The 110,136-nt window shown below is 42.3% G+C and overlaps 1 protein-coding gene across 1 annotated transcript; it reads right to left on the bottom strand.

Moving 5' to 3' along the window:
- Positions 1-4,043: 4,043 nt before the first annotated feature.
- Positions 4,044-92,932, bottom strand: LOC309835247 (uncharacterized protein; the record flags this gene model as incomplete). Its single annotated transcript, XM_082674662.1, has 6 exons — positions 4,044-4,261; positions 12,085-12,228; positions 32,476-32,587; positions 85,781-85,870; positions 92,409-92,574; positions 92,639-92,932. 6 exons carry the CDS (start codon positions 92,930-92,932, stop codon positions 4,210-4,212), a joined length of 858 nt encoding a protein of 285 aa, XP_082530788.1. The 3' UTR covers positions 4,044-4,209.
- Between the last annotated feature and the right edge of the window lie 17,204 nt (positions 92,933-110,136).

The raw sequence follows: 110,136 nt of genomic DNA, 5'->3' as shown, positions 1-110,136 counted from the left end.
TGTATAAGTTCTTCTTAGAAATTGAGCAGTCAACATTCACATCTAAAAATCTGTGCTCTGTGAAATGTAGATATCCTGTGTACAGACACAGTGCTATAGTTATCTATTGCTACATAATAAAGAAGTCCAAGCTTAGTGGTGAAATAAACAAAAATTTTAATATGTGCTCAGATTTTGTGGGTCAGCAATTCAAACAGTACACAGAGGAGATGGCTTGTCTCTACTCCATGACTGATATCTGAAACCTCAGCTCATGAGGATTCGGATGGCTGGAGCTGGAATCATCTAGATAATTTTAATTCACATGTCTGGCCCTTGAAGACTGGGCCCAACAAGGACTCTTGACTGGAGTGCCTATAGATGGCTGCCCAGGTGGCTTGGACTTCTCATAACGTGGTAGTTAGGATTCAAGATAGAGTATTCCAAGAGAATGAGTATCCAGGGTTGAAGCATTCCACGAGAATCATGCAAAAGCTGCATGACCTTTTATGACCTAGTCTTAGATGTTACATAGCATCACTTTCATTATATACTATTGCAGGCGTTGGAGACCTTTTTCCATAAAGTGTCAGACAGTCAATATTTTAGGCTTTACAAGCCATACAGTCTCTTTTGCAACTACTTAGCTCTGCTGCTGTGATGTGAAAACAGACACAAACAATACATATACTAAGGAACATGGGTGTGTTCCAATAAAGCTTCATTTATAAAAGCTGGTAGAGGCCTAGACTTGGCCCACCAGCCATAATTTACTGACCCCTGCTCTATTGTTTGAAGCCATGGAAAGCCTGCCTAAATTCAAGGGAAAATGCCCACATCTGGATGCGAAGAATGGCAATGAATCTGAGACCCTGTATTAAAACCACGACATATGGGATATTTATAAGAGGATCTGTCTGCATACCTTGTTTGTCCCATGTATGCTGGATATGAGGTATTGGGACATCTTACATCTCTGTAAGCCTGGGTCAGGGTCAAAGTTGGAACTCAATGACCTTGATTTCTGGAATAATCGGTAACTCTAATTATGATTTGCTTACACTCCTTACCCCAATAAATATACCACAAAAGATAGATTTCAAGTAAACAATTGCTTTATGGCAGAGTTTTATTAAGTCTCCATTGACTGAATTATTCCATTTTGGTTGGAAAGCATGAGCTTTTTTCTTTCCTAAAGAGATCTGCAACTTTTCAGATGTGGCATTTCATTCTACTGAGAGGATGATGTAGGTTTTTATAAACGGAAAAAGCAGGGCAGGCTGAGCTCACTCAGATCGTACTAGTGCTTAAAGGACTAACCGAAACTGGAACACAGGCTTCCAGGTTTTCCTGTCCTGTGCTCTTTCCGGTAGGTGCCATTGTCTGCTGGGTCTGGCAGTAATAATTTCTGACCTTTACCTCTCTACGCTCTTGTGAAGGGGTTTGGGGCTTTGTTAGCTTTCTTATGAGTTTGTACTAAATTGTGTCCATAAAGTGGGCTGAATTCCTCAGGGAAGGATGAGAGCTCTTACTGTGTTATTACTGCAAATGTTGTGTTGGTTACCTGTTTTTCTTTTCTTTTGTCCAGTTGTATCCTGAACTTAAAAGTTATATTATCCGAAATGAAAGATGTGCATCTGGTAGAAAAGACTAATTTAAGGGATGAAAATTCCTGATGATTGCTTCAGTCAACCCTTAATACACACCGAGCTTCATTAGTAAATAGACAACTCTCAGGCCATTCCCTTGGAAGAGGTCGCATAATCAGCCTTTGTGTTGATTTCGCATTCTGTTCCGTAGAGACAGAACAAATTAGAATAATTAGCTGGTACAGGACAGCACAAAGAACTTTCTTCTGTGTTTGTGATGCATCCTGTAATAAGGGTTGAAAATGAGACTGGAGGTAAGAACGTGAAACTCAGAAGAGCAAAGGAGAGAGGACAGTGTTTCTTTGAAAATATTCTTTCAGTGTTGGCCCAGAAGAAATATGAAGCTGAGGAAATTTTTTTTTTAATGATGATTTTTGTGTTGATGATGTGAGTGTGGAATTAGTAAGAATCAGGAAGCAAGCATCCTTTTCCACCAAGGACTTGGGAGCAAATGAAACCATAAATACTCCCCGCTCTTGGAAACCCTTTTGGAGCAGTAATCAGAGAAGGGTAAAGGCAAAGCCTCAGGGCAGAGGTGTTCAGAGCAAAGGGATAGGAGGAGAACAAAAGGAGAGTGGATATGTTTAGAGCTGTCATTTTGAAATTTACCTGCTTCAGATTCAGTGCTGCTTTGCTGCTCTGTTGGTCCAGTGGAAATCCTCAAAGCAGGAGCAGCCGTATTTTAAAATAATAAGGGTAGAGCAAGTGACTTTAATCCAGGTCTCTTTAGCTCAAAAGCACAGAGGAGAGTGTGAGGAAAGAGTGAGGCCACAAGGAATTGTTCACTGGGTACCTTTTCCCCAAACCTCACTAACTGTGAGAAACTGACCACTGGATTATGTGCCTTGAAGGAAAGCAAATATGTTCAAAGCAAAGAATGTGGAGCTTGTTTAGAAAGCAAGCTCTATCCTTTGGTCACCTGCTGATGATAATAGCATTGGCTGAGACCTGACCATTTACAATGAAGGCACTTCTGTAGGTAACAAGTTCCAGGAGGGCCCGAACTGAGTATGTCTGTTTCAGCATTTAGCATGGTCTAGCATCTGAGAGGCCGGTAGATTATTGGCATATAGTAGACTTAAAAATGAATATTTGTGGATTGTCTGAATGAGTGGATGTGTGTGATTCACATCCTATTTGCAGGTCCTATGCCCTACAGTGGATTTTCAGTGTCAGGTTGTGAAAGTATTTATGACGGGGATTGGCATTGTTCCCTATCTAATGGATAAAGATTACACATGAAAGGACTTTACACTGACATCCCAACAGCCTCATAGGAATTACTTAATAAAAAAATAAAATTGGATTCTGTATAATTTCTGATTTGTAAGCTGGCCAGAACACTGGTATTTCAGCCAGTCCTCTGGTAGTTCCGATGACGTCCCCATGATCACCCAGGCATAATCAGAATGGCTTTAGGATTTGGGAGCCAAAATGTTCCTCAGTATTTACGGCATTGCTAGTCCATTTAAGAAAATGGACTATTGAAAAAATAGCTTCAGACACAATATGGCATTATATGATTTAGCATGAAATCTGAGAAATATACATGTTATCTGAAGCCTGCAATGGTAACGTTCCCTCTGCTATTGAAATTATTGTCTTTAAATGAAGATTCTACATCAGTAATGCTATATATATATATTTTTTTATGATATTCAGGTTAATTTCCTATTCTATCTAAGGAAGTAATTGGTTGGTTGGTATGAGAGATGGTGTGGCTTCCAAAGGTGAAAAGTATTATTTTGTTGTAATTTCCGGCTACCTAAGGATGGGAGAGGCCGAGGACACTGCAGTCAGTATATTATGTGGAGCAGGTTATATTGTGGTTTATTTATGAACTTTTACATGTTTATTTTCTATGCAAGTTTGTGTGCTCTTTTTTGAGTTTTGGTAGATAAGTGTTTTGTAACTTTGGAATACTTGGAGTTTATATATATATATATATATATATATATATATATATATTTTTTTTTAATGTAGTAGTTAAAGCCGTGGAGAGTGTACTAGTCTACCTAGGTTCAAATTCTGGCTTTACCCTATGACTTCCCTGTGGCTTCCTCTGCTCACCTATTAAAAAGGATAATAAGACTGCTGTGGTGAGTTATATACTAAGTGCTATTTAAGCATTTGCTATAATGATCATGTATACTCGAAGGCAAGGAACTTGCCCCTTGATCGTCTCTGTATTCCTAGTGCTTAAGAATTCCTAGTGCTTTCCTAGTGCATTGTCTTAGGATAGAGATAGCTCAGTATAGTTCTTCTCACTATAAAGTACTGTTACGTTGAAAGTCTTTGCTTGTGTACTAATAATCTATGACATATCTGCTGAGGACAAGGAAAGGAATAGTTTTAAAACTGCAGTGGATAACAAAAGATTGTATGATGTAATGCCTTTATTATGTAATTATAAAACTAACAAATGATCATGGTAGAAAATTTGAAAAACTCCTAGACAAAAGAGAGATCAACAACATTTGGAGTAACTTTCAGAGTGTAGAGCTGTCCATGAATATTAGTGCTTTCATATTTTCCAGGACTTTCAGTAGACTCTGCTTCTTAAGAGTCTATTCATGATATTTTACTTTAATGATGTTTTCATCATGGGGACACACACACACACACAAAGAAATCTGTTAAAAAAAACAGAAAGACATGTAAATCACTGATGTTTCAGATAGCCACATGAAATAAAGTGAGAAAGGTCAACAAGCTGAAAGAATGTGGAGTAGCATCTCCTTAATTGCTTACATAACTCTGATAATTACCTCTTTGTGGATAAAGTAATTAATGGGGAATCTAATTCAAGAAAAAGATATGAACTGCAAGCCTTCTCGAAGCCAAGTCTTTCTTTCCAGAAAAGGTTACTTTCCTCGGCCGTGCTTCCTTATTACCTGACAGGGAAAGTGTATTGTATGGCAAAGGATCTTCCTGAAGGAGGGTGCTTCCCACACTGATTGTCATAAGTGACTTCGGGATTACTGTTGCTGTATTACCAAAATCTTAAACTAGGATATTTTTGACAAATTTGGTCCTTAGTTAATTTTTAGAGCTACAAACTGTCAGATGGCTCTGAAATAACAATTGTCTGGCTATTCTTCAGGGTGATCACAATATGGAAATGACCTTGAGGTATCACTAAAAAGCAGGAAGGTGTGAGTCTTCCTTTGGTGCCAGAGTGAAATGTGAGTTGGAGTTGGAGTTGGAAAAGAGGCCCACAACCAAGTGATAGAGAAGGAAATGTGAGGTCATCAGTGAAAAACCAGGTTGAAGTTAAGGTGAAGAGGCATGAGGAAATGGGCAACTGTTCCAGTATTACAAAGATCATCAAGAAGCATATCCATGAATGTGGTTTGTATTGCAATCTGCTGAAAAAGGGACAAATATCCTGGCCTGGCCTTCATGGAGATTATATTTTATTGATTCTGATAATAGATTATTGTTGAAAAGGGCCTCCTATAAATTATAACCATGCAAAGGCAGCAAGATAATTTTTTCTTTATGTATGTGTTTCTAATTCCTACTCACTTCTATCTTAGGGGAAGAGAAAATCACAAAAAGCAAAAATGTCAATTCTCAGCTATTCACTTTCAAAATAATTTTTTTTCCAAATTCCAATGGAGGCAATAGGTTAACTGTTAAGATTTGTAAGCCTCAAAAAGCTAGATTTTTACAAAGTGTCACCAAATTTTATTCTATAAATAATAGCTTTGCAAAGAATATATGGTGATGCAAAGTTGGAAAAAGCTGGTTTTTCTTCCGTGAATGGCTTCACTGTGTTGGGAGAAGAGGCACAGAAGAAATCCAAGTAATTAAACATGGGGTGAGTTTTCCTGATAGGGGACTCTAGTGCTTTAAAATAGACTAGATAATCCTAGGGATAATCTGAGGGTAGAACAGACCAATGTCTCATTTCCAATCTGGTACCCTGGAAGAAAACAGTGTATTTTCTTTAAGGTCTTGAGAGGTTTTTCTTCTGCTTTGTTTTGGTTTTGGTTCATTTTGTAATCAACCTTATTAAGGTATCATTTACATACAATAAAATGCAGACATTTTTAGTCAACAGTTCAGTGACTTTTAATTAATGTATACATTTGTATAACTACCACCCCCATAAAGATAGATAACAATTCTAAAACCCTAGAAAGTTTCCTCCCAGGCTTTTGCAAAAGTATCCCCATCTCCCACCCCAAGGCAACCACGGATCTGTTTTTTATCTTTAGAGATGACTTTTGCCCAGTTTACAATTTCATGTAAGTTGAATAATACAGTAGGTGCCCTTCTGATCTGGCTTCACTTGCTCAGCATATGGTCTTTGACATTCATTCATGTTGGGATGTTTTAAACCAGGACTTTAGCCTGGGTGGCTGATGTTGTCTGAAGGCACCTATAGGTACATCTGAGTCTCTGGCATTGTCACTGTCTGTTCTTGGCTCAGTATTTTCAACTTTATAAGAAGCACAAGGTTGAAGTAATGAAGATCACTGTCAGTATAATGGAGGTGAAGTGGGTTCTGTTATATAATATTCTCAGCATAAACTGATCTGCTTGGAATCATTGTGTTGATAATGGACAAGGATACTCTTCCTCCAAAAACCTTGATACTATAAAACTTCTAAAGGACGCTGTCCTAGGACTCTTAATTTTCATGTTTTGGGAAACATTTCTGGAGAATTCAAATGCTCGCAACCTGAAAGAAGCAATTATTCACCTGAAAGCTGACTCTGCTAAAGTTGAGTTGTCCGACCTTTACATGCTGATAGAACCCAAATAGCCTTGCAAAACAATGCTCTCTTGTTGGATATAAGCATATAGATTGGTTAAGATGGACGTGTATATGCAGTAAAGTGAAAAAACAGAGAATCTTTGAGTTTCCCTTGCTGGGTTTTTTTATTTTTTCATTTAAGTTTCTATAGCATATGCTAATAATTCAGGGAAACCTCAGGTTTTAGGTCCACTCTACATAAATGTTGAAGTACTCCATATCCACCTTTCTTCTACCTTCCTTCTTTTCTTCCATCTTTCCTTTCTAACTTCTTATAATCCATTATACTTAATCCTGCATTTGCTGAGGTGGCAATTAGTGTAGGAAAATACTGTGAAATTTTGCTGTTCAGAATGCATGTTGACGAAATTCTATATTGAGAAAAGGTCTGAATTTACCCAGAGTAACCCTTTCTCAGCGTCTTTGAATAAAGGGCATAGAAACTGGGCTATATATAATATCCTGACAGGTATGTAGAATTCATAGCAATTGCCCTCAAAGAGCTTACCTAGCGTAGATGCATATGAATGCATTTAATGATTGCTTTATTGGCAGCAGTGCCAACCTACACAGTCTGTTTGGTTTTATATCATTCTCATTACCTGCTGTTTACCACTGTATACATTGCTAATGGTGTGGTTTCTATGCCTTGTGAATTTCTCGGCCAAATAATATGTAATTTATTGCACACTTTAGTGTAGAAGATGGAGACTCCATAACTTTTCGTGTGCTCTTTGCCCCTTTAGAATGTATTACACTGAGATCAGGCAAAGTAATAAATTTATTTCAAATGTGCGGGATAGCTAAACATCAATTAGGACTGATGGGCAATATTTCTTCTTCCAGCAACATAACAGTTTTTAAAGACTAAGCCATTGAACGTGGAGTTACTGAACGTGGGACTTAGTTCACTGGGATCCTTCTTAGAAAACTAAAGGAAAACTTGGATTGGATTTGTGTGGCTTATTCAAGTAGTAACTAATCAGCTACATCTTGGTGAACTTAATTTGTCACAATGGTTTGGTATTTTATTAACTCCATTCCCCTTCTTCCCCGACTCTCACGAGAACGGATCATGAGTATCTTAAAACATACTAAGTCGTCTTCCATCCCTGTTAATCTAACTACAAAAGCACACTTTCCTTATCCAATGTAACTTACTGTCTTTTAGAGTGGCTGGGGTTTTAATTCTCTACAAAATTAAAACCAGCAAAGAGAAACATTTTCAAGGAGCCAGCACATTGTAGCGCTTTAGAAAGAAGACTTTAGAATTAAGGGCAACTATATCATTTTATAGCTAAAGCACCTGAGGCCTAAAGTAGGAAGGTAACCATCAAGGTCAGGGAGGGTGTGGAAGATCAGGTTTCAAGCTGAGGAAGAGTCTACAGGGACTCAATCTGAGCAGGTCGGAAACTGAAAGGAGGCCACGAATGTTCTGGGAAGGCTGGCATCTGGCCTCAAGTGTGGGATTCAGACAGGGAGCGGACCCGGGGGGAACTGAGCTTCTGCAGTAGGCAGAGAAGTCCACCTCCTCTCCGGAAAGTGCCACTGACATCAGGGAGTTGAGGGGAAAGAGCAATGAATTCCAGTCCACCTGAGAAAGCAGGCCAGTCTGATTAACTCTGAATTTAGGCTTATTTCAGATACTTCTTGAGAAAGAACTTGGACAAGAGCAAGTCCCACGCAGCCTCTTTTAAATCCATGCCCAGTATTTTCTGGTGGAGCTGCTTAAACCCTCCAAGTGACTCCAGCATTTTAATTTCACTCTATATTTAATTCCGACAGTTCTATGATTGATTATTTAATGGGCAAATAAGTAGGGTCACAAAAGAGTGTGAATGTATTTTACAGGATGAGGATGGGCGGAGTGGAGCAGTCTGGAATAGGACACCAATAAAAAGGGATCTTGGTAAAGAAGAACGTCTATTAGAAATGGAAAGGAATTCGCAAGAAAATTAGTGCCTGACACCACGCCCTTCTCTCTGCATGTTTAGAAGCTAGTTTCTAATTTTATTTTCGTAGGAGCTGTCCCTGTGATGAATTCTCTTTCACCTCCACACCATTTATCACATGGACATATTGTGAAGTTTGTGTGAGAGAAAGCAAGTATTAGAATGTGTCTTGCAAGGAGCTATAAACACTTCCTGGAACAATCTAGGGTAGAAGGAAAAGGAGGGGAAGGTGGAAACAAAGGAGGAAGACAGCTAATGTTGCTGGAGTCTCTCGCTGGGATTTGTGGTATCTCTTTTTGAAACTAAGTACAGAAAGTCAGAACTTGACTGATTGTTTCCTGATCACGGTTTGTTTTCAGTTTTGCTTTTTTCTTGCTCTCTCATCAGTTATTCCAGCCATTGCTATGTCATTTTCAGTTTCAGTAAGCCTGCCTGTCTTGTTTCCATTTGCATTATTCACGCAAACGTTGATTGAACTGATGACCCCGAGTTATCAAGGAAACATTAGATACACCAGTAGATACATTTCTTAATTTTAGAAAAAAATTACCGAGTGAAGGTTAAAATAACTCCTCTTCAATTTGTCATTTTAAAAAAACTTCTCCTAACATACCTCATTGCCTAACAATGCCAGATAAATGAAGAATTCCTATGTATTCATGAATGCAGGGTAGTCTGTATATTTTTTGGCAGGTATGACCGTTACCGAGGGTAACGGCCTGGTTTGCCGGCCATGTCCTGTCTCCTAGATAGTTGTAGTTTCTGTTGTCTTTCAGTTGGTCCATTGGATATCAGAGGTGAATTTATAAAACTATACTTCCCTTTACACTCAGTTTTTTGTTTTGTTTTACTTGAAGTATAGTTGATTGACAATGTTGTGTTTCAGGTGTACAGCCAAGTGATTCCGATATATGTATTTGTTCTTCAGATCCTTTTCCATTATAGGTTATTACAAGGTATTGAATATAGTTGCCTGTGCTATACAGTAGGACCTCGTAGTCTATCTACTTTATATATAGTATACACTTACTTTGTGTGATCCACGCTGGTCAGACCACATGATTATTTTCACTTCTGATATAATTTTTTCAGGTCCAACCTCATATCTTTGATAAGAAGATATTTTTTAGCATGTGTGTGCTCTAAATCCAACAGTAGTTAGCAGAGATATGGTTTTGCACTAGGTATTCTTCGCTTTTTTGTTCTCGGCCAACCAACTGAAAATTAGCATTTATTTTCTGGTTGGTTTGCTAGATGTTTATGACTATAATAAAAGTCTTACATTTTGTCTCATATCTTAAAACACAATCTGAATTAGCAATGGGTATTGTGCTATACATAGGGGCTGTGATATAAATATTGTATCTAATTTCAAAAACATACAGCCTAGAAGGAAACACAGACACATAAGCAACAATTATGGCAACTGCATTTGTTTACTAAGTGAAATAGTACTGAGATGGATAAAGTGCTAGCAAGCCTTGAACAGCCAAATCAGCTTCAAAAATAGATGCGCAGTTCTTTAAAAATCTTTTTAACATTTTTCCATCTACATGTAGAATATAACTTAGCATAAAAACGGTACGGGTTTTATTTTAAGTAATGTAGCATTCTGACATCCTCATAATGAAATTAAATCCAGAAGGAGGTTTCTCTCCATGATCTCTTGAAATGGTCCTTGATCATCCACAATATTTCCCATCAACACAAAGGTGGTACCAAGGGCAGGAAACTCCAGCATTATTAAAGTTTCATAAAGCAAAGTGAATTTTAAGAATATAATGTCCCCAAACTGATAAAGGTCTTGACAGATAATTTCAAGGGAAGCATAAATTATTTTCTGTTTGTCAGAGGGCAAAAATATTTAGGTTGAGTTAATGAATGGTAGAGTTTTTGAGTGGAGAGTGTCCTTAAAATATTATGTAGATCTGTACAGTCAACAGATGCTAGCCACATGGCATTATTTATATTTAAACAAATTTAAAAATAAGATTAAAAAATCAGTTCCTCAGTTGCATTTGCCGTATTTCAAAGATGTTTATTAGCTCCATGTAGCTATTGAATACTGCATTGCATGGTACAGATATAGAATATTTTCATTATCACCAAAAATTCTACTGAGCAATACTAAAATTATACCCAGATATTCACAGAGAAGGCAACCAAGTCTCAAAGAAATAATATAACTTCCCCAAGATCACACAGCTTTGTTTTTAAAGAAAAAGAAAACGACACAAAGGAAATAGTAACAGAGGCATTAACGAAACCCAGTAAGTTTCTGGAGCAGTCAAAGTAGAGTTTAAAAGTGCATACTTAGCTGTTAGCAGGGTTGAAGCTCTTGATGGTTGGTAAGATCTACCTGCCTGAATTTGGACATTAGCATTTTCTGCAATGAATTAAAAGCAAAAGATCCTTTCAGCGAATGGCTGCCAGCTCCATATTTTTAGCCACTGCCGTGCTTCCAGGTTATGTTTATCACTTTCATGTACAGGGCACCACTGTGAAATGTGACGGTTTATCTGACCCCAGAGAAATCAAGAAATCTTGTGGGGGTTATGGCTATATTTGAAAAGGTTGATTTTTAAATGCATCATGCAGACTGGCCCTGTTTTAAAAGGGATTCTTGCCATCAAATAATCAAAATGTAAACTCTCTTCTTACCTTGCAAGAGTCAAAGATAGTCCCTGCATCTTTATTATTTCGTTGAAATCCAAATATTATTTTTCCATTCTCTAACTTTTTTCCTCACAGTGTGATCAACTATTGCCAAGGACGGAAAGGTTACATTTATCAGTCAAAGTTTGCTAAAGGCCCCCTAGGTAACTGAACCCTCAGGAGAAACAATCGTCATGTATTCTTTTTCTGTTGTTTCAGTATCTTCGTAAAGAGTCATTTCAATATGTTTATTTCTGTAGCAGAGGTTCTGTGAAGTGCTTATCTTCCTCAGAGGTCCAGAAAGCCTGCGAGTCTGTGGGTAAAGATGGGTAAGGAGAGAGAGGGAAGGAGGCTAGATAGAGGCTCAGTGCTGAGACAAGGACAGTGTTCTAAAGCCTCCTGGGGGTGAGGCTGGGGTGCACAAACACCCACGACTAATCTAGACAGAAACTGAATCATCAAGGGGACGACCACTGTGAAGTCATGTGGTCACCTCTCCCTCTAGAAATAAATATTGCCCTCAGTACGTCTCCCCCCTGCCCCAGAAGAGCATTAGGAAGGTCTGGAGAGGGGGATTATTGGCAGAAATGGGAAAAGCAGGTTGAAGGGATTAGCCTGGAGCAGAGAGCCCAAGAAACCCAAGCCAGTAGATGGAAGGCAGACTTTTCATGGAAGTCTCCAAGCCCACGTCAAGTTCTGGGACCACCAAGTACAAGTCAAAGAGTGCTCATTTAACCCCTTTGGGCCCCCACGGGAGTGGAGGAAGGCTGGACAGAGAGGGAGAAGGGGCCATTGAAGGTACAGTATTTACTATGGGATTTAACTCCTCAAAGGCCTCCCAGTAGCTTCAGATCTGCTCAAGAATCCTTCATGTCCTGCTGGTTTGCAGTGAGTGGCTCACAGCTTCAAGGCCTCCTCTGCCAGATGGAGAACTATTTCAAACATCCTGCCTCTATTTTGTACTCTAGCAATGCAGACCGGAAACGTGACCCCATTTTCAGGTTCTAAAGAGAAATTCTAAGTACCTGAAAGACTGAGGAACATGGTGGCTTTTATTTAAGATGTGGAGATACAGAGCACATACCTGGACTTGGGCCTGCAGCAGCACCGAATTGCACCAAGAGTTCCCTTTATTTTCTCTCGCATCTCTGTTCCTCCTTTTCTCTCTGCTGGATTAGCCATGGGGACTCCAAGTTCTTTCTTGTGTGGTCCTGGTACCAAGATTCTCCTGGGAATTATAAAGCTATTCACCTTCTACATCGAGCACTTCTTATTTTTTCCCCAGCAACGTAAGTCATCCTTAAGAAGGCTCAGGGTGCTAGCTCTTAAATATATATTAGTCATCCCTTTGTACATTAAATTCTCTTTCTTGGAGACTGCTCCTGAGATGGTGTTCACCGTGCTCTCAGCTGGCCTCCTGAAGTTCTGCCCTGCCTTCCCCAACAGGTACAGTTCAGGAGCTGCCTACCTCAGGGTGATAAGTTCTCTTCTAGTTGCTTTATTCCTTTCCCTTTTACATTTAGAGAGTATACTTGGAATACATAAACTTCTCTGTGACCACAGCTTTATTTGCAACCCACAGGTTTTGTTATGGCATGTTTTCATTATCATTCAATTAATAAAATTCTAATTCCCATTGCGACTTTATCTTTGACCTACATAATGATCAGAAGTATGTCTTTAATATCCAACTATTTGGTAAAATATTGGTTATATAGTTTTAAATTTCTTGCTTATTCGGAGTCTTGTTTTATAACCAGAATATAGTCAATTTTATAAATGTGCCACGTGCACCTAAAAATTTCTGCGTGATATATATATTCCATCATTGTTGGTACAGTGTTTTATATAAATTTAGGCCAAAGTTTTTAATGATGGTACTCAGATCTTCTATAATCTGCTGATTTATTGTTGTGGTTCTATGTTACTGATCTAGGTAATTCAGATTTTTCTATTTCTACTTAGATTTTTGGAATTTCCCTTCATATATTGCATTGAAGTTTAGATTTATAATATATTCCTTGTAAAGTAACAGTGGGTTTTATTATCCTGCATTATCGCCAGTGATACTTTTTGCTTTCAAATTTATGTTAACATTAAAAAATCTTCTTCAATTTTGCTTATTGTTGTTATGACATAATTGTTGAATCCTTTCATTTTCAATCTGACTCTTGTCTCTTGTAGGTGGCATAGAATTAGGTTTTTTGTTTCAATAATCCTTGTCCTTTGAGTATTTACTGTTAATGTATTTTCTTACAGATCATTTACTCCTTGTTTACTATTTGTCCCACCTTGTTATGTTCCTTTTGCTCTTCTTTCTTCCTTTGAGATTTCTTCAAATTCCATTTTCCCTTGTATTAGCTTGTTATTTTTACATAAGTAGCAGTTACACACGTACCATGACTTATTAGCTCTTTTACTGCTTCTCAGGCAATGCTGAGATCTTAAATTTCTTTTACTATATTTTCCTCTTCCATTTGTTTTAATGCATTCTAAGTTTTGATATATTTTATTATTACCCTTTTGTGTTGTTAGATTTTATTTAGGTTTATCCACTTATTTACCCTTTCTGTTATACATAATTCTTTATAAAGTCCTTATTTTCATCTGTGATAATCTTCCTTCTGCCTGCAGGTCTCCCTTTATAATTTAATTCAGTCAGTTCTGATGAGAAAATATTTTCTAAATTTTGTTTGTCTGCAAATTTCCTTATTGCATCTTTCCTTCCAAACAACAATTTCTCTGCCTCTAGAATTCCCAATGGGCAGCTCTTTTCTTTAGCACTTAAAAATGTTATTCCATTATTTTCTAGTATCCATTCAGTTTCGCTGAGAAGTAAACTGTAATCTTAATCCTATTGTTCCTTTGAAAGTAATCTCTCTCGTTTTCCTCGGGCTGCTTTTAAGATGTCATGCTTTTCTTTGCTATTCATGAATTGTACTGTGGTGATCTTAGGTGTGGTTTTCTTTGTATTTGTTCTTGTTGCATTTTTTTAGTGCTTATTGATTTATGGCTCCATATATTCCTTTTAGTTTTAGAGAACTCTCAGCTGTTAATATTTCTGAAATATTGTTTTCATCCCAATCTCTCTCTCCTTTTTTCCTTTGGACTCCAGTTTACACATATGATAAAAATGTTTACTGTGGCCCATATGTCTCAAATGTGCTTATGTGTACTTTTTATTCTTTTCGTTTCCCGTGCTTTAGTCTTAATATTGTTACTACTCTATCTTCCAGTTCACTTACCTCTCTTTACCTGTGTCCAATCCACTACCGAGTTTTAAATTTCGTATAATTTTTAATTCTATCAGTTCAACTTCAATCAGTTTCTAGTTTCTAGTTGTCGTTAAATTCTTCACCTTGTCATCTATTTTCTTGAACTTCATAATATTTACCGAAATATGTATGAACTTTAATGTTTAGGTCATCTATGATTCTGATTCTGTTTTGTTTTGTTTTTTATTCTAATTCTCCTTTTCTTGGTAGTCTTGGTGGTTCTTCAGTGAATACCAGACTTGGGATATGACAAGTTGTAGAGAATCTGAATGACATTACAGTTGCCCTTTGGACAACCTGGGTTTGAACTGCACAGATCCACTTATACATGGATTTTTTTTCAATAAGTAATACAGTACTACATGAGCTGTGGTTGGTTGAATCCTCAGATTCAGAAGCACAGATAAGAAGGGCCGACCATAAAGTTGTATGTGGATTTTTGACTGCACAGGGAGTCAGCGGCTCTAAATCCTACATTGTTCCAGGGTCAACTGTATTTTCTTGAGGAGAGAATTTCCTATTCTTAGGTAGGGGAAGATCACCTCAGTCACCTGGACCAACTTCATACTCATTTTCCTTCTTTATAAGGTTCAATGTAGATGTTGCATCAACCTTCCTGACACACAGACACACACACACACAGACATATGTAGAGACTTCCAGTGTCCTAATTCGTATCATTAGTTTTCCATTGGGCCACAAATCTTTCATAGGTTCTGAACCCCAATTTTGTCTCTTCAGCATTATGAGCCAACTAAGTCTTTGCTTTGACTTCAGTTAGCTTTTGTTTGACTTCTTAGCATCTTGTCTTGTCTACCTTTTATACATGGAAAATACTGCAAGGGAACACTGTTGCTGAATCCAGCTCTGTTCTCTGAATCTTTACTCTCTCTGTGATTTTGGTCCTTAAAATTCTAGCTGCCTTGTTATTTCTCAATTCCAACTCTGGTTTCCTTAGTCCTATGACATTGTCCTAAGATCTACTGGCTTTTCTGCCTCTTAGGAGCCACATTTGGTTTCTCAGACTTTTGCTCTTCATCAGTAGTTCCTAAATGACTGGGCTAGAATCGCATGTGCAGAATATTGTTCTCACTTCAGTGAGTTTCTTTCTCTATTTTACTTTTCTAGGTCATGGCTACCTCAGTAGCTTTCTAACGCTCACAGTCAAATGTTGCTTATGATTTATCTGGCCTTTCTAGTATGTTTTCCTAAGGTAAACTGATATAGTTGGAAACAGAAGTTTGTACCCACCATTTAAAAAATTCTGTTTTGTCTTTCTATGAATTCTTTTTGTCCCATCTTCTGTCACTTTTTCCTATCCAAAATTCCCATTCTCACAGATTATTTTAAGATTAAAAATTATTATTAAGCTAATACGTTAATTTTGAAAGGAATTAATTTTGCTTTGAACAAGAACACAGATTGGTGAATGGAACATGGAAGAATCCTTAAGACCTTTTTCATCTCTAAGAGTAGTATACAACCATCGGTACCATCATAAGTTTGTCAACTATGGAAGAAAGCAGTCTTTATAAAATCAGCATTTTTTTTCTTATTTTTTTGGGTGTCACCAGGACTTGCCTTAGACCACAACTCCTGGCAACACCAAATATAAATGAACCCTGTTACCCATGGCGTTTACTTGGCTCTGCCACCCTAAGATTGGCCTCCTGGCTCCTTAACCCCAGGGGACTCTAAGCCCTGGGCCACATTCTTGAACCCAAGCTCTGCTCCTCTGTCAGTGGGCAGAATAGTCCTGATACCCCCTGGACCAGGGACTGGGCACATGGCCCACATCTGCCACCACACGGGTCAGGGCGAGAGGGAAGAGGGACCTTGACATTCTCTTCTGGTTTCCCTCTGGGGCTTGGAGTCAGATCCAGGCAAAGACCCCTCCCTTCCGTGTGGAGCTCCTGGCCCCTCATTTGCAGCGCCCAAAACCTGCCTCTGGGGAACCCCTCATTTTGCTCCTTTCTTTGGCTGAGGGTGCTCAGGAAGGAAGCACTGCTGAGACCCAGAATCCCAGGCCAGAAGATGCCCAACAAAGTAGGCTAGGCCAGCCCCAGGACATGATACCGGAAGTCCCTCCTAAACAAGACTGAACTCATCACACAGATGGGGAAGGTCATCACACAGTGGGAGGTCGAAGAGGGCAACGGCTTACTGGCAGAGCCTGGAGCAGTCTCTAATGGACACATTCCATGTTACCACCAAAACATGGGATTTCTAGAGTGCAGCTCAGCCCGTGCTGACCCCCCCTCTTAGCCTGGCCACCAAGGTCTCACCTCCATAATCCCATCCCACGACACCCCCTTCCTGTGTCCCACACAACAGCCGGATTAGACCCCTTGCCCTCAGGCTGTCGTTCACAGGGCTCCTTCTCCCCGAAGCTCCTTCTCCCACCTCTGCCTGCCCAAGTTCAACCAGCCTCTTTAGGGTCCGGCTCAATGCCAGCTCCTTCGTGAGCCACCCAGAGCCCTTATGCTCCTCTAACCTTCCGAGGTGCTTTGCCTCCACCCTCACACCCCGCGCTCTGTTGTCCACGTGAGCTGTCGTTACGGTGTGTGAGCTTCCTGAAGCCGCAGACCACCTCCCCTCTGGGCCCCAGCACCTGGCGCAGTACCCAGCACTCAGTAGGTGCTCAGTAAAATCTCCTCCTCATCTGATGCCCTGCCATGTCCTACCGATAATTGACAATAATGCCTATTGTTTACCGAGCATATACCATAAGCCCGGCTCTGGTACTGTCTCCCATCCTCATGTGATGGACCCAGGTCACAGAGGTTGTGGTGACTTTCCTGAGGTCACAGCTCTGGAACTGGAACCCCACTGGTTCTTGTGCCTAAATGAGTCTCCTTTCCTTGCCACTCACCTCTTCTAGGTCAGACCACCATCATTTCCTCACCCTGTCCTGTCACTAAAGACTTCCCATGACTCCTTGTGGCCCACTAGACAAAATCTAAACCCCTGAGCATGGCATCTAAACTCTGTGACATCTGGCTTCTTCCCTCTTTGCAGCTTCTCCTCTAGTCTCTGAGCATCACCTCAGTTTCCAGCCTACTGTACCTTGATTTACTTGTAGGCTCTGCACATGCTTTGCCCTCTGCCTAGAACACCCTTCCCCCACTTTTCCTCCTGTGAACTCCTACACATCTCTCAACATCCAAGATCAAGGGTTACCTTCCATTCTAGTCAGATGAGACAAGCAGCAAACGAATTGGACACAAAATTGAGAGCTCTACGAGGGAAGGACCTGTGTCATCATAGAATCCCCAATGCTTAACCCATAATCCGTGCTCAGTCAACATTTGTTGAATGAATAAATGAATACTCTATATATTCTTGTTGACTAATCGGAGAAATGGCAAAAGAATACAAGGCCACAGTATGCAGGGCTGGAGGTGGAAGGGAAGATACTGAGGCCAGGAAGGCCAAGGACGTGGTGGAGTACAGTGACAAGTACTTCAGGGGCTGCTCTGCAGCAGAGCCACGCTCTTGGCAGAGGGAGTGTTTGTGAGAGACAGAGGAAGGAAAGTGATGGTGTGAGGGAGGCTCTGAAAGTGTGTGTGTGCACGCACACACGCATGTGAGAAGGCGGTGGGGATGTATGCGGGGGAGTGTGCGTGTGTGAGTGTGCTGCATTTGTGAATCAGTCTGTGAGAGCGGTGCTGAGGAAGTATGTGAAGGAGTGCGTGTACGTGGCTTGTGGGTCTGTGGCGGAGAGCCCGTGCGTTCTATTTGTGCATGGGGGTCTGCGTGAGAAGGCGAGGGTGTGGGCCACGAAGGCTGTGCCGGAGGTTGTGCATGTCTGCGGAGCGAGGGGGTGGGGACAGTGATTGAGAAAGACAACAAGGAGGGGACACCTGAGGGGGGTGTGAGGGAGAAACCGTAAGTGTGCGGGCGTGGAGGGTGTTGTGAGCACGTGCAGGAGGAGACGGTGTGACCGTGAGTGTGCACGACGCGGAGGGTAAGGTAGGATGTCAGGGCGCTGCTGAGGGTGTGGCTGCATGGCCTCGGCCACGGGCCGGGAGCCAGAGGTGGGGGCTGGCCCTGGGCCCAGGATGGGGGGCTCTGACCGAGCAGAAGTTTCCTCAGAGTTCTCCCTGGAGCCACGGGCGCCAGATCACCACGTCCCCAGGTAGAGAGGTCGAGCAGGAGGCCCAGATGTGTGTGTGCGCCTCACATTTTGTCCACAGCAAAACCTCTGGGCATTTACTTGTCTTTGTCTGTGTCTGGGTGTGCACGCCTGTGCTTGTGTGCGTGCTGCCGGCTGTGTGTCTGTGCCTGTCTTTGTCTCTGTATGTATCTGGGCCTTTGTCTCAGTGTGTGTGGCGGTTGGTCTAGGCTTGCCCACAAGACTGTGTCTGGGGTTGTGTGTGTCTATGTGTATCTGTGCCTGTGGGGCACCGGGCGTCCTTGATCTGTGCATGTCTAGGTAGGGCTGCAAGCATCCCCCTGGACCGCCTGTTTGTATCTCTGTCTGTGTGGCCTTAGTGTGAGTGGGAGAACGTTGTGCTTTGGAGACTGTGGATCTAGATCTCGGTGTATCTTTAAGTGTGAGTGTGTGCTTGTGTATCTGCATGTGAGAGTCTGCCATGCGTTGTAGCATGGAAATGCTTATGTGTGTCTGTGGAAGGTGCGTTTGTGAGACCAAGGATCTCCGTGTGTCTCTGTGCCTGTGTGTATGTGTGTGTTGGGTGTGAGGGGTTTGTCACAGACTGGTGAACAGGTTAATCTCAGACTCCGTGACACGTGGAATAAAATCACGCTCCCATAATGGAAGAGAACCAACTCTTCACCCTCTGCCCTGGGGGAGCCAGTGGGGGCCAGGGCCAGGCTTAGGCCCCTATGCAGGGCCCCCTGTGGCCTCAGCACCCTACCCCCACCTCTCCTCTGCCACACCAGGCTCATTCTGCCTCCAGAGTGCCCCGGTGCCCATTGCTGGCTGGGCTAGGCTCCAGGACAAGTGACGGAGTCTTAGAGGCCTGTCCTGGGCCCCCCCAGCCCCACCCACTGCTGAGGAGGGCCCTGCCCCAGATGGGAGGGCAGGTGCAGGAAGGAATCTTTGGGCCCCTCCTCCTTCCGGAGGGGAGGGATGAGCTGCAGGCCTGACCTGGATCTTCCATCTCTCAGCAACAAGATTCCTGGTGAGCAGGCTGCGAGGCTTGGCAGGGCGCCTGCCGGAGACCCGCCCTCACCCGCCAGGACGCCTGGGTCCCCAGGGCCGGGCAGCAGCGGGTTCCCTGGGGAGCTAGGAGGGCCCCAGAACTTCAGGCTACAGCTGCCCGGGACTATGGGAAAGCCAGACCCTTCCAGGCTCCCACCCCCAACCACAGATGGCTCCTCAGCCCCCCAGGCAAACCGCCACCCTTCTTCTGGCCTCTCCCCAGCCTCAGCCTTTGCTTCAGAAAGCAGACCAGCCACCCAGCACCACCCACTCCCTACCTGAGCCTCAGCGCACACCCAGCCTGAGTTCAAGACCTCACCTCTGGGTTTGAGGGCTCTCAAGGCCAGGACTGTGCTGCTTATCTCAGAATGGGGCTTCTGAGGACAGGGCCATGTGTCCCGCAGCTGTGAAATCCCTCTTGGTCTTAGCACTCCTTCCTGACTGAGCAGTCAGGCACCAGGAGAGGATTTCAAACCCAAGGCTGGGGAAACTGAGGAGGTGAAGCTCTCTGCCCTGCCTACCGTTATGAATCAGAGGCCAAATCCAGTAGTCTAGACACACAAGTTCTTAATTCTGTCCAGCGGCAGTGGCTGCAACTTGTTCTTCCCCATTGGGGTGCAATTTCGGGGGGGGGGAGGCATCAGTTGGAGGGAGAGGGGAATGGGCAGGTGGACCCCCCTCAACCCTCAGACTTGGATGAGCAGCCGGAGAGCAGGTTTGATAAGAGATTAAGGTCGAGGAGAAGAGAACCCAGACGCTCCAAGATTTATGACCCTAATTCTTCTCCCTTAAATTCCCCTCCAAGCCCCCCAGCCCTAGCCTGGTCCCTCCAGGGTCATGCTGTGGCCCCAGGCCAATGTCAAGGCCTTAACCCATCCATCAGTTGTTGCCAGGGAGTTTCCACCCCAATGGGTCCCAAAGGGAGGAGATCAACTGACACTACAGGCCCAGACTGACGGAGAAGGGGCATGGCCCTAAAGAGGTGGCCAACAGCCCCCTGCCCCCTCCCAGGATGTAGGGGCTCACAACCTCCAGGAAAGAAGCTAGGCTGGTGGGTGGGTCCAGGAGGAGGTGACCTCCCAGCTCTGGCACCACTCCCAGCCCCACCCTTCCAACAGGCCAGGAGACCTGGGATCCCATGGGGCCCTACAGCTTACAGGGTGTGTGGCCTTGGGCCCTTGCTGCTCCTCTCCAAGCCTCAGCCTCCCCACCACACAATGCAGGAAGTGGTCTGGATACCCCAGGCATCCCCCCTTCAGCTCTGCTCCCTCAGTGCTAAGCCCTGCCCTCTCTCCAGTCCAGGGGTGTCACCTAGAATCTGGGCCAGATGGGGTGAGGCTTTGGCAGTTAACTGGAGGAGCCCCTGAAGCCACCCAAGTCAGAGCTGAAGAACGTATGGTGCTCACTCCTCCACCGCACATCCATTTTCCAGAAGAGTGAAACTGAGGCCCTGAGAGAAGGTCGGGGTCTGCGCCAAGACCTGAGTGTTACTGGTGGGATGGGTAAGAGCACGGGCTCTGGGGACAGAAAGACTTAAGATTAAAATGTCAGCTGCAACAGAAACTTGTTACGTGAAGTCCCTTGCCTTCTCAGCCTCAGATTCCTCATCCATAAAATGGGCAATAGTGCCTCCCTCCTACGGCTGCTGAGTTGAAATAAGAAAACGCACGTAAAGGGCTCGGCCAGTGTAGCAAACGCTTGGACAGTGGTAACTATCATGACTGTGGGTAGTATTAACACAAAGCCAAGTGGCCGGGGGAAAGGGTAGGTGGGGTCCCGACCTGGCTCATCCTCCAGACCAGGAGGGCCAGCCAAATACCTCAGAGCCCCCCAGCTGTCTCCCCTCTTCGTTAAAGGCCTCTCATTAGTGAGCCTGGGCACCTGCCCCCCCACACGTAATAAGCCTCATTAGTATCTTAGCCCCAAGCTCTGAGCCCAGAGTCTGTGCATGTGCAGACACGTGAGGGTGGGGGGCTGCGACAGGCCACCAGCCAGGAGACAGCATCCCCGCCAACCACACCCCCTGCCTGTCATCAGCAGGGCCCGTCACCACCCAGCTTGTCACCTGCCTACCTCGCACCCGCACCACCTGTCACCCACCCAACTCGTCACCCACCCAGCCCATCACCTGCACCACCTGTCACCCACCCAGCCCATCACCTGCACCACCTGTCACCCACCCAGCCTGTCACCGGAGCTGCCTGACAGGCCTCTGGGTGGGGGACAGGAGATGGGGAGGAGAAGACCACAGGGGTGTGGAGCTGGGGGCCCCAGAGACCCTGTAAGACCCCCACTTCAGCTCGGCATCCTGCAGCATCGCCATGGCAACGTCGCAGCCGCAACCACTTTCCCAAACATCCCCCCCTGCCCCCCAGGCCCTGCTCTTAGCTGAGCTGAGGCTGAGAAGAGCCTTGACTGACAGCAGAATGGGACAGGAAGGAGCTGCTCATCAGCTGGCTGGCCTTGGCCATCCCTGCCCTCTCTGGACTTGGTTACTCCATCTGCAAAATGGAGGGGCTGGAACTGGGGAGGCCCCTGTACAGCGGGTCATCCCTTCCCAGCCTGGATTTGCTGAGCCAGTGGCCAGTTAACCTGTGAAGGCTGGTGGGGGCGGGGTACAAAAGGACAGGGGGTTCTGGGTTCTTCCACACTCCTTTGCCCTGGCCCAGCTCACACAGGCTGGGCCTCTGGCCCAAACTCACATAGCAAAAGAGGAGGAGCAGGCTGGAAGGCAGAGGGGCTCTGCCACAGGACTGCCAGCTGGAGATGATGCCACAGTGGGTGACCCAAGGCTGAGTTGGCCCCCACCTCCAAGCTGCATTATTTATAAAACCCAGAGCTCCTAGCCGAGCAACAGCTGCGGTGCCGCCCCTCCAGGGGGCACAGGAAGCGGTGGAAGGGTGGTGCCTCCCCGGGGGAGCCCCCTGGGGTCCCGGGCTCCCTTCACAGCTGGCTGGGGCAGGGGCTGAGGTAGGAAAGGGGCGGCTGCGCCATCCTTCCGCTCCCAGCCCCCTCTCCTCTCCTCCAGGCAGGCAGCGATAGGATTACTTCTGCATGACTGCCCGCTCCACAAGGTTCCAGAGACCCTCCTGCCTGCAGCAATCTTTAAAATTCCTGTAGCCCGGCCTCTCTCCCTTTCTCCCCACAGTGAATGCTCCAGCTTCTACCGCAGCATGCCCGCGGCTGCCACCACCACCAGCGAGCTGGCCGGGGCCCCAGGTCCCCGGAGCCACAGGCAAAGGTAGGCCCATCCTCGGGGTGTCCCTCGGAACCCTCTGAGGCCCAGGCCCTGGCCCATCCCCTCCGGCCCCTGGTGCCCGTCCAGCCCCACAGGGCAAGGCTCAAGCTGGGGTCGGGCCTGTCAGCTGTGCCAAGGAGGACCGGCACATACGTGCAAACACACCTGGTGGGTCCTGGCGTGCCTGGCCACATCCTCTGCTGCCAAAACCTGGATGTCCCCACCTCTGCTCTAACCGCCCCCTCCCTAACCTCACTAATCCTTGCTACCCCTGGGGTGGGCAGACAGCTGGGCCAGGCCAGCGCCTGTGGCTCCCCAGGGCACAAGAAGCAGGCAAGAGATCGATCCACTGAATTTTTTAAGGCTCTAATGAGCCTGCCTCCCCAGACTTGGGGCCTGGGACACAGGCGATCTCTCAGGGACCCCTCCCTCAGCACTGCAGTTGCTTCCTCTTTCAGGTCTAGGGGGTTGGGGCACCTTTCTAGGAGACTTTCCCCCAACAAGAGAAGAGGCACGAGGGGCCCCTGGGAAAGAGATGGGATGGGGGGCTGTGAGCAATACCCAGAGGCCCCCCCAGTCTCCCCAGCCCTAATGCAGGCAGAGCTCAGCCTCTAAATCACTCCCCTCACGCTGCCCTCTGAGGCGGATTCTGTGCATCTGTAATTAGGGGGTGGAACAGATGGTGGAGATTCCGTTTAAAATCATGCATCTAGTAAAGTAACCTTCACTGTTGGAACTGACTCCCAGGGAGACCAAGCCCCAAGCCCGGATCTGGGGGTGGGGTGGGGTGGGAGGGGAAGCATATCAAGCCAGCACCTTCTCCATCTTTTTTTCCTGAAGCTCCAGACCCAATGTACCCCTCAGGTGAGCCCAAGAAGAGGGGGATTTGGCAAGCACCTGAGAATGTGCAGGCTGGGGGTAAATTCCCCTGCCCAGACACCCCCACCCCCACGCATACACGACAGAGTCAGGGCATGGCTGGGTACTCAGAGTTCTTGGCTGACACACCAGGATGACCAGGTGCCAAGAGCCCCCAAAGAGGCCCCAAACCCCCAAAGCCCAGGCCAGGGTGCCCAGAGCACAGGGTCTTGGGTGGGGCAGCTTTGAACCAGATGTACAGCCTCACTGTCCAGGAATGAAAGGCCTGGGGCAATGAGGGGGGGTGGAGATGCCTCCCCAGGCAGAGGAGGCTCTGGGAAGTGGGGGAGGACCAGGCAGCCGAGAATGAGAGAGAGCACCGAAGAGTGGGCCAGTGTGTCTGCAAGGCTGAGGCTATCTGGGGGGAGTTTGGGGGAGGGAGGCTGGGGAGGACAAGGTGGGGTGGGGGAGCGGTGATGGAGAGCGCTGAGGAGGGAGGCTGTGCTGGAACGTGTGATGGTGGGAGTGCGGCTGCAGGGTGAGGTGTGGGCGCAGGGCGGAGCTGCTCTGAGGGGTGACTGGGCTGGGGCCCTGTGTGTTTGTGTATGAGTGCGGGACTGGTGTTTGGAGAGGGGTGGGGGCTGTCCCTGGGCCCTTGGATGGCTGAGGAAAGTACTGGAGCTGGAGCTTGCTGGGGAACACACAGAGGACTGCTTGTTTGCGGAGGTGCTGGGATCTGGGGGGTGTGTGTGCGTGTGCGGGCTGCTGAGGTACGAGAAGCTGAGGGGACATTACTGTTCCAAGATGCACCGTGTCTGTGTGTTTGAGGTAAATGGTGTGGCTACAGGGGTGTCCTCTGCGTGGGTGTTGAGGCGGTGTGTGTACGTGTATGTCGCGGGGAGAGTTTGGAAAGGTGTAGGGGGCTGTATCGGTGTGTCTGGGGACGTGATGAGCTGCAGCGGAGGGAAACGCTGGGGCCGTCGGGAGAGTCTGTGGGTGTCTGGTTAGGTGCTGGGACTCTGAGAACCTGAGTGTGTGGAAGGTATTAGGGCTACAGTAGGGTCCTGGGTGTATCTGGGGAGGTGCTGGGATTGGAGGAAGAGTTGATCTGTTTCAGGATGTGGTAGAAGCCTTGTGTGTGTGTTGGGGTGTCTGGGGGTATATTGGGGGTCATAAACATCTGGGTTTTGGTTAAGTACTAGGGCTGTAATATGTGTTTGGGTGGGTAGGCATGTGGTGGTTGTGTGTTTGGGGGCGTGCTGGGGCTGTGTTTAGGGGTGCTGGAGCTGTGAGTGGGGAAGTGGTTGTGTATTTAGGAGGTACAAGGGGCTGGAGTTGGGCCCCTGTGCCCAGACAGGTGATGGGGCTGCGGGGTGAGGGCGGGTGCCCCTCTGAGGAGGTGAAGGGCAGAGTCCTGGCCTTTGCTCAGGGGCCCACCTGGGGGCTGCCCGCTAGAGCCCCTCTGCCGGTGGTGCCCGCCCACCCCCAGACCCCACGTCCGGGTGTCGAGACAGGCAGTCCATCTGTCTCTTCCTGTGCCCAGGCTGAAGGAGCAGTGCCGCCTCCTCGCTCCCTGGGGGGGCGGCAGCAGATCCCAGCCCACCCATCTGCCTTCAGATGGTCGAGGCAGGAGCCTCCACAAAGCTGCCTGGAGGGCATCCCTGTGTTTGAAGAGGCACGGGCTGGGGGGTGGGGGGAACTGCACAGCAAACAGTCCTCGTGGAGGCTCCTTTGAAAACCACTGACGCCAGGAGAGACCAAGAGGGAGGACAGGGGCGGGTATGTCTGTCCTTGTACGTCGTGCGGGTCAGCGCCCAACTGTGTGCCTTGGAGCCCCTTCTCATGTGTTCATGCCGGTGGCCTCTGTTCAAGCAGCATCCTTGCCTTGGAAAACAGCCCTCCAACCCAGGCTACGAGCTCACAGCCTCACACAGCTACCTCCTCATCCATGCACCCTGCCTACGCTACACTCACACGCAAACATCCCCCACACCTTCACATCTGCAGAACACTGCACCCTGGTACACATGCCCTCAGCCCCAGAGTCCCAGTCCTTCACATGTGTACGCCCATGGCACACACCCGCACACTGCAAAGCCAGGTACAGCCACATGCACCTGTCACATATGCATGCCTCCACACAGACATACCCGACAAGTAGCTGTCACACCCACACCCACACACTCCACACACCTTGGGGAGTGGATCTCCCTGTCACCCATATCCCACCTCATATGCACTCAGTCTCTCTCATACACATTGTAACAGACACTCACCATCCCTTATACCTGTACATACGTGCACATGTTTGTACACGTGCATACCCACTCTCACCAGCCCTCAGCTCTTTCACACCAGCCAGTTTCTCTGTGTCCAGGCCAGGCCCTGCAGGAAGGCTGCCACCGGCTGAAAGTGTCTCCTGCCTCCCTGCCCTGCCAGCTAGGTCAGAGTGGGGGGCATACCCCCCCACCATGACACCATGGCTTCCTGGGAACCCTGATCTTCCCCTCCAGAGAGAAAGAGTCCTCTCTCGGCTCTGGGGTGACTGCCACTGTTGTGTGAGAGTGTGACTGTGTATGTGTGTGTATCAACATGTTTTGAGAAGCCACGATGAGGCCTGTGTGTCACTGCCTGTATGGGTAAGAAAGCATAGGGACAGGTTCACTGGTTATGTTTGTGAGATTCAAGATGAGTGTGAGAGCAGAGACATGTATGCCACAAAATGTGTATTTGTGAGTGTGTGTGAGGCCAGGCCCCTGTGGACAGGTGTGAGTATGGGGGTTGCACTTACACAGGGAGACACACGGTGAGTGTGAGTGGGGAGTGAGTGGGAAGTATTCTGGGATATTTTCTGAGACAAGAGGTATGTACATTTGTGAGTAGGGGTCAGGGCTAGGAGAGGCACCCTCCGCAACTCCCTCCCCCTACAAAGAGATCAGGGGAAAGGGGTCTCTAGGATCTGGGGGGAGTGTGTGTGTGTGTGTGTGTATATGTGTCTTCCTCTCTCTCTTTCTCCCTGACCTCTTTAGCAGCTGGAAACTGAGCCAGGGGTGGAAGGAATGGAGACTTGGCTGGCCTGGGGGTTTGGGGAGGGAAGCAGGAGAAAACACCTTCCAGATTCTCATCAAATCCTTGTTTGTGGTTTGTAGCCTTCAGTCTCTCCTCTCTCTTTCTCTCAGTCTGGGTATCCCCCTTTCTTTATCTCTTCCTGCCCCTCCCTCTCTCCCCCTTATCTCTCCTTCTCCCATCTCAGTCACCTTGTCTCCCCCCTTGGATCTCCCTGTCTCCAAGTCTCTGTCTCTGTCTGTCTGTTACTCTCTTCCCAGGCCCTTCCATTTTTCTGACTCCTGTCTCTGCCAGCACCTCTGTATGTCCGTCTCTCCCAGCCCTGGTCCATCTGTCTGTCTCTCTCCGTCTGCCTGTGCGTGGGTGTCTCTGTCCATCTGCTCCGCCACCCATCTGTCTGGTTGTCTGTGCTAGTCCTTCTAAGGGTGCCCACTCGCTCACCAAGACACCCTCCCCCAGGTCAGCAAAGGCCTCTCCTGGCTCAGGGGGTGGGGAGGGGGTGCAGAGCTGCAGCTTCTGGAAGCTTCAGTAGCAGCTGGCTGAGCTGGGAGTTCGGGGCCAGCCAGCTGCAGAAGTGGCCCCTCCCCTGGGCTCCCAAGCCAAGGACCCCAGAGCAGAGAGAGGAGAAAGCAGGGCCTCACTGCAGCTGAGTCTGTGTGTGCGCGCGTAGGGGGAGGCAGGGGGCCTCACTTTGCCTTCACTTCACCGTTCCCCCCAAAGCCAGGCCCTGTAGGAGAGGAAGCTTCAGTGCCCACCTCCCTCATCCCCTCACCAATGGAAGAGATGCTGGGGATCCAGGAGGGAAGGGCTGGGGGATGCCAGGCCTTGGACGAAGCCATAGCTTCCTGTCAGATGGGTGGGAGGGGGGCTCCTTCCCTCCTACCTCCCAGGCAGTCCCTGGGGATCCCTCCAGTGCTGGTCCCAGCTCCGGACACGAGGGGCCCCATAGGCAGTTCTCACCAGCTCCCACAGGGACCATTCCTACCTCCCAGCTGCCCCAGAACCTCTGACCCACAGGGATAAGGCGGAGGGGGGTGGATCACAAGGGTGTCTCCTCCCTCCCCAAATGGAGGTTGGCTCTGGACATCTGGAGTTCGTGGCCCTGTCTACGCCCTGGCCATCCTGAGAGGCCCCAGGCAGTCCACCTACCATTGCCAGCCCGGCACCACACACACACACACTGCACCCCAGCACTCGTGGCCCACCACCGCCACTCCCTGGCCCAGCAACTCTGAGGGCTCAAGAGAAGCCCTACCGCGAAGACCTGCACCCTACACTGACTGGTGGCAGCCTCCAGCAGGGCCCCCGGCACAAAGCCAGCAGCTGGAGGAAGTACCCCCAACACTTCCCAGGAAGCTCTGTTCCTCCCTCTCTAAGAAGAGCTCACAGTCCAAATCCCACAATAGATGGGGAAACTGAGGAAGGGATGGGATGACACAGTCAATCATTCTTCCTGAGACCCTGGGGTGGGATCATAAACGAGGAATAGGAAATGAAAAGGACGCCGGGAATGAAAAGGACGCCGCAGGGGCAAGAATCTGGCTCTTTCCTGACCTGCCACGGGCAAAGTCCATGCTGGCTGCACAGCCCTGCACAGCCCTACCGCTGGGCCAGGGCCAGGGGCTGGCTCCCTCCCTCTAGAGCTCTCCTTGCCCCTGGCTGGGCTCCCTCCCTCTCCTCACTTCTGAGCAGCCCTCCCTACCCTCTCCCTCCCAGCTCTGGCTCTCCCATCCTCAGCTCTTGGAAGCCTGACTCACTGTTTCCCCTCCTCTCTCCCCTCCCTCCCTCTCTCCCGGCAGCGGCGCCTCCCCCTCCCCTGGGGGGGCTCTGGCCACAAGGGTGCCCGCCTGCTCCTCTCCCCAGGCTCTGGCCCCCTCCGCACCCAGGAGGCCCCCTGCAGCTGTTCCAGCTCTCTAACTACAGAGAGGTGGACGGAAAGAGCCTAGGTCCCAGGCAAGCAAGGGGAGGGGGCCCCTCTAGACTGGATTTCCTCCTGTCAAACAAGGTGGGGGGGGAGCCAACCGGATGACACCCCTGGTGTCTCTAACAGTCCTAATGTTCCCCGCTTTTAAAAGCCCGGTGCCTCCTGACAGAGCGCCCACAACCTGTGGGGTGCTGTACCTGCCTCAGGCTCCGCCCCCAGGTCCAAAGAAGAGGTCGGCTCTGTTCCCAGACATTTGGGGAGTGGGGAGACGCTGCCCTGGGGCAGGAAAATTAGTCAAGTGACCCCTGGAATCCCCCTGTCTCCCCGTTCTCCCTCCTCCTGTGGGAGAGCTTCCTTCTCTCTCTCTCCCACCTGTCCTCCTCCCTTTTCCCAGAGACGTTTGCTTGTCTCTCCTTCAGATACTATCCTAGCAGCAATTGATCTTGGGTGAGAGGCTCTCAGTGCCCGCTCATTTTGGGCTGTGGGGTGGGGAGTGGCACATGCCTAGGCCTTCTTGGTCCCCTGGATGCCATCTCCAGGGGCTGTGATCCTGGCTCTTCTCCTTGACCGTTTTCTCTCTCACCCCCTCATCACTGGCTTCTGTCACCATCTTTTCCTCTTTCCACCTCACATCGGGCTCTCTGGGTCTCTTTCCTCCCCACCTCCCCCAGCTCTCTCCCTGGGGGGCCCATCTGCTGACATTAGCAACAATGTTACCGTTGCTCCCCCCCTTCAGTTCCCAGCTCCACCCTATCCTGGCTTCCCCCTCCCCGGCTCTGTCCCGAGAGACCCAGGGGACCCAGAGGCAGAGCTGGGCTCCATCCCATAATGGTGAGTCTGCTTGACCTCACTAATCACACCAGAAGTGCCTGGGCATCTGGTATGAAGGCATGGCACCCTGTGGTCTTGGGTGGCTGGCCTGAGGCACAGAGCTCTGTATTCCACAAACCAAAAAAAAAAAAAAGAAGTTGACTTGGGGTGGGGCAGAGCAGAGAAGAGGGGAAGTGAGGGGGATCAGGTTTGCCTGGAGGAAGCCCCTGTCCAATGGGGAACAGAGGCAAGAGGAGGTAGTGGCTCGAGCCAGCGCTCCAGGCTGATAGAGAACAAGCAATGTCCCTCTGGGGCTCTGCCGGTCCAGATCAGCCCCCCCTAAAAAAAAGGTCTTCTGCCAGGGACAGTTTGCCCTCCAAGCCTCCAGCACAGCCACACCAAGCAGGTAAAGATCCCGCGTCTCTGTCTCTTAATCTCCTTTAGAATCCAAATCCATCCTCCCTACAGTACACCTCTACTTAGCTCAGCAGGGGGTTCCATAAGCCTCCTTGCCCCAATCTAACCAGGTGGAATGGGAGGGGACAAAGCCCCCCAGCTCCCAAGCCCCCTCACCAAAGGCCCCATCAAGGGCTGGGGAGCAATGCAAAACAATCCTGGAACCCACGCACCTTCAAACTGAGAAGCAACCCTGTCCATCCACAGCACCTCGGGGTGCTGGGGCTCCCTGCCCCCACGACCCTGTTCCAGAACCCCCAGCCCAGCAACCATAATAAACAGCAAGCTCTTTTTCTTTATGACACCAAATTCCTCCAAGCCGAACAGCTCCTTCCATCACTACCTCAGCCATAGATCACATTAAAAACTCAACAGAGGGCAACTTAAACACATCACATTTGTTTCTCTCTATATTATTTCAATAGTAACGGCATTAAAAATGGATTTTACTACACAAAATAAATATCAACACGTGGGCCAGGAGCCCAGGCAGGGGGAGAGAGCCCACCAGGAGAAGGTCCCTGAGGGCTTGGGCACAGCTTAGGCACTGACCAAGGAGGTGGCTGAGAGGACAGACTACACCTGGGGTGGGGTGGGGTGTGGGGGGAATGCCTGGGGAGGGGGCAATGCCCGCCCACCTGGGCACCTGCCCCAATGCCAGACCAAGAGGGACAAGAGTCACTGGTTTGAACTGGTCCCCCAAAGCTCATGCCCTCACTGATCTTTGCAATCTCTGGAGGGTAGGAGCTCTGGGGCAAGAAGTTCACTAGTCTCTAGGGGTTATTCCAACTATTGACACAGCAGAAGAAAAAAATGAATTCAACTTACTATCCAGTTTGATTTTCCATTACTATAAAAATATACATCTGCTCAAAGGAGGGAGATGGCAAGCTGCAGGCACATGCCACCTGGGGGGTCCCCCTGCAGCTCACCACCACAACCCAGCCTGCCCCTCCAGGCGGCAGGGGTGGGGGCTGTGTGTGGGTGGGGGACGACCAACTGGTAATCTGTCACCTACAGCCCCAGCTCACACAGCTACACACACCGGGCCACACGGAACAGGAACAAGCCAACAATAGAAACACCCCAAGTGCTCCTGGCAGGACTCTGCCCAGGCCCGGGCGCATGCCCCCGCCCTGCTGGCGGCAGCAGCGGACAAAATGTGGCCACCCTGACCCGGAGGCAAACTTGTCCTCACATCCTGAGCTCTGCACAGGGAACTGGGGCCAAGTCCCGCCTGACACCAGCTGGTCCGGCGGGAAACGCCTGCCCAGCCAGACAGCCACAGGCCCCCCAAGGGTCCCTCCTTGTGCTCAGGGGTCAGGCTGGTGCAGCCTGGCCCTACCTCCCAGGGTGACGCCTGGGCCCAAATTCAGCTGGCCCTGCCAGTCAGGCACTGGTGCAGAACGGAGGGCACCAGGCTCAGCCCCGCCCAGCCCCAGGGCCCCCAAGCTAGGAGGGAGGGGGGACTCCCCACCCCTCCACATCCGGCCCTGGCCCCCAGGGTCTGCGGTAGAGAATTCCCACCCCCGCTTCTCTCTCCCTCCCTCCTCCCTCTCAGTGCCCGCTGCCCGTCTCAGGGACGGCCCCAGCTCCCGCCTCAGGCCAGCAAGGCCCACATCCTTCCTCCCTCAGCTGGCCCCTTCGCCTGGCAGGAGGCTGGGGCGTCAGGCTGCTGGGGAACCCCTCCAGCTCCCATCAGTCTTCACCCCAGCCCCCAAACTCTGGGTTGCTGTCCCTTTTCCTGTAGAACAGGAAACAAGGTTATTTCCTAGACTCAGAGCCAGCTCTCTGCCCCTCTGGCTCTGCCTGGGGACCAGGACCCAGCAGGGTAATGCACCCTTAGCCAGAAAGCAGAGGGATTCTGCAATTCACCCCCAGCTACCGGCCCAGGGGGCTGACAGCAGTCACTCAGCACCCCACCCCCTGGGGAAGAGGGGGCCCGATTCAATCAGAGCCTCAGAGGAAACGCATTGATAGGCGATTATTTATTTATTTATGCAAAAGTGAGCCGACTTTGCTCGCCAGGTAACCGGGCACGCGGCCCAACCCCTACGGCCCTGGCCGCCCCCAAATCCCTCCTCCGCCCCACACCCGCTCCTGGTCATTAGGTCCCCGCCTCTCAACTCCCAGAGCACCAGCAGAACCTTGGGATTTGGGGGTTGAAGGGGAGGGGCTCCTCCCTCCGCAGTCTCCCCTTTTCCCAGGGCCGTTCCTAAAATCCAGCCTTGTTCTCCGGTCCCACGGTCCCCCCATTCACCCACCCCCGCCACATTCTCAGCAAGCTGGAGAGCAAACTGCAGTTTTAAATCCAAAGACGGAGGGAGGGGGAAGGAGGAGGGGGCACGCGGCAGCGCTGGGCGCGCACCTCGCCCCCGAGCCGGGGGAGCCGCGGGGCGGCCAGGAAACCCGAGAACCCCCACCCCCCGCGCCCCCTTCTCGTCCACCTCCCCCTCCCCCTTCCCGGCGCTGCCTGCCAGGCTTCGAGCCGAGCCTAGCCGAGCCGCGGGCCCCGGTGGAAACAAAGACCGATTGCACCGCGGGCACCGCAGCCACGGGGTCCGGCGGACCGGACCCGGGCGCGCGGAGGGAGCGCAGAGCACCCCCGGTGCGCTGCACAAAACAGCCCGGGCGGCCCGTCCCCAGCGGGGTTCTAGGGCTGGGGAGGAGGCGCCACTCACCGGAGTGCTGGGCTGCCGGCTCCGTTGGTCCGAGCCAGGCGAGGGGCTTTGGGGGGCGTCTGTCTTCCGGCCGCGGCAGCGACGCGGGCGCTCGGCAGCTTCGTCGCTAACCCTAAAATCGAGATCATATTTCCCTTTGAGTCCTAACACTATGATAATATAATCTCAGTTATGGTATAAAGCAGGTAACTGATTTGAGAAGGATACTGAGTTTGAGGACATATTGACTGATTCATTCCACAAATACTTTACTAAGGGACTATGCTAAGGGCCTGGGATCCCATGAAACAAAATGCCAGCAGAAGTGAATCTCTTTAATGAAACAAAGTATGTGGAAGACAAATCATTAAATGCTTACTTACAGTAAAGCATGCAATGTATCCTGAAATAGTATATATAAATGACTATACGTCCAGGGCTTGCCCCAAGAGCAAGTCTTCTCTAAATGGATTATTTTCTTTTCTCTTTCTTTACCTTGTCTTCCCCACTTATACCTCTACTCTCTGCTTCAGTGAAAGATATTTCTCCTTTCCACTTCTGGCTGAAAAAAAAAAACAAGTCTCAGGTGTCAATTTACTATGTAACTGTGGGTCCCTCTCTGTATTACAAAACAAGACTCAGGGGCCAGTGAGTCCTGATATCATGACCTCCAAAAGGGTCACAAGGGATCTCCGAAAATTTCAATAGTTCTAGAGTCTTTTCTACATCTTTTCCAATGATTCAGGTACGGAGGTTTCTATATCTTGGGCCTAGAATTCCTTCTACTGAGTGGCGAGTCGATGTGGTCTTAGTGCTTATATCCTATAAGTTCTTTTAATTAGTGTCTTTTAGCCTCCCAAAGTGTTTACACACACACACATATATATATATATATATGACTGGCCACCATCTAAAATGAAAAAAATAATTTACATTGCTACTTATCCTCATTGACTTGCCCATTTAAGAAGCAGAACTACACTGTCAGAGCATCCACTTTTGTAATACCTTAGCCATAGTATTTTAACATATATAGTAGTTCTCAATATTTACAGTGTATTGGAAGCACCATATTAGTCAGGGTACTCCAGAGAAACAGAACCAATAGGAGATATATAATAAATATAATGTAATGTATGTAATTGCTTTAACATATGTAATAGGTATTAAACATATTAAATATTAAATATATTGTATATGAAATATAAGCTGGAAACTAGGAAATCCAGGGGTGTAGTTTGCAGAACTGACGTAAGCCACAGTCAGAGGGCAGGGGATCAGATCAAACACTCAGGCAGAGAGAGCAAATTCTCCTTTCCTCTGACTTTTTATTCTTTTGGGGCCCTCAAGAGATTGGATGAGGCCCACCTACACTGGGGAGGGAAATCTGCTTTACTCCATCTACCAATTCAAATGCTAATCTCATCTGGGAACACCCTCACAGACCCATCCAGAAATAATGTTTAGAAAAATATCTGTGTATCTCAGGATATAGTTGAGTTGACACTTAAAAATTAACCATTACATTCTGCAAACCTTAAAATATACCAATGCCTCAGTCCAACCCCCAGAAATTCATTTTTAATTGGTATAAATTACAGGCTGGGCTTTAAGATTATCAAAAGCTCCCCGGGAGATTTTAATGAATCACCAAAAGTTAAGAACCATTAACATCATAGAACATTCCTTTCTTGATGAGAAATCAAAATGCTTCTCACTTTTAGTGTTGATGCCCTGGGAGAGATATTATCTACCTCTGTAAGGTGCCTTCAGAGTATCCCACTGTACCCCATGTAGTCAGTATTTTCAAACAGGCCACTGCAAACATGTGCCTCCAAGTCTGGTAAAAGTCAGTCCAAATATTTTTCCCCAATATGGTAGTAGATGGGCGGAATTTCTTTTATGATCACCACGTTGTATGGTAGGCATAATTATTCCCATGTAGAGGGTGAACTGAGATTCAGAGAAAAATAGGGGTGCATATTGCCACAAAGCTAGCAAATGTAAAAAATTAGGAAAAGGTCAAGTTTTCTGATCCGAGTTAAATAAGTAGTAGGTATCATTATTTTATTTATTCCACAGATACTACTGTCAGGGGTGAGTAGAAAAAAAGCAAATGAATAAAAATGTAGTCAGCCTATGAACGGGAAGATTAGCTAGCATCCTTCACACAAAAGACCTGATACGTATTCGGCCACTAGAGAGGTTTAGTCAGCTGTATTTACAGTCCCATAAATGGAAAGAAGCATCATGACAAAAGGAAATTCTATGAATCCAGGAAAAAACACATCAAATTAAATAAATAATTCACAGGCAGAGCAAAGGTTACAGAGTTGGCTCTGATAACAAAGTATCTAAAATAAGTGGTGATGTGTTTCTCCAACCACACAGGCTGCCAGTCCAGGTGCAAAGGAAAATAAATAAAACTATTATAGATCTAGTAAAAGTTAAACAGACAATAAAAACCAACAATGGGGATGAATTTTAAGTTGGTGATTCTTTGAACAATACTCAAGAGATTTCATTTGCTCTGTTAACACAATGTCAAGTCCATTTTAAAAATAAAAGAACATTTTTCTGCTTGCTAGAGTTTAGACATAAATCCTCAAACTGTATTAAATCAAGGTGCTTCTAGAATCAGAGCTAAAGATCATCAAGGATTATTAAAGAACTATAGTCACTCCCTCATTTTACAGGTGAGAAAACCAAGGTGGTAAATGTGTGATGGGCTTAAAGTCCACATGATTCCCATCAGTGGCCAAGACAAGATTAGAGTGCAGGTCTCCCATTTCCTCTTCACTTAATTATTCATCATTCTTTAGTCATTTTGAGCACAACTAGTGCACTGCTGTTTGAAACCTGACCTTTCCAATGGCAGTCAAAATGCCATACTTTAATAGTGCTTCCACTGTCTTTGATCAGAATATTAAATAACTGGCAATCACGTTCTGAGCTTCTTTCCAGATGAATTATACGTTAAGCTCTATTTCAATATTGATTTGTAATATACTTTAAAGCATGTTGATCTTCCTCTGGTCTCTTCTTACAGTTCTGAGCTACATGAACGCTAGAGTTCCTAAAATTTGTGATTTTCTGAATGGCCATCTCTACTATGTCCACCAACCCAACAACAGTCACTGCTTGTTGCTAGACAGAAAAAAAAAGTTAATAAATTTACAAATGAAATCCTGTGTTCGTTTTTTTTAATGAAAAACAGAAACCTATTTCATTTAGAATCTAAACCCTAGAAGCATACACAGGGCTTAAAGAAATGTATGATTCTTCTATGGAATATTGGAGAATTCTTGTTTAATCAATGGAAGCACATCGTTAGTTTACTCAGGTCCCTAAAAAGGCGGAGGACCTCACTTAAAAGAAACAAGTGACTATCTTAGTTAATGTAAATAGAAATGCATTTCCAGCTTATTTATGGTTGTTCATTTCTATACCATACAGTGGTCTGTTTCTCAGGATATCAGTATAAAAGGCAAACTGATAGGTGAGAAGGGTAAGTGGTATAATAAAAAAGTTAAAAGCATGGGCTACATGACATGGACAAGTTACTCAGCCTTTCTAATCTTCCATATGCACATCTATAAAACAGGGAATAAAACATATTACAAAGAGATATGCTTCTCCTCCCACCATGCTTTGGCCTTCACATGTTTGGGAGGCATAGGAGATCCAGTGCCTTTCCCCTCCATCCTATTCTTGGAAGAGGAATTGTTAATGTTATTGGTCAGTAACCAGAACATCTATGGAGCAATGGGTAGAATTATTACATTTGAAAGGGACAAACGTGTCACATGGTTCTGTCCCAGTAGCTCAGCTTATGATTCACAGAATAAGGCATGTTAGCTTAAGCATGTCCCATGACCTAGTCATCTGTGATTTGGGGGCGAGAGAGAGAGAAGGAAAGCCTCAATTAGAATTCCAAAATGAAGTAACAGCGACTAGCTCACTAGTAATAAATAATACTTTGGTCTTTTCTGATGATCGTTTCCTGTGTATGGATCCCTTGGCAGGAAACTTAACCACCCACTTCAGAGGTCTGTTATGAAGTCGGATATGGTATAAAAAGTGCACAGTGCAGTGCCTCATATGCAATAAGCTGTCAAAGAATATTATCTAGATGACCTTGGATTTGCACTTAAATGTTTGTTATTAAATCAGTTTGCATGGGACTAGTATCCAGAGCCTCAGGATAAAGTAGATTCATGTGAGTTAATAAATGAAAAGCTCTCTGAAATTCTAGATGGCAGGTCTTGCTAACTCAGGTTTGTGGAAGCTGGTGGCTGGGCGTTCCCTCAGGACACGTGTTTTGATGGAATGAGGACTCAGGGTGTAGAAACCAGCTTGGCAGTGGATGGTAAACCACTGCCCAGCACATGCTGCCTCCTGTTAAACAGAAGGCTCTCATGCAAATTGCTTTCTGAATCGTTAGCTGTCGGCAAACCTCATCTCTCCTCCTGCAGCTGTTCTTTCTGATTTTGCCTGCAAACTTTTCATATTGGGCAGGCTCCCAAGCCAAACAAGTTGTCCCTCTGCAGGCTTTGTTCCTGGGGGCGAGAAGTGAACCTCACAGATAAGTCAAAGTAAGGATGCACCATGGACTAATACACACTGAAGGAACAGACTCCTTTAAGCTAAGGTGATGAATGCCTTTGAAAGTAATTTTCATGCAGCTTCCTGTGAGAATGTCAGCCAGGCTCCAGAAGTTATATGCTGCAATTTTAAAATTATCTGCCTCTGTAGACTTTTAAAGCTTCTATCAGCTAAGAAGTATCTTTTTTAAAAAAGAAAATATTTTTATACAATTTTAAAGACTACTTTCCATTTATTACAAAATATTGACTATATTCCCCCTGTTGTATAATACATCCTGGAGCCTACTTTACACCCAATAGTTTGTACTTCCCACTCCCCAATTCCAACTCTTAAATTGCCTTTCCCCCCTCCCCCACTGGCAATTACTAGTTTGTTCTCTATATCTGTGAGTCTGCTTCTTTTATGTTATATTCACTAGTTTGTTTTATTTCTTAGATTCCACATATAAGCGGTATCATACAGTATTTACCTTTCTCTGTCTGACTTGTTTCTCTTAGAATAATGCCCTCCAAGTCCATCCATGTTGCTGCAAATGGCAAAATTAATTTCATTCTTTTTTATGGCTGAGTAGTATTTATATATATATATGTATGCAAATATATAAATTTAAATTATATATATTACTATATATATATATATATAAAATCTTCTTTATCCATTGATCTGTTGATGGACACTCAGGTTGTTTCCACGTCTTGGCAATCGTAAATAACGCCGCTATGATGCTACGAACATTGGGGTGCATGTATCTTTTTGAATTATAGTTTTGTCTGGATATATGCCCAGGAGTGGGATTGCTGGATCATATGGTAATTCTATTTTTAGCTTTTGAGGGACCTCCATACTGTTTTCCACAGTGGCTGTACCAATTTATTACATTCCCACCAGAGGAATGTGTGGGAAATCCCTGTACCTTGTGCTCAATTTTACTGTGAACCTAAAACTTAATTAATTAATTAATTCCCAGCAGCATCAGCAAATAAGACCATGCATTTTTTTAAAAATCTTTTTTTAAGGCATCGTAAATATTTGCTGAATAAAATGAGAAACTCTATCTCGATTGGGTGGATTAAATCAGCAGAAACTAAGCTTCACCTGTGATTTTAGCACCTGAACTGGTTGAGAAATTCAAAGCAGGACAGGCACAAGTCCTCTCTGAACAAGGTAAGGTACAAGAAAAGGAAGGATGGATGTTGTAGGCAAATCATAACACTCTATCATGGCTAAATATAATATCAGGAATTAAATAACTTGAAATCATATAAAAGTTTCCTTTATTCGTATGCCCCCTCCCGCATAAAGTGGAAGGTGAGCACAAATGTAAATCAAGCAGGCAGAGGCTCCCACTATCTTATATATGAAATCAAAATTTTAAAGTGTTTTCTTCAGAATCCCTTTTGCCTGGGTGCAGAAGGAAAAGTAGCTGATCAGTGCACCCAAAGGTAAAATGAAAAATAGTAAAAGAAAGTTTTTCTACATTTTTGAATTTAAAATCTGAAATATATTTAACATTCTTATTTATACCCATGTACCTGAAAAACCAAAATTAAAATTAAATTGTATTAGAGCAGAGGAGCAAAAATTTCCAGCCAATCCAAAGGTTAAGTGGTGCCTGATACACTGTTTGAATAAAGTTACGAATCCATATCCAGACTCAGCTAGAAAATTAAAGCGTGCTGTGATCACTCGGTACGAAGAGGGGTCATGGCAATTGATTTTACTTATACACACTTTCATACATAATAATTTATCAAATTTGTCCTATGCCACTTTCCATGCTTATTTAATCCTCATTTAATCTCTACCAAATGAATACTGTGAAACATGTTTAATCATTACTCCCATTTCCAAGATGTGGAAACTGAGGCAGGAAGTAAGGTACATCAAAATTCAGAAAGTTTGTCACTCCAAATATATCCAGGTCTAGCTCTTTAACCTGTATAATAGTCTTTTTCTCTTTTCCTTGCCATGTGAACGTTTCATCTTCTCCCACTGTCAAATTCAAGTTTTAACTCTAACCTCTCTTGACCTCCGCTATCCACTGAAGGATGCCTTCTGGCTTCCTAGAAAAGCTTCACCATTCTTAGCAGAGTACTTGAGATCTAGCAGGTGCTTTGTTAAGTGAATGAGTTAATAAACATATAAGAGAGCATTCAAATTGCCATTTAAGGGATGGAGAAACAGGCTCTGAAAGATTAAGTAACTTCCTTCATGTAAGGGGTCAAGCTGGAATTCAGATTCTAAAGCCCAAGTGATCATCCTCAGAAAAATCTAAGTTATCTTCATTGGGATAGAATATGCTCAGTCTATATCCCTCACTAGACTCTAAGGAACAAGAAGGTAGTACTAGGTACCTAATGCACTTCATTTTGGGTAAATTTTTCATTTATGCAAAAATACGTGTGTAAAGATAGACTAAAGCCTTAAGCTTTCCCTGCTGGATTCCCTGCTCAACTGTGAGTACTCCTGTGATGAAAACTCGCCTAACACACTGAATGACCTCGACCAAGCAGCTTTCCTTTACAGCCTCCATTTTCTTTTCTGTAAAATACTGTTGACAGGACATGTTCCACCTGCCTCACAGAAATGCGTTTATAAAGCACTTTGGAAAGCATGAAGCTTTCTTCAAAAGCAAGCAAGTATTTTAAATGTCATTATTATAGGACTCCTTAAAAGGAGCCTTTTATGGTGGAAAGAAACCTTAGCTTATCAATTGTGCAACTCAACCACAGAAAATTTAAGGCGGAAAATGCATGACACAATAATAATTCCAAATAAATCCTTCTAATAGTTAAGTAAAGAGAAGTCAAAATTCTTCTCTGGACTATTTTGATTTCATACAAAGGGCATCCCTTTAGAAGTTATGGAAGTTCAGATACAGAGCCTCAAACTCTAGATTGCAATGCGACATTTGTTTCTGAACTTCTGCTGCCAGTCTTGCTAACAGTTCACTTGCAATGTAATATATTACTGCATTTCATTTCTAGGCAAGAACATTATTTACTCACAGGAGAAATACTTTCCTGAGGAAAGACTGTCTTTGGAAACTTTCAAGGACATCTGAGAAATGCTTCAGCCCAAGCCACAAAATTATGAGCATGCTTTTGTGCCTCTCTGTTCCCAGGGCACCATTTTTAGAAATCTTTCATTTAAGTTTATTGCAAGCATCCATCTTCCCTTTCCAGAAAAACTAGCAATTAACACAACTTCATTGATTTCCAGTTTTTCTAGGTGTCCTTTCATAATGCATATATTGTAAGCAGTTCACATCATCATTTTCATCGCTTTCAACATGTTCCATGTTGTCTCCCTACCTGAATTGTGACTTTTTGTATGGAAAGTTTATCACTTGCATCTTACTTTGAATAAATCTGAAATCAACATTCAGTACTATTTAATTATTTTTATTTTCTTCAGTATGTTTCTAACTTAGCAAACTATGGGTAAAAATGCCATGTAACAATATGTAATATTTACATAGAGCCCATGTAGTGAACATAGTCCTAAACTCTTACCAAATCCTCACCAGACCCTATAAAGTAGGTACTATTAACCCTGTCATTTGATAGATGAGAAAACTGATGCATAAACTGGTTAAGTAACCTGTCTGAGGTCAGAAAGCTAGTGATTACTTTCCCCATCACCGCCATTGTTTAGTTAATGAGTCCTTCCCATCTCAGTTCAAATGGCACTGACACAAAAAAGCCTTTCTTTGACCTCTTGAAAATACTGGGTCTCGTTGCTTTTACAGCATCATATGTTTATTATTCATTTCACATATTTGTGTGATTATCTAATTATATTTGAACGTATTTTTCCTAAGGGTAACTCTAGTCCAGCTGTGCTTTCCAAATTATGAAATCCGGGACTACGTGGGCTATGTCTGTTTTGCTTATTACTGTAGTTTCAGTATTTGGTGCATGGTAAGTATTCAGGAAATGTGATGGATGGATGAATACAGGACTTTGTAAGGACAAATAAATAAATGACTGGATCAGTAAATTTGGTTGATCATAACATAAACAACAGTGCCATGTTAAAATTTTTCTCTGGGTCTATACACAAACTCTTCTCAGACAGGGTTCCTGTTTGCTGTCTACACTGCCAGTTGGAAGAGAAAAAAGCCAATCAAGGTCTGACTGTCATTATGTGTACAGGCTGAAGCTGATGCATTAGGTTGAGAGACAGGGTGATTTAGGAATAATTTTACTTCTGGCTGAACTATATACAGAACCAAGTCTTACATAATAAAAAAAAATCTACTTTTAATATGTTTGTGTGAAGAATGAAATAGGAGCATCAAGCCCATTAATTGTGATATTCAATTATATTGTCCCATTTCCACATTCATTTCCATGAATTTGGATGCCTTTAGGTCAAGCTAACCCAAGCATTTACACCACCATGATAAATAGTGAAATATCAATGGATACACAGAAAGAAAATTTCCCAAATTTAGCAGAGAACACATTAGCATGAACTTGTAAATCTGACATTCAAGTTCATTGGTGCGCAGAGAACCAAGTGACTTTTGTTAAAGTAGGAAATTTTATGACTATGTGAGGAGGTGAACATTGAGAAAGTGCTCCCTATTTTAAAACCAGGACATTAGAAATATTTTAATGAATTTATTTTTTGCACATCTGCCATCTAGGTGACAGTAAAACTCAATATTTATACATCAGATTTTTAAAACATTGTGCATATATACTGTATACTGCTACAGAATATAAGTTGCCCCCAAATCTCCAAGATACAATATGGGATCAAACAAACAAACAGAATGACAAGAAAAACCAACTGTAATATTTTGACACCTCTTAATTATTAAATAATTATGTTTAGAGAAATAAAAGTTAAAAAATTGTGCTCTGAAGAGTATTTAAAATAGGAATGAACCTTCAAGATGGCAGAGGAGTAAGACGTAGAGATCACCTTCCTCCCCACAAATACATCAGAAATACATCTACATGCGGAACAACTACAGAACACCTACTGAACGCTGGCAGAAGACCTCAGACTTCCCAAAAGGCAAGAAACTCCCCACGTACTTGGGTAGGGCAAAAGAAAAAAGAAAAAACAGAGACAAAAGAATAGGGATGGGACCTGCACCTTTGGGAGGGAGCTGTGAAGGAGGAAAAGTTTCCACACACTATGAAGCCCCTTCACTGGTAGAGACAGGGAGCAGTGGGTGGGGGGAAGCTTTGGAGACACGGAGGAGAGCACGGCAACAGGGGTGCGAAGGGCAAAGCGGAGAGCATCCCGCACAGATCGGTGCCGACCAGCACTCACCAGCCTCAGAGGCTTCTCTGCTCACCTGCCAGGGCAGGTGGGGGCTGGGAGCTGAGGCTCAGGCTTCAGAGGTGAGATCCCAGGGAGAGGACTGGGGTTGGCTGCGTGAACACAGCCTGAAGGGGGCTAGTGTGCCACAGCTAGCTGGGAGGGAGTCCAGGAAAATGTCTGGATCTGCCTAAGAGGCAAGACACCACTGTTTCGGGGTGCGCAAGGAGAGGGGATTAATAAAGCACTGCCGAAACGAGCTCCAGAGACGGGCGCGAGCCGCGGCTATCAGCGCGGATCCCAGAGACAGGCATAAGATGCTAAGGCTGCTGCTGCAGCCACCAAGAATCCTGTGTGAAGGCACAAGCCACTGTCCACACTTCCCCTCCCGGGAGCCTTTGCAGCCCGCCATTGCCAGGGTCCCAAATTCCAGGGACTTCCGCGGGAGAACGCCTCAGGCTGGTGCAACATCACGCTGGCCTCTGCTGCGGCAGGCTCGCCCCGCACTCCGTACCCCACCCTCCCCCCGGCCTGAGTGAGCCAGAGCCACCGAAGCAGCTGCTCCTTTAACCCTGTACTGTCTGGGTGAAGAAAAGACGCCCTCAGGTGACCTACACGCAGAGGTGGGGCCAAATCCAAAGCTGAGCCCCAGAAGCTGTGAGAACAAAGAAGAAAAAGGGAAATCTATCCCAGCAGTGGAATACCTGAATAGACAATGAATCATCCCAAAATTGAGGCGGTGGACTTTCTGTGATTTTGTCTGTATAGCTTTGCTTATACCATTTGTCCTATGGTTCTGTCTGTACGTCTTTTGTTTTTCTGTTTTTTAGTATAGTTTATAGTGCTTGTTATCATTGGTGGATTTCTTTTTTGGTTTGGTTGCTCTCTTCTTTCTTTCTTTTTTAAAATTACTTAATTTTTAAAAATTTAAAAATTTTTTTTATTTTAATAACTTTATTTTATTTATTTTTTACTTTCTTTCTTTTTTTCTCCCTTTTGTTCTGAACCGTGTGGCTGACAGGGTCTGGGTGCTCTGAAGGGTGTCAGGCCTGTGCCTCTGAGGCAGGAGAGCCAAGTTCAGGACACTGGTCCACGAGAGACCCCCCCAGCACCACGTAATATCAAAAGGCGAAAGCTCTCCCAGAGATCTCCATCTAAACGCTAACACCCAGCTCCACTCAACGACCAGCAAGCTACAGTGCTGGAAACCCTATGCCAAACAACTAGCAAGAGAGGAACATAACCCCACCCATTAGCACACAGGCTGCCTAAAATCATAATAAGGTCACAGACACCCCAAAACACACCACAGGATGCGGTCCTGCCCACCTGAAAGACAAGATGCAGCCTCATCCACCAGAACACAGGCACCACTCCCATCCACCAGGAAGCCTACACGACCCACTGAACCTACCTTAGCCATTGGGGGCAGACACCAAAAGCAGCAGGAACCACGAACCTGCAACCTGCAAAAAGGAGACCCCAAACACAGTAAGTTAAGTAAAATGAGAATACAGAGAAATACACAGCAGATGAAGGAACAAGGAAAAAACCCACCAGACCAAACAAATGAGGAGGAAATAGGCAGTCCACCTGAAAAAGAACTCAGAGTAATCATAGTAAACATGAGCCAAGAGCTTGGAAATAGAATGGAGAAAATACAATAAACGTTTAACAAGGACCGAGAAGAACTAAAGAGCAAACAAACAATGATGAAGAACACAATAAATGAAATTTAAAATTCTCTGTAAGGAATCAATAGCAGAATAACTGAGGCAGAAGAACAGAAAAGTGACCTGGAAGATAAAACGGTAGAAATAACTACTGCAGAGCAGAATAAAGAAAAAAGAATAAAAAGAATTGAGGACAGTCTCAGAGACCTCTGGGACAACATTAAACACACCAACAGTAGAATTATAGGGGTCGCAGAAGACGAAGAGAAAAAGAAAGGGACTGAGAAAATATTTGAGGAGAATACAGTTGAAAACTTCCCTTATATGGGAAAGGAAATAGGCAATCAAGTCCAGGAAGTGCAGACAGTGCCATACAGGAAATATCCAAGGAGAAACATGCCAAGACACATATTAATCAAACTATCAAAAATTACATAACAAAGAAAAAAAAATTAAAAGCAGCAAGGGAAAACAACAAATGACATACAAGGGAATCCCCATAAGGTTAACAACTGACCTTTCAGCAGAAACTCTGCTGCAAGCCAGAAGAGAGTGGCAAGACATATTTAAAGTGATGAAAGGGAAAAACCTACAACCAAGATAATTCTACCCAGCAAGGATCTCATTCAGATTCGATGGAGAAATTAAAACCTTTACAGACAAGCCAAGGCTAACAGAATTCAGCACCACAAAACCAGCTTTACTACAAATGCTAATGGAAATTCTCTAGATAGGAAACATAAGAGAAGGAAAAAACCTCCAATAACAACCCCAAAAGAATTAAGAAAATGGGAATAGGAACATACATATCAATAACTACCTTAAATGTAAATGAATTAAATGCTCCAACCAAAGGACATAGACTGGCTGAATGGATACAAAAACAAGACCCCTATATATGCTGTCTATAAAGGAACCACTTCAGACACATACTAGGGACACATACAGACTGAAAGTGAGGGGATGGAAAAAGATACTCCATGCAAATGGATATCAAAAGAAAGCTGGAATAACAATTCTCAAATCAGACAAAATAGACTTTAAAATAAAGACTATTACAAGAGACAAAGAAGGACACTACATAATGATCAAGGGATCAATCCAAGAAGAAGATATAACAATTGTAAATATTTATGCACCTAAAATAGGAGCACCTCAATACATAAGGAAAATGCTAACAGCCATAGAAGGGGAAATCAACAGTAACACAATCATAGGAGGGGACTTTAACACCCCACTTTCACCAAAGGACAGATCATCCAAAATGAAAATAAATAGGGAAAGACAAGCTTTAAATGACACATTAAACAAGATGGACTTAATTGATATTTATAGAACATTTCATCCATAAAGAACAGAATACACTTTCTTCTCAAGTGCTCATGGAACATTCTCCAGGATAGATCATATACTGACTTGTCACAAGTCAAGCCCTGGTACATGTAAGAAAATTAAAATCGTATCAAGTATCTATTCTGACCATAATGCTACAAGACTAGATATCAATTACAGGAAAAAAACTGTAAAAAATACAAAAACATGGAGGCTAAACAATATGTTACTAAATTACAAAGGTACAGTAACCAAGACAGTATGGTACTGGCACAAAAACAGAAATATACATCAATGGAACAGGATAGAAAGCCCAGAGAGAAACCCACGCACATATGGTCACCTTATTTTTCATAAAGGAGGCAAGAATATACAACGGAGAAAAGACAGCCTCTTCAATAATGGTGCTGGGAAAACTGGACAGCTACATTTAAAAGAATGAAATTAGAACACTCCCTAACACCATACACAAAAATAAACTCAAAATGGATTAAAGACCTAAATGTAAGACCAGACGCTATAAAACTCTTAGAGGAAAACATAGGCAGAATACTCTATGACATACATCACAGCAAGATATTTTTTGACCCACCTCCTAGAGAAATGGAAATAAAAACAAAAATAAACAAATGGGACCTAATGAAACTTAACAGCTTTTGCACAGTAAAGGAAACCATAAACAAGATGAAAAGACAATCCTGAGAATGGGAGAAAATATTTGCAAATGAACAAACTGACAAAGGATTAATCTCAAAATATACAAGCAGCTCATGCAGCTCAATATCAAAAAAACAAACAAGCCAATCCCAAAATGGGCAGAAGCCCTAAACAGACATTTCTCCAAGGAAACTATACAGATTGACAACAAACCCATGAAAGGATGTTCAACATCACTAATCATTAGAGAAATGCAAATCAAAAGTGCAATGAGGTATCACCTCACACCCATCAGAATGGCCATCATCAAAAAAATCTACAAACAATAAATGCTGGAGAGGGTGTGGAGAAAAGGGAACACTCTTGTACTGTTGCTGGGAATGTAAATTGATACAGTCACTATGGAGAACAGTAGGTAGGGTCCTTAAAAAACTAAAAATAGAACTACCATACAACCCAGTGATCCCACTGCTGGGCGTATACCCTGAGAAAATCATCATTCAAAAAGAGACATGTACCACAATGTTCTTTGAAGCTCTATTTACAATAGCCAGGACATGGAAGCATCCTAAGTGTCCAGCGACAGATGAATGGATAATGAAGATGTGGCACATATATACAATGGAATATTACTCAGCTGTAATGAGAGACGAAATTGAGTTATTCATAGTGAGGTGGATGGACCTAGAGTCTGTCATACAAAGTGAAGTAAGTCAGAAAGAGAAAAACAAATCCCATATGCTAACACATATATATGGAATCTACAAAAAAAAAAGAAAGAAAGAAAAAATGGTTCTGAAGAACCTAGGGGCAGGACAGGAATAAATACGCAGACATAGAGAATGGACTTGAGGACACGTGGAGGGGGAAGGGTAAGCTGGGACAAGGAGTGGCATGGACATATATACACTACGAAATGTAAAATAGACAGCTAGTGGGAAGTAGCCACATAGCACAGGGAGATCAGCTCAGTGCTTTGTGACCACCTAGAGGGGTGGGATAGGGAGGGTGGGAGGGAGACGCAAGAGGGAGGAGATGTGGGGATATATGTATATGTATAGCTGATTCACTTTGTTATAAAGCAGAAACTAACACACCATTTTAAAGCAATTATACTCCAATAAAGATATTTTAAAATAATAAATAAATAAATAAAATGTGAATGACTGTTTTACATGTGGTTCATCACAAAATCATAAAAGTGCAATTCTCCATTGTATATATTTAAGAATATATTCATGATGCTGACTAAGGTCCTCATATGACTGTGGCTTTGGTCTTGAAACATGGAGAAATTTTTTCTTGAATTTCTATCAAACACAACTACCCAGCTGCCATTAACAAGTGATGTGCAAAGTCAGAGAGGGTCAATGCTTGTAGGATTTGGGAAAATTTTCTCCATTCTGTGAAGTGCTGAAGTCATTTATTGAACACCCACTAAGTGTAAAACAGGGCAGGATACTAAAATACTGAAAAAATGGACAACATATACTTTAAGTCTTCAAAGAGGTGATACTAACATTAAAACGTGAAAATAACCAACAAAATGAAGAGTGCTATACTATCATTTTAGATAACAAATATGTGAGTTAAAATACATTTCTATGTGATCAAATATAAGCGGTTATTATTAAGGATTGACAACTATATTTGTATTGAGGAGAACTGTATTGAAGCAGCCTATGAACTTATTAATGGTTTATTGATTGATTGACTTATAGATCTTGGAAAGCAAAAATTTTCTTAAGGTCAAGTTGTAAAGGTAGGAAAGTAAAGACCATGTAGTATTTAGGATTGTGAAGAATTTGAAAGACTTCCTAGGCAGATGAAATAGGGATATATTGGAATATAAGGAAAAGAACTTGTACTCCAGATAAGTGAATGCAGTTGGGTGAATGGATATTTGCTGTATGAAAGAAGTGGGGAGAACTACTGGAACTGGATTTTGGTGGATTAGAGTATGAGTATCTTGAATGCCAAGCTAGGGGATTGAGATTCCATCTGGCAGGCTGTTTTTGAAGGATGGCAAGCCCAGGAAGCCAGGGCTTAGTAGTTCATTGCTAGTCATAGTCAGGGACTCAATCATTCAGCCTGGTTGTCTAATTTTTCTACTGCAGGAAATTCATCTGAAGAAAGGTTGGGTGGAAGACTGTGATGGGCTGAAGACCACTTATCCTTACCATTACTACTAAAATCACTAAAATGCTAAACCTTTAATGGAACAGCCTTCTGGCTTGACTAGGAACACTACTTCACAAAGAAAGGATGAAACCAAAAGGTTTATCCAACTCAGACCTAGAAGTGGGGAGAATGGTGGGAAGACTGCAAATAGTCAATCATTTAATACTGAATGGAGAATTAAGGACTCTAGAACTAACCTTTGGAGAAAAGTAAGAACAGAAAAGATAAGATTTGGAACACTCATTATTATTCCTGTTTTCATATAACAGGGTTTCTTGTCATCCAACTATTCGTTATCTACATCCTAATTTTAAGGTGTCTATAGATTCCAGCCCTTCTAAGTCAGCAAACTGCTCATCCTGTTTCAGAAAATTACTCACTGATGGATTCATAACATAAACATAATACCGTATAATAGAAATAAAATTCAAATCAACTTTAAAGTGAAATTCTGAATTTTAAAGATATAATATCATGAAGCCATTGTAAATAATAGCAGAGATCTGCTGGGTTAAACATACAAAGCCACTGATAAATGAGGATGTGTAGTTAACAATTTTAAAAAAGAGATACAATAGAAGTAAAAGAAAAAACAATTGAGTATCAAATAATTAAGAGAAGGCCTTGGAAAACTGTTGAATTTTTACCAGAATTAGCCTGTTTGAGCTGCTAACATTGAACATGCAGGGAAGGAGAGTTTACTGTCCCATAAACCAGTTTTGCTGAAATAATCACTCAAAACAAAATGTAATTCTTTTTTTTTAATTGTAGCACTTGTGCTTAATTAAAATTTAACCTAAATTTTACTGGCTATAAGAGAAAATATATTGGATTCATTTATATAATAACATATTTTGACATAAATTTCAAATGAAAATTATTTTCAAATGTATTTTCAATTACTCTTCAGTCACTATTTACAGATGATTTGAAGTATATGGATTTTTTTTTTTTTTCATGTACAAATCATCCTTGAAAAATAAGGATTCTTTTACTTGAGTAGGACTTATCTTAATCCAGAGATCAGATCTAGGTCCAATAGACAAAATATTAAAACTTAAAATTTTCTAATAGTAAAAGGCACTTAAAAGGTCAAAACCTCCTAACAGACCAGCATTCCGACTATAGAATCAGCTGATTTATGGGTAGTGAGCATTTTGTTATCAAAATACTCATCCACAGCTGAGTGAGCCTATAGCATGGATACATGGTAGATTTCTGTACCAGAAATTGGATGAGCTTGTGTGTGGATCTCCTTCCAAATGCTAAGATTTCAAGGGCTTAACTGAGACCAGAACAGCATTTTCCAAAGTTGCTAGAAACAGAGTCCTTTAAAATGTTCCACTGACAAAAGGTTGTAGAGCCAAATAAAGTTTAAAAACACTTCAGACCAAACTCTACTTAACAGTGAAATTCACAGAGCACATTATAGCTCATTCCATATCTCAAAAGTCCTCCAGTCACGAAACATGTTTAAATTTACTGAACCCAGAATTTCTCAAGTTTATTTTACTACAAAATCCTTTTTCTTACTTTTTTTTCTTTTTTGTTGACTTCACGTTCACTAATGTCCCATGGGAGCATAGGTGCTATTCAAAAATATTTAACAAACGTCAAGTGAAGGCACTGAACAATCAGAAGGCTGTCTGACTAATTAGAATGACCATAAAACTAGTGTTCTTTGGATCACTATTTAGAGGAAAAATCTGGTTTAAAACTGAGATCTTAATTGATAATCTAATGCCATCAATCTGCAAAGTTGCCTTAATTAGTAGGGTTTTTTTTTTTCTTGTTTTTGGTTACAGTTGCTGGACTTAAAATGTAGCTGATATAATGTAAATCATTTCAAAAAGGTCAAATGTATGATGTCACATGTTCTCTAGCATCAAATCCATTTCACTAAGTCTAAAATAATCTCTTTCAAGAGATGCAATATTTTTTTAACCCTGGAAGGTTCGGTTCTAACCTTAAAATAACTTAAAGACACTTTTCAAAACTAAACTAAAAATTGAAAAAATAAATAATAAGTAGAAAAGGGCAAGAGCTAAAGTAAGAGACATTTTCACTGGCCATTCAAAAAATTCTCTTCTTAAATCTGATTTTTAAAAATTAATAGAAAAGACTGGCAATTAACTTATTTTCCCTGGTGACTACTGCCTGTTTGGGGTGATACAAACATTTACCTAGATAACTGTGCTTTAGGAGTAATAAGATTTATATTTTTGGTCTCTGTCCCAGTTTCTGCCACAGTTTCTAAAACCCTTGGGATTTCCTAAGTGATGAGATGATAATGGTGTCTTTTGTTATGTTAACAAGGTGATCTTTAGAAAGCACCTAAGGATGGGAGCAGGCAGCCTGTGGAGCCAACCTTGTGATTAGAGGTTGGAACTTTCGGTCCCACCCCCTTGCCCTCAGGGCAGGGAAGAGCCAATCAAGACTGAGCTCAATTGCCCATGGCCAATGAGTTATTCAGACACACCTGTGTACTGAAGCCTCCATAAACCCCCAAGGACAGGGTTCAGGGAGCTTCCCAGTTGGTGAGCACATGGAAATTTGGGGAGAGTGAGCTCCATGCTTTCTCTCCATACCTCGTCCTATACATGTTTTCTATCTGGCTGTTGCTGAGTTTTATCATTTTATAATACACCGGTTAATCTAGTTAATAGAATATTTCTGTGAGTTCTATGAGTCACGTGGGCAAATTAATTAAAGCTAAGAAGGGGGTCGTTGGAACTTCTGATCTGTGGTACAAGGGTCAGAAGCACAGGTGACAACATATACTTGGTGACTGGCACCTGAAGTGTGTGTGTGCATTCCTGCTGGACTGAGCCCTTCCTTCACATGTGAGATCTGATGCTATCTACAGGTAGATAGTGCCAGAATTGAGTTGAATTATAGGACACCCAGCCGTTTGAGCACTGCTACGCTCTCTCATTGGAAATGGGGTGCTCAGGACCACTTAATGCTTTCCAGGCTCTGGCTTCTGTGAATTCATGACAACAGTAACCTCTGAAACATACACATGTACCTCTGCCACAAAAAACTTCTGATAGACACATAAGAAATTAATAAAAGTTGCTAAGAAAGGGGGTAAGGGACCTAACGTTGGTTGGATGAGGGGCAAAAACATTCCAGAAGGAATTACTACTACTATTTACCTTTTGATAGTATGTGATTTTTAAATATGTGATCTCATTAGATTTTCCAAATACAAATAAACAAGATAATTATCATTTTTTTAAAAAAAGGCTGAAGAAAATGTAGTTTTATATACTTCAGAAAAAAGAAAATTGAAGGAGGATTTGATTATAGTGTTCAGTAGGCCAAGAAATGTGAATAAAGAAAGAATTACTATAAAGGAGCCAGAAAAATGATTTAGGAGACAAGACTTTAGGAGACACTTTCTGATAAGTAGAGCAGTAACTCTTGCCCATTTCCTTTGTTTTTGGCCACGAATGGTTAAAGGCTCCTGTGAGAGGGCTACAAGGGGACTAGTGTCTACATCAAGTGGATAGCTTAGATCCCGATACCAACTACTGGAAATTATCCAGGGCCCAGGAAAGAAGTACTGGTAAGCTGCAGTTGCCAGCACGGTGCTTGGTAGATGTAAATATTTGTGGGTCTGCTAAATTAACGGTAAGACTATAATTCATAATATCTTGCACACAAACTAGATTGGTAAGTTTTCAGTGGATGACTTTATTACCATTCAGAACTCAGTTAGATGGAACAGTACTCCTCAATGATTGAGAAATCAATCTTCCTCAATCTTCATGTATCACCATCTGCAAACATTGCTCTCTCTCACAGATTACCTGCCTTCAGCTATGGATGAGACAGTGAGATGCATTCCATTCTCCTCTTCCTGGACACACAGAACAATGACCTTTTCTAACCTCCCTTGGAGCCAGGCAGAGGTCAAGTTTTTGCATTCTTGTTGAAAGGGTATGGGTCTACCACTTTCAGGCCTGGCCAGGAGATATTATGCATGATTGCCCATGTTCCCTTCTGCTGTAGTTTAGGTAGTCATGCATTTAAGACAACACCTCAAGGTGGAGGGGGCATGGGTTCCTGATTCACTACTTGAAAGCAATCTGCTAAGAATGAACCACCTAATTCACACTGGTCTCTGACAAGAGAAATAAACATTTATTAAGTTAAGACACTTGGCTTTCAGGAGTGTTTGTTAGACTACCTAGCATCAATTACCTTGAGTAATTCATTGCTAAACTGGTACACTGGTAATAACCACGGACTAGTGATGAGTCTACTTAATTCCAATCCTCTCCATTTCTCATTGCTGATTTACTCTATACTCACCAGAAATTATTTTTCATAGGACTTCCTGATGACCATGTCAGTCTAGAATTATCCATAGTACCTCTATGTCTATCTCTTCCTCCAATTCAACTTCCCAGTAGGGGACCTGGCATTACCCCTCTGTGTAGATACAACCATGGAGGATCAGGTCCTAACGAGAGCGTATCTAGAAGGGCCCTGTTCTGCAAGGTTTATGGTTTATTTTGCTATACCTTGGATTCATATGTTGGTTTAAAATTAAAAGTGACATGATTTTTGAAGGTTGAAGCTGAGTGGCTGAACCAAATTTCTATAATCAAGGTAACATATATTTTCCCCCTGAGTCTGTACTAGGTCATTTCTTAAAAATTATTTTTTCTATCCTATGAATCTATATGTTCACATAAGCATTAGCTATTATTCCCAACGTCTATGTTATGGACGGAAAATAGGATTCTTCTCGTGTCCCAACTCAAATCAAACAGTAAAGCATTGTTTACATTATACAAGGTTTACATTGCACAGGACTGTTTATATTCTACAAGGATCCTGAGGTCACGTCTAGACCCAATGGGAAAAAATGTCATAATAGATTAGTAAGGACTGTAATGAAGATGGAAGGGGAAAGTGGTGGCATATGTGCTAGGCATTTATTTCCCCAACTGAGGTCATTTCCTTGTCATGTATCACAATGCTACTGTAGTTGCTCATGTGCTGCAATCCACTGCCCACCCATCCACCCATCTAACATTTTTGAGGACTTAATCTGTGCCAAGGACTCTACTCTCTGCCTGAAAGGCAAGTGAAAAATACAACCCAGGTCTTTCCTGAAGGAGCACATAAAGGAAGACTGATCTCTGAATAGTAAGTGACACAAGATAATGGCTGAATGGGTGGTTTCTTTTATCGTGCACTTGCAGGATAGAAAGCAGAGAGAAAAATAGCTCCAAAGAGTTGGACAGTTATATTATCATTGATTTTCGAGTGACCGCCAATTAAAGGGCATGCTTAGCAGCTAGAAATGAGGACCTCATTAGATGACTACAAGAGCCAGACACTTTCCCCTAAACTCTCAGTTCCATTTTCATTTCATGAAGAGACAGCTTGGGAAGTCAGAGGTCACGCTCTTTTATGTCCACAACAGGGATGATTTAAGGCACCGGTAAGCTCCTGCTGAGCTGCCACCTAAGGTCATACGACTGTGAATCATGGCGGGATATAATGACTTGGGCAACATTCTTTCCTGCAAATACGTACAAGATGGATGATGAATAGTATTGAAGTATAATATATGGTGCCGATCATGAATTTATATTCCCTCAGAAATGGAGGAGAAATAATTAGCAAAGGGCATTCTTGCTTTGTTGAGCAGCAATGCCTCTCTGACTCCTGAGACACTCATTTTCAGCAGTCAGGCCACAAGATGTGTCTTCAATTTCTGCAAAATCTAGTTCTAGCTAGATTTTGGGAACTAATGGGAACATGATCTTAATGGATGTCTCATGTTTCTCATGCAGTGTGGCTGTGGAATTTTATGGAATGGAGTCAACAAAAAAGACAGGTCCTTTTTTACAGCATTCTTTATATCTGTTCAATCTTGTCACTACCATCGTGTCCTACTAAAAGGACGTTTCAGGGATTCTGTGAGGCCTGGTACAGTGCGTTTTTGTAGTCAGAGTGGGTCAGCGGATGGAGAATCACATGAGAGAAAACAAGAGGATGAGGTGCTATTCCTGGCTCCAGCTTCACCTCAGAGAATGACCTTGGCAGAAGCACTTAACCTCACTTTGAATCTTTGAACCTCAGTTTTCTCATCTGTGAAATGAGGAAAGAACATCTGCCCCTTTGCTCCCTCTCAGGATTCTTGGAGGATTAAACAGATCAGGGCTATAACATGAAGTACGGTGACCCCATGAGGAAAAAAGTTAGACATCACTTAACTATATAATATTCTTTTTAATCATTACTAATTTCCAAAGGTGAAGAAAACCTTGTTAAAAAAAAATATGTAAGCTGATTGTTTTTCTGGAAACAAAATAAAGGCTCAACTAGCAACCCTGCATTAAAAAAGAGAACCTGAAATGCACATTCCAAATCTACTTCGAGACAGAAAGACCCCCAAATTCCTTCCAGTTTCCTAAGATTTTTCCACTATAATTTCTTTTCATTATTGTCTTCTTCATCAAACGTTAGTTATATTTTGGGGTTTTGCTATTGCATAGTTTAGCATATATAAGGAAATCGTCTTTCCAATTCACTAATAAAAAAGGGAGTACAGGAGAGAAGAAGGAAGAGAGGGAAGGAGGAAGGAATAAATAGAGAACAAACCCACGTGGCTAGAAGAAACTGACCTGAGAAGACAAAACAATTCATAATTTAAAATACTATATAATACAAATGAAGTTAAAGATGTGTTTGCCCAGAAGAGGACTGACTTGAAGTAAACTGATATGATTTGCTGGATAACACCCTGTATTTCCCTGCTTTAGTGAAACAGTCAGTCATAGAAGAGCTCTATCTACGGGGAAATTATGAAAGAAATAATCTTCATTTCTCCATGATTCTTTAAAACCAAATTGGACTTTATTCCTTCTTATTTCTCTCTCAAACTCCACTCTTCGACATAGAAAATAGCATTCTGGAATGACTTAGAATTAGAGATCAGTCAATATTTCATGATTTTAAGGTTCTTCATTAGGAACAATGTGAATTTGGGCCCAATAATCCTAATTCTAGCTTTTTCTTTAGTTCTATAGTTCTATTAGGCCATGTTGTTACAGCACTGTTTACACTTATTGCCAATAGTCTCTGGATTGGAGGTCAAACTGTCACTTACCTTCTTCAGCATACCCTTCAATGATTAAATGCCCCCAGGGACTTTTAAGAATCATTTTCATCTTGTAAATATTTTTAAATTGACATCTTAACTTTATAGTTGCTTCCCCTGTGAGGGAAAGAGACTAGGGTGATGGAGGGTTTTTGCTTCTTACTTTGTATTTTTTCAAGTACTTATTACTTTTTAAATTAAAATCAAGGAACCAGCACAAGAATGCTAGTAAGGTATGAGTGAGATGTAATGCTTGGTGTGCATAAGGCTTCAATAGTCCATTGTGAGAGTGCAGCCTTTTGAACAACCTCAGTGATAAGCGGGAACCACTTGTCCAAGACTATTTTATTTAAGATGCAATACTCATTTCTATTCCCTTCAATACATTTTAAGTACCCCAAGCTAGAATAATGGGGCTAGAGGTGCAAGAAGAATATTATACCAAACAGGGGCAATATAAAAAAAAATTACAATCATATGTTCCTTATTAAAAATATAAGTCAAAAACCTAAATACACTATTATTCCACAGAGTTTTAGGGTATATTAAAATCATTGTGATAGGATGTTTCAAAAATTCTGACACCCTCATTCCTGAGTCACCACTTCAGCAGGACTGGGCTTTGGCATACTCAACCCACATGATGAGACAATAGCAAAAAGAGCTTGATGGCTCAGTTGCCGAGGACTAGCCCACTAGGTTCTGAAGAGAAGTGGACCAGGTGCTCCCACTGTCCAAGCCAACCACCAAACCTGTGAGTGAGGCTGTCTCAGACCAGCTCTCACTCAGCTGATCCATCAGTTGACTAAAACTGCATGAAGGAGCCCAGATAAAACCAAAAGTAAAACACTACCCAGATGAATCCAGTCCCAAATGGCCAAGTAATTGCTATTTTAAGCCACTAAGTTTTTTGTTGTTGTTGTTTTGTTTTTTATATCTTTATTGGAGTATAATTTCTTTACAGTGGTGTGTTAGTTTCTGCTTTATAACAAAGTGAATCAGTTATACATATACATATGTTCCCATATCTCTTCCCTCTTGTGTCTCCCTCCCTCCCACCCTCCCTATCCCACTCCTCTAGGTGGTCACAAAGCACCAAGCTGATCTCCCTAAGCCACTCAGTTTTGAGGTGGTTTGTAATACAGCAAAAGCTAATCTATACTATAATACAATTTGGTCAAGTGGGTTTATCCTTGAGAATGCAAGGTTGGTTCAGTATCAGCCAATCAATTCATGTGATTCACTGTATTAGTTAAACAAAAGGAGAAAATCACATCATCATTCTTTTTAGATAGAGGAGATAAAAAGCATCCCATGAGGTTCAAAATCTATTGGGTAGGGTAAATTTTATAAAACTAGATCCAAATAATAACTATCTTTCCTTGATAAAGGCTATATACCAAAAATACATGGCACATGTATACATTAACAAAAATAATTATACTACTAATTTTTTTTTTAAATTAGCATTTCCTTTAAGGAGAGAATTGAGATAAAGATTTCTAACATTACTGGTCTATTGGAACTGACCTTTTTGGAGCTGTGTATTGAGAGAAATAGAAAGAGAGAAGGTTTAGAAGAATATAGATAAAAATGTCATATTTATAGATTGTTTTGATTATGTATGTCATTGGAAACACAGGAAAATCAATAAGCTATTAAATCTAAGAAAAGAGCTCAACACAGGGGCTGGAAAAAAATTAATACACCAAAATCAATTGTGTTCCTCCATAGCATCAATATCTAGATACAATACAAGATGAATTTACCATAGTAACAAAACCTATAGAGAGTATGGGGTTTCACCTATTAAATTATGCAGAAAATCTTCATAATGAAAACTTTTTTAAAGGACACATGAGTAAAAGAAATATATATCACAGGTATGGATGAGATGACTTACTATAATAATATAAATGTCCTTATATTAATCTATAAAATTAAATGCAACTGTAATAAAAGGCCAAGCTCGTTTGTGTTTTTTTTTTTTTTTTTTGAGGGACAGCATAAAAAAGTGATTCTAAAATGTATCTGGGGGACTTCCCTGGTGGTGCAGTGGTTGAGAATCCGCCTGCCAATGGAGGGAACATGGGTTCAATCCCTGGTCCAGGAAGATCCCACATGCCACGGAGCAACTAAGCTGGTACACCACAACTGCTGAGCCTGCACTCTAGAGCCCACGAGCCACAACTGCTGAAGCCCACGAGCCTGGAGCCTGTGCTCCTCAACAAGGGAAGACACTGCAATGACAAGCCTGTGCACCACAACAAAGAGTAGCCTCCTGCCCCACCCCTCGCTGCAACTAGACAAAGCTCACACGCAGCAATGAAGACCCAATGCAGCCAAAAAAAAAGAAAAAAAAAGAGCAGATTGCTCTATCTTCTATAAAAAAATTAAAATAAAATAAAATAAAATGTATCTGGAAGAATAAAGTTCTCCATACAGCTAAGGTAGTTTTGAAAAATAAGCTCAAAATGGAGAATGTGCCCTACACATTAAGATATATTGGGAAGTCATGATAGATAAGAACTGTGTGATGCCCTTGGAAGAAATGGCAAACAAGAAAACAAATCAAACAGGTGGCCTAGAAATACAGCTATATACAGATAGGAAGTTGGCACATGCAAGAGATGGAATTATAGTCCAATGGAGGAAGCTGAATTACAGCTTTTGGGGAAACAGTCTCATTTTCAAAAGAGATATGAGACTGGATCTTAACCTAGTGATATCACTTATGTTGTACCCAGTCCTATATAGCTCACCTAATCTTCATAAAAAAATCCACAAGGCATAAACTATTATCCTCATTTTACAGGTGGAAAAACTGAGGTATGAGAGATAAAATGACTAGCCTAAGAAGTACATGGTGGAGCTGGAACTTAAGCCCCACAGAAATCATTCTATTAACCATTATGTTATATAATTCCACCTAATGTACAAAACTAAAATACAATAGTTTTAATATCTAAATGTGAAATATAAAATCTAGAGAGAATAAAAGAAATTGCAAGGTAATATATTTGTGATTTCAGGGTAAGAGATGAAATAGATCTTTGAAAAATAAAGAAGCATACATTGTATGAAGCAAAAGTGATGAATTTAACTATATATTAAAATTATAAATTTAGTAATATAAAAAATCTGATTTAAAAAAATGGGCAGAAGACCTGAATAGACATTTTTCCAAAGAAAACATACAGATGGCCAACAGGCACATGAAAAGATGCTCAACTTCACTAGCCATCAGGGAAATGCAAATCAAAACCACAATGAGAGATCACCTCACACATGTCAGAATGGCTATCATAAAAAAGAACAAAACTAACAAGCCTTGGCGAGGATGTGGAGAAAAGGGAACCCTGGTACACTGTTGGTGGGAATGTTAACTGATGTAGCCACTAGAGGGGTGGGATAGGGAGGGTGGGAGGCAGACACAAGAGGAAGAAGATATGGGGACATATGTATATGTATAGCTGACTCATTTTGTTATAAAGCAGAAACTAACACACCATTGTAAAGCAACTATACTCCAATAAAGATGTTAATAAAAACAAAAACAAAACAGAACTACCATATAATCCAGTAATTCCACTCCTGGGTATATATCTGAAGAAAACAGAAACACTGATTTGAAAAGATGCATGCACCCACATCCAGTGTTTATAACAGCATTGTTTACAATAGCCAAGATATGGAAGCAACCTAAGTGTCCATCAACAGATAAATGAATAAAGAATACGTGCCATATATACACAATGGAACACTGCTCAGCCATAAAAAATGATTAAATTGTGTCATTTGCAACAACATAGATGGACCTGGAGGGTATTATGCTTAGTGAAATAAGTCAGACAAAGACAAATACTGTAATGATATCACTTATAAGTAGAATCTAAAAAATAAGACAAATGAATGAATACAACAAAACAGAAACAGATTCACAGATATAGAAAACAATCTAGTGGTTACCAGTAGGGAGAGGAAAGCGAAAGGGGCAAGATACAGGCTGGGAATTAGGAAGTGCAGACAACTATGTATAAAATAAATGAGATACAAGGATATATTGTAGGGCATGGGGAATATAGCCAATATTTTATAGTAACTTTCAATGGAGCATAATCTATAAAAATATTGAATCACCATGTTGTACACCTGAAATTAACATAATATTGTAAATCAATTATACTTTAATAAAAAATTAGAATTTTATGTACAATAAAGGATACCAAAGTCAGACTGAAAAAGTTGATGGGTAGAAGACATATACATTATCTAAAACCCAACAAAGGACTCAACATCTGAATACAAAAACTTCTACATCTCTAAAGACACACAATACTCAATAGAAAAATGAGCGAAGGTCATGATAGGCAATTCATAGAATGGAAAACATGAATAGCAAGAAAGTATATGAAGACCTAACTTTTCTAGAATCAGAGCAATGCAGAATTAAAACACCTTACTTCATATGAATCCACACATGCCAAATTTCCAGAAGTTAAAGTGCAAATTATGCTGTGGAGCAACTCCGCCTGCGCGCCACAACTACTGAGCCTGCGCTCTAGAGCCTGGGAGCCACAACTACTGAGCCCGCGCACCTAGAGCCTGTGCTCCGCAACAAGAGAAGCCACTGCAATGAGAAGCCTGCGCACCGCAATGAAGAGTAGACCCCGCTCGCTGCAACTAGAGAGAGCCTGAGTGTAGCAACGAAGACCCAATGCAGCCAAAAATAAATAAATTGATTAATTTTTTAAAATGCAGCATGTGGTGACAAAGGATATGGGAAGAGAGAAATTCCAAGTATTGCTGGTGAGGGGAAAATGGTACAGCTATTCTGGGGATGAATCTGTGAAGTAAGGCATATATATGACTTCTACCTCAGCCATTCCACGGCTGCACTGTTACTCAAGGGGACATGTGGAAAGAGTGTATTAATGCTTTATGGTGGACATAAAGTGTTGAAAATAGCCTAAGTATGTATCACCAGGGTAATGGATAAGCAAAACATGGTATTAACATATGGTGGAATATTAGACAGTGGCCAGAAGCAATAATTTCTATGGAGCAACACAGACAAATTTTAAAACAATAATTTTGTGTAGAAAAAATAAAAGAATAGGATGTGATTTTTAGTCGATACTACTTTTGCAAAAATTAGAAAATACAAAACAATTCGGTGTTTCAAATAGATACACATGTTTAAAATAACTATGAAAGGTGAGTTGGGAAATTATTTATTAAATGGCCCAAATGGTGCTATATAGGGGAAAATAAAGGAAATAAATCTGGCAGAGGAACGTCGGGGCCAAAACCAATCTTAAAAGTATTAGAAAATAGAGTGACCATACACACTGATGATAGAGTGACATGAACTGAGGCATATGGTCCCTTTTGAGTAAATGCCTTAAATACAAACTAAAAAAATAATGTCATAAGATTTACAAGCACTATAAAAATATTTAGCAGTATTGCAGTAGATAGTAGAAATATATAACCTTTCAACTTAAATAAAAACAAGACTGATGAAATATCATCTTCGTTCCCACGTCATCCATGCTAAGGAAGAAATAATAAATCAGCTTTTAAGATAGAATTTTTTTACAATGAGAGATAAAAAACAAACAAAAAGAAACCCTAACTGTTTATCCCATGAAGGGAGAAAAAAACAATTTGAAAAGTCAGAGTAGAACTCTCTGAGGACAATATTTAACATCAATTTTTGTAAAACAGAATTTTAAGAAGCTGGTTTTGAATTGTTTATAGAGTTTCTAATTAGCATGCTGAGGAAATACAGGGTCCATCTTAATCCAGAAGCAAATAAAAAGTTCTGACTCTTAAAATTCTAGGCTCTAGAGTAGGTGCGTGCTGGTGTGTATGTGTGTGTGTGTGCACATTTGCTGTGTGTTTTCAATAAACTCAAGAGTACATAAGGGTGTATGTTATTACATTGTAACAATTCTTGAGCAAGTCTATCTGAAGGTCAGTAGCAAACAAGTAGATGCCGCTTGGGTGGCCCCCCAAACTCTCAGGTAATGCGCAGATCTGGCTTGGCAATCATGTTCTGCTTTTAGACATAATGCATTTTTATGTTCTTGTTAGCATTGAAAGACTAACTTCAATATTCTGCAACTGATGAAATGGACAACAGAGCAGTAACCTAGAGTTTACAAGTATTTGGGGCAGTAAAACTTTAGTTCTAGATTTAACTTGGATTTTAGTCCTAATTTAACTTGGATTTTCTACAATGCATTTTTTTTCTATAAACTGGAGGTATGTACCACCATAATCCTAAAAAACCTGTGACTTTGGGCTTCAGGGGTCTAAGCCTTCTCTCTAAGTGACTGAAAGGTACAACTGGATATTAGACCTGTCTAAAAATTGTCCTTTTCTGTCCTCACATACAAGGGTTCAGCTTGATTTTTGGATACCTGTCAGTAAAAAAAAAAAAAAAAAAAAAAAAAAACTGTGCAAAGAGCTAATGCCTTTTGCTACAAGACAAAACAATTTCTCCTGGACATGCAGTAATAGGAGGCAATGCCATGTGTTGGAAGCATGCACATATTTTATGATAGATATTAATCTGGAGGTTAACAGCTAGGTGCTCTGGTTGAAGTAGTTTATTTCAAACACACATATAATGTTAATCCACTTTGTAACAAAGCCTTCAACATTTCATATGCAAATTCGTTTTTCTTTCTAGTTTAAGCCCAAGGAAATCCCTATAAATCTTGTCTCCAAAGAGAAAATATAAAGAATTCATAAGATTAAAGAGTTCTTATCAATTGTATAAAAAACTAGAAATGTACTAACTAGATAAAAATGTAGATGTCTAAGAGAACGTCCAACAAATAGAAAAGTAGAGGACTGCACTGAGATTGCAATCCTGAGAAAAATACATTATTTCTAAATGAAAAAGTAAAGGGAGATAGTATAAATTAAAGCCAGAAGAAAATTTAAAACCTACAAAAATACGAGTCAATACAAAGTTAAAAACCCATGAATTTTACTATATACCCAAAGGCTTCACAAAAGATCTCATGAATATCACAAATTAAAATAAAACAAACAAAAGCCAGAAATATTGTTTTCCCCAAATTGTACTACTACCTGCTTATTGCTTCAGTGGTAAGAAGAAAAATTATCTTCAAATAGTTAAATTGTATACCTACTTATATTTTAACTCTTAGGTGGATCTTGTTATATAATATATATGATCTTTAAAGAAAACTTGTTGATTGTTTATTTTGGCATCTCTTAGGAAATTCCTATTTAATTAGATAAATCTCCTTAGATAACTCTTAAATAAAAATAGATGCAAATATAGTATGTTTCATATCATTCATTTTAGACCTCTAAGAGTTGGAAAAGCTCAACCTGGAGAAGAAACTAGTTTTATTGAGGGAAGAAACTACTTTCCAGTTTAGAAGAGGAGGGATTATCCCATTTCTGTAGAGGAAGCAATCAGGAAGAAACAAAAAGAATGATCCTTGCCTAGTGCTAAGGCCAGAACTACTGTGCATATTGTACCAGATCTTGTAAAAACAGTCACTGTGCTGGCACTCACAGGCCTGGGTCATGGTGTGTTCAACAATAAAACTTTGTTCCAAAGGATGGAACTCCTTTGGGCCAAAAAGCTTTCACCTGTATTCCATTAACCTCACTGTTTTGTTATGGGAAATGTGTTTATTTTTTGAAATGACATTGAAATATATCCTTAAAAGAACACTTTAGGTCTCAACAAGATTCTCTTCTCTTTCAGCCAACACATTACCTTTTAGAAATCAACAGTCTACTTCTTTCTTTAAATCATCACATTTCAAAGCTGTAGCAGCTAATAAATGTTAATATGATTTTTCCAAAACTGCAATCTCCCTATGCTGTTTTCTTTATCCTGTCTTTTCAAGGTAAAGGTATCTTTCCAGTTTTCTTAGCATTATCAGGATTATGGATTTTGTTCATTGTTAAAGTTCGTTATTTATGGACATAAGTTAATGTAAATGCAAAAATATCTCGTATTATTCACAAGCTGGCTGACTTAAATCACTTGCTCTTAAAACAACTTTACTGCTCTCCAATCTGTTCAAATGCACGGAAATATAAATTCAGGATGATGCGGCTTTTCTGCAATGCTTTCTTTTCAGGCTGCAGTCTACATGTCAGCATTATACCTTATCCTTGCTGCTGTTGTTGTTCAATCTATAAAATCTCTCTTGAAGACCCCCAAAACAGCTTGTAATTTAAACTTTTACTTTTGGTGACTCACTGTTTTCAAATTGCCATCTCTGACCATATCCCCCTTCCAGGGGAATTTATGCAGACTCTTAACCCATAATTGCTTTACTCTTTACCTCTATTTCTGGGTTCTTAAATTAACTCTTACATCAGTGTTCTTCATTACTCAAATTATTTTTTCTTAGGAACTTTTCCTGGAAGTAAGTTCATGCTATTTTTGACAAGCAAACATCTGACCTCTGAAAGAATTCTTACAGAAATGGGTTTATATCCCAAAGGCACCACCAAAAATCTTTGTGACCTTGCATAAACGTCCCTTACCATTTCAGGTGCTATCTTTGCTTGACTCCAAAGGGAACTGATTAAAACTATGAGCATCTAGCTGTTATGCACTTTTGTCTCAGTTTGGTCAATGAAACTCTCAAAAATCCATCAGATTTTCATTATTTTTATCATTAGCCTGTTTGTGTAAAATAAGTTACCATTTATGGAGCCAGTGTTCTCCTTTATTCTGGCATCCAATCATTGTAAATATTTCTCATGGACATATTCTTAGAAGGCCTATGAATAACCTGGCCTCTTACTGATTCTCCCTTTTGGAGTCTTACTAGGCAGACTTCCCCAATAACTTTCAGAGAGAGTTTCCCCCTTTCCGGGTCTTCTTTTTGACTTCTACACGCCATAGAACTTTCAAAAGTCATCACACCAATACTAATATTACCACATACCCTCCAAAAAGCTCCAAGCTGTTTATGCCTATTCATTAAGTTAATACTTTATCAAAACTTGTCCAATTGAGTAGTTTTAGCACAGATATTTTACACAGTTTAGCACAGACATGCTCTGTTTAAGGCTGACAGATCCATTAGGAATTAACTTTCTGGTACATTTTCCCTCTGACGTTTTCCTCACAACTGCGTTTCCTCATAACTGAGCCATCAGTTATCTCTTGCCTATAGAAAGGCAGATAAGAGAAAAGAAAGCTAAGTGAGAAAAGATATGTAAATAGACTAGCACAATATTGGACACATAATAAGTATTCAATAAATGATAGCAAGTATTCTTACCTTTATCCTCACATTAGTTTATATGTATTAAAAACTGATTACTGGACTCAACTCTTACTTCCATTGCTCATTAGATCCTCACAGAAACCTTGGAGGAAGCAAGGTTTTATCCCCATTTTACAGGTTGGGAGACTGCAGCCTAGAGGGCTTAAATACCTTAACTGAAGTCATATAGTCAAGAAATAAGCCTATATTTGTCACAATCACTTGCCCATGCTTTGACGTGACACCACCACCCATCATTTACCCAGCTTCACCAAGGTACTACTAAATTTTTTATTCTTATTCTCCTCTCTTTGCTTCATACTGCCATTGTCACCAGCCCAGTCAAATTCACTTTTAATTTTCCAATGTTAATGAAGGGAGTAGAAGGTGGAAATTCAGGTTAAAGGAGGAAACTTTAATGTTATTCAAGGATGACTTCATCTTAACTTCCAGCCTTAGTTTGCCCATTCTCTGCTCCAGTCACACGCAGAGTATTTGCTATCTCTTCCATAAGTCTTGACTTTTTTTGTCTTTATGCCACTTTTCTTTTCTCCATTTGCAATAAATCTCCCTTTCCCTTGGTTCTTCACTATTTCTTACTCCATACTCTCCATTAAAATTCAAATCTACCTTTAAAGCCCAACTCATATACCAGTTCTGTCCTGCAGTCTCCTGGATCTGCCAAGTCAGAACTAACCACTTGCTCCTCCGTGCTCCTGCAATGGCAATGATGTTAGAAGGGCGAGTGATTTTACAGCTCGCTCACCACCTACAGGAAATATGTCCTATTTGCCCTTCCACATCCTTTCTCCACCCAACTCTATATGGATGGCTTGCATGGCCTATCTTAGTAAGTGTCCTTGCTCTGGCTTCTGTTTGGCTCACCAATGAAGAGTACCAATAGAAGATTGTAGGGAATGAAGGAGGGGAGTGAAGTTAGGGTATTAATTCTTGCCAAATTGCTGGGAGTTGGCTGCATCCCCCAACTAACGTATAGTGCTTCTCTGTGGGGCATCACAGCATCTTTAGGGAGGACTCTCTCTCCAGCAAGGCTTCCTTTCTCTTTCATCTCCTATAAAGTAGCCACACTTTTACTGAACCCAGGGCACTACACTATCTCTTGATTCTCTACATTGGGCTCAATTTATCCTTATTGATGTACCCCTGATTTCCTGCTGAGACCCTGTCTGATGAACTTCGTAATATGCTCTTCTAAGCTGTTAATTTTACAAACCACATTATTACACTTATTAGAAGAATGTCTTCAGGATATGTCAGTAAGCTCTGATTGATGATAATGGTAAACAGCTAGAATTTATGGAACATAAAGCATGCTTTGGTTACTCTCTTGAGTACACCGTGTGCATTCTTCTAATTAATTAAAATCACTATTAGCTAAGCAAGGCACACAGATGCTAAGAGGTTCCCAGAAGTAACTTGCTCATGGTCACCCCAGTGTCTCAGTAGTGTTTAGGACTCAGATCTGTCCAAAGCCTAAACCTTAAGTTCTAGGTCTAAGCAGTGGCTCTCAAACTTGAGTATGCATCAGCATCACCAAGACAGCTTGCTGAAACAGGTAGTGGGCCCCACCCCCAGAGTGTCCGAGTCTGTAGGTCTGGAGCAGGGCCCAAGACTTTCACTTCTAAAAATTCCTACGTGCAGCTGATGTGCTGGTCTGGGTACCAGACTTTGAGAACCACTAGTCCAAGCATTTTAGGTCCAGAATTTCAGGTGTTAGAATAATTTTCTGGTGATAAATGTCGAAAAAAAAAGCACTGCATTTTCCTGTTTGTAAGGAGGTAATACATTCAACCTTAAAGAGTCAATAATGGGACTAAGTATCTAAGAAAGAAGAGTTATTCTCCAGGAAGATGGGAGGAGATGGACATTCTAAGGACAGGAATGCCCTTTCAGGAAACTTGCAAAGGGAACAGAAAAATAACATAGTAAGATTCTGCTATCCAGTGTTCACAGAACATGAGTGGGATACTCTTGACTGTAAAATGGGAAGCCAACTTTTGCTCACCATATACATACCTTATTCAGTACAAATGTTTATTAAGAATCTCCAAAAGCTAGACACTAGGCATCAGGGCTACACTGATAGAGCAGATAAAGTGCCTGGCCTCAGGGAGCTTGTGCTTCAGAGGATGTACATCAGCTAGATAGACTGAATGATGGATACTATATTGGGTTCACACTTCGTCTCAAGAAAAAAATATATCCATAGACGTGATCCAGGAGTCAAATGGCAAAAGACCTGGCCTCAAAGTGAGTGTTAATTTCATTAAATGGTAGGTAAAAATTATTTTATATGCCGAGATAGGCTCTGCTTAAAAGACATTATTCCTCCAAACGTATTATTCAAGCCAGCATATAAACCTGTGACTTTTTCTAGGAGAAATGTTGCCTTCTTTCCCAAAAAGGGAGCAGTAGGGGTCGGGGTGGAAATAGTTTCATCATCAGAGGCACAGTCTCACTACTTCTGCTGAGCTCCAATTCGCAACCTTCTGAATGGTTTCCAGACTAAGTAATTTAGCAAAGTGATGAAGAAAAAATGGCCCATTAATCTTATGATGCGTGTTATAACTTAACTCTGGGTTTAGCATAGGAAAAATATTATTTGCATTGATTAGATGTATGCTTTATGGCTGCATATATTATTCACTCTGAACATTCTAAAATTATTAGCTGGGTTGACATGATGAACTGCACAGGAGTACTTCTAGATGACATCTCAATGTCATCTGTTACTCACATCATATAGGTCTAGGAATCAATATGTATTTTACTCAATATGAGACCTTATTCCAAACACCAAAATATGCCTGTTTTTATTCGATGGTTATCATCATGAAACTACCAGCTAAATATCATTTAGAAAATTCAAAGCAAGTAAATTACTGTATTAACTGTCCAACTATGATTATGACTTTCCTCCACTTATAGCTGAACCTAATATAATGATCTGGTCAGTCTGACTAGGAGGATTTATTCATTAATTTACTCAAATGTTCTGAGGTATATTTTGAAGGACTTAAATTATGGTCTGGTTTGTGGGATCCAACAGTAAGGGTGCAGGTTTATCTCCTACAAGCTCTGTGACCTTGCCCAAGTCACTTAGCATCTCTGAGCCTCACCTTCCTATTCTGCAAAATGGAAACAATAATAGAACCCAAGTTGTAAAGCTGAAGGAAAAAAAGTAATATGGTAATGTATTTTGGCACAAAAGAGCAGTTACGCTGATGGTCATTATTTGTGAATACTGTTGCTAAGATTATTGAAAACCTGTTGTGTGTTAGGTGCTGTTCAAGGACTAGAATTTTAAGACTGTTCTTCACCTTTATCCCAGTTTTACCTGCAAAGTTCTGCCATGCACTGGAAAAACATACTGGTATTTCTAGGGAAGGGGACCACTCAGGTGACATTTTTGTTTCACCAGGTAGATAAAGTATACAAAGGTTATAGTGTATCTTTTCAGTCCTTTGGACGTCTAGTTACCTTTCACTAGAATGATTCTAGTAGATCCTGATAGATACCTGAGACAAGGTCAGGTCAGTGATGTTGGTACCTTTTCTGGCTTAAGAGCATAGGGCAGGGCTTCCCTGGTGGCGCAGTGGTTGAGAGTCCGCCTGCCGATGCAGGGGACACGGGTTCGTGCCCCGGCCCGGGAAGATCCCACATGCTGCGGAGCGGCTGGGCCCCTGAGTCATGGCCGCTGGGCCTGCGTGTCCGGAGCCTGTGCTCGGCAGCGGGGGAGGCCACAGCAGTGAGAGGCCCGCGTACAGCAACAACAACAACAAAAAAGAGCATAGGGCAGAAACACAGGAAGAGAGGTCTTCCTTTTCCACCCTGTTACTAAGAACCCTCTCGAATAATGACAATCTGAAACAGATCACTACATTGTTCATGTTGTAGAATCAAAGCAGTGTACAAAGCAAAGAGCACTGGCCTCCATTGTACTTGCATTTCACTTGAGATTCACTTTTCTAGACCGTGGAGAAAGCAGATGTTCCAACACTTTCCAGGTACTGGAATATTACAAGCTGGCAATCTCCACCACTGCATGTTTGATCACACCATTCCCTGCAAATGGAATGCTGTTCCATCAAGGTCAGATTGACCAGTGCAAATACCTGATTTTATCGTACAGTCAGAACCAAATTAACTTACTGAAATTCTGCCCAGCTCAGGGTCTACCTTCTCTGTGAAACCTCCTGTGAGATCCCAAGTTACAAACAACTCTATCTTCTTCAGAAGACATTGTATACTATATAAGTAGTAATTACATATAAATATATGTATATGTGTGTGTATTTCTTTGTTACATTAAGTTACAGCTCCTGTGGTTTTTCTTCTTAACTAAACTGGACCCCCTTATCATCACAGTGGCCATGTACATCATTGTATCCTCCAAAAAATCCAGATAATAATATCATGGATTCAGTATATAGTTGTTTAATAGAAAACAATTAACTAACCACTGCAGAATACTAGTGTCTCTCAAGGTGTGTTCAGTGGATCATAAATCCTATGAGACAGTCCATGAAGGAAAAGATTTCAAATAAATTTGGGATCTGTTGTCCACTACATCTCCTTATCAGAGACTCATAATTCACAAGACTCGTGAAAAGCTCTGTAGCAAAGAAACTGTTGACTTAGTTTGACCCAGTATTTCTCTTACAAGAGTATCAGTTCTGGAGGTCAAGGACATTTTCCACCTCTAATACAACATCTCTACTGCCTAGTAGAGTGCCTGGCACTTAGTAGACACCTAATAAATATTTGAATAAGTTTCAACATACATTCCCCTTTTAAGCTATAGAAGAAAAACATAGTATATAGTAGATTTTGATTTACTTGGGGAGAATAATAATATGAATAGATAAATTTACACAAATCATTTTGAAGTATATATATTTGACAATACTTTTTTCCACAAATCTACACAATGGCACATTTAGTGGTGATAGTAAACAAACTACATTTGCTTCTGAAAACTTGCTAAGAAGGATGGCTACTAAAAACTACAACTTGAACCCAAAACAATTGATTTAGTTCATTGGTCCCCACTCCTTAGCAGTTTTAATATAGAAGAAAATAGATACATATATTTCTTTTCTGCCATAATATGACATCATATAAGGAATGCTATTTTATTAGCTAGAAATAAGATTTGCTTTTGTTATTTTAGTACATTTGATCACATAAGAATAATTCTAGATTTTTTCCCCTCCTGTGACTCTCATAGCATCCCCATCTAAAACAGACTTTGGAGATTTAGATCAAATGTCATATCAATTGTCCTAGACTGCTTACTATGTGCTTTCACTATAGATTTTAATGTCAATAGAGAAAGGAGAAGGAAAAGTCAGAGGCAAATGAAACAGGTGTATGCAACACCCCTCTCTACTACCGACATTTCTCAGAATTCTGGGGCAAGTTGCATCTATAAGGGGAAAGTTTTTCACCATGGAACTCACGGTGGTTGAACTTCTCATGAAGAATTTTTTTTCACTACTGAAGAAAAATATGTTTGATTTTACCATAACTGAAAAGTTCTCCTGTTTCTACTTCTGAGGTTTGCCCTCAAGACTACTGTTTACCTAATGGAATGGACTCCTATGCATGGAGGAAAAAGTGCACCATTTGAAGGAAAAGCTAAAGGAGGGATATTCAGGTAGCTCCTCATTCCACCAATGAAAACATACACATAGATTTTCCACTTTACACCTCATTTTCCCCCTTATTTTCATGATTTTGAAATGAATATGTAGGGTCTGATGAGTTTGTCAATAGTCTATAATTATTAGTGTTATTAAAATAGAATACAAATGATAAGTCATATGTAAAAATGCTGTGTGAATAAACTGCTATACCCCAAATAATACAAATGAGTGAATGGCAGTAAATACTAAGAGGGATTAACAACATAAAGGATATTAAAAAAATGATGACCGTATTTCATACTTATGTGTCTTTTTCTCTCTCACTTTTTTTTTTTTTTATTGCGGTACGCGGGCCTCTCACTGTTGTGGCCTCTCCCGTTGCGGAGCACAGGCTCCGGACGCGCAAGCTCAGTGGCCATGGCTCACGGGCCCAGCCGCTCCGCGGCATGTGGGATCTTCCCGGACCAGGGCACGAACCCGCGTCCCCTGCATCGGCAGGCAGAACACTCAATCACTGCGCCACCAGGGAAGCCCTTCTCTCTCACTCTTACTCAACTCCTAAATAACTAAGAGAATATGCTCACAAATGGTAAGCATGTTTTGGATGTTCGATGTGTGTTTGTGGGAAAGAACAAAAAAACACCTGCCTCAGTTAGGTCAAATATCATACAAGAGATGAATGAGATTAGAGTTGGGATTGGGATTTGTGTTAGTTACTCAATAGCTAACCAATCACAGATATGACAGTGTAGTGTAATATGCAAATATACTTTTAAACAACTTCTCTTAAGTTATCTACTGTCTGTAAAGACAATCACACTCAACTGCTCTGCACTTAACCCCAGAGCTTGTGAGTTAGAATCTCTTAGAAATAGGTACACGTTTCATTGCTTTGGCAACATTTACATGGCTCTGCATCAGGCAATACAACTGCTAAGATCACACTCTGGGAATTCAGGAAAGGCTAGTGTCCAGTTCTGGTCGTTCTACCACCCAACTGTGATCTAGGGTAAATTCCTGATAAAAAAAAAAAAAGAAAAGAAAAACCCTGAAGATGCTGAAACAGTATTTCCTACTTTACAGGGTCATCATGGGGATAAAAGGTCAGTAGGATAAAGTGCCTCTCACCCAGGAAACACTGATAAATGCTACTGATGCTACCATCATCATCATCATGACCGATCACGAACATATTGCCACATGGAAATTCAACATTCCCTGGGCCATTCACAACTCTCCTTTAAAGGACTCATATTCTATGTGGGGTCTTAACACCTTCAAATAACAGAAAATACAAGTCTTTACGCCTTTTTTTCTGTAGCTAATTTTGGCATCTTTCACCTCTGTCCACTTAACTGTTGGTTTAGCACATTCTTGTCACACAAAGAAGCTACTTCCCAAAGAGAGGAGCAATGTGTCAAGTGACAAAGACATTGAGTGAAGTCTTTCACATCCTAGATTGCCCACGGTACAGCTCAGCTGGTCTCTGGGTTGGAAGGCCTGGGTCTACTTTGCTTGTCTGTTACAGGGGAAGGGACATGGTCCTTAGCATGTGCTCTGTGAAACAGAGGCAGCTGCGGGTAGAATTATAACACAAGCAGAACTGGCTTCAATTCTTCCTTCTTAGGTCTTTTTCTTCTTGTTCAGCTGTTCAAGGAACTTGCCTGCCCTCTGTCCCTGCCAGGACGATGTTACGTCTGCCTGGATAAGTAGGTCATCATTGTGTATCAGGAAAGGTCTTATTTGTAATCATCAGGAACCAGATACGGCTAATTTGAGCAGAAAAGGAAACTTTTGGAAGTTTATGGTTAGGTCTCAGTAACTAGACTAAACAACCGAAAGCCAAGGCTATGCTATTGCAATTATAGGATCAGGCCAAAGTGATGTTGTAAGTCCTAGCTGGCCTTGCTACCAAGTAGGAACAGGAAACAGGAGGTTGACCCAGCACTGCTGGCCTTGCTTCTTTACATCATTTATTTGTAATTCAAAATCCAAGAGAGGGATGCAGTTGGCCAATCCGAGGTCGCCCGACTGTTTTCCATCTGTAAGGGAGACTGAGCATGTGAGTAAACAGTGTATCTGACATGTTCAGCTTGTATAACAAGAGGAAGGCTCTGTTTCTCACCAAGACCCACAAAGTGGAAAATTCCCCAAAGAGAAAGGAATTTCAGATCAGATGCTTGGAAAGTTAAAAACAACAACAACAAACAAATGCAGATGTGGAATTAAAGACATGGAGTCATTAAGAACCTATATGTGGAGTGATTCAGACCTGAGTTCACATCTGGAGCAAGCTACTCAATCTTGCTGAGCTTCAATTTTCTTTAAAGGAAACAACGTGGAAGATGATATCCACATGTAACTTGTGGTACACATGAAGGAGGGTAGTACAGTATAGGATGCCTGGCACATCCTATGCATTTGCTAAAACTACTAGTAGTACTATTATTATTGTTACTTATTATACAGTTTATTGTAGAAATTAACAGGGAGAGTATTAATAAATGTTAATACAGTGCTAAGTGTCACATTTATGATCTCAACTAATTATTTGTTGATTCAACAAACATTCCACATATCAGAAAATAACCTGTTTATATATATATATTTTTTTTTACAGAAGAAAAGAAACCCTGAGGCTTAGAAAGTGTAAACAATGTACCAAAAGTCACTCATTTAAGAGGTAATGCAATATTATTCAGCCTTAAAAAAATGAAGGAGATCCTTTCATTTGTGACAATATAGATGAAACAGGAGTGCATTATGCTGATGAAATAAGCCAGACAGGATAAATACGAATGATATCATTTATATATGGAATCTAAAAAGAAAAAAAGCCACACTCATAGAAACAGAGAAAAAAACTGGTTGCCAGGAGCTGGGGTGTGGGTGGGGAAAGAGGGGAAGACTGGTAAAAGGGTACAAACTTTCAGCTGCAGGATAAATAAGGTCTGAGGATCTACTGTATAACATAGTTACTACAGACAATAATACTGTATTGTATAACTAACATTTTCTGAGAGAATAGAACTTAAGTGTTCTTACCAAAAAAAGAAAGAAAGGAAAAAGGTGTCATGAGCTGTTAAGATGTATTAATTAACGTGATGGGACGGATCCTTTTACAACGCATATGTATATCAACTCATCATGATATACTCTTTGACTATCTTACAATTTTGTCAATTATACCTCAATAAAACAGAAAAAAAAAGAGGTAATAAAGAAGAGACTCCAATCCAGGATTATCCAGCTCAAAAAACTACACTCTTAACCGTTACAATATAGTATCCATCCATATGTTGTAACTGTAAAATGCTTAACACAAAGGAAACGTTAAATAAATGGTATTTATTCTAACTCTAATGCTTACTAGATATTAGTTATGTGGTATGCTTTACTTCCAACTACAAGGGTATAAGGTGCAAATTCTTGCTACAGAACATAAAAGCCCTTGTGGTACCCTGTAGGATAAACACAGTACCTGTAAATCTCTCATCTCTCAACCCAGAGTCTCCTCAAGTTGGAGGTCTTTACCCCCTTTATAATGTGGGAATAATGCCTTTCCCACATTTGCACTGGGCATGAAAATCCATACTTCCAGGTGTATACTGAACCTCCACTTAGCTCCTCGTCACCTTGGAATCACCAGACCAAAGATCATTTGTTCCATTAATATAAATGATGTAGGGATAGAAGTACAGAATATACAGAGAGTGTTGGAGGAATCCAAACAACAAGTCCTCCACACTCAAAACAAATTTTAGAGTTCCAAAAGTAAAGAGCAATGTTTGGAAATAAAACTAAAAATGAAACTAACATCTACAATTAGCCAAGTATTTATTATGGGCCAGGCTACTTACTAGGCACTTGATAAACATTACAGCTCATCTTCCTGCAGTCCTTCAAAGCATATAATAATGTTTCTATTTCATAGAGAAGAAAATTGTATCTAAGCAGGTTAGTGATTAGCCCAAGACCACAGGGCTAGGCTGTAAGAAAAGAAGGCCAAAATGGTGATGGATGTTATAACTAGAAGATTATGGCTAATCAAATAAAAATATTCAAAACGGTCCTAATGTATTATTAGGATTTCTTTAGAATAACTTGGGTGCCTTAGTGAATACAGTAGTGGTAGGCACTACAGTCTCTTTAATTTGCTAATAATACAAATCTACTTCAATATTCTTGGTGACAAGGAGCTAACTACTGATAAGACAGCTTCTTCAGTTTGGGGGCTACTCCAGGGTGAAATGCCAGAACGTCTTACTGCCTGCAATGTTACTTAGTTCTACCAGGGGGAATAAAGCAGAACAAGTAGCCACTGTTCTTGACAAATGGATACAGTTTCAGTTTTTCAAACTATGAGTGTCAGATTCATTCACTGTATCAGATAGATCTGTCAAATGGCTTTGCCCATTTACTAATGGATGGCACACTGCAGACACACGTTGGGTCAAAGGACTCAATGTCACCTCATTGATACTGTCATCAATATAATTTGTATTGGCATTTTGTCTCACCCTGACTTTAAGGACTCTGTGAGGAGATCCAAGTCTCCAGACCATGGACTGATCACCTCTGCTTGACACAGTATTCTCTGCTCATTTCCAGAGGGGACCAAGGATGAGCTCTTGTACTTCTGAGTCTATTCACCCTACCTGGCAACACATACTAGCTGGGCTGATTGGATCAAGCAGGAGCCCCGGAGTTTAAATTTCCAGCTGCATTGGAAGAAACAGAGGCTATGCCCCAATCCCATAACCCCTCACTTCTTACTGCTAGCCTATCCTAGGCTGTTCTTGCTGATAGGAGTACTTCATGCTAAAAATTAATATTGCTTACCTGATGGCAGTCACACAACCTCAAATGCCATTTTTATAAACAAGGCAACCACCAATGGAGTGTGGTTTAGGGTTTTTTCTTCTGTAGACCCTGCCTACCCTATAAAATCTCCCATTACTGCATCATGGAGACTATAATCCCTTTCCGAGGGAATAGATTCTTTCCAACCATAAGATGAAATAAGAACCTACATTTCCATACTGCCCAAAAGGAAATACATTGATTAGAAAATGCAGGAGAATGACTGATTTTCCACATTTGTTGTGTTCATTAAAGGGTTTTTGAATAGACTTGACAGTATTAAAGAAGTTCAACACAACAAAATAAAAATTAATAAATGAAGAGAAAAAAATTGCATAAACAACAAAATAAACACATTGATATATAAAAGGTTGTTATACATCGATGAAAAATGGATGCCATAAAGTCACAAACTAAAAAGTATTAACAGCCAATAAAGATATGAAAATATGTTCAACCTTGCTATTATTAAGCAAAGAAATACAAATAAAATAATTCAGGTGTCATATTTTACTGACTAGAATGACAAAGTTTTAAAAAACTTGATAATACTGGTATTGATATTGATAATACTGGTACTGATGAGTGTGTGTAAGAAACCACACTGGATGTGGTAGAAATAAAAAGCACGGTAACCTTTCTGGAAGACAATATGTCAGTATGTACCAGAACTGACAACCAGCCATTCAAGTTCTAGAAGTCCATTCTAAGGAAATAAACAAATGCTCAAAGACATATGAACAAGGATGCTTGTCTCATTGTTTAGCAAAGCAAAACAGGAATAATCTAAATGTTGAACAGTAGGGACTGGTTAAATAAATAATAGAATGCTGTTCAACCATTAAAAATGATGCTGCAGATTTTTATTAGGTGATGAGTAATCATACTTATATTACTAAATAAAAATGTTATAGAACTGTTTTGTAGTTTGATATAATAATTAAAGGTATTTTATACTTGCATTGTATTTATATGCACACCGTCACAAAAAAGTTTCAAAAGATACCCTCAAAAATGTTACAGAGATGATTTATCAGAAATGGGATTTTGAGTTATTTTTCCTTTTTTCTTTAAATCCTTTCAATTTTGGAGTTTCTGCAATGAGCCTGTATTATTTTTACAATTAAAAATATTTAAATTCACAACAAAAGGATCTAAATTCCTCCAGTTTTCCATTTATTTTCTACCCTGGCTCAGGGTATTTGTGTAAAAAAAAAAAAATCAGCTTATTTTCTCTTTTGTATCAATCTAAATTTACTTTTCATAACTTAACTATTTTAGTCTGGCAAAAGTTTCACACAGGAAAATTGTTAAGGTCTGAGTATTCTATTACCTTTAAAAGCACTGGAAACTTTGAAATTATTTCTTTCAGAATTTTCATATAATACTGAAAGGCGGTGGGGGGAGGTAGCAAAATGAAGGGAAATAGATAGTAGTAGTCAACTTCAATTAAGAAAAAGCAACGAGAGGCAGTTTGTACTCTTTTGATACGGCAGAAGCCCCATGTGTCAACTCATGCTAAAAAATGTATATATACACACACATATATATGTTTGTGTGTATTATATGTATATGTGACACACACACATAATTAATCCACAGTCTTAGGCTAATCACTCATTGTGGCAGAAACAACGAGCTGTTGACTACACTTTAATTAGCTCCTGCAGCCTGTAGAGGCATCACTAGGACCAAGATAGGAACAACATTCTCCATCTCCGCTTGCATCTGAGTATGGTTCTATCCCAAAGAATGTGACCAGAGGTGACCTGAAGAGTTTATGTCTGAAGGATAACGAGTTGATAATTGTAGCTTGCAGCTTCCTCTCTCCTTTCCTTTTTAGGACAAACGTAGAGCCACTCGATGAAGGTGGTGGGTCCCTGAATAACTGAGCAGAAAACTGACCCTCAGACCACCAAAGTCCATACTACACTCCTGAGTGAGTGAGAAATGAACTGTCCATGTGTTGCTCCACTGAGGTTTAAGGTATATTACTTAGTGTTTAACTAATGCATTTTTTCTTTAAACCTCAGTTGCCTTCTCTGTAAAATAAAGTCTTTGAAAAGGATCCACTGTAAGTTTTTTCCATTGCTGATGTTTTTATCTTAGTTTTTAATTCTCAGAAACTTTGCGCGCATTTTACCTTTTAAGTTAGTAAGTCTACTTTTTTTCCCACAAAGACGGGTTCTTCAAGTTATGGAGAAGTCATAGCAGACTGTTGCTTCAGTTTAAGATACGCATTCACATATGAGATGAGAAGGGTGAGGACCCAGAGAAACGCCTTTGACAGAGGGGAGTGAGAGCATACTGAAGAATGTTTAGTAATAAAGAATTCAGACGGGAGAAACGGATGGGTTACATCTAACAGATTTGCTCAAAGGAATTCTGGAAAGGCAAATATGTGAAAATGGATAGCAAAGACATGAAATGCCTTTTGGTTCCTAAATGGATTTCATTTCAAAGACGTGCATATTGCAAATACATGTACCATAACACTTCTCTGTCCACTTCTAGAATTTTCTAAAGTCTCACAGAACATCTGCAGAGAGAGGATGTCATTCCAAGATAATCGACTGCAAGTGACTAAATTAAGATAAAAATGTCCTTAACCTTGAACAGTTTTTAAAGAGATTTTAGAAGAAAGGAGCCCTCCAGGGGGTTGTATAACTATATAATTGTACCCTTTCTAAAAGGCTATTTACAGATACATAATGTTTCCCCTCCATTCTTTAAAGTAAAATATAGGATAAAAAAAATAGTTTGGGGATAATATTTGTTTGGGACAGCAGGCACTGCTAATCAGTACCACTCTCTCCTTATTCCTTACTATCAGAGCCCTGGTTTAGGAGACCCCATTATCCTTAAGGCTAAGGTGGCCAGTTTAAAATCCGAGCTGATGAGATCTAAGTGCAAGTCTGCTGACCATCTGTGGTAAAAAATTTGCTCTCTGAGTTAGACACTGCCTTTTTTTTCTTACTTAATTTCTTTTTTTTTTTTTCTTTTCTTTCTTCCTGCCCAAATTGTTGGAACACTATTGGAGATTCTGGGGTCACTTTGAAGCTATGTGGACGTGCTAGAGATGTGGAAGCTGGAAGAGCGAAGCAACCCAGTCCCCTGGTGATGCCCTTCAGCAGCTGGACTAACACTAGAGGGACTATCTCCAAACTTCCTGCTACCCGTGGAAAGTAAGGTAAATCACTCATTCACTTTCCGTTACCTACTAACTGATCCAGAACTCTAACCTAAGGGTTCTAGAACCCTTCTCAGTATCCCATAGTCATACTCATGTTCTGGACTCCTGATCATCAGACTTGCTTACAGCAGATGTATGGGGAGGGCGGGCTCTTCTGGAAGCCCTCATACTTCCTCCCCTACCCCCACCACACACAAATAATGATCTTTATGTCCACTCATCCTTCTATCTACACTCAGAGGCCAGGGCCCCCAGGAAGGCTTCACTGACAACACTTTACTCCTCTCTACAAGCAGAAAGGGTAGAGGTGTGGGCTCTGGAATCAGACTTCCTAGACTTGAATTCTTAATCTGTTACTTACCAGTTTAGGATGTGGGCAAAGTAGTTACCTTCTCTGGACACCCCTGTAAAAGAGGAACACTAAGTAGCACCTATGTACCTTACTGAAAGGATTAAATGAGCAAATGCAGGTAAAGTTCTTATCATTTTTTCTTGGGTCAATCAATTCTAGCTGCTATTGTTACCTTTGGCTAATTTAGGGCAGAGTCCCTTTGCCCTCCTTTGGTTCTCTGGGCCCGTCTCATTCACAACACACACAACCGCATACTGCATTCACAACACACACAACCGCATACTGCAGAGTTTTGAAAGGTGGTTCTCAAAATGTGGTCCCTGGGCCAGCAATATCAGCCACACCTGGGAACTGGTTAGAACTCTGGCACTGGAGCCCAGCAATCTGTGTTTTAACAATATTCTCAGGCAAATCTGATGCACACTAAAGGTTGACGACAACTGAGAACATCTGTCTCAGACTCTCCTGGAGGCATTCACCAAAAATAGAGTTACAGGACCTTACACCTGACCAGCTGGAGAAGGGGTCTAGTAATTGCCCTGGTTATCATGCTTGTCATGATTTTTCAGCACATAAATGTTTGAGAATCACTGCCATTTTGAATGTGTGTTTTACTTGTCTGTTTTTCCAGTGGACTTTACTTCCTTGCAAGGAAGGTTTGTGAAGATTTGTTGCTGTTGTTTGCATTATTAGTTTTATTATGCTAATTCTAGAATCTCTGGTGCATAGTGCAATCTCAGGCAGGAAGTAGTGGCTCATTAAAACAGGTATCCCAAAAGTCTTAGTAGAACTTCAAGATTAATTCCTTCAGGAAGAGGTAAAATTGTCATTAGATGCAGATGATATGATACTATATAGAGAAAACCCTAAAGACTCTACATGAAAACTACTACAACTGATAAACGAATTCAGCAAGGTAGCAGAATACAAGATTAACATACAGAAATTGGTTGCATTTCTTTATACCAACAATGAAATATCGGAAAGGGAATGTAAAAAAACAATGCCTTTTAAAATCACAACCCCAAAAATAAAATACTTAGGAATAAACCTCACCAAGAAGGCAAAAGACTTATACGCTGAGAACTGTAAGACATTAATAAAGGAAAGTGAAGATGATTCAAAGAAATGGAAAGACATCTCATGTTCTTGGGTTGGAGGAATTAATATTGTTAAAATGCTCATACTACCCAAAGCAATCTACAGATTTAATGCGATCCCTATCAAATTACCCATGACATTTTTCACGCAATTAGAACAAATAATCCTAAAATTCATACAGAACCATAAAAGACCCAGAATTGCCAAAGCAATCCTGAAGAAAAAGAACAACGTTGGCAGCATAGCCACCCCAGACTCAGACAGTACTCCAAAGTCACAGTAATCAAAACAGCGTGGTATTGGCACAAAAACAGACATATGGATCAATGGAACAGAATACAGAGCCCAGAAATAAACCCACACACCTCAGTTAATCTTTGACAATTAATCTTTGACAAAGGAGGCAAGAATATATAATGGGAAAGAGACAGTCTCTTCTGCAAGTGGTGTTGGTAAAGTTGGACAGCCTTATATAAACCAGTGAAGTTAGAACACATCCTTTCACCATACACGAAAATAAACTCAAAATCTCTTAAAGACTTAAACATAAGACATGACACCATAAAACTTCTAGAAGAGAACACAGGCAAAATATTCTCTGACATAAATCATACCAATGTTTTCTTAGGTCAGTCTCCCAAGACAATAGAAATAAAAATGAAAATAAACAAAGGGGACCGAATCAAACTTACAAGCTTTCGCACAGCAAAGGAAACCATAAACAAAATGAAAAGACAACCTACAGAATGGGAGAAAATATTTGCAAATGATGCGACCAGCAAGGGCTTAATTTCCAAAATATACAAACAGCTCATACAACTTGATGACAATAAAAGCAAACAACCCAATCAAAAAAATAGGCAGAAGACTTAAAGAGACATTTCTCCAAAGAAGAAATACAGATGGCCAATAGGCACATGAAAAGATGCTCAACACTGCCAATTATTAAAGAAATGCAAATCAAAACTACCATGAGGTACCACCTCACACCAGTCAGAATGGCCATCATTAGAAAGTCTACAAATAACATATGCTGGAGAGGGTGTGGAGAAAAGGGAACCCTCCTACAACACTGTTGGTGGAAATGTAGTTGGTGCCGCCACTGTGGAAAACAGTATGGAGGTCCCTCAGAAAACTAAAAATAGACCTACCATATGATCCAGCAATCCCACTCCTGGGCGTATATCCAGACCAAACTATAATTCAAAAAGACACATTCACCCTGATCTTCACAGCAGCAATATTCACAATAGCCAAGACATGGAAACAACCTAAATGTCCATCAACAGATGAATGGATAAAGACGATGTGGTACATATATACAATGAAATACTACTCAGCCATAAAAAAAAGAATGAAATAATGCCATTTGCAGCAGCAACATGGATGCAACTAGAGATTATCATACTAAGCAAAGTAAGTCAGAAAGAGAAAGACAAATACCATGATACCACTTATATGTGGAATCTAAAATATGACACAAATGAACCTATCTATGAAACAGAAACAGAATCAGAGACATAGAGAATAGACTGGTGGCTGCCATGGGGGAAGCAGGTGGGAGAGGGATGAACTGGGAGTTTGGGATTAGCATATGCAAACTGGTATATATAGACTGGCTAAACAACAAGGTCCTACTATAGCACAGGGAACTATATTCAATATCCTGTGATAAACCATAATGGAAAAGAATATGAAAAAGAATGCATATACATATGTATAACAGAGTCACTTTGCTGTACAGCAGTGATTAACACAACACTGTAAACCAAGTATACTTCAATAAAAAATAAGTTAATTAAATTTTTAAAAAGATTAATTCCTTCAGAAGAACAAGTACTACACATTCACAGAAAAAGCACCCTTTGAAAGTTTAAATTTTTGAATTTCTTTGCCACTTCCTTAGTTTTGATCATCTTGGACAATACAGTTTTAATATTGACTTTTAAAAAGAATTGTGTTTCAGTGTTTGCTATCCTTAGAGAGACAGAAACAGATAAGTACAACTAAATACTTATTTTTCAAAAGTCTCAAAAGTATAAGGGAAATGAAAGTAATTATATCTTCAAATGATTTTGGGGTATGTTTCTAATTTCATACTTCTGATGCGATTCAAGATTAAAACTGTATTAAGACATTTGAGACATGCCGCATTGGTATTAAATGAATTTAATTTTGTGTAAAGTGGCAGAAATATTTTCTTCAGCAAACATACCTGCAGATATAAAATCACAACCATAAATCTATAAAAAAGCAAGCTATTGAATGAAATCTGATTGGTTATTTCCCTGCAGTATGGATCTGCTAATAATTTAATTTACTACTTGCTAACAGAAGCCAAAATTTAAATATACATATATATATATATGTGTGTATATATCTATCTCTTCAATTTTAAATCATTCATATATATGAACAAGTATACATAGACATATATAACAATTGTTCATATATATAAACAATTTAAATTAAAGAAAGTACATCTGGTGGCCTATTTTTCCCCCCGATTTCTAAAGAACATCATATTCTATTCTAGGCAGTGGAACGTCAATCCACCTTAAGGGTTGTTCAATGAGCATATCTGAGAAACCACTGGTTTAGCCAATGATGTACTTATTGAGGGAGGCCCTAGTGCCACTGTCAAGAGCTTATCCACAGGAGAGATAAGAAGGTACTTGTTTGGTTTGTGAAAAGAAGGAGTAGTGAGAAATGGCAGGTAGCTGCAGGCTGATGACACGTGATGTCCGTATATATGTAGAACCAACACACCCATAATTGCACCCATTTTCCATACCCAAATCCAAAGCCTTTATATCATTAATCCCAGGCAAAAACGGTAAGATTCATGTGTGTTACTATCCCACGGCTTCAAGATGCCTATAAACTCATATGAGTATGTCTTAGTTTTATCAGTGGAGGACAAACCAGGCTTCTATCACCAAGCCCCATCCCATAACAGGCAAACCAGTCCAAGACTTCTCTGAGTGCTGCAGGAGAGTCTATGGAAGGGGCGCTCACTCCACTGTGATGCCGAAAATGCCTTTGCACAGAGCAAACATTCAATACATGCTGAGTGAATGAATGAGTGAACTGGCTCATTTCAGGGAAATTCCATTCAACAGGCTGGCATTCCTTCCTACCCATCTTAACTGTTAAGCTTGCCATCAGACAAAAATTTAATTATAAAACGTTAGAGCTGAGGAAATTTTAGAAACTATCTACTCTCCAGAGGTATACAACTTTAATTTCGTGGTAAAAATCACTAGGAGTGATTTAGGAGTCTATCAGACCTCAGTCCAAATTCCACATCTACCATATTTTGGTGAGCAAATAACTACTTCTGAGGCTCTGTTCCATGTATGCATTATGGGATATCATAATAATACATACATTAATTGTATGACTATCAGGGGATGAAATGACACAATCCATTTGCCATGGTCGGCTAAGTAATTTGCCCCAAGTAAGCACTCAAGACATTAGCCAATATTAATAGCGTAGAGATGAAAACAAAACTCTGGGACTGATGCCTATCTTAGTGGCCCCAGTGGTCATAATGACTTTCTTCCATTCAGCCTGCTTTCTTCTCACTAAGATTAAGGAAGAGAAGATGAACAAATTAGGAATAACAATTTGAAAATGGTTTTATACTCCCTGAATGAATGGAATTATAATAAAATGATTCATGAGTTCTGCAGAAATATGATGAGACTTTAGATCTTTATGTTAGTTCTCTACAAAACCAACTGATGGCCCTAAGATGTACCTTCCCACCCAGCCCCATCCTTACCAGGATCAAACATCATTGTAAATGGAAAAGTCAACCACACATAATCAACAAGCTAAGTTACAAGCCAGTGAAGTCTCAGAGCTTTGATAGAGAAAATTCAGATTTATCATTATATGTAAAAATAAGATGATATGAAGAACTCAATCTAAAAAATATTACCTGGAGATCTATAATCTCTACAATAGTGCTATAAAAAGTAAAGAGCTAGAAATCTATTTAGATGGTTTTCCTTATAAGAAAGCACTTTCTGTATAACTTTTAATGTACTATTGATGAGAACAATTCAACAAAATTCAAATAAATATCTGCAGATGTCGTACAAGAAGAAAAGAACAGAGTTAGATGTGACAGGGGATAACTGGACTTCAGGATGAGTAAGACCCTATACTTGACCTCAATAAATTAACATGAAATACAGTGGATGAGTCATGTACAGAATGTCAGCATTCTAAAAGGCCAAGCTAAGTACCAAAAGGAACACGTGGGGACTCTTAAGAAGGAAATAAAATATTGGTTAGTTGATTACGAAAAGGCAGAAGGGAGTAGGTTCCCTTTGGCTGCTCTTTGAAGAGATCACTTCCTTTCCCCCCTAGTCCTGAGGCTAGGGTGGCATGGGCAATAGAGGAATGTGGGGACTGAGAATCATTTCTACTCTCACCAGAGTGGCTGGAAGCAGATTTTCTTACCAGGATGTAGTAGTATGCTAATATTTAAGGGTTCTTGAGGTCAGAGAGAAGGGTTTGAATACTCCAGCTCCATCTCTTGCTGTGGGTCAAGTTTCTTACCTTTCCAACACCTCGGCGTCTTTATCTGAAAATTGGGGACAATGATAATGTCTCCCACCTGAGTGTGAGAACTATATGATACAGTGCATACGCAGGGCTAAATTTGGTGCCTGGCAAACAGAAAGTGCTCAGTACGGCAGGCGAGTGTAGTGACAATAAAGGCAAAGATGACGGGGGTAGTGCCGGTGTTGCTTCTGCCCCCAGAACAGGCTCTGACTGGGAGAGAGTTAAAGCACCTTTGGGTTCATGGGGGTTTATATACAAGCAACGGTTGATCAATGTGAGCTGGTTGTCCAAATGATTATGTGCAATCTAAGAAAAAAATGGGCCTCGGATCTGCTCAGCTACTTAATAATATTAGCAGCGGTAGTAGTCAAAGAAGCTAAATTTTATTACGTGTTTATATGCCAAACAACGTGCTGAACGTTTTAAAAGGATTTACTCACTTATTACAACGAGGCTATACGCTAGGTCCTGATAATGTTATTCGTCTCTTTCAGATGTTGACTGAGCCTCAGACGGGTTACAAAAGCACCTAAGATCCCCTTGTCAGTACATGATGGAAATGAGTTCAAATCCAGCCTGTCTGACTTGTTCTTAATCACTAAGGTATGAAATTAAGCATGTTGTCCTTTGCCTGATTCTCCTTCTGAGGCCTGAATATTTCACTTAGCTCTCTGAGTGCAGAAGAGAGAAAATTCTCTCTCCTTGACCCAACTTGGCATCAAAATCCAACTCCCCTTCTCAAAATGGGTTGCTTCAACGAGCAGCAATGAATGCCGGGTCGTGAACCAGTCACCTTGATGACTAAGAGTCAGACATTACGGAAAGAAAATGCTCTGTGACAAACCTACCCTTGTACAGAAACAAGACAGAAATGGGGGGACAGGACAGAAGATAATGGAATAAGGCATAGAAAAACAGCAACTGGCATCGTGATAGTAATAATAATAATAGAAGTAGTAGTAGTAGTAATAGTAATAATAATAGACTTTACTATGCTCTAGGCATTGTATTAAGTGCTTGGTGTAAGTGACTTCATTTTAACATTGAAAACAAGTCTATGGGGATGAAATATTATTAACATCATTTTATAGGCAGGAGTATTGCGGTTCAGGTAATCAGGTAAATTGCCCAAGCTCATATGGTTAGCAAGTGGAAAGCAGAGATTTGAACCAGCACCTACACTCCTAACCATTATGCTGAAGACGTAAGAATTCCAATGGTCTTTCCCCATAACCCACTCCTGCACTCCAGACTTAAATAGTCCAAGATCAAGAGAGAGCAAGCTTGGAGTTGCCACTCTTCAGTGAGTGTCAATCATTTCAAAACACTGTATTTGCTAACAAGATGCAGTTCCTGTGATAATCTTCTCAACCAGCTATCAAGAAACAGGAAGCAAAGATTCAAGTAACAGTATGTTCCTACTTACGAGGAAGGTGGGACAGCACAGTTGACACTGGGCTTAACTGTTCTGAAAACGTGGTCCCAGTAGGCATACACGCTGGTACATTTTCCCCACCTACCAAATACAAAAGAAGTATTTCATTTCCATGTTGCTCTTCAAAGTTCCACCTCATTCGTGCCTGTCATTCATCCTCTGGCCTCTTCCTGTCTCCATTTCTGTACAGAAAGGTGCTGAGTCTCTGCTCTCGGATACGAAAAGGGTGTGTTAGGAGAGGGAGCCATGGTACCTCGATGTCCTTTTTTTTTATCTTAATTCTATTATGCCAACTCCACTGAACTTAATTAGAGTGAATACAGAATTACACAATTACCCTCTGTTCTAGTCTTCAGATGTTCTATTTTGATAAAATTTACGACATGCTGCTCTCCCCTTGAACACCAGATGAACGCTAGAAATGGATGTGTGTTGACATAAAATCTGTTATAATTACAATTCAAGTATAGCTTACATAATGATAGTGTTAACATAAAATTATAGATGTGTAGAGACAACGTGGTCATGCATTTTTTAGTATAAGTACATGCTTAGACCAATATCTGTTAGCGGAATGAAGATGGAAGAGAATTTTGGTTAAGCCACAAAGGCTGTTTAAGGACTTGGCAGATAGCTAAGGGGAACTCAAAGATCAGTAAGATATTTCCCCTGCCATGTTTGCAATTGCAAAGTGAAGGGAAGATGTGAAAGCAAGTACCCCTATGGAAATTACAAGACAAGTACATTTTTTTCCTTGAGTACCTGGGTAAATGCTTAAATTCTAATGTATATCAGTGATGCAAATTTTCAACTGAGTTTGATAAATCATAAAATAATAATTATACATATATGTATATAAAACGGCATGGAACTAGACAGTTCAGAATTACTTCTAATTAAAGAGGTACCCTATGACAACTAACTTAAACCTTACAAAATATGGTTCCAAGTACCCTATCAGAGTGAAAAGCAGGAGACTGAAAGGTTTAGTGTAAATGTTTGTAGTCATGGTGTCTTAACTAAAACTACTGTGTCACAAATACTATTAAAATAATTGTGACATTTTATTCACTTTTACTGCAAACAACAAAACAAACTATAGGTATTTTTTCATTTCAGGTAATTATTTTAGCTAACAGTTATTAAATGTTTTGAGAAGACACAATGCTAATTGCATTACTTCATTTTATCTGTAAAATAGCGCTTCCATGTAATTATTCTTAACATCTCCATTGTATTAAAGTGTATCTCTAGTTTAGACCTTTCTTCAGAACTGCAGACTTGTGTATCCAACTGTGTACTCAGCATCTCTACTTGGACATCATGAAAACATCTCAAATCTTATACCTCCAAAACTGGTCTTTAATCCCCCAAACATGCCCTACCCCAAACTTTTTCCATCTTAGGTGACAGTAACCACACCTTTCCAGTTCCCCAGGCCCTAAATCTCGAATTCACCCTTGACCCCCTCTTCCTTTCCATTCTTGCATTCAATCTACCACGAAATGCTGTCACAACCTTCCCAATGTGCCACTTCTGAGAATTACCAGCCACTAGCAGCCTGGTGCAGGCCAACAACATAGACCTTGAGGATCCTGTAGTCGCCTCCTGAGATTCTCCCTGACTCCACTCTCTCCCCACATCCTCAAGACCACAGATAGAGTTATGCTTTTCAAACAAGAGACAGTTCATGCCACACCTCGGCTAAAATCCTGCCCCTGGCTGCCTACATTTAGAGTAAAACACACAATGCATGTGATGGCCTCCCAGGACTCACCCAATCCATCCCATCACATATCCGACCTCCAGCCCTCCTGCTGTCTCTTCCTCCCCACTGACTAAGTCAGCCAGGGTGGCCTCCTTGATATTCCTCCAAGCTGCCCGGCATATTTCTGCCTTACAGTTTTGGGACTGGTTATTCTTGCTCCCAGGGAGTGGTCTCTCCATCATACATTCTGACAACTCCCTCACTTCAAGTCTTTGCTCAAATGTCAACTTATAAAATCCACCCTGACTACCCTATTTAAAATCAGAACCTACCTGTACACTCCTCCAGCACTCCCAACCCAAGCCTCTTCAGTGAGCTTCACATCCTTTTCCTTATCCCGTAGCGCCCATCAACCTGTGACAAAGCATAGAATTTATTTATAACATCCGTTTCCACACGAGAGTGTAAGGAGGGAGAAAGCATGCAAGAAGGAGCACGCAGGCAAACGCTCTTGTCTAATTTATTCATTGATACGTCCAAGCATAGAGAACAGGAAGATGCTTAATAAATAGTCCTGAAAAAGATACAGATGAGGAAACTAGTAGTAAAGCTCAGAAAGTTTAAGTAACTTCCTCAAGGTTCTAGAGCTAGAAGAGGGTCACAGTAGAATTCACACTTGGGGATGTCGAACTTCAAATCTCTTAGCCTCTCTGCTGCCTTTTTTTTTTTTTTTCTTCTTTGCGGTACGCGGGCCTCTCACTGTTGCAGCCTCTCCCGTTGCGGAGCACAGGCTCCAGACGCGCAGGCTCAGCAGCCATGGCTCACAGGCCCAGCCGCTCCGCAGCATGTGGGATCTTCTCGGATCGGGTCACGAACTCTCAACCACTGCGCCACCAGGGAAGCCCCTCTCTGCTATCTTAAGTCCATGCAATTCAGGATTTGTTTTAATCAGTGCCATGGAAATTCTCACTCCACTGAATAGGATCACTAAAGTCTTCTCTGTCTAGATTTATATATATATTTTCCATTTAAACAAAGGAAACAGAAGAGGGGAATTCATCATGGGTTATTGTGGTAGTTTTACAGCAATTTTAGCAATAATGACATTTAAGTAATAGTGATATTTAATGATAGCATAATAATAATAAAATAATAGCTCTTAAATGTATTGAAGACGAATCGCATGCTAAACTCGGTGCTAAAATATTTCCATGTATATTTTGTGCAAAATTCTTATGAATATTCTATCAGATGAGCTTGATGTGTAACTCCACCAGGCATACTTCTCTTATTCCGCTTTCAAAGATAAGGAAATTGATGAGAAGTGTGGTAACCGTTTGATCAAGATGAGACTGGTAATAAGTTGTGAGTATGAATTTAAATTCAGGTCTAACTCCAGAATTTGATTCTCAATCCATACATGAAAATTCTGATAATTCCTTTGATAAGGGTATGTTTTCTCCTGAAAACATCCCCCATTATGTCTGCCTGTGCTCATACCTTCAGGACACAGTCAAGTTTGAAACATGATAAAAATGTTTAAATAGTGTGCTTTAATAAATGGAAATATCTTCATCTAAACAATAACACAAAAAGGCAGGCTGAGCCCTTTGAAGTGGCTTCGTTGCTATCTTCCATCCAGAACAAGAGAAGGAATCAACAGCTGCAGAGTAAAGAAAGCATGAAACCCAGAGATGGAGGATTCTGTAAATGACCAATTACAAGACTATTAAGCCACACTTTTACAGCAAGAGGCAAAATATTCCATTAAACTGAAAATTCTTCTACCCCTCACTCCAAGGCCCACACAAACATTAATGTTGCATTTATTAGGATGTATTTCCTGTGCTCTATCAACTTGACTTTCAGCAACTGTATTAATACAGTCCTTTCGCTTTGCACATATATCTGAATGATGGATTCCATTACTGGAGTTTTGTAGAAAGAGTGGAGTGAATGAAGTAAAGTTTGGGAAGAGCCATCATAATCCATAATGATGGGCACTGAATCAGGACAAGAAGAAACCTCTCTTCTCATTTATTTGAATGAAAATTCTACTATATATTTATTGCCTCTGTACAGGGCCATCTGTTGAATAATGGAAAACAAGCATCTTTCATTTGGAGGTAGGATTTGTGTGCTCAAGTTTCGATGGGCCTGCAGAATTAATCTTGTTTTAGAAATGAAATAAAATGTAATTTCTTACTGTAAGTAGATGTGGTTAAGCAACTGGCAACTTTGATGTCTTTAAATCACTGCAGTTTCAGGGTAGGCAAATCTATAATTATTTCAAGCACTTCTTTATTGGTGCAACAATTGAGCAGTGTACATAGTGGTCAACAACCTGGGCATTGTCAGACGACTCTAAGTTTGAATCTAGACTTTGCCACTCACCAGCTATGTGACTTTCAGCTATGAGAATCACTTTCTTCAGCTTTACACTGTGGATTATTATATGCCCTTTGCAGAACTACTGTAAGAACTAAATGTATATGGGCACAGTGGCTCATAGTAAGGGCTCAAATTAGTACTGTGGTCACGACTAGTAGTACTGAAAAGAAATTAGAACTTCTATTCTCACAAAGTGGGATATGTGTCCCTTTATCATTGTAATTTCATATCATTTTACTTTTGACCTTATAATTTAATAGCTTGATCCAAGAAACATTTAGCAGTAAATATAATTGAAAGAAGATTACCTGTCAAACATGAAATACTGTAGTATCAAGTGTGCTGGCACAATACTCTTCTCAGATAATTAACCTGTAAAAATATGTTATTGTCTTCTTTTTAATTGAGCACATTGAACATATATATTTACTGTGCCAATTGGCGAAAGGTCCATTAATTCATCAGTCTAACTATATGTTGCATAAACGTCTTCTAAACATAATCGTATATGTATTTTATTTGTTGGGAAAATGTGTTTGAGATTGTTCTTTTCTGCCTATTTAAAGTAAAAGAGGGTGAGAAGTAGAGTTAGGCTTAATGTACTTTGTACTCCATTATGCCATGAAAATGCTTCTGTGCCCTGGAGACAACAACAAAAGATTTGCTTTAATGACAAGAATCAAGTATGTTCTAAAGCTTCCAGGTAGGAGGCGTATAGGTTGCAGTTTATATCAGAAGTCTATGCTCTCTCTCTCAACTGCGTCTAGATGGGAAAGATGTGGTCACAAATGCTTCAAGGTGATATAGTAAATGTTGGAAAAGAGGGGGGTAGGAGGCAGAGTTTTGAATATCTCAAACCTGAGCTAGAAGGATTTTATTTAAAGAAAATAGCGGATATGATTTTTCACTTAAGGAAGCAAACCTGACATTAATGTAGGAAATTAGCTCTTTTACCTATGATGCTTTCAAATGCACATGGCTGAAAACAAATTCAAAATAGTCAAAGGAAATTTAAAAACAAAAACCAAACAACAACAACAACCTCAACAAACAAGTACTAGAAATTCAGGGATGCAGCCATATTCAGATACAGTTGGATCTGGACGTTCCAGAGTATCAGCAGGGTTCCAGCTCTCTCTCCATCGCTCAGCCCTGCTTACCTCTGCAAGACTTTATTTTACAGAAAGTCTCTCCTTGTGCTGGATGGTCACTGGGAGTCCCAGAGTCATATCTCCCCAGCTTAGAAATTCCAGAGAGAAAAGACAATTTTTCCATTTTGCTCTGAGACAAAAGTCCTGGGGAGCAGTCTGATAGACTTAGCCGAGGTCAGATGCCTACCCATGAGCCAATCACCTGCTTTACTGGAGTTCAGTCCCTGGGCGACTCATCCCCGGGGCCCGTCAGGAGGCAGGATGGCATTATCTGGCAGTTCTCCAAGAAAAGCCTGCTGTTTTTGTAAGATGAAAGGGGAGAGGACATGGTTAATGAAACCTGTATCTGCTTCTGTAAAATCCACAGAATCTTACTCCCTGTCCTGTGTCGATGACCATGCAGTAAGCTGACCCAGGAGGTCATTTTCCCCACAACAGTCTTTATATATATGACTAAGGAACACACTGGTAAAAGAATATGGGAGAAAGTCTGAGTATGACAAGTCAGCTAGACTGATATTAACTAAAAAAGCTGTGTGAAAATATCCTTAAAAAGTTGCCCCCAACTCAGTCAAAGTCCAAACTTGGAGCTGGAAATACAATGTCATGGAGTTTGGATAAGAACAGGTTTTCTCCAAGCTGAACTATGACACAGAGATTAGCGACTTCTAGAAACTATACTTTTCCAAAGAAAAAACATCACATGAGAAAAATGAGGCCTAGAAAAAATAAATGACTTAAGGTAACATAGCTAATTAATGGCAGGACTGAGACTAGCGTATATACTTTGTGTAATTGGGTTTGGTTTTTTTGTTTGTTTTGTTATCACTTCAAAACGAGACAAACTTAAAGAAAGGAAACACAACCAAAACTCAGTGGTTGGAAAAGAGATGGATGTGAACGCCCACTTGTTCCTTACGTATAAAGTTACCCCTCGCAGTGTTTTGGAGGAGAAAACACTGGCTCTTCCCAACGTTGGTTACATACACAAAGATTCCAAAGACAAGACAAGTGCTTTGCAAACAAAGTAACCAGAACCAGCTCAGGCTTCCCCGCGCCGGGTCCTACGTTCCACGGTCAGAACCAACTGTATCCCCCCGGGGAACAAGGTGATTCAGAAAAGCTGGCGTCTTCAGAGAAGGGAGAAAACTTAGCCGGGAAGAGAGTCAGGAGGAAACTTGCTCAGCTTCTTGCTGGGGTCTGAAACGATCCCAATAGAGTCCTTAAACCCCTCAGGTTTCCCCAATCAAGCACCCTTGCCTCCAACCTGGGCCACCCCAGATCTGACTATCAGACGACAGAAGTCTGCGGACGCACGGAGAGCTGACCACCCCACGAGAGGGACCTACGCGCGGCCGCGCCCACTTACCCGCCGCTCCCCGGGAGAAGGGAGACCAGTCCGGGGTCCAAGTCCTGGGCGTGACCGACTCGCCCCTCTCCGGGCCCGACTCCAGCTCACCTCGGCGCGGCCCGCCTGGGCGCCGCCATCTTGACCACGAAGGGGGCCTCGCGCCGGAGGCCCCTGAGCGGGGGCCCTGAGCGGAGCCAGAGCACAGGGGAGGCCCAGGTCGGCGCCCTACGTCCCCCGCGCGCTCGCGCCCCGTCCACGAGCGACGAGAGTCCCGCACGCAGCGCCCGACCCAGGCTTCCGCGGAACCAGCGCCCCGTGCAGCCCGCACCGCGGCTCAGGCGGCGCCGAGGGCGGCCCGGGCGGAAGAGCGGGCGCGGGGCACGCGCTCGGTAACCTGGCAACGCGGAGCAACCCGGCGTCCCCGGCGAACCCCAGCCCTCCACCGCGAGGAAGCACGGACCCCCGCACCCGCCGCCCAGCCCTCGCCGCCCCTCGGTCGCTCCGCCCACCGCTGCCCGCTTGCTATGGTCTTTTAAATCCATGATACAACGTCTATAAGTAACAAATCTGTTAAACCCTAAATGTTTATGATATTCAAGTAATCCATTTTCTGAATTATTCTTGAAGATAAAACATCCAAAGACTTCTTAATTGTATGGGTATACATACATAAAATACACGTGGAGGTAACTTGAGGGTAAGGGGCTAGGTATTATAAGGGGCTAGGTATTATTTATCTTTTTACCTCGGACAATGTTCAGAATGGTGTTTTGTACCTAAGAAGCACTCATGTGTTGAATGAATCAGAATTGGTTTGCCATTACCCACTGCCTTTATCTCACAGTAACAGAAACATAAAGTGGGCAGAGCAGAAACGACGGCAAATAAATTGTCCTCTTAGTCACAGAATGCAGTTTCTAGAACTTAAAGAATAATTAGTCGATTTTGAAATAATTTTGTTTTACAAAAATTTCGTAAGATTGAAATACTCTAACCTTAAAGCTCTCGATCAACTCTAAAGGAGGGCTTTAATTGGCTCTTCCTGAGTCAAGTGTTTATTCCTGGGCCGATAACTGGGGCCATTGTCATAATAGAAAGTGTGATTTGTTACCAGAGAAAGAGGAAAGTGACGCTGGGCTTGCAAGATATTTATATCTTCAGCCAGAGTGCATAGGATCTGGAACTTAATTGGTGACACAGTATTTGTTTGAGATTATATGAATGAAAAATCTTTGTGTAAGAGTGATTAATCTAAAACTTGGCCAGTCATTGGCCTAGTGTCATATTAAATTGCAGGAGAATCTAGTTTTAGGCACAAAGATCATAAATATAAAATGTGTTCCCAGGTTTGATTCTGTGTAGTCAGTAATCTATACTCACCCACTCATTAGTAAAAATGAAAGTTGAGGACTCAGTCCTAACTTATATGCTTAGCATTGTATTTTGCTAACAATCTCAGTTTTATTTTCTTTGTTCTCCCCTGTCCATCATCTTCTGCAGAAAATAATGTCTCCACTTTCAATTCCCTGTCTATTTAAATCCAATTTGTAATTTATAAAGTTGTCCTCCTTAAGGGCTGCTGCTTCTGCCACAGTAATGTACTCTGGCCATTATACTCTTCCATCTTTCATGGAGGTCTCCATCCATAGGTTTTGTTTTCATAGCTTTTTTTGTTTTGGCGGTACGCGGGCCTCTCACTGTTGTGGCCTCTCCCAATGCGGAGCACAGGCTCCGGACGCACAGGCTCAGCGGCCATGGCTCACGGGCCCAGCCGCTCCGCGGCATGTGGCATCTTCCCGGACCGGGGCACGAACCCGTGTCCCCTGCATCGGCAGGGGGACTTTCAACCACTGCGCCACCAGGGAAGCCCTATACTTATGATTTTATATTTGCTTATTTACTTTTGTCTCCCCCCTCAGCTCATCTGTGTTAATCACTGCTGTGTTTCCTGAACATGCCTATACATCATACTGAAGAATGGTGCCTGAAATTTGGTAAGGGATCAATCAATTTTCTTGGCTTGATGAAGAAATGTGTTCATAAATTAATGAACAGATCTTCGGGGCTTCTGACTTGAGGACTAATGGGAAGAGGATGGCAAATGGTTGGGACAGGGTACTGCAAGAAGTAGTATTTGGAGTACTCTGATAGCTATCCTAACAGATAAGATTGTGTTCATTTAAGTAGTTCTAATGAGAGAGCTGGGAACTAGGGACACACAGCATTAAGGTTTTTATAATGCATTCTGTAGAGTTCTTTTTAAGTCTGTACAAATACCATTGAAAATATATGCATACATATACACCTCTGTTACTTTACTTAGCGCTTTACGAGAGCCCCTCAAGGAAGGGGTACTAGCAACTCTCAGTATCCTTCCTTTATGATGAGCTTAATTTATTCAAAGTTACATCATAATTTATTTATAACTGTGAAACTAGACTTAGTTATTGAATAGACCCTCCCTAGGAACGTATGACATTAATAAAACCAACAAAACTTTGTTCAGTTTCCAATGATAGACACACTACAGACTCAATTATGGGCCATCCAGTTTAATGAAGGGAAGAAGTGATTGAACAAATATAGAGCAAACAGAATATGAAGTTTTATCCTCCATTAATATTAGTAACGGATAGTGTGGGCTCCAATGCCTTCAAGATAGCTTGAGACCATCATCTCTGTGTCATGGGCAGGGGGATGTTCAGCCAGGATGTCTTTCACTGTCACTGAGAAAAATTTCCATAATATATAATGATACCTACTGAAACTGATATGGGGCATTTGGGTAATAAGGAATCCATTAGCATATTTTTCCGGAAGCCTTGACTACAAAATGAAGACAGTAGATTTGGACACTTTCAGCCATGAAGAAGTTGTTTGGATATTCATCCTTATGCCTAATGAAATAAGCTTATTTCATCTCTGCAGCTTCCCATATACCATTTTCCCACCTCTGTTTTATGTTTGGAAAGACTTTTAGAAATTGAAAGTCAAGTTAAAAAGTGAGTGACAACTTAAATGATATATGGAATATTTTGCTGACTTACAAGAGCATGCAGAATTAAATATGACCCAGTTCAAATGTTTATTTTAACGTGTATGTTGAGGTGGCGTTTTCAAGGTGCCAGAAAATGAGAATTCACCTTCCAGTGTGTGTTACCAGTTCTGTTCATTGCACAGAATCATCTTCATAAAACATACTGTTTTCTATGTACCTGGTATATATCTCAATTAGTTTGAAGAATTTCTCAGATACCTCTTAATATGTAGTGCTCCAATTCCAATCTTGCCATGTCCTGTACCAGTGACACAGCACACAGGAGTTTTATTTCTCTTTATTTCTCTGGGTTGTTCAGAACCCAATGAAAGAACAATGGAATGGGATCCAAGAGGTCAGGGTTCTTGTCCCAGATTTACCATAAAATAATTGTGTCCTCTTGGGAAAATTATAGTCATTCTAGGTCCCTTTACTTTACTTTGACAGAGCTGCACTAGATGACCCCAAATAATATAGCACTCTTTCAGTAGTAGCTTAGATGTTATTGGTATTCTGAAACAAATGAAGACAATGACACATGGAGCTGTGCAACATCTCTGTAACTCTGTTGTCTTAGAGTTGCCTCCATTTTACAGATGATAAGATGACTGTGCATAGAAGTAGATGTTTGGAACCAGCGGTTCCAAAGTAAGTGGAGGTAAACCGCACATTTCCTTCCTTCCTGAAGCTCACTTAGCCAAAACATAGGCTTCTGAATATTAAGCTGTAAAGCATATTATCAGTACATTTTAGAAGAAGCTATTCTTCTAGGATTTCCAATTAATAGCAGGAGGTTTTGAAATTCTTAAAAGATCATCTAATTTTGTGAGATTTACAGTTCTATTTTCCTGTCAGGCACGTTGTATTAGTGCCAGACAATCATCTGAGCTTCTGGATGCTTCTCTGAACCTCTTGCAGTTTTCTTCTTGCTATCTGAAATTCATGCCAGATAAGCCTTTTTCTAGAGCGTATGTACAGACTTGTGTATTTTTATATAGGAAAGCGATGCAGTGAGTCAAGTCGGGGGTTAAGCCCTCATTCTCAGAGTGGTATTGAGCTCCTGGTGAAATATAATCATCATTTCCTCAGAATCGAAAAGCAGTTATCTCAGGTGTATAATCCCATTAACTATTTATACATTTACGTATGATACATGTATTCATTGTACCTACGAGGTGTGTTCTCTTTGGGAAGTACAAAGCTCTTAGAGACATAGGTTGTTCATTTTTTGCTTTCCCACAAATACTGTGACCCTTTGAGCAGTAAGGTCTATATTTTACTAACATATAGAACCAGCAGTTAACGTGGTGTCTAAGATGTAGTCAGTAAATATGAAATAGATAAATGAACACATTTTTATGTAAGGGCCAGGACATGGACAAATAGAAATTTTTCATTTTCAGTCACAAAGCAACAACAGACATAAAAATGATACAGACAACAAGTGCTACGGTCATTCAAAGAAGGCATAGAATAGATAGAAGGATCTCCTCTATGGCACAGGGAACTATACTCAATATTTTGTAATAACATCTGTATGGGGCACCTGCTCCACACCAGGCCCTATGACAGGTGCTTACATACTTTCCCTCTCCCCCATCCTATGGGGAAAGTACCTCTGCTATAGATTTAACATTTGCCTCCCCCAAAATTCATATGTTGAAATCCTAACCCCCAAAGTGATGGTATCAGGAGGTGTGGCATTTGGGAGGTGATAAGGTCATGAGGGTAGAGCCCTCATGAACAAAATTAGTGCCCTCATAAAAGAGACCCCGCAGAGGTCCCTCGACCTTTCTGCCATGGGACGTTACAGAGAAAACACGCCAACTGTGACCCAGGAAGAGGATACTCACCAGACTGTGAATCTGCTCGCACCCTGATCTTAGACTTCCAACCTCCAGAACTATGAGAAATAAATTTCTGTTGTTCATAAGCTACCCAGGCTCTGGTATTTTGTTATAGCAGCCCAAATGGATTACAATCACCTCTGTCCTTAAGTTTCAGACCCAGAAACTCAACTTTGTAGAGGTTACGAGAACCCTAAAGCCACTCAACCAGGCAGAGGCAGATTTGAAATTGAAGTCTCCAATTCCACATGTAAGTCTATCAGACCCTGTCTCCAGACATGATGTCATGAACAAGAGCTAATGCAACAAAGAGTTTACATGCAGCAAAACAATTAGCAAACAAAGTAAGAATATAGTAGACCGACTGTTTTGGTCACCCAATAGCCATTCACCACTCTTCCAGTTGAACAGAAGCCATGCCCCGTGGGCACATTCAGCCCTGCTGTTTTCACTTCCCAGATTTGAGGGGTAGGAAATTATTATCCCTCCTGGCCATCAGCACCCTGACCTCTACCACCCACCGGGCCAGCTTCAAGAACAGCTGGATCCACGTGTTCAAATGAAACAGGTCTGCTCTCTGTGGTGCTGGCTTCTAGTTCAAGCAGCTCTCCCCACATGATAGCAAAGCTGGCTCCCAGCGGTTGCAAGCATGAATCCTACCAGCCTAGCAGTCCCAACAGATACCTTTTAAGTATTTGTTCCCCAAAGCTCCAGTTAAAAGTCCTAGGCTGATTCCAATTTGACCTGCTCTGGACAAACATTTTCTTTAGAACCAAGAAGGCTGCCAGACAAAATACAGGATGCCCGCCTCGTTAAAGCTGAACTTCAGATAAACAGTAATTTTTTTAGTAGAAGTATGTTGCATGCAATGTTGAAGACACCCTAAAAAGTCGTGGTTTTCATCTGCGGTTCAGCTTTAACTGGGCGCCCCGTGTGGGCTTTGCCGGCTGTGGTGGGCGCCAAGCGGGGTCGGCGGGGACGGTGGGGGACTGTGGCCCGAGCCGGGTTGCACACCCAGCCCACAGCGTGCAGGGAGAGAGGGGCAGCCTCGTCTCCGCTGCAGGAGCTGAGACGGGGAGAAGGGGAGCGCCCCAAAAGGAAACCAGCTGCCCCTCCCAGGAGAGAGGAGATGGCTGTTCAGCAGCCAGAAACAGCAGAGGAGCCAGAGCACAGAAGCGGCGGCCTCTGAGGACGCGGCGCACATATTTCTGGTGGGCGAGGGGCACCCGGGCCGGTCCGTTTGAAAGAAGGGAGCCCGCGCCGACCCCTCCGCCTCCCGAGTCTGTGCGTTTCCCTAAAAGAGCAGCAGCTGTGCAAACTGACCGTTCACAGTTGTGATAAATCGCCTTAGGAAAACACTTCGATTAAAGTCACATCTAACTAGAACGCAAGAAGTCATCCCTGAACAAATCAATTGCGAGAGGGGCAGCTCTGGGCGCGCACCCACCCCGCTGCTGTTTTGCTTTCCCCGCAGGACGAGGGACGCTCACTGGGTCGCAGGGACAGCGCGCTGTCTCAGCTGGGGAAGAGGCGCTTCCTCAGGACACATGCAAAACCCAAGGTGTGAAAGGAGGCCTTTATTCCATTCCTTTGGGGGATTTCTTAATGACGTAAAGCCCAACTTGGTTTCAGATCTGCCTGTCGTTTCCGTGACAGAACCTTCCTGGGGGGGGTCCACCAGCAGCGGGGTGGCCAGGCGCCACAGGGCTGTGCTCTCCTTCCCAAGCCAGTTCATCTCCATCTGTAGCATTTTCAGAGAAACTCTCGGATAGGTTTTCTCCAACAGGTTCTTTTTCCTTCACTTTATAAAGTCATTCTCCTGCACAAAATGAACGGCCTGAAGACATCACTGAGCCTCTTTTTCTCCCAGGGTCAGGGCCAGCACGGCCCCCAGACCACAGGGGCGCAGGACCTCACAATGGGCTTCAGGCCTTCCCCTCCCCTCCCGCCCCTCCCACCGCGCCCTACCCCTCCCCTCCTCCCCTGCAGAAATCACATCCCTTTCTCCAGACTCCCCACTTCAGCTTGACTTCCAGCAGATCTTTACCCTGCCAGTTAGTAATTCAGGACTAATTAGGTGATTGCTTTCATTTATGGTAGCAGTTGTGGGGGGGTGGATGAAATGGCTTTGCCCCTATTCTTGTTGGAAAAATAAATTACACCCACTGTCACTTGAGATCTTATTTTCCCCCCAATCAAGCAAATTAGCAGCGTTGTTCATTTTCCCAGCATTCACTCCTGAACAGACGGCAGTGCCCTGGAACGTGACTTAGAGCTGTGTGGTCAGTGCAATTGTTTGGGGCTGTTTGTGCCCACAATGAGAAGAGACGCCTGTCTCCGGAAAGAAAAGTGGCCCTTGTCTTGCTTAGGCCAACGAGCTGCCCAGAGCGCTGCCCGCCTGACTTCTGAGGAAGATATACATCGCCATCTAGTGGATATTGGGGCTCACTGCAGTGTGCTCGTTCTCCCGCCTTTCCTTCTGGCCGGTAAGAACAAGCAATACTGCTTCTTGTAAGTTCCTAAAAATAGGGGAGGTCTTATATCACCAGGAGTGAAATGTTTGCCTCAATGTCTGTAATGAAAGTGCAACCCCATGCTTGCACAACGTCTGTCTTGTCAGTAGCCCTCTTTCATCCCGATGTTTAGGTCCAAGACAGGATCGTCATTGTCTGAGCAATGGGTATCTCTCCGAAGCTGGGTAGTTCTCCCCTGTCCCAAGTAGTGTGGGAGGAGACAGTCAGCACCTTCACAGACGCCTTCATCTCTGCAGCCTCGCCATCACTCCTCATCTCGCCCACAGCAAGCCCGATTCCAAAGTGCACAGGGTAGAGGCGTTCGAAAGTTGGCTTGTTCAACCAGGGGCATTGCCACTTCCCAGAGGGAGCCAGAAACACACCCACATCCTAAGACTCTTTTCAGTCTTGGCGTTGAGGGGGTTCCCACTCTGTCCCCTGACTACACACAAGTCAGTGTCTTTTTCCTTTCCGCTCATTCTACCTACATGAAGAGCACGTTGATCTCCCCAGTTTTAACACAGGGACCATGATTTTCTTGGGTTTTGTGTATGTGGGGGGGGGGGGAGAGAATGGGAGAGAGAGCAAGTACATCCCAATATGGAAGGGCTTGGGGCCGTGGTTCTCCACCGGGGGCAATTTTGCAACCAGGAGACATTTGAAAGTGTCTTGGGACACTTTGGATGGTCACAGCTTACGCGAGGCTAAAAGTCCTTCCATCACAGGACAGGCCCACAGCAAAGAAGCATCCAACCCCACCCAGCAGTCGTGCTGAGGCTGAGAAAGCCTGGTGTAGGCTCGCAGATATCGCCCTCCAGCAAGCCGGTTGGAACAGATTGTCCTCAAATGGCCCACACTGCAGAGGCTGTGGATAGATAATGCATTCTCTCCCAAGTCAGTACTGATCGCCGTTTTTCTTCTTTTAGACTCTTCCATTTTAAACAATTTAGCTGTCTCTTTTTCTTCCCTCTGCTCTGCTGAGAAGAGAAAGGATTGGAAAGCGGGAGGGGAAGGTGACAGAAAAGGAGGATTAGAGGCCTGACCTGTTTCTCCTGCAGAAGCTGGGCACATTCCTCTCTCACACATGCTTTGTGACCCAGCAGGGTACAATTAAAAGCACAATAATTTGCTTGTTATTCAAGTCAGGCATTAGTCCGGGTAATGGCGTGCTTGGTGTAGACATGGATTTCCTTGTTCGGAGCTAAGCACAGGACTAGCTGAATTCTCCATGGAGAAATCTTGATTTGTTCAGGTCTTTCATGTTTTCTACAGAGAAGGGATTATGTCTTCCTAAAGAGGGGCGTTGCTTAAAAAGCTACAAAGTGTAAGAAAAGGATTTAGGGCAGAGGGGCCTGTGGTTACGTAGTTGAGGGGTACAGGGAATTTCAGAGCCAAGGATTATTTAAAGCCATAGAGTTAAAAAAATAATTGCTTTAGGGACTTCCCTGGTGGTGCAGTGGTTAAGAATCTTCCTGCCAGTGCAGGGAACACGGGTTCGAGCCCTGGTCCGGGAAGATCCCACATGCCGTGGAGCAACTAAGCCCGTGTGCCACAACTACGGAGCCTGCGTGCCACAACTACTGAAGCCCACGCACCTAAAGCCCGTGCTCTGCAACTAGAGAAGTCACCCAGTGAGAAGCCCGTGAACCGCAACGAAGAGCAGCCCCTGCTCACCACAACTAGAGAAAGCCCACGCGCAGCAACAAAGACCTAAGGTAGCCAAAAATAAAAATAAATTTTAAAAAATTTATTAAAATACATTGCTTTAGCACTACTGCATCAGTGCTGGCGAGTACACTGTAAAGGCAATTAAGCATGAGCTAATATTCATTTTACTTTGGCTAATTACTGCCTGGATCCAGGAGAGGAAGGGCAAAGAAAACATGCCCCCTCCCTGGCAATCAGGGAGGACGTTGGTTTTGGTTTCTTTGCCTTATAGGCACGCTTATTAGTTGGGGTGCCCAGAATCCAGCCATCACAAGGGCCTTATTAGTTAAAACACAGGAAAATTGTTCTCTCAAGGCAGAACAGTGAATGCTCTGCTGTCCCAGTGACCAAGCAGAAGCCACTATTAGTTTTAACTCCATCAATTATTGTTAGCCAGAGAGGACATGACATACACAGTCCTGACTTCACCCATGTGCCTGCTGAGCCTGGGTCAGGGGCTCTCAACCCAGAGCAACTCTGCCCCCCTCCCCCCAGCTCCCCGCCCCCCGGACAATTGACAAGTTCAGGAGCCATCTCTGCTGTCACAGCTGGGGAAGGACTGCTGGCGTCTGCTGGGCAGAGGCCAGGGATACTGTGGGAGTATCCCACAATGCCCAGGACAGCCCACAGCAAAGAATTATCGTACACAAAATGTCACCAGTGGCAAAAGTAAGAGGTTCTGGTGTAGACAGAAGCAATTTCCTCTCCTTGAGTAGGTGAAGGTCTTCAGAATCTTCGCTTCCTCAAATACATAATGGACAAGTCATCAGATGACCATATTTCATGCTAACTAACACGCTTTTCTTCCCCCTTTTCTACACTGGGTATTCATTCTCCCACTTCAGGAAATCGAGTGACGCTAAGAAAAACTTGCCCTGGAAGAATGGTCCACGGGGGCGAACCGAGACCCAAGTCGGTGCCCGCCCTCTCCTTCCCCGATTCACACACACGCACCCAAGAGAGAAAACAGCGAGCTTCTCTGCAATCCCCCGGTTCGGAGTTTTGAGAAGTTTTATTCCCTTCTCTGAGATTACCCATTCTTCCCTGCATGAAGCATGTTCAGCGAAGTCATTTGTCCTGCAGCTTTACAGGAGTTAAGAGCCCGCAGCAGTGAGATATCCACTTCCTCCCTGGAGAATGAGGACTCCCCCTGAGGGAGGTTAATGCTCAGGACAGGAGCATCTCTGGAGCTGGTGACAGCCAAGGGGCTGTGACTCAGGACTGTCCCAGGCAGGCCATCAACTCTCTGGGAGAGCCTCAAGGATGCACTTAGCCTCCATTTACAGGAGGTGAGGAGGGCAGAGTGCTGCAGACGGGGAGCGGGGCGGCCACACCCAGACTAAACCCTAGCCGGCACCCTGCGAGAGACAGAAAACCTCTCCCCTCAGGTCCCACCAGCCCTGCTCTCCCCTTCTGTGCACCCCTTCCAAATGCGTTTTTCTGCTTTGCCCCCTCCCATTCAATCCGTTCTAGGTACAGTGGTCACGGTGATCCTGGTACGTCCTAAGTCAGATCGTGTTGCTCGGAGCTCAAAACCCTTCAGAGGCTCCCATCTGGATTCGAATAAAAGCAGTCTTCTCCTTCTCTCCCCCTCCCCATCCCCCCACTCTGTCTCTGTCTCTCTCTCACACACACACACACATGCACGCGCGCGCGCGCACACACACACACCGTCCCTCCCCTTCCCTCAAGCCCTTCCAGACACACTGGTGAGCTGTCCCTGGCTGTTTCTAGCAGCTCCCTCCCCATAGCCTCCTGCACTTACTATTCTCTCTGCCTAGAATGTTCTTTCTCTCCGTATCTACAGGGGCTGCTCTCTCCGGTCTGTCCACATGTCCCCTTCTAATTAGGGTAGCCCTCTTTCCCTTTGATGCTTTATTGTTCCCGTAACCTGCATCATCTGGTAACATGCTAAAAACTTCCATGCTTTCATTTGCGGGTCCTTCCTTACCCCACCTCTCACTCCCAGATTGCAAGGCTCTCTGTATAATGTTTTCACAGCTGTCTATCTCGAGGACCAAGTACAGTGACTGGCTCCAGCAAGCACTCAGATATTCGTTGAAGAAATTAGGAAATGGACCAGGCTACTTAGCTTCAGAAGCTCTTTCATGGAAGTTCCCATCCCCTCCGTACCAGTTCTCAGCTAGTTGACTGAAGACTAGCACCCTGACAATGAGGCAGCTCTAAACTGTGAACGACAAAAATATTTACTGTGTCTCCGAGGGCCACTTGTGTTTGGTGTTTTCTTTTTTTAATAGTTTTTTAAATTAATTTTAAAATTTATTTATTTATTTATTTTTGGCTGCGTTGGGTCTTCGTTGCTGTGTGCGGGCTTTCTCTAGTTGCAGCGAGCGGGGGCTACTCCTCGTTGCGGTGTGTGGGCTTCTCACTGTGGTGGCTTCTCTTGTTGTGGAGCACGGGCTCTAGGTGCATGCACTTCAGTAGTTGTGGCACACGGGCTTCAGTAGCTGTGGCTCGCAGGCTCTAGAGTGCAGGCTCAGTAGTTGTGGTGCACGGGGTTAGTTGTTCCGCGGCATGTGGGATCTTCCCGGACCAGGGCTCGAACCCGTGTCTCCTGCATTGGCAGGCGGATTCTTAACCACTGCGCCACCAGGGAAGTCCATGTTTGGTTTTTAATTGTAGTGAAATGCACATAAAATTGTATCATCGTATCACTTATGAGTGTAGAGTTTAGAAACGTTCAGGACATTCACGTTGTGCGGCAGCCAATCTCCAGAACTCTTTTCTTCTGGAAAAACTGGAACTCTCTGCCCTCCAGCAACTGCTACCCCCAGCCCCTGGCACCCACCATTCGACTTTCTGTCTGTATGAACTTGACCACTCTAGGTGCCTCATACAAGTGGAATCGAGAGCATTTGTCTTTCTGTGACTGGTAGGTTAGCATCATGTCCTCAAGATTCATCCATGTTGTAGCCTGTGTCAGAACTTCCTCTTTAAGGCTGAATAATATTCTGTTGTGTATACACCCCGTTTTGCTTATCTATTCATCTGTCAGTGGGCAGTTGGGTTGCTTCCACAGTTTAGTTATTGTGAACAATGCTGCTATGAACATAGGTATACAAAGTATCTTGGAAAACCTGCTTTCAGTTATGTTGGGTATATACCCAGAAGTGGAACTGGACCATATGGTAATCCTACTTTTAATTTTGAGGAACCACCATGATATTTTGCACAATGGCTGTACCATTTTACATTCTCACCAGTAGTGCACAGGGTTCCAATTTCCTACATCCTCATCAACCCTTTTTATTTTTTGTTTTCATAGTAGCCACCCTAATGTGTGTAAGGTGGTGTCTCACTGTAAGTCTTGACTTGCATTTTCCTAATGATCAGTGATGCTGAGCAGCTTTTCATGTGTTTATGGGCCATTTATGTATCTTCTTAGCAGAAATGTCTAATCAAGTCCTTTGCCCATTTTTTAGCCAGGTTGTTTGCTTTGTGGTTTAGTTTTAGGAGTTCTCTGTACACTCTAGATATTAATCCCTTAACAGATATATGATTTCCAAACATCTCCTCTCATTCTGTGATTGCCCTTTTCCTCTGTTGATAGGGTCTTGATGCACAGTTTTAAAAATTTTCATGAAGTCCAATTTCTCTATTTTCCTTTTGTTGCCTGTGCCTTCGGTGTCATATTCAAGAAATCATTGCCAAAATCTAATGCCATTAAACTTTGGGGCACTTGTGCTTTTTAAAAGGACCTTTTAATGACAAGTTCCCCAGTTTGGGGAGTTCAGAGCCCTGAAACCTAACTATAAGTGTTCCCAATGCAGAAAGTGCATAAGAACCAGAGTGCTTAATCAACATTTCTGTTGGCAAGCGAGGTCCCAAGGAGCGTGTGGAAGAACAGCAGAAGTAACATGGAGGACTTTTAGGAATGTTCTCTGCCACCTTAGTTTCCTCCCTCTTTCTCCATATATCCCTCCCATTTTTCCTTCCTTCCTTTCAGATAACATGTCTGGGGCAGGATATGGTGAAGAAAATGCTTTTACCTCACTCCCCTATAACAACACTGACCACCCCATGAGCCTTGGAGAAGCAATTTGCCTAATTTGGAGAGAAAAACTCCATTCAAGTCCTGCTGGGATGCAAGTTCAAATCTGCGTAACCACAAAACCCACGTTCATGGACCCACTTGTCTCTATTGCTTTTTTAAGCTATAGGAATGCTGGATGAGGAATGTTGTCTGTTATTAACTAGAAAAACATGATCCCCCTTTGAGCCTTCATGTCATTACCTATAAGATGAAAATGGGCAAGCACAGCACATTTCCAGTGTTACTTTTGAAGTTTTCAGTGCTATCTTACATGAAAATAACATGAAGAAACAGAAGCAAACCTGCCTGATTCCCCCTTATGCCTTGACTTCTTGGCCTCCAGAGAGGCCTCCAAGATCCTCCTTGGACGATCCAGGGTTCAGCCCAGCACTGAGCTAGACGACCATGGGCTCCCCTTCCAGCCCAGTGAGACTTTGCATGACTGTTTTGGGGTTTTTTTTCTAGACTCCCATTTCTTAAAAGTTTGAGAACCAGTCACAGATCTCCATTTCACCCAAGGGCTGGCATGTCACGAGGTCACCAATATTTGTTTTATGTACTGCTAAGAGATTAAGGGGCAGTATAATTTCAGAGAAAAGTTAGGTTCCCTGGAAGTTAGGAACACCAGCATCCTGCCCTTAAACACTCAAATGACCTTGAGCAATGAAAGGTCTCCAGACCTTCATTTCTCATCTTCAAATGAGAAGACAAATTGGACAACATCACTGTTTCCTAAAGTGTGGTGTGTACACTGCTGTGGAAAGTAAGCAATAGGTAGAAAAAAGTTAGGTGCTTTTATCTTATGTATATATCTATAAATACTTAAATAGCCTCTCAGCTCTACAGTATCTTAGCTATTATTGCTACAGCAAGGCTGAAGTCGGTGACACACACACAAGCAAGACCCAATGCTAGTACATGCGGTGAAGGTATCGCACCTTCAGGAATTGTCCTTTCCACCCAAACTGTCCAGAAAGATTGACACCGATAAAATGGATCGCTATTGTGGATCCTCATACACCAAATTCCCATGAGCTTTGCTGAGAAGACCTCAGCAGTGCATCAAAGCATCCCTTTGATGCAATGTGAATAAGGTTTAAAAGATTTATTAATGGGGGAGGCAAATGTTAAATCTATAGCAGAGTTACTTTCCCCATAGGATGAGGGAGAGGGAAAGTATGTAAGCACCTGTCATAGGGCCTGGTGTGGAGCAGGTGCCCCATACAGATGTTATTACAAAATATTGAGTATAGTTCCCTGTGCCATAGAGGAGATCCTTCTATCTATTCTATGCCTTCTTTGAATGACCATAGCACTTGTTGTCTGTATCATTATTATGTCTGTTGTTGCTTTGTGACTGAAAATGAAAAATTTCTATTTGTCCATGTCCTGGCCCTTACATAAAAATGTGTTCATTTATCTATGTCATATTTATTGACTACATCTTAGATACCGTGTTAACTGCTGGTTCTAGATGTTAGTAAAATATAGACCTTACTGCTCAAAGGGTCACAGTATTTGTGGGAAAGCAAAAAAATGAACAACCTATGTCTCTAAGAGCTTTGTACTTCCCAAAGAGAACACACCTCGTAGGTACAATGAATACATGTATCATATGTAAATGTATAAATAGTTAATGGGATTATACACCTGAGATAACTGCTTTTCGATTCTGAGGAAATGATGATTATATTTCACCAGGAGCTCAATACCACTCTGAGAATGAGGGCTTAACCCCCGACTTGACTCACTGCATCGCTTTCCTATATAAAAATACACAAGTCTGTACATACGCTCTAGAAAAAGGCTTATCTGGCATGAATTTCAGATAGCAAGAAGAAAACTGCAAGAGGTTCAGAGAAGCATCCAGAAGCTCAGATGACTGTCTGGCACTAATACAACGTGCCTGACAGGAAAATAGAACTGTAAATCTCACAAAATTAGATGATCTTTTAAGAATTTCAAAACCTCCTGCTATTAATTGGAAATCCTAGAAGAATAGCTTCTTCTAAAATGTACTGATAATATGCTTTACAGCTTAATATTCAGAAGCCTATGTTTTGGCTAAGTGAGCTTCAGGAAGGAAGGACATTTGCGGTTTACCTCCACTTACTTTGGAACCGCTGGTTCCAAACATCTACTTCTATGCACAGTCATCTTATCATCTGTAAAATGGAGGCAACTCTAAGACAACAGAGTTACAGAGATGTTGCACAGCTCCATGTGTCATTGTCTTCATTTGTTTCAGAATACCAATAACATCTAAGCTACTACTGAAAGAGGGCTATATTATTTGGGGTCATCTAGTACAGCTCTGTCAAAGTAAAGAAAAGGGACCTAGAATGACTATAATTTTCCCAAGAGGACACAATTATTTTATGGTAAATCTGGGACAAGAACCCTGATCTCTTGGATCCCATTCCATTGTTCTTTCATTGGGTTCTGAACAACCCAGAGAAATAAAGAGAAATAAAACTCCTGTGTGCTGTGTCACTGGTACAGGACATGGCAAGATTGGAATTGGAGCACTACATATTAAGAGGTATCTGAGAAATTCTTCAAACTAATTGAGATATATACCAGGTACATAGAAAACAGTATGTTTTATGAAGATGATTCTGTGCAATGAACAGAACTGGTAACACACACTGGAAGGTGAATTCTCATTTTCTGGCACCTTGAAAACGCCACCTCAACATACACGTTAAAATAAACATTTGAACTGGGTCATATTTAATTCTGCATGCTCTTGTAAGTCAGCAAAATATTCCATATATCATTTAAGTTGTCACTCACTTTTTAACTTGACTTTCAATTTCTAAAAGTCTTTCCAAACATAAAACAGAGGTGGGAAAATGGTATATGGGAAGCTACAGAGATGAAATAAGCTTATTTCATTAGGCATAAGGATGAATATCCAAACAACTTCTTCATGGCTGAAAGTGTCCAAATCTACTGTCTTCATTTTGTAGTCAAGGCTTCCGGAAAAATATGCTAATGGATTCCTTATTACCCAAATGCCCCATATCAGTTTCAGTAGGTATCATTATATATTATGGAAATTTTTCTCAGTCACAGTGAAAGACATCCTGGCTGAACATCCCCCTGCCCATGACACAGAGATGATGGTCTCAAGCTATCTTGAAGGCATTGGAGCCCACACTATCCGTTACTAATATTAATGGAGGATAAAACTTCATATTCTGTTTGCTCTATATTTGTTCAATCTCTTCTTCCCTTCATTAAACTGGATGGCCCATAATTGAGTCTGTAGTGTGTTTATCATTGGAAACTGAACAAAGTTTTGTTGGTTTTATTAATGTCATACGTTCCTAGGGAGGGTCTATTCAATAACTAAGTCTAGTTTCACAGTTACAAATAAATTATGATGTAACTTTGATTAAATTGAGCTCATCATAAAGGAAGAATACTGAGAGTTGCTACTACCCCTTCCTTGAGGGGCTCTCGTAAAGCACTAAGTAAAGTAACAGAGGTGTATATGTTTGCATATATTTTCAATGATATTTGTACAGACTTAAAAAGGACTCTACAGAATGCATTATAAAAACCTTAATGCTGTGTGTCCCTAGTTCCCAACTCTCTCATGAAAACTACTTAAATGAACACAATCTTATCTGTTAGGATAGCTATCAGAGTACTCCAAATATTACTTCTTGCAGTACCCTGTCCCAACCATTTGCCATCCTCTTCCCATTAGTCCTCAAGTCAGAAGCCCCGAAGATCTGTTCATTAATTTATGAACACATTTCTTCATCCAGCCAAGAAAACTGATTGATCCCTTACCAAATTTCAGGCACCATTCTTCAGTATGATGTATAGGCATGTTCAGGAAACACAGCAGTGATTAACACAGATGAATATAGTCTCTCTTGAGCTGAGGGGGGAGACAAAAGTAAATAAGCAAATATAAAATCATAAGTATAGGGCTTCCCTGGTGGCGCAGTGGTTGAAAGTCCCCCTGCCGATGCAGGGGACACGGGTTCGTGCCCCGGTCCGGGTATATCCCACATGCCGCGGAGCGGCTAGCCCCGTGAGCCATGGCCGCTGAGCCTGTGCGTCCGGAGCCTGTGCTCCACAATGGGAGAGCCACAACAGTAAGAGGCCTGCGTACCGAAAAAAAAAAAAATCATAGTTATAAATATGTAAATAAAAATTAAATAAATGGATAGAATAGTATATCAGTTAAGTGTTGGAGAAAAACAGCAAGCGGGGAAGGGAGATGGAGATTGTTAGCTCGTAGGAGGAGGCTGCGATCTGAAACTAAGTGATCGATGAGGGCTTTCTGGGGAAGATAAAATATAAGAGGGAACTTAAGGTTGTGAGAGGGAGCAAGGTGCATATCTGGGAAGTGAATAGTACAAGCAGAGGGAACAGTCAGATGGAAAGGCAATGAGGCAAGAGTGGGCTTGGAGTATCCAAGGAGCAGAAAGGATGTCAGTGTGTGGAAAACAGGGAGCAAAGTGGAGAGAAGGAAACAGTCAGACAGGAAAAAGAGGCCCACATTTCTAGGGCTGTGGACGCACTTTGAGAACTTTGCTTTTCCTGTGAAGGAGCCATTGAAGAGACT

The sequence above is a fragment of the Grampus griseus genome, assembly GCF_964374135.1.
Source record: "Grampus griseus genome assembly, chromosome: 17".
Classification (NCBI taxonomy): Eukaryota; Metazoa; Chordata; class Mammalia; order Artiodactyla; family Delphinidae; genus Grampus; species Grampus griseus.
This window is presented reverse-complemented; position numbering and strand designations above follow the sequence as displayed.